Source organism: Strongylocentrotus purpuratus, unplaced genomic scaffold, assembly GCF_000002235.5.
Source record: "Strongylocentrotus purpuratus isolate Spur 01 unplaced genomic scaffold, Spur_5.0 spur5_scaffold_14, whole genome shotgun sequence".
Lineage (NCBI taxonomy): Eukaryota > Metazoa > Echinodermata > Echinoidea > Camarodonta > Strongylocentrotidae > Strongylocentrotus > Strongylocentrotus purpuratus.
This window is the reverse complement of record NW_022145599.1, coordinates 30,712,125-30,817,936: the sequence shown is the minus strand read 5'-3', so window position 1 is coordinate 30,817,936 and position 105,812 is coordinate 30,712,125. Positions and strand designations below refer to the sequence as shown.

The 105,812-nt window shown below is 38.4% G+C and overlaps 5 protein-coding genes and 1 long non-coding RNA gene across 7 annotated transcripts; 5 read left to right on the top strand and 1 right to left on the bottom strand.

Annotated features, from left to right (window-relative positions):
* The first annotated feature begins 4,814 nt into the window (after positions 1–4,814).
* LOC574958 (F-box/LRR-repeat protein 16) lies at positions 4,815–42,472 on the top strand. The gene is made up of 3 exons (XM_775367.5): positions 4,815–6,942; positions 37,290–37,438; positions 37,950–42,472. The coding sequence occupies exons 1-3, from the start codon at positions 5,753–5,755 to the stop codon at positions 38,096–38,098; spliced, it is 1,488 nt and encodes a 495-aa protein (XP_780460.2). The 5' UTR covers positions 4,815–5,752; the 3' UTR covers positions 38,099–42,472.
* A 2,677-nt stretch (positions 42,473–45,149) lies between these two features.
* Positions 45,150–49,797, top strand: LOC591328 (ATP synthase subunit d, mitochondrial). Its single transcript, XM_790896.4, has 5 exons — positions 45,150–45,362; positions 46,589–46,685; positions 47,544–47,615; positions 48,226–48,288; positions 49,019–49,797. The coding sequence occupies exons 1-5, from the start codon at positions 45,241–45,243 to the stop codon at positions 49,148–49,150; spliced, it is 486 nt and encodes a 161-aa protein (XP_795989.4). The 5' UTR covers positions 45,150–45,240; the 3' UTR covers positions 49,151–49,797.
* Positions 49,798–50,841: 1,044 nt separating this feature from the next.
* Positions 50,842–68,864, bottom strand: LOC591349. 2 transcript variants are annotated; one of them, XM_030984712.1, is made up of 15 exons: positions 68,490–68,864; positions 65,223–65,366; positions 63,828–64,051; positions 62,864–63,068; positions 62,029–62,161; positions 61,216–61,434; positions 60,487–60,682; positions 59,466–59,625; positions 58,446–58,702; positions 57,105–57,241; positions 56,111–56,320; positions 55,157–55,588; positions 53,094–53,296; positions 52,320–52,431; positions 50,842–51,506 (listed from the first exon to the last, which is right to left on the bottom strand). In XM_030984712.1, exons 2-15 carry the CDS (start codon positions 65,228–65,230, stop codon positions 51,402–51,404), a joined length of 2,601 nt encoding a protein of 866 aa, XP_030840572.1. In that variant the 5' UTR covers positions 65,231–65,366; positions 68,490–68,864; the 3' UTR covers positions 50,842–51,401. The 2 variants fall into 2 exon arrangements, with proteins under 2 accessions (XP_030840572.1, XP_030840573.1); XM_030984713.1 differs by lacking the exon at positions 68,490–68,864 and adding an exon at positions 65,658–65,724.
* A 4,521-nt stretch (positions 68,865–73,385) lies between these two features.
* Positions 73,386–74,019, top strand: LOC100888372. Its single transcript, XM_003730751.1, has 2 exons — positions 73,386–73,614; positions 73,649–74,019. The coding sequence occupies exons 1-2, from the start codon at positions 73,386–73,388 to the stop codon at positions 74,017–74,019; spliced, it is 600 nt and encodes a 199-aa protein (XP_003730799.1).
* Positions 74,020–83,837: 9,818 nt separating this feature from the next.
* LOC105445991 lies at positions 83,838–86,139 on the top strand. Its single transcript, XM_030984711.1, has 3 exons — positions 83,838–83,947; positions 84,179–84,394; positions 84,868–86,139. Exons 1-3 carry the CDS (start codon positions 83,945–83,947, stop codon positions 85,078–85,080), a joined length of 432 nt encoding a protein of 143 aa, XP_030840571.1. The 5' UTR covers positions 83,838–83,944; the 3' UTR covers positions 85,081–86,139.
* Positions 86,140–90,300: 4,161 nt separating this feature from the next.
* LOC115923635 lies at positions 90,301–93,536 on the top strand. Its single transcript, XR_004064026.1, has 4 exons — positions 90,301–90,392; positions 90,645–90,781; positions 92,131–92,282; positions 93,426–93,536. It is a non-coding gene; the product is annotated as an uncharacterized LOC115923635 (long non-coding RNA).
* The last annotated feature ends 12,276 nt before the right edge of the window (positions 93,537–105,812 follow it).

Here is a 105,812-nt window from a genome sequence, read left to right as displayed (position 1 = left end):
ACCTTGTCATTATTGATCAATGTACATGTATATCCAAACCTTGTTACACGTTTGCTGGAAGTAGAATAAATTGAACGAAATATAGTCTTGTCAACGTTGAGAAGAGAATTATTCAAACAGCGCCATCATTTGTTTGGTCAAAAAGCACTCACTTACTTACTTCGATACTTGGTTGATTAACCCCCTTGTCCTATGGGAAGGGCTCTCGGTTTTCTCATAAAAGTAGTCACAGTGGGTGCAGACACTATGTTATGTGGTAAGCTGTTCCAGGGGTGGACCACTCGGTTGGACCACTTCGACACCTTCTTTGTATTTTGTATGTGTCTTTTAGTTTCCAAAATCACGAAATAAATGCACGTCCCGATTTAAAAAAAATTCTCGGTGACTAACAAATAAAATGTTTTAAACATAATTATGCACATGAATACAAAATGAAACACTTTGATTTGTTTAGAAATCTGATGAAGGAAAACGTGGTAACGTAAAATAGGTTAAAACTGAATTTGTTGTGTCCAGATTAATTTTGAATATGAAGAACAGGATCATCATTATAATCACTTTAATAAATTTCAAGAAAGTCATTTGAAACCACATTACCTGCTCACCCCCACCACCCAGCTACTAAATTGATGATATGAATTATGACAATTTTAATACGCTCTAGAGTTAGGAAGGAGTTTTTCGTCTATAAATCATCATTATGCTGTGACTACACACATTTTATTTGTTATATTTTTTTGCAATCAAGAAATAAGGAATGACATTGGCGAAAACACTCGTTATTATACAAAGGATTCATTACCCCCTCCACCTTCCCCTTGATATCAGAAGATAGCGTAAGCATGCTTTATATTAAACAATTTTTTTTTTAAGAGGCACACTTTCACTTTGAAATTACAAACATGCCCTTCACAGGCATTGTCGAGAATGTCGAGAAACTCATTACGTTTCATTTCTAACAAAAATGCTTTTCATCATTCTCTGTCCTTTTGATGAAAATTAGTCAAATTGACGTTACCTTCAGTGGAAGATCCAGGATTGGGGGGGGGGGGGGGTTCAGAGAGACACATTTCTTTACCCGGTAAAAATTGCTACTTTTTTCTCTCACCCTCCAGTAAGACCTCACTCTCTCTCTCTCTCTCTCTCTCTCTCTCTCTCTCTTTCCTCCCTGTTTATGTGTGTGTGTGTGGGGGGGGGGGGGGGGGGGTTGCTTGCCAAGTATTTTGTACAACAAAAGTCCGAAGTCCTAAATCCAGGAAAATCATCCAGGATACGTCACAGTTTCTAGATAGGTAGAGAGGAAGTGAGGGGTATTATCACAGTGAGAGACAGTTATCTAGGCGAGGTCACAATTGTTTGTTCCTGCCATTTCTTTAAAGTCATTTTAGATGAAGATCTTCATGGAGACCAAAATCTTTAGTTTAGGGGTATAATATCGTCTGCGTGGTTCCGAAAATTTATTTTGAGGTAATCATGATGACATTTCGATAAAAAAACCATTCACTTCTTGAAATAAATTCCCGAAATTGAGAAGTCGTATTTGTTTCCCTTCTCTCTACCCACCCCCCTCTCTCTCTCTATCTCCTCTCTCTCTCTCTCTCTCTCTCTCTCTCTCCCTCCTCTCTCTCTCTCTCTCTCTCCCTCTCTCTCTCTCTCTCTCTCTCTCTCTCTCTCTGTCGTCGTCCACAAAATCTCATTGAAGAAGACTTTCTCAATGGCAAACAATCTTGTTTCTTTTTACCGTAGTAGAACCTAAATAGATCGTTTCCCTGCGCCGGAAGTTTGAAGGGATATCATCAGAAGGAAACAATTTCCGCTAGAATCATTATTCATAGACGTTGCCAAACTAGTCGATATAATTTATGTGTAAAGGGCATAGCCAGGAAAATTAAATGCCCTTTACAAGCAGGTGATAGAAAGGGACATTATAAAGTGTAAATGCAATTTCGGCAAAGTTTGGAGAATAGGGCATGAGAGGGCAGAGGCATGGAAGAGTATGAGTATATTGTGTCGTCGAATGCATACAGGGAATCGAAGAGAACGGGAGAGAGAAATGGGGGAGAGGGGGATGGGGTTGATGATGAGGAAGAGAAAGAGAGGAGAAGGAAAGAGAGAGAGGGTGTGTGTTTGTGCGTGTGTGTGTTCAGGGAGAATTAGAGAGAGAGAGAGAGGAGAGAGAGAGAGAGAGAGAGAGAGAGAGACTATAGAGAAGAGAGAGAGAGAAAGTTTACTATTTAAGTGATGATTTTGTTTTAAATATACCACCGAGTGTACAAGGTTGGGTATACCCATAATGATCATTATGAGATTTCTGTCCTCTCTTTCATTCCTCCCTCTGTCTCACCATTTCTCTCTCTCTCTCTCTCTCTCTCTCTCTCTCTCTCTCTCTCTTCCTTTGTCTACCGCAGTCTAATATTTATTCTTTTGAACATGACAATGGCGATAACCCAATTTTGGCACTAGCAAGTTTTTGGGGGAAATGAAAGGAGGTCGAGCCCCCTACCCCTTCCCCCCGCCCATCCACCCCTTCTCCTTCGCCATTCACGTCACTCGTTCCGTATACTCCTTGCTCTGAACGGAAGCCTACATGGCAACTAGAAAATACTCTGACAAATTAGTGTGCTTCAGATGAGTCACAGCTCGGCGTTATTTTTGGCATGCGAGGATAGAGCAATATGGGACATGTATTACATGGATCCATCTCTTCAGCTTCATAATGTGTTCTAGCAACAGGTGCATGGATTTGTGCATTTATTTTTGTCTTTTTGAACATGTTATCTTCATTCACTGCCTTTCCATGCTGTGTCTTCTACATTTACTCTTTACCACTTTCAATTATAGAATTATTATTATTATTATTATTATCATTATCATTATTATTATCGTTATTATTATCATTATTATAAATATTATTATAATTATCATTATCATTATCGTAATAAAGTTTATAAAAACGATTTATCGAGTTTGTCTGTCACAAATAAAAAACGATAATAAAATAAATTTACAAAGTACCATTAATATATGTTTTATTGGAGATCGAAGGAATATTACCATTTACAACTTATTAATAATATTTTCGTCAAAACGCAGTTTCTTTTTTTCAGTGAATAGAGGCATAATAATATATTAGTTTTCGCTTAATCAACTATTCTTATATTTGACAAGTTTGTTATCTTATACTCGTTTGTGTATCAACAAACACAAACAATACCTGATCGATATGATCGAACCGGACAGATAATTCAATACGTATGTAAATAACACACACACAAACACTTTCACACACATCCACACACACACGCGCGCACACAAACATATTATTTAGCGAATCATACAGTTTTCTCTCTTTCTCTTATAATATGTGTGTGTGATGTGGGACATTTCATGAGTTTAAAACTTCATGAGAACAAATGAAGTCTTAACAGACCCCCCCCCCCCCAAAAAAAAAAAAAAAAAAAAAAAATCTTAAAAAGCTCCCCATATTCTAAATTTTCAGTTATAATTTCACTTATAACAAAATGGAAAGAGCTATAAAAAAAACAATGTAAAAGAGAAGTCATGGAAACGATTACAAAATAGTTTGAAATATATAAACTATCACGATGATCAACAATATGCTGATAGTCATCATATTAGGTTTCACTGTATAACGTTTTTTGCTATTAAACATAGAGGCAATGCTCGTACAAAGTATAACGGGAAAACCTACAAAAGCAACATTGCGTAGCTTTGTGATGACATTTTTTCTCACTTTAAAAGTGCAATTGTAATTCCCATTTCCTTCAACGGATGTATTTCCAAGAAATTGGGCAGTACATAACGTTGTTACCTTCACATCACTGGCTTGCGTTTCGAAACTAATACAGTGTATTATCTTTCAGGCCTGATTGGAAAAACCCAAGAATCGATTAATTTGTAAGTGATTGTCAAATGTACTCGAAGACAATGTCGATAGTCCTTCAAAGGAGACTTTCATAACTGTTAAGTTAACAGCGTAACTAAACATAGATGTTGAAACATATTAATGGGTGATGTATACTCTTAACTTATATATGTATATAAATACATACATAATTTATATATAGGCCTACGCTATATAATAGACATAATTATAATGATGTATAGTCGTCTAAACTATAAATGTGTATGTTTGGGTCTCTGTATCGGTGTGGAGTTTGAAAATAAAGACTAAAACATGGCTAAGAAAAAACTAAAGGGCAAAGTTCTTTGAAATGGATGTATATCTGTCAAGAATAAGAGGTGAAGTATTAAAAGAGAGATGAAAAGACAGCGAAAGAGAGGGAGAGAGAGAGAGAGAGAGAGAGAGAGAGAGAGAGAGAAGAGAGAGAGAGAGCGCGGGGACCTAAAGGACAAATGAATTATCATAATCGATGCTCCTATACATCCATCACGACTGAGTGTGGGCGATGTATTGTGTGTAATGTCGTTCTATGCACCACAGTCGAACTATAATTATGTGCATTTCATTTCAAATGCATCCTATATAGGACCGTTTAAAGCATCCACTGCAATCAAGGTTATTCTTTTAACATGATCTACTCTTACGAGCTTGTGAAAGCAATCACGGAATTATTATACGAGTGTTGACAGGGAAGGCATCTCCGTCATGCCATTGACTGACATGCTACCTATATCCGAGTTATTTATAGATTCAAGGAATATTTCCCTGCGAGAGAGAGTTGATGTTTGTTCAGTGGCATGATACGGGAAGCCACCAAAATGGTTCAAAACGTGACAAAGTAGCCCTGCACACTAAGTATAGAAGAAACACAGGGGAAGAGAGACGAGGGGAGCGAATGTAATAATCCTATTAACTGTATGTAGTTTACGAGACAGCGGATGTTTTCATTTTAGGGTTCAACCGTGTATGATGCACGTTCATTTTATGAGCGAAGTGGGCACACGACAGTTTCGCGCCTTGCAGTTACACACAGCTAGTGTGTTATTTGCGGAGCATCATAGTCGCACTGCTTATTCCACAGCTGCAGAAAGAGCGGGCTTTGCTATCTCCACACGACAAGTTGCATCGGAAGATCGGAATCTCCGCAACACACGCACTATGTACGTCGGTATATTTACGTGAGCATCTCGCTGTATCAGATCGAAAACCGACGCCGCGGCGTCTTGCAGAATCCAATCTACTTTATTATACCATCCTACGCACTAACAGGGAAGAAAACAGGAGCCATTTTGTTGAGCTGTACATCTCATTTTAAACTTCAGGAATATACGCAAAACTCCTCCCAAGCGGCCGTCATCTTACTGATGTGGTTAGATATGACTGTGTGTGTGTGATTGTGATCGCACCACCGCCTAGGTAAATACGCCGTTAACCGAATGCATTGTGGAGATACGGAGAAAGGTATTCATATCTGGTCCTGATATAGAAGCCTGTGGTTGATCTCATTTACCGTGTGTTTAAGTGCAAATGGGCACAGCGGGTTAGGGGATACACGCTCCCCATGTGAATATCACAATCTCGCTGTGACGACGTCATCCTGCGAGTGCTTTATGACACAAGCGGTGTCTGGAAACTCGGTTTCGATTTGATGTCGGCCAATTTCATTGTCATCAGCACACACGGTTTTTCCATCTGTTTCAGGATAGAGTGATCACACAGCACAACGACTACTACAATCAACATATAAGCCAACAGGTTTGTGCTATACGCTTGGGTTAATACACGCATGGCAAAAGGGAGAGGGTGAATCGATTTGATTGGAGATTAATGGCCAGTGTTCTTGTATCACGAACGAGTGCACCTACAAACATGAATGGAATACCGGACTCTGATGGGGATAGCCCCACACACATGCAGCAGGGAGGAGGTTCCCCTTGTAAGCCAGCCCGGCAACAGGATGCAAGTGGTGCCGAGACCTACGTGAAACTTAGTCCAAATGATCTTGGTGCTTCTTGCGAGGGACTCGCTATGATGACACACAATGGACAGTCGGCATCCAAGCAACAGATGGGTGGAGGAAGCGTCCAGAATGGATGTGAAGGGGCAGAGTCCTCACCAACAGGCCATGTCCTCTTTACAGCACAAAGCTTCGAGGAGCTCTTCCTAGACAAGATCTTCTTGCAAAGACTCTTCTTGTACCTCACGCCGGTAGAGCGTTGTGGACTCGCACACGTTTGTAAAAGTTGGAAGGAAGTGTTGTACCAACCAATGTTCTGGAAGACGGTCACACCAATCCTCCACCGCAGAGACTTGTACGAGGAACAGGATGATGGCAACAAGAACTTCACATCCTTATCTAGTTTCGAGCTGCGTGGTTTTGAGTCTGTTTGTTTGGTCAGCGTTTCAGACTTGGACATCTGTGAGTTTATTGACCATTGTCCACGAACAAAGAAGTTCCTACGCGCCATTTCCCTGAAACGCTCCACAGTGACAGATGCAGGATTGGAGGTCATGCTGGAGCAACTGGGAACCGTAACCTCACTGGAGCTAAGCGGGTGTAACGATTTCACGGAAGCGGGACTTTGGGCAAGTCTCCAGCCGAGGTTAACGGCTCTGAGCATTAGTGATTGCATCAATGTTGCAGATGAGAGCGTGGCGGCCATTGCGCAGAGGCTTCCTCACCTGCGTGAGCTCAACCTTCAGGCTTACCATGTGACCGATGCCGTCCTGGGCTGTCTGGTGGCCCAGAGATGTGGCACGCTGACCACTCTAAGGCTCAAGTCCTGCTGGGAACTGACCAACCAGGCAGTAGTGAACCTGATCCACTGCCTGCCACAGCTCACTACCCTCTCACTGTCTGGGTGCAGTAAGATCACGGATGAGGCTATTGAGCTTATAGCCGAGAACCTGGGGCAGCTCAGGTGCCTGGATCTATCATGGTGCCCTCGTATCACAGATGCTGCTTTGGAATACATCGCGTGTGATCTACCCAAACTAGAGGAACTAACATTAGACAGGTGAGATTCATTTCTTGACAGTGAACTATATATTGTTTCGTAATGTATTAGTGTCTTGTTGTAACAATGTTATGATTTTAATGACTTTGGACGAAATTTGCATTCTAACAAATGGTACAATATAACTGTATAACATATCAAGAATTTGAACTTTACAAAGGCAAGTTCCGCAAGTGAGTAGAGACCTTTTTTAACAGTTTGTTTGAAATTACAAATGCATGACCTATTATTCAAAACGGAGGATGCAGGGGCAATTAAGCGTTAATTTGATAGTCTGAATATGTTTTGCTTATAACAGAACAAATAGTGAAAATATATGTATCGAAAAGTATTTGATAACAAGCAGAAACCGACGTCTGATTTGTATATTTTTCTGGGTCAATTACTTTGAATAAAAAGCAAAATTCTCTTAAGTTCTATTATCACAGCTTTAATGATGACAGATCACTTCCCTACAGGATTTCCGATCGAATTCTTATTGCTTTCATTTTGTTCTATTGTATTCTTTCTATTGAAACTATTCATATCATTAAAATAAAAAACATTATTAAAGAACAGTATTATACATGTAGAGTATATGAAGGAGGAAGTGGAAATCAGGATCTTAACTCAATAAAATTTTTTTGCGCGAGTAAGCTAAGGATTAAGCTCGCAACTGCCCGGGCTCCGTCTTATATTCTCTCAATGATTATGCGGTTTTCTGATTTATCTTATTCCTCTCGCAAACTTGACACTGAAAACAAACAAACTTTAACAGAATAGAGGATGAACACATGAAATAATGTCCTTGGCCCTGAGAACCTAGTGCACGAACAAAACAACGAATCTTATAACGAGCCATTTGGGATGAATGTAGCCCTTGGATAGTGAGCTATAAATAGGAGTCATGAGTGTGTTGTTATTCGATCATTTGAGATCCATAGTAGACTTGCTAGACGCCAGATCATGTCGTCTGGGTTATATTATGTGTCATCTCTGCTGGATCTACATGACTAAGGGTTGAAATTTCATTCTAATCCATAAAAAGAAAGATCAACCGAAAGAAATGATCCGTTACTAGCTCCCTTGACCAAACTTCAACAACCAGTTGTAAATTCTGACTCCTTTCAGTATACAGGTATAACTTTGTCGAGGTGCCAAATTCAAACAACAAAAACAACATCAAGAAATACGGTCACAATTGACTATGAACAACTGCAAATCCATGATAATGAAATCATGTAATGACCAAATTTTGTTGCCAAGTGACACTTTCATTTTTTTTCTCCAGAAAGAAAATGGGTGATCTGTCCGGAAAAACAGCTATACACTACGTTATTTTCACTCTGATCATGTACATGCTATAAGCTTCATTATGTAGACTTCATACATTACATTAGATTTTTATTTGTGTTCAAGACATTTAAAAAAAAATCCAAACGGAAAAGTGTACATGGAGTTAGCGATAACTATTATTTACAGTCGGGATACAGTAATTATGATATGAACTACTAGAGCTATTAAAGAAGCCCGCAAAAATAGTCTTTTTAGTAAACGCCATCGCTACTACTTTCGAAATCCACCCAAGGCAAAATCAGTAATTGCCTTGTGCGTCACCTATTGAAATGTGCGAAGTTGACATGACGTAATCAGAACATAAATTGTATGGGACATACAATAGGGTATTGGAATTGCCCTTGAGTTGTTTTCTCAAGTATAGTTGCGACCGTGTGGTTTTATGTTTTTAGGGGCGATGAATAAAGTATGAAACTAAGAGGTGTAGTTAAAAAAGAAAATAACACATTTATCAATGCAATATAGTTTTTATACTACATAATATATAGTTGATTCATTTTCACATAATACTCCTGTGTACTTGACTTCTACCTTTAATTCAACATTTTAAAATCTGTTTAGGCAAATGCTTGTCTCCCTCGTACTATTTTCTGCCCCCCCTCTCTCTCTCACACACACACACACACACACATACACGCACACACTCTCTCTTTCCTTCTCTGTCATGTCCCACTCTATACCTCTCCATATCTATCTCTGTCTTTCAATTTGATTTTGACGAAGCCCTTTTTAACCGAGGGATTTCCATCGGCGTTCAAAATAGGAAATTATATTTCACCATGACTCACCCGACAATATACAGGCTCACTCACGGTATTTCATGGCCCCTTTCATTAGGAATTAAGCACGCCTTGGCAAATTCACCGACCGTGAATTACTTCTTCGAAACAAATGTCGATGACCGTGGGTTGTTTCGTCGAAATGGACGTCGATATTCTCAGTGTCCACTGTCCAGCACGTCAGAAAGTGTACAGGGGAAACTCGCCATCAGTGATAAATAATTAGAGACACGAGCAAAGATCTGTTGTCAGTTCTCAGACTTGGGAAATATTTAAAAGTTAATGACAGACCAGACATAATTATTGTATTCAAGTTTATATGCATAATTAGTAAACAAAAATTACTCTTTTACACCTAGTGAGCTTGCTCGAGGTTTTCCTGATATAGCGAACGAAATCATATCATTCATTTTTTTTCTTTTTTCATACCAATATTTCTTTACAGCGGGGTTCGGGGATATTACGCAAATAAAATGACAAATTTATCAGAGTTTGTGGGTAATCGTGAGCAATCAAATAATACAGCTGAAAATTTATGATAATAATAAAGATGACTTGATGTAACATCGTATGCAATTTGATTTGATGCAATCGTATGGGGAGTAGAAGATAATGCAAGATTTAATACACATATCGTCCATCCGTGGATGGCGATAACAGATAGTCTTGTTAAATCGTGTGTACCCACGCAAAATTACTCTAGGTAGTCGTTCAGTGTAAATTATGCAAGCATGATATGGTTGAGTATTTTAGCCTGATCGACTGACTGTCCTACGCTGTTCAAGATGAGCCACATTACGATAATAATCCACAGAACTCCCTAAGGGAATGCATCAGAAACCGTAGAAATTAGCCATCGAAAGCCATGGTTTCCTGTGTGGCAAAAGGTGACGTCACTGTTGATAATGTCACGATCTCTACTGACGAGCTTAAAGAGTTTCTTGTTAAAAAATATCCATATCAGTGATTTTCATTGATATCAAGGGATTTGTGAGCGTCGAAATTCAAAGAAAGGATGGATTAATGATAGCACTGAAACTGATATGCGATATTGTCGAACTGGTTGGTGACATTAATGATGATGTAAAGTGATAGCAGGGTTAGACTATTCAAAATAATGTAGATCTATTGTTCATGCTCTATGCTCTATGCTGTATAGTTTTTTTTTCTTCTCCATGTAATGTTTATTTTTTAAAGCACAGAATGACATTTATGGTACAAGAAAATAATAGGTGTATTGTATTGAATTATATTCAGTCACGTTAAAAACCTACAATTAAAACAGACTGTATTTTCAACGAGTCACATTGAAAAAAAAAGAACAAATGAAAGTAATTTAACACCACATTGACAAACAGATATAGAACTGATTGAAATATCTACTCACAAATTTGTAAAAATGAACGAAGCAAAAAAAAAAAAAAAAAAAAATCAAATTATACTCATCAAATTGTCGAGAAAATGATGACACTTAGTAAATGCATTATGTTTTAAAAGTAGAGAACAATTGTAACAAAGAATATAGATACATTCAAATAAAACGAGAATAATATGTTAATGAAATAGAGAAAATCACCGGATAAAATCTTTGAAGAGGGATTAAATCAGTCAGTAATTGCAACTGAAAAAGTAATATTGTTGTCAAAGATAGAAGTCCATTTATTTCTTTATTTCCTGCAACCTAAATATAGCTTATGAAAGTTCTTGTTTTAATTTTATATTATTAAGTAGATAGATATTAGGACACATTTATAGAGGTACTTTCTTTTAAAATTGTACAGCAACCAGAAAATGAAGAGAGCGAGATGAATTCTTTCCTAAAAATGGAATGAAATTGTTGCATTTCGCTATATGGCGATGTTATCAGATCGGGGGGGGGGGGGGGGGGGGGGGAGTCTTTGTGGGGACTCTAAATTTAGAAACCCCAGAAATAATGAAATTTGACCCGAAGCTACAATAGAGCATCTTTTCAATTTCCTTCCGCTCTTTCCATATATGTATAGGGGTATCACACACTCGTTTTTTGGCGCTTTTTTTGTCCGTGTAAATCATGACGTCACTGATCGCCTGCTAAAGCGCCTGTTCGTCAGAAGACGAACTATACACTGACGTCACTCAAAATAAAGATTTCTCTTCGAGTAAGATGCTGAAGGCATATAGAGATCCAATATTTTCTGCTACGTCTGTATCTTTGAAGAAAGGCAAACAACTTATTTTAAGATATTCCCTTTCATCATTCGCTTTTCGATTGAGCCTTTCATTCGATGATCCACGTATATTTTTAGAAGGGTGATGTTTTTTCGGAGTTTCCTATTTTGTTAAAGTATCGGATGTCTGAGCTGAAATGAGATTGAAATGTTTCAAACTATATTGAACCTCTTTATTCATAGCATATGCGATACCTACCCGTTTAATTTTTCAGTGATTCCCTTTAAAGGATATATATAATATGTCGAGTTAATTTCACTCATTTATTAGGAGGACGTGTCTCCTGTAGAGTGAAAATAAATCATGAAAACATTGATTTATTACTTCCTGTCTAAGATATCATTTCAAGTAGATTGTAACTGAATATTTCTAAAACTGTAGTAGACACCATTCATAATTCATTTTTAAATCAAGATGTCATAACGTTATTACAAGGTATTCTTATTCTTCCTGGGTTTGAATTTATTTTTTAAAGTATTATTATACATACCATATAAATGTTTGAGGTAATTATAAGATGTTCTTGTTTTCTTTTCCCCTTGATCCTGTCTTGGAATCAGACTCTCACTAGTAAGGCGACTTCCTGTAGTATAAATTTCATTTATTCAAACTGTTAAGCATTCTCGAAACGGGGGAACAATATTCCACTTTCCATCAGTGGATTAACCTGTCTTGCCTCTTTAAAACACCCCTTAGAACATACTTCCCCCCTCGGTAGCATGATATGATTGACCATTTAAGAGTATAGTTTATGTGTCTCTTTACATTCTGAAATTTGGTAAGCACTATGGTTTTGTTTGTTTTAACGCTCCCAAATACTCGATATTTTTATTATCATTAATTAATACGTAGCTGCATTCCTGAGAATAATTCCCATTTCTTCGAAATTAAAATTAAATTTAAACAAAAAAAGTTTAATTGGGCAGGTTTATCTTGGGAAGGGAGTCGAATCTAGATTTGAATAAGAATTCATGAAAATGTTTGACATCAAAGTAACGTGAGATAATAATGAAAATAATATTAATGATGATAAAAATAGTAAAAAAAGATGACAATTATAATTGTTTATCACACCTTTCATGTTTTCGAAAGTTTAGTATTGAAAGTAAATTCGTGAGGGGCTTTCATAATGTGTGAACTTTAGAATGACCTTTGGAATGACGATAATGCATTCGAATGGTTAGAGGAAAGAGTAATTGAGAAAACGAAAATTATAGTGAGGGAAAGAGGATGTGTATGACAAATTAGATTTATCACGAAATTGAACCCTTGAACCAAGAGTTTTCCATTTTTATCGATTTGATTTGCGTGTAACTGTTACATCAGATCTGTTCATAAGTGCTAGCTCTGGCCATGCATGCCTGAACATTTGGAATGGGTTATCGAACCAAATTTATGAAGTACTTTGCTTAAAGGAAATCAAAATTTCCAACAAGCAACATAAAAGATGTGGGTCCCCAGTTTTAAAATTTTGCTAGTATTGGTCATTAAGAAGTCAACAATCAACAGAAATGTTAAAAGTCCCTATATGTAAATTTAAATATTCTCTGATTACAGCAAACAAGCAAGTAGAGGGGTGTGGTCATCATAGTTTGTAGGTTGCTGACAGTGGTAATTTCAGGGAAAATGCAAAAAGGAACAGGAGTGGAATACGTTCTCTAAATTAATGTACAGACTTAAATATTATAGATTGACTGACAATGTATATATATATATATATATATGTGTATATATAATTATATCCTGAATAAAAAATGTATTGTTTTTTGATTGGTTGAGAGCTCTTTACGTGACCAAAAATATTTCAACCATTTAAGGTTGCTCTAAAAAAGTACTATTTAGGAGTAGAAGTGCTATTTGGGAGTACTATTTGGATGTTCAAAATTCTGCGAGCGTACGGGATTTCAAATGCCTCCAGAGGGTAACTCCCACGGTGTCACGGGGTTCACGTCGTGCAATCTACGCAGAGCCTAATATAAAGGGGAATAGTTCTGCCTGATTATAATTAGTTGATGTAGGATATAAAACAAGCATACCCTGCCTTCTTTTCGAAGTACTGGTTAATATTTCTATTGGAGTCACCTCTTGTCCATAGTTTTAACCAGAACCTCTCAATACAGTGTGATTTTGTATAATATATACATTGCGGGAGGGGGGCTGTGAGTTTCACTCACCCCCATTAATATTGCCCCTAGCTACGCCAGCACATAGCAGAATAACTACAGAATTGAATATCGTCATTAATCATCCCTTGGGTTCACAAGGAGCCAGTGTGATTGGATTTGTAATGAGGTTCGACTCAAAACAACGTGAATTTAATCAAAGATTCTCTATTCCCGACGCTTCGTATTGAATTTATCGATCTTCCTTCCCGTCTTCCCCCAAGGGAAACTAAATTTAAGTCGGAATCCTAAATCGCCTGCGTCCATTTAGTTGTAGACGCACCGTCCAATATTCCAGGGCAGTCATATTTAATACATTGCCAAGTCATCTCGGCATGTATTTGTGATGTGTTTATAGTATATGTTCAATCAACAGTCATGCCATTTCACCTCGAATCTATCCATTTCGCCGTTCCCGAAGCAGGTTCGATGATAGTTCATAATGTTTAATGGAATTGGGAATTGGTGTTTTTTATATTCTATATTTACATACAGAAACAAATTTATATTCAGACAAAAGAAAATTTTGCCCGGTTCGACAGTTTTTTTTCCATTTAGATAAACACCGATGGTAATTTGATGAATGTTTTTAATCTGGAGGGTTCTTATTGCTTCGTCAATTTTGATACTGTCCCAGTGTAAATATTTGATTCATATTCATTGAGACTGCAATAACATTTTTTTGCCACAGTATTGCAATACTCAAACAAAGGTTTTGTTATGTATCTTATTCCAACTGTTGTGTTAAATTTATGTTCACCTCTTACATTACCACACTGAGATTAATGAGATATTCATGACTTGCATTCCTCTCCAATATTTCCAATATTGGATTTCGCGGTCCCCTGTTATCATATGCTTCTTTACAACAATGCCAGAGCAGCCAAAGCCTGTCAGTTACTTTCAGATAATAGAATTTTGTTTTTAAATCGAACCGAAAACCAACCCTCAATACATTAATTTGTTCTTCATGTTCGTGACATAAAGATGGATTATGAATGATTATGTGATTAAAAGTACTAATTCGTATGGTTTGCTTACCTCTTTGAATGTTTTCCTCGCATCATAAAATACCACAGTCGTTTTTACGACGATACATGTATTTCCTTGCCAAGAGCAATCATCGGTATATAACGTATCATTATCCTATAAGGTTAAGGTTTATTTCGGGTAGTAGCATTGCTTTCTTTCTTATTAATTATCTAGAATACGTTCTGAAAGAGTGATTATGTATTACATTAATTACAAGGGATAGTGGGCACGTGCCTGTCTTGCCGTGCCTCTATCTCGTTCTCGATCAAGAGGGTTTTTTTCGAAATGTGTATCGACCGCAGATTGCTATGATACAGTTTCAGTATGATGGCATGAACAAGGGAGTGTTAATATTCGTCTCTTTCCCATCAATTATTCAATCACCAGTCGCTGCAGTACTGCACATGATGATAATGAGATTGGAGGGACCCACGTTCATATACACCTCTTGTTCCGTTTGTCAGTTATTGCCATGTTGAAACTTTAAAAGCAATTATAATTATGTAGTGTTCAATTTGTAAATAAAAGTGTTCTGATAATTTTAGCTTAGAAGGCGTCGCTTTCTAACTTCGTATGGTATGTCTGGCCAATTTCCTGAACATTCATACAATTTTGCCGACAGAATTTTGTGAAGCCCCCCCCCCCCCCCCCCCCCCCCCCCATCACCACCACTACTAACGCCCCTGTGAATAAAGTAGCTAAAGAGGCTATAGTTGTTCTCCAATACAGTTTCCAGGTAGAGACCTTTATATAGCCTTTTTTCTCGTCATGTTTATGGTGTGCATTTCTAATATTCATGATTAATTACCCTTTATATTAAGAAACCTATTAGTGTGTTGTTTAACCCGACCATAATGCTGCTCTAATGACAGCATACCTCCTATTATTTTTCCATTACATTAATTTCCTGGTAGTCATTGAGACATTATAGTGTCATTGCCTTGTACTTAAGTAGTAGCGTGCAAAGCCTCGTTCAGATATTACGCGGTTAACCACGACGTAAGTGTATTAAACTCTATATTTCTGTATCTTTTAACACATAGCTCAGTAAACACGCCTAGGATCTTTGTTGCACCATTCATTTAAACATTGTAAACAAATTAAATTACTTATCTGAATGAGCCTTTGTAGAGTTGGATGCGAAACCATGGTATCTAAAACTAAAGTAAGTAGTGTAGGAAAGCAAAATCCTAAATAAAACTTGAGAAAACGATTACAAAAGTGAGGATAGCCATTAGACGATTCAAGCTTCATAACTTTCTCTAAGTGTTATAATTATCTTGTTATTATATACCTAGATTCGATAAATCGCAAATTTTTGTTACAAGCATTATTTTATTTACTGTTTTAAATTGGTTTAAACCGAAAATGCAAGTATCCTCGGCATTAAAAATAAAAAGATGCCCATTAAATCAGAGAAGGTTTACAAGAAACCTTAATTGGGCTCTGGAAAACAGATGGGATCAATGATATTTGAATGTACATGACGTAAATACGGAAAACTTCGTAAACATGGGCGGAGATAAATGTAGTTCAGGGAAGCTTTAAAAGATCTCGAAACAAATAGAACCTTGATAAACAGATAAGATCAAAAGATACTTTGATAGATCACCGAGGACATGCCATCATATACTGCAGTAAAAGTAATACACGTATAGCGGATACATATGTAGCTCTGGGAATATGGAAAGGAGACTTCAGGTAATCATGGATAATATAAGATCAAAATATATCACGGTTACAACGAAAATTCCTGATTCTTCAACATTTAATATAATATCATAAATGCCAGCGAGGATATAAATTGGCATGAAAAGCTGTATACATAGAAAAAGCTCTTGAAAACATTGAGGAGTACCACTATTTTAGTGTGTGGTCACAGTTTTAGTTTAGGTTTCTTATTCGAAGGTGACAGCAGATAGAAATATCTCTAAGACATCCAATTTTGAAGACGAAATCTGTAAAATGAAATTGAAAATGAAACACACACACCTTGAAAATTGTGTAAACAAAAAGTTATTTCCACGTATATAAAAGGTGTTTTGATAAGAAAAGCAAAGAGTCTTCTTATTCATCATACAATTCTGTTTCAACAACACCTTTGAAGGTCATAGCACTGTATGTAGCCTTTTTTCAACCAACGACATGCTTTTCGTCTTGGGTCACTAGTTCACAATGCATTGTTTTGTTTAAGTGTCATGTATTGTGTTGCTGCATGTAAAGTTAGGTTACCAGTTTGAAGGTCGCAATTTGAATCACAACATAGAATTTGACCTCGGGCCTACATCATTACATATAATTACATTTGTCCTCTTAGGGCAGACAGGCATGATTTCTATCTATATTTGAATGAACAAGTGAATTATGGAAATAGGAGGCTTGGGGACAATGTTCATTCTGTTTATAGGAATTCTGAATTATTATTACGAACATACTGATTCTACGACTGACGAATAATGCCTTTGTAGACGTTTTCATTAGGGTCAATAATGTATGATATTGTGAATTCCTATATCGTCCCCGCGCCCCGGCCATACAGATCAAACATCAACGTAACGCATCATTGTGTGGGCGTCCATAAGTGTGTGTGCGCGTGTGCGTTTGTGATGTGTGCGAGACTGCATGAGATATACGACTGTCACATTTCAACTGTGTGTTTGATTCAAACGTCAACTATTGTCATCTCTAACTGTAGTGACGAATGATCGGTAGGTCTATTGAATACTGATTGTTCAACGGTCTCACCACAGAGAGAGAGAGAGGGGTGGAGAGGGTTGGTAGGGCAATGATTATACGGGGAAAGGAGAGGGTTTAAAAACTAAAGAAATACATTTCAATTTCAGTTGCTTCAATTCCAATAAAAGCATGTAATCATACAACTTATTTCTTTAAAATCTGATATACAGCAAAGCATGTACGGAGCAGAACAATAATAGTGTACCATAAGTAGATAGTCCCCTTATGATATTACATGTAGGTAGAAAGTGATCGAATGCAAGAGGATTTTAAACATTAGTTTTAGGAATATGCAAGACAAAAGCATTAAAAAGATGTAATTTTACATGAATTAAAAAAAGAAGACCAGACAACCCTAAAGAAAGTTTAGATACAAGCGTTATGAAATGTACAGTGACAGTTCAGAAAATAAGCAGAATCTATTAAATTTCCTCTTAAAACTATTATTTAAAAAAATACAAATTGATTCAACGATTCAATAATAATCATTAAAATTGTTATAGTCTCCATGGTTGTAAGCCTATAGTATAATACTATATTGATTATTGTTTTCACACTGTCTTGTAGTACCATAACGAAACAGAAAAAAAAAAAAAAAAAAAAAAAAAAATTCTTTTATCAAACCATTGTTTGCCTTGGGAAAAACGATGGCGAAATTATCCTCGCCGATTCCTAATCTTCTCCAGATATGAAACCCTCTTGAAATGGACAAGACGAATTCTAGGAATGTGATTTGGGAAAGCTTGAACGTTCGTTTATGCATAGGTCCATGGTTTATGCATGGAGATATAATATCTCCATGGTTTATGTCAGACTGTAAGTGTAATGGATGAATCGTCGAGGTCTCGAAGAATGTTGAAAATGTCAGGAATCTAGGTAACACGTAATCGGCTTGAGCAAATCATAGTATTGAGTGATCACGCTTTTGCGTCTCTGTGCAGCTCCTTCGCACCGTCCAGGGTCACTCCAGGAACTCACAAGCGGTTGCGTAAAATACATAACCCTATAGAGTGGTGACGTCATCAAAAAACAATTCATAGAATTTCTCAAATTTGTATTCATTTTCCGAAAGAGCATAAAAAATAATGTCCATACAAAACTGAGTTCCTATAGGAAATCTTTTTATTCAGATGGTCATATCTCAGCCAATACTTAACATATTCAATTGGTTTTCGACATTTGGACATTTTTTTTATGCTCTTTCGGAAAATAAATAAAAATTGCGAAATTCTTAAAAATAGATTTTTATGACGTCACAGCTTCGGTACTCTATGATGTACAGACATGATAATTTCCATTCATTTTAAAAACGGTGCGGTCAATTAAAAAAAAAGATGCGGTCAAACGTTCACAGTCACACATACATTAATCTTTGTATTTTTTTAATATCACTTTCACTAATTTCACAACTCACATGCAAATTTCACCAATGTCTTCGAATGCAGAACTGGTAAACTTGTTTGTACAAAGAGTTGGAATTTCTTCATATAATTATTATGTGTCAAACGCGACTGCTTGTGAGTGCGCGGAGTGACCTTGCCCTTGGAGGATGCGTAAGAGCCTTGCAGAGACGCAGGAGCGGGAAACTCGATACGACGCTTTCCTCTAGGTGTTAATCTTGACAACGCCTTCTAAAAAATTCAAAATGGCAGAATCTTGTAGTGTACGTAGCAGACGCTACAAAGAAGCAAAATAATATAATTGAATTCATTACGGGCTAGTGCAAACTCACTGTTTCAGGTATAGGTATTTCAAATGATTGTGTAAAAAAAAAGCTCACTGATGGCTTAAGAATGGTATATGTACTGTTTTTGTATATTAATAGATTTTTTCTCTTGTTTTTCCATGTTACATGCCTCGGAAATAAATATGCATGGCGAAAATTATTCATTAGGAATATTGTCATTTGTACAGTTATAGGCATATTCTTTAGATAAGATTTCAAAGCACCTTCATCATAATCAAGTTTTTAAAAAAAAAGCTTCCATATTTGCTATATATAAAAACAATTGAAGTACAAAATAACCCTTCCTTCTTTCGTTCTGCAGCACTATAATTATATTCGTTAAATAGGGTGTCACAATGAGGGTGTTGTTTCATGTGGACTACAAAATGCAGAGATTCATTACAATTGTAAATTCCTCTAACGATGTCCCAGATGGAAGATTATTCAAATAATAATCCCGTCATGAGGTGATTATCTTACAGTGGAGTAATGGAACGTGTGATTGAAATCGTCATTTCATCACGGCTAGGCGTTTACTTAGACTCGCGAACAAAGACGCAACGCCATTAAAGCCGATCGTTAGAAACAAGAAAAACGCCGCGGCTAATGTGTAATATACACGCCAGATCACATACCTTGATGCATGTTCTGTTTACATTTTCCCGCGTAATCTTTCCGGCAAAAACCGTGTGCTTATATTATTATGCATCGCCATCCTGTTAGCTTGTGTTGTTGTTTTTGTAGCACATTACCATCATGAATGTATTCTCGACAATACATGTACACAAGCACATGTACACACACACACATAGAGAGAGAACGTTGCTCCATGGAGCAAAAATGCAGAAGAGTGGGGTATAGTGCGAGAGAGGCTTAGAACATCCCATTATGTAGCGCCAAGTGTCTGGGGATGCGTTGCTATGACAACAGGCAGGTCCATTGACGTCATCGGTTGCTAAAAAGCGAGCTCCCGCAATATTGACATTTTGGGCGATGATGGTTGGGAAGATGGAGGCGAAAGCATGCCCATCGCTCATGTAAAAAGGTTCTATGTATTGCTTTGATTTAGAAAAAAAAATGCCTCGGCACACTCGCATCCATCACAACAGATTCTTTCTCTCTCCTGTTTTGGTTTTAACGCTTGTATTAGGTTTACTTACGTCTCAAAATCCTTCTATCATGGTTTTTATCAGGAAACGCTTGATCTGCTGTTTTAATTTCATACTAAATTTCAAGGCATTCAGAGCAAATGATAATGACAACAAGAACAAGAACATCAAAACATACATGGCTTGTGTATAGAGCATTCACTTTTTCTTTTATCAATATTAACATCCCTTTACTAGTTCCCTTACTTATTTGCATCAATGTCAATATCCATTTTCTCGTCCACTCACTCTCACCAGAGAGGTGAGACTATTTCTCTCACTTCCCTGCCCTCACTCACTCACTCACTCACTCAATCACAAACACACATACACACACGCACATACACACCACACACTGATCTAACTTGCTTACATAATATATACAAACAGTCCATCAACTCTTTCCCTTCTTCCCCCACGCACTGACACACACGCACACATTATACTCCACGCTTAAACGACGAAGCTTTTAGAGCAAACTGGCGACACTAATTCCATTTATAGGACACATGGTATGGCCGCTCGATATCTAAGCGAATTTGTGGGTGTAATAGATGCAGTTTGAAAGCACCATCAGGGGACCTATATAAACTGAGGGGAGAGTGCAAGTCCGTGTCATGCCAAATGTATGGAAATTGAATGGATAGGGAGATGAAAATTAAAACATACGCATGATTTATTCGGTAAATGTCAAAGGTTTTATGGGTCATGTTGAGTTATGGAAAGCAGTGGCGTACAGCCATGTTGAAATCAAGGTCTAGGTAGAGAAATGTGTGTTAGGGGAGCGGTTAGAGTGGTTACAGCAATGGGATAACTCCCATGGAAATGGAAGTGTGTGTGTGTGGGGGGGGGGGGAGTCCATGTACATGTGCCCCTGGCGCTACGCCTCTGGTTAGAGTCGCATTATAAAGAAATACAGTATTTCCTGCAACCTAAGATACATCAATATAAATAATAAATGATTTTTGTTAATAAATACACAAATATAATGTAATGTAGATATTGGGTATGCTCACATTTATCATGAAAAGTCAACTTAATGTGGACAAATGTTACTGGAGCTCACTTTGACTTATGCAATGATACTTTAGGATCGATCTGTACATAAATTGTTCTTCATAAAATGCCATGTAAATGGTATAGATCTATATTTAGAAAGACACGTGGACGACCTAAAAGCCTCGCAGTTGTCCGAATATATTCTGAATCGTGAGCTATATTGCATCCCGTAGGTGTTAAGGAACAACTATTACGTCATCATTTCGGGTTAGAGATTATAATCCTTGTGGTTAGCATGATGTACCTATGCTATTGACATACGAGACCTAATACGTCACGATAGTGTTTACTCGGCCACATGCTGGGTTACGTCTGTTCATTACCATGATTAGAAATATCTATCTTGTCTTTTAAAAAATGATTTTGAATAAAGAACATCTTGATATTTAATTAACTGTACCACGGGTAGTGAACCTGCAGAGCTTATATATTGGTTGGTTTGATTTATCTGACTCCTTAGAAAGCATGTGCTTGTAAATAAGCAGCCAGAGGACCGACGGCTTTAAGTCCTCTCAGATGGACTTGGTAATGAGGGTTAATGCCATACAGGGCACTAGCACATCGACTTGGTTTTGAACCCGGGGCCTCCCGGTTAAGAGACCACTGCCTCTACAACTGAGCCATCACTCCTCCAGGCAAACTGATTGTAGGCATGTAATATTTTAGAGCCAGCGCCTTGAGCGCATATCTGGTGGATACCGGCGCGATAGCAGGCATCGTTAATCATTATAATGTCACTCTTCCGTTAGTATCATGCCTTCTAATATTGCAAAAAATACTACAAATAATGTAATATGATCGTCGGTTCTCTTCAAAGGGATATAAAAAAAAAATTAGCAACGGAAATACAAAGTTTAAGAACCATTAAGAATCTTCAACCTTTTCAACATTTCTGTAGTCCATGAATACGTAAATAAAACAGAATATCCATCAATCTCGTCATACTTTAATTGTTAATTGATAAATATGATATGTTACATCGGGCCTCAGAAACATGAAAGTATAGTCGCTAGTTTAAAGGTACTATGTCCCATTTGCAGGCCAAAAAAATGAAAAAGTTAAATTCCAACTGCATTTGAAAGATAATACTAATTTAGAACTTCCCTAAAAAAGGTGGGGCTTGAAAATGTCTTCAAGTGGGAAAATAACGACTATTAGTTGTCAAATCGACGTTAGGGCTATAGAGCCCAAAAGTAATAGTCTTGATTTATGCTGCGCAAAGATTCAATCAGTTTAATCTTGGCCATCACAAGAAGTGGGTTATTGATGTAGACAAATGCTCATGTACCCTTTACAACTTTTTCATGTATGTTATTACCAAAGAAGAAAAAAAGCCAGTCAGTCACTCAATAGTGTCTGACAGTGAAGTCTAGCAAGTAAACAGGTTTCCTTGCATAATTTGAATATGAGAACACTGCTAACGTTTACATTTCACAGATAGGACATACATGACATATTCATAATTCCTGCAAAGTTCTACAGAATTTGAGGTTGGCTGCAAAAGGGACATAGTACCTTTAAAGAGCTTATTTTATGATGTGTTTTTATATATGTATAGCCTGCAAAATTGTACATATATATATATATATATATATATATAAGTTCAAAAAGGAATACATGGGAGTACAAAACTAAGTAGTCGTTGAGATAATGATAAACATGATAAGTGCAATATCACAAGAGCTGGAAACTCTTACAAAATATCAAGTATTATCGTATTACCTGAACTTATCACGAATACGAGAATACACTTTATTGAAAGATACTAAGTATGCGAAGATATTTGAGCTCTGAGCGTTCTTGAGAATATGATACCATTATAATCTTTTCGACATAGATATCTACAATTTATTACACAGCCCACCGATATCATGGATATCATATTTGGCGCTATTTGGAGCTTGTTTATTGCTATGGCTGTCTGAGATTTGGCGACTTGACACGCATCCAGTTATTTTTAGATTCCCAGGAGAAAAAACTAAAGCTGGAACTGAGGCAAATATTCGACGTCTCTGATTCGTCTTCATGTCTATCTCTCTCTTTATCGGGCTGATAAGTGGGTTGTCCATCCCTCCAATTCTTATTCCTCCCCTCTTTATCTCTCTTTCTCTCTCTCTCTCTCTCTCTCTCTATCCATCCCCCTCTCTTTCTCACTATTTCATCGGGTTCTCCATCCTTCCAGCACATGTAATTCTCTATCTCTTTCTCTCTTTTTTCCTCCTTGTTCTCAATGCTCATAAGCTTTCTCCCTCTTTCCCACCTTCTCTCTTTGAGTTCACCATCTTTGCAATAACATCGTGGTACAAAATTCAGCAACAATATTGTCATAAACATAATCAGTAAACATGCAAACACCATTCTGATAAATGGAAACCTTTTCTTACCGAGTCTTGGAACCATACAATACAAATTCCCTTTTTGTAAGAATTGATTTCGATGAATGTGAGTTTAACCAATTATTATGAACATCGTATTACGTAAAAAGAATCCAAAAACACGATATTTCCGTCGTATTGATCGTTCAAGTAGGAAAAGTGATAACTTTCCAAGAAGGTTCTTGTTTCTAGTTCGTCAACATAAAACAAGTACTGTATTTACCAAATCATCCCTCAGGAACCAATTATTACGTCATTAATTTGGGTTCACCCAAATGATACCATTCAGGTTGTTTCTATCCGTCGTAAATACATTTCCCTCAGGTAGGTTTGCACGTAACACCAAACCCAACAATCAAGAAGTAGAAGAAGGGGTGTGATGTATATTCAATTGTTATTGATTGGGTTGCGATGGTAATATCTATTGGTGAAAGTTGTTTTTGGAGTGGTTCCCATTATAATACTTGTTTACTGCGTATCTCCTCTCCATCGCCTGAATGCAAGACCGAGTAAAAATAAACCCTTTCCCCCGCTGGGAAGGCATCACATCAGGGATGATGGTTACCATGGCAGCGCAGATAAGGAGAAAGGTATTTCAAACGCATCCAATTCTACTGATTATTTTCGTTTCAAAAATAGAAGTTGGTATTTTTTTTAAAGACCAGGTGTGACGTTTTGTTGATAGCAATAATCGCTCTGGGTTGTTGTTCAGGGTTGCCTCAAACGCACGTATTTAACAATCTTGATTTAGATAAGATTGCTGAAAATAATCTTTTAAAGAACTGAATTTGCAATTTTACAGAACCGTCTGTAAAGAGATAGAAAGGTTCACTGCCCGACTATGCGAGTAAAATGCGTATAATATTGATCTTTGTCTGTTTGTGAAAAGATAATTATTAAAGTGATTTTGACGTCAGCTGAGACAAAAATAATCATGTATCCGTGTACAGATAAGTAAAATGTCAACTGACATAAGGGGAAAGTGACGTAGAATAATCATACTATAAGATTTAGATTTATTTATATATTCATTTACTTATTTATTTATGGATTCATTATTTATTCAGTTTTGTATTCATTTGTTTATTCATTTCATTTATCTTCAGGGATTTTACGAATTTCCTTTACAAAATTATTACAACATATTAAAATAAATGATAATGGTTGATACGTAACATTATCAAAGTATAATCATTACAATTTAGTGTAAAGCGTAAGGTAAACATGAAGAAGGTTTGTCACATGAGCGGAGACACTCATTTACCAAACATAATAATTGCTTTATACAAAAGAGCGATATTTGGAAGAATTTTTGTTGTTGTTGTATTCACGGTAACAGACATCATTAAAGGATGGGGGTGAATAACAGTTGGTTCTTGTATAACGCCCATGTCCATCGAACTGACACTCTTGGCGCTCCACAATTATTACCCCGGCTTAAGATGGCTGCCATTATGGCGCTCTCGCAAATAAAATGAAATTAGATATTTGAGAAGATTACAGGAAAATAACAAGACAGGAAAAAGGTTGATTGCAGTTCTTTGACGTGGTTGTATCGTATTTCTGTCTTGTAGCTAGTGCCCAACAAAAACATATTTGAATTGATATAAAATATTCTATTCTTCCGGACAAATTTGTCATAGTGTTAACTTTAAAAGATACTGGAAAGTGGTATATATTGGCATTATTGCAGCATTATTGCCACTGTCACAGCAATTGTAAACAAAACAAATAAAAACAAAAACATACGAACAAAACATACAATCAAAACATTGCAGAAAATGACGGTCAAGTTGCGACATATTATATGCTGTCCAATCAAGTATTAAAGGCATTATAAGTATAAGATAAAACGGTTCATCCCTGTCTGACCCTTTAACAGGACTTCGCAAAGACAGTAGGGGAAAACCCATGCACAGGGGACTAGAAAGAGCAGGTTAGAGAAGATGACGGTCAAGTCTGCTCTTTGCTGTCCACTTAAATTCAATCCCTCAAGGACATTATAGGATCCGATAAAACATCTCCATGATCTGACCCCGCTACACAGGACCACGCAATGACACCAATACAGGGAAAACCGCACAGTGTAGGGGGAAACAGTGCATATAGCGCATGCACTGTATGGCATAATAATGAGATCTACGGAAGATGTGGATTTAGCGGATTCCATTACTACCGGGCAGTGGGCGATGACGTTCGCGTGCATGCCCGTCGAGAGGAATGGCTTTTGACCTCTGTTGAATGGCCTTGCAGCACTTCAAGGTGCCTGTCACCGTTCGAACTACGTGTTGTGTGTGTGTGTGTGTTTTGAATGTATTACGCATTTTGCTTGTCCTTCAAGTATTTCAAAACAAGAGTGGGCTTTCGAATGATCAATATTGAAGGTTTTCTAATCTCTTGTATATTTCGCTGCTGATTTATATATACTTTCTCAACCCCGAGTCTTCGTTTATTAATATATGCCTAATTTCCCATTACTTTCACTTTCTACAAGCGATTAAGTTCTAATTAATCCACGATGCCGGTTTTAAAGGGTTGTCAGTTTCAAACATTTGTCATTTGGTATATTGTTATTTCCTTCTTTTTTTTTAAATTTTGTCGTCGTCGCATTTATTTTCTCGTCCGAGTTTTTAAACATCAACCCGATTCTTCACCACATCAACCATGCCAAATCCACTTATCATTATCCCCCCCCCCCCCTTCTCTCTCTCTCTCTCTCTTTCTCTTTCTTTCTTTCTCTCTCTAACTCTTTTTCCTTATCTATTACTCCCTCTTCCCTTCTCATCTCCTCTCTCTTCATTTTGTTCTTTTCTTACTCTGGTTCTTTGAATCGCTTTCTTTCATCTCTCTCTCTCTCTCTCTCTCCTATTTCTCTCTCTCTCTCTCTCTCTCTCTCTCTCCATCTCCATCATCCACTCTTTCTCTATCTCTCTTCATATGACGACATCGGATGATTCATCAGAGGCTAATTAATCTCGAGACAAAGCAAGGCATCCCTACAACTAGTTCCATGATCGATTGCAATCTATTTCTGTGTCCCACTTGTCTTTTAACACTTCCGGCGGCGTTCTCTGTATCGCTGTTTTACAGGAAGTCGTCTTTTCCCCCAAAGTCATATTCCTGCACCTCCATTATTTTAGAACATTTTTAGTCAGTAAAGTGTGTTTTTGTGGATTTTGTGACTTTCCACAGATTTATGATGGTCGCCTATCGTATAAATAAATAAGCGGTCTCTGGTGAACAGTAGTAATTAGTCTTTGTAAATCATTAACATTAAGACGAAACACTCATTACGCACCTGATAATTTGTGAAATTATGCTATATAGTTATTTATTTGAGACGAAGTGCTCTTCTCTTACGTAAGGTTTAACTGAAATCCCATTAAATTCTCGTAGGGAGGGGTGTTGAAGTCATTTTTGTAGGGTGAAAACTACTAGTTCTAGCTATTCAAGCAGTGTTTCTAAAAGAGTGGCGTCATTCCTGAAGTGCATTTTGGTAAATGTCCTCTCTCTTTCCTCCCACGTTTAAACACGAGAATAACTGTGTCTTCGTACGCACTATAATTATGGTTTCCACCCACATCCTTAAAAATGAATCAAAATAATCAACCTTCGTGTTAATGTATGTCCAGTAAGTATATTCGCCAAGGACGAGATGCTTTGTTAAATCGTATTTCATCTGCCGTCTTTTCTCGTCTTCTAAGGCTACCCTTGAATGCGGTGGCCTCATCCCCTCCTTACACAGCCACTGACCCGAGGCGATCAACCCGTGTATGCTGGAGCACGTTTTTCCTCGAAGCCAAGGCGGCGTAAACATTATAGCAAGATGGCGGACATTAAAGTCTAAATGATTAGATCCCCCTTACATCAATCCTAAATGATGTGTGGAAACCGGGGGTCAAGGATTGAATACGTACAAAGTGCACTTCGTCATAATAATTTATAAGCGTTGCAGGTGCAGCTGCATTCCTTTTCACAAATTTGTTTTGTTATTATGTCCTATTTTACAGATAGGGTTATAGGCTTCTATACTTTCATCATCTCCATTTGATATGATTGTTCTATTTTATTTTGAGTTGATTTAATTTGATTTAATTTGGTTCATTTCAGTTCTTCTGAAAATTTTATGATCTGTTAATGTATTTTTTCAAAATTTGATTTGTCAAGTAGGCTATAGGATACCTTTAAAGCACGAGAAATGTCTGACAGTGAAAGGAAGTATTATATTTCCTTTCAGTGTAATCTTGTAATCTTGACAGGATAAACCATTTCACGAAAGCTGACAATTTCCAACGGCGTCCTGACTAATCAAAGGACATATTTGTCCAAGATGCTAAGGCTTGTTCTCACGCCAAATGAAAGAAGATTTTCATGTTACATGAATGCGAGGTAAAGTGAAAATCTTTGATATAGTCTTTCCTTCATACTGATACTTGCTATAACGCTGATTAGAAATGAAGAGAAATTCAGAAACATGGAAAATGAAATCTAAATCTACACCCTCGAAAAGCGAAGGTTGGGTTGGGGCGGGGGGGGGGGGGGGGGGGTATAACAAAGAAAGATGAAAACCCCAGAAGTGATCCGACAGCTATACAGGCAAGACAACTACATGGAAGGTCTGATGTACGTCAGTGACGTCATCGATGGCTAGGGGATCAAGAGCGGTGCCCTAGGAATATGTGCACTCGCGAGTAAAGCAAACATGGATGGTGGAAAAGGTGAAGAGAGAGAAAGGGAGAGAGAGAGAGAGAGAGAGTTGGGGTGGGAATCAGAGACAGAGATATGGATGAAAGAAATGAAGAGAGTAAACGTGATAAAAGCATACATTTAGGGAGAGGGGCATAGAAGATAGCTAGAGAGAGAAAGAGAGATTATGACATTGTACACTAAAATAATATGGACAGAGAAGGGGGCGTAGGGTAGGAAGAAAAGAGAGAGGGGCAATGTGTTAATTTTTAAAGTTTTTTTTTACAACTAAAAAGTCAAGACGCAATATTGTGAATGGCATTGGTTCCGACAAAAATGTCAATGACGGCATGATGAATAAACCGTTGATAACATCAATGGCCTAAGAGAATAAAAGAAACACTGCATGCAATAATAATATTATGCATGAAAGTAATGCATTACAACTGAATTAAAAGCATCGCCGCCCGGTATCATGGGTATAGTATACAGCCTTGCATTCATTTCCCTATCTCCTGCCAAAATAGTACTGGATTTTATCGTCTGCTTTTTATCGTCTGCTGGGACATCCGCAGAAAGTGCATGACCCCAGCATATACAAACCAATCAATATCTCTTTCACATTAGGCTACCCAAAACATTTCCCCGTGCACTTTTCCTGACGAATGAGTTTTACTTTTCATTCACCAATAATTATGCAGGGTTCTGATCCCTCAATCAAGGTCCCATTCAGCGGCCTAACTTTGGGCAGAGATGTTGATAGGGCGCCAGCATCATTAGGGGGAAGGGGGGGGGGGGGAGAGAACATCGGTCTTGCTATAAGGCCACTCTTGAGAGGGTTTTCTTTTCACCTACCATTTCTTCTTCTCCAGGGGGGTATTTCACAAAGATCCTAAGTTGAACTTATCTCTAAGCTCGACTTAACAATTATTATGGAAAGCCGTTAGTATCTTTGAAAATAGTTTGTACAAGTTATTTTAAAAGGCATAAAATATTGATTCAAATCATTCATATTTTCTATTATTAAGGAGATTTCATGTTTTTGATGTGGACTTTATAAAAAAAGTCTAAAATACTTCATTTTTCGCTTTAGAATATATTTCATTTTAAGGCCACAAATGGCTCTCCATAATTTTTAAGTCCAACTTAGAGTTAAGTTCGACTTAGGATCTTTGTGAAACACCCCCCCCCTCCCCCCTCCCTCCAGGCCGTCTATATTTCTACTTGTGTGGGGTTCACGTCCCCCTTGCCCCTAGATCTACGCCACTGGTTCCATCCAATTTAAATTGTCAACATGCAAATTCGTTTGCGGTAATTACAATGGACGGAGAACGTGCACGAGAGGAAACTGTCAACTGTGACGAGATTAAACGATCAAGTGGTGTGCGTCATGTGAATAACAATTATTATTAAGTGTTCCAGTGTATAATTAACTTTTCATGAACGCTACGCTGAATATTTTCCCATTATTATTCATTTTTATTTGGTATGTGGTTCTGGTCTTAATTGGAAGGAATACGGTACCATTGATTGGCTTAGTTATGGCTTAGCTTAATCCATTCTGAAATAATAATACTAATGATTAAAATGTAATTCATGGTTCATTTATCTGTGTGCATAATCTGTTCACTCATTACGAGACCTCTATCTTCGTATTTACAAATTAAGGTTCGATATAGCTCACCCCACCCTCCCCCCCCCACACACACACAAACACACACGTCGTTCTTAGTACTACCCCCCTTTCCCCTCTCTCGATCACTCTAACCCGTACACACAAACTCTCTTTCTCGCTTCATCTCTTTCATCACTCTCTCCTGTGAAACATTCTCATCCTTTGTTTTCACGTTTGTATGTTTATCGGTGTCCGTCCGTCTGTCTTCCCGACATGTGCCATCTTCCCCCGGTTCCTCATTCTGCTCTGACTCATGAGCTCTCTCTTCGTTTCTCTGTCTCTCTGTCTGTCTGTCACTCTCTCTCTCTCTCTCTGTCTCTCTTACTCTCTTTTGTTTCTCCTTCTCCCCCTCTCTCTCCCACGCCCATTCCTTATTTTCTATCTGTCTGTCTGTCTGTGCCTCTCCTCTCTCTCTCTCTCTCTCTCTTTTTCTCTCTATCTCCCATTTTCTCTTTCTCTGACCCATACCTCATCCTCCGTCTGTCATCCCTTCCGTCATTCCCTCCATCCCTTCATCTCGATCCGCCATGCATCCATCCAATCGATGGTGTTAACCTACTTTTCCTCTTTCCGTCGGCCTATCTGCGTTCCTCTGACATTTTCATTTCAACCTGGGGGCAAGCCAGCGGCCTACCTCGTCACATTCTTCGCAGCATACCTCACACAGAGAAAGAAATGCCAGGCAGGTTGTGTTTACATGGGGTCCCGGCAACCAGATTCATATATTAGGCGTTAAAGCGAGAATGCACTACTTGTAGCTACTTGCGCCCTCTATACAGCCAACAATGCCTAAGCGGTACCCGTTGACCCCCATGGTCCCCTTTTATTATGTTAATTGGAGCTGATTTGATGAGATAACCCCAACTGCAAGTGACCACGCAGGGAGGTCTAATCCCTCCTGGCCAAACTAGTGCAGATAGACTTAATGGAACCTTTTTTTGCTGTCCATACGGTGGCGGATGTTACCAACTGCTGCTTCGCATTACACTGCGTCGGCCAAGGTATCTTGAATCAGTATGGACAGTGTTGAGTGGGCATTTTGCTGTACATAATAATATTACGATGTCAGATCTCGGCGCACGTAAAATTTCGGCCTCTATGGACAGCAACATTGTAATTTAAGAAATGCAATTTTAAAGGTCCGCCGTATGAACAAAACCACAAAAAACGGATGCCACGAACATGAGTCTGAGGAAACTGTAAATAGTAAACTCAAAGGCCCCTATATCATCGTCTTATGAATATAAATTTTAAAAGAATATTCGATGTTTACTGCCAGTGCCGATTTGTTTAGTTTTATCAGGGCATGTAAGAAGAGTGACATTAGAGCAAAAGACAAATAGGATTCGGAAAGACAAACCAAGCATAATCGACCATAAGAAGAATGACATGACTATTAAATGATAGAGGATAATGTCGGTGAAGCGAAATAAGCAATGATAGCTAGGTTGTATCAAGTAGAATAACAATGTAAGAAGGATAACAAGGAGAAGCCTAGCGAGAGAAGGGGGTCGGAGGGAGGGCTGTGGAATGACGAGAAGAGATTTTAAATACATGCACCTCTCTCGTCTACATAGTGTTGCCAGAAGCTCGCAAGCTATGCATTGTTTCTTCATTGTAGATCAATTACCCTCCCGTGGCGCCGCGCAGAATCCCCACCACGTCCCATCGAGCCACGAGGGTCTCATATCCAAGGCCAGTCCTAAGCAGAAGATAGAGGACCAAACACTTACTAGTATAACTAACAAACCTAAATCCGCCCACGATAGTAATACGCATGCATGATATTCAGATCAAGTAGTAACTTTTCAGTAGGAAGGGCATGAAACCTTTTCGACATGGAGGAGAAAAGTTGCGACTTGAAACGATTTAGGTCGTTTCTATAACGGGTAAAAGTATATACTTATTACTTTTTATTTAGATCATGTTCATAATTGAGCATTCGTACGTCCTTACATTTCAGAAATTTCAATTACTGTTGACCCACATTCATTAAAAAATCTATACACAAGTCATCGCCTCTTGAACGCATGAATTCGACTCCTATCCGCTGCGTTTGGAGAGTAGGTGGATTCAGATTATGGGGGGGGGGGGGGGGGTTGAGCCGCCTAACCTTTTGAAATAAATCATTTCGCCGTTCCCAAACACCCAGGCACGTAGCCAGAGTTTGATGTTTGGGGGGGGGGGGCACATACATGTAATCGATCGAAGTAAAAAAAAAAAAAAAGGGGGGTCTAAACAAATTCAATCGATCTTGGAAATTGGAAGGCTCGTTTGGGGGCCCGTGTCCCCCCCCCCCGTGGCTACGTGCCTGCAAACACCCCCTTTTATCTGACAAAACTGAATCTGCCTCTGATAGTACGTATGCGTGATAATTATTCAGATCAAGAAGCAACTGTCAGTAGGAAGGGCTTGCGACCTTTTCGACACGCAACTTTGAATTACTGTCTTCACGGAACAACGTATACTATTAAATTCCTTCCACGGCGTAAGGTGTACGATCTTTTCCGGTGTGACCTTTGTAAAAATTGACATCCTCACGAGCCTCTTTCTACATTATTTTGCTGTTCTCGCATTAATCATGATTTAGAAGGAGAGGCCCGGGGGACGGGGGGGGGGGGGGGAGAGAAGCACACTCTTTCTGGAGCCAGAAGGGCGTTAAATCTGTATGAAGTATATGAGTTAACGTCCTTCTTGCTTCAAACAAACGGCATCATGTTGATCTGTACAGACTGACTCGAACATGTCCCTTAATTAGGAGACAAATGACAGGTACATTGATAACACAGGGGCGGCTCCGGGATTTAAAAAAAAGGTGGGATGGTTCAATTATCCCCCTCCAAAAAAAGGGGGGGGGGGCTATCGTGGTTTAAAGATGATTTAATCCCTGCATACAATAATCTCGTGAGATGAGAAAGAAGAGGGAATTTCGATACAGAAGTCACTTTGAAATTTGAAATTTGTAATGAAAATGTAAGAAATATTCGTATCCACGTATCCATTAATTATTATCTATGCTATCAACTTGTCAAATTTATAGCTATATTGAATAGGCTAATTATTGGAGGTTCCAGATTATTGTGATGCATAGATCTACATTGATCTGTTTCTTGTAAGTGTTTTTATCTTTTTATATGTTTATATTTTATTTTTTCAACTTTATAGGTAACCCCAACTAGATTTAATAAGAAAGTCGTTCGATAACAATTTTGTCAAAACAGTCTGCAATTGAAATAACAACATGCATGGATTAGATGAAAAGATGTCCTGGAGGTGAAAAATTGCCACTTGAACGATTAAAATCGTTTCCGTGACGGTCATAATCATTACTCTTTACTTTTTATTTAGAACTTGTTCATAATTTGGCATTCGTACGTCCATACATTTCAGAAATTTCAATCGCTCTTCACGCGAATTCATTATAAAATTCTATACACACAAAAAGTCATTGAAAATTAATGGTAACACCCACGCAAAACTTCATCTTTCATCTTTGTTATCTCTCGAGGCGCTTCATGGCATTTAAGTGCTTGTCCTCTCCACTCTCTCTTCTCTTGTTTTCTTTCCTTCTTTGTCTATCTCTTTCTATATGTCTCTCCCTCTCTCCACCTCTCATCCTTTAGGAGCATTGAGGGGAGAGGGGGGCATTTCATTGCTTCATGTTTCCTGCTTCTCTCCCATCATAGCCATCATCATAATCATCATTGTTATCATCATAATCAATCATCACCATCACTATTATTCTCTTCCCTTTCCTCTCATCATCATCATCATAATACACCTATCTATCTTATACAATTATATCTATTTACATGATCTACATATACATGTATCTTTCTCCACCTTCACACTCTCCTCTTCCTTTCCACCAGCTAACGTTTTTTGTCTGAAATGAAATCGTTTCCCGCTTGACATGGCTCCAGGCCATAGGAGTAATCAAGCAACGCATATCGTGAGAGCTCCGTTGAACTTGCCCCTGCAACACTCGCTCGGCGTTCACGATCTAGAAAATATCGTGAACTCTTGACATTTCAGCTTCTTGTATTGGGTTCCGTGCTACCTGTTCAAAACAATGCACGTTTAACATAAACAGGCTTTGGGGGAACTTAATAATGACAATAGGGACTTTTAGATTTGCACGTCGACATAGTGGACTGCTACGTGTGACGTCTTTTTGAGGCACAGACAGGCACAGCCAGTGTTGAAGGAGTGTTGAAGGAGGCGCAATGGCTCCGGGGTAGAGCAGTGGTCTCGTAACCGGGAGGTCCCGAGTTCGAAACCAAGGCGATGCATGAGCTCGTACCCATTGGTAAGGAATTGATCATCATCACCGAGTCCCTCGGAGAGGACTTCAAGCTGTTGGTCCCCTGGTTGATTACCTACAAGCATGCATGTGCTTATTTACCAGTCAGATAAAAGAAACGAATTAAATGTTTCCTCTTTGCGATGGGATATACACGTGATGAATGTGCCTGGAAAATCAACGTTAATGCGACTATCAGATTACGAAAAGTTCGTGACTCAAACACGAACCTTCCCCCTTAATAAACAACTATCCTTCTGGTTGTTATTGCAATTGTCATAACGACGTCACGCAAAAACAGCAGCTAAAAGACTTGGTATAATATGATATAAGGATGGGATTTGTAACGAGGAACTATATTTGCTGCAGGCTTACTCATATTACTGCACGATTTTCATTCATTGTGCCCGTGCAGTCGATCTCACAAGACCGTTTCATACCATGCAGGCGTCATTTTCTTTAGTTACCTGTGCTTGCATGCAGCACTTATTCAGCAATCTGTCTCCACTGTTAAATTTGTAGTGATCCTCAGTTTCAGTTTCTTTTATTTCACATGAAAAACAATACATTAACAAAACATAGCATATTGACAAAATGTATACTCATGAACAATAAAGATCCGCTTTTATGTGTAAAATAAAGAGCAGCGGGCCGAGAAACGACCCTTGTGGTACACCACATGATTTGCCTTTCCGCTTTTATAGGCCACAAATACAGCAATGCTTTCTGAAATGTGGTCGTACAAACTACATGTACAGTCAGGGAGATAAAATCTGATTCTGTGTTCTAATTTTGATTGGATTTTGTCGTTTGAAGAGAGTTTGGAGGGGGAATAAGCAGCACGGATTTCTAGATTTGATGAGTCATTCAATATTGGAGCACAACACTCGAGACTAGCCGGAAATCGACCGAATTCGGCTCATTTGACTGGTTGCCATGGTGACTTACCGTTCCTCAAATCTCGAGCCTCACAACCGCAGATAATCTCAGAATCAAGAACTTAATTAAGCAAGGACCAGAGGTACTATTGATATATCATTTCCGCTGTGTGGGCGAGTTTGGATAAAAATATAATTACCATGAACGTGGTATAACACCAATCATTTGTTTCTGTTTAATGCGAGGTTGATATTTTTCAGTAGCTGTGGTAGAATATAAAGATTTTGATTATAACATTTGTGAACTTCTTGTATATGCAATAAACAAACAATTCCCAAATAAATAATCCTTGATGAACCGTTAAAATGAGATTATTTAAGCAAACATAAAAGCACATAATTGAACAAAGACAAAGATGTAAATAATGACGAATTGCAAGTTGACACACTTATATTGCTGAAGATAAAGTAATTAGCATCGATGTATGTATTCCCCCATGTAGTATTCCAAACCCCCCTTTTGAAACACGGTCGTGTTTACAAATCCATCCTTTCAGGGTTATAAAATTGTGTATTACAACACAGATTTTATTAATTTATTTATCTATGTAATGTATTTATTTATTGATTTATGTATTTATCCATTATATCTTGCTTTCTCCCAATCAAATCAAATCAAATAATGATGAAGTTTCAACTCTATATTAACATACATACACATGATAGTTTGAAGTTAGCTTTGGTACAATGACCACCAAAATATATCCACAGATCTTTTACACAATCATGGAGACGTCCCACTCTGTGCATTTTAGAACAACCACTGTCTAAGTGATGGAATTGCTTCATGAAAACCTTTTGTTTGCCCCCTTGAGAAGAATACCTTAATAGACATGCGTATCAGAGAATGTACCATCGGTGAATAACTGAATAAATGAATAATGATTACACAGCCTTCATGAGCACGAATCCAGTATTCGTCTCCGTGGGTTTTACAGTTTGGTGTAAATGACCTTTATCTGCCCATGCATGCATGCGCAGATTGTAAATCAGCACCCAACTCGTGTCTTTAGGTCTCGTGTTTGTCAGGCAGCCCAACATAAGATTTAATCATTTTCTCAGATTATTAATAACCATCTTCAGCACAAAGATTGCAATTACGCAATCTAAAGAATCGGAACAGCTGCACTGTCCTTTTTATACAGACAAAGGCAAAAAAAAAAAACCAACAACAAAAACGACTCAAGAGAAAATAAAATATAATCCGGTTTCCGAACCTCTCCCTGATATGCGTCTAAATCACATTATTTTCCGCGTTATGTTTCCATGGAAACATTTACCATGGTGATGAGGATAAGGCAAAAGTAAAGGGCATCTACGTAAGAACAGACCTCTTATTTATTATTGGACACTTATAACCATCATTGGCAACCCGAGTCTTCTTAGATTTTTTTATAAATTATCCTTCAGGGATATTATTATTTTTATTTTTTCGTAATTGAATTCAGGAAGAGGGAGGGAAAGGGTGAGAGGGAGAGAGAGAGGGAGAGAGAGGAGAGAGAAAGAGAGAGAGAGAGAGAGAGAGGGGGGGGGAGAGAAGAGACAGAGGAGGTGCGTGGAATCTTTGGACCACACGCCACAAGGACGTTCGCTCAAACCATTTAAACGTAGAATTAAAGTCTCTATAGCTCTCAACAGACCTATGCATCCCTGCAATAGATTGAGACGGGGTATATCATCGGGTAGGGAAGGGAATTTGATATCATTTAATGTTTGTAATATTTTGTGCATGTTTATTCATATTTCGTGTTTTATGTTTTTATCTTTCTTTTTCAACTCTAAGAAAACAGTACCTTTATAGTTATTAATGGCTCTATATAGACCAATCCAGATGTACCATTTCTGAAATACTAATTTGTTCATGTATATGGTAATGCCGGCGAGCACTATTGCAAATTCATTTCGCGCACTACTTCTACTATTTCTACCACTACTAGCTCTATTCCTTATGTTGTGAGTTGTTTTTAATCCAGTTCTTAAAGTCAATTTCAATATAAGTCGTCCTAACCCCAACAAATAAGACCTTATATTTTCTTTATAATTCCATTTGATCCCGCATTGCGCGTTTGAATGAAAGATGTTTCCCGTATTATGCTATATTACTAACGAGATAGTGATAGTATCGACAAAAGATAAGCACTAAACATATGATTTTTCATTTTCCCTTCTCTTTTTTGTCTTACAGATGTGTCAGAATCACAGATACAGGGGTTGGATTCCTCGCCACCATGGGATGTTTGAGGGCGCTATACCTCCGATGGTGCTGTCAGGTTCAGGATTTTGGACTTCAGCATCTGTACGGCATGAAGAGTCTTTTGGTGCTCTCCGTTGCAGGTAAGGTTATGACAAAAGGATACTCTATCGACGTAGGATGTGAAATCAGGTTATGATCCAGGAGAGGGGGGGGGGGGGGCAGATCCAGGAGAGGGGGCACGTTCATGTTATAACATACCATGAACACATAAAAGCTATAAATGCTCACAACATTGTATTTACCCCTCCCCCTTCCCCAACGGAAAAAGATTTTATACCTTTGGCATTTCTGAGATTTTCAGACCGTTGCCTATTGAGTTCCTGTACGTCGGTGAACAGTATTCAACAACATTGGGGCAAGGGTTAGCGTTGTGGTAATTTTTTTTGGAAACATTCCTCTACACCAGCCTTACTGATTAAATAATGCCACATACTAAGGAACACAACGTTATTATAGGCCTATCACTAATAGGGCTAAGAAAATGCATGCAGATCCTTGATGACAGACAGATAATTCAAAGGCTTTAAAACATTTTCCTGACCTATTTCTATTCAAGTTTTTATAATTCATTTTCCATTTTTTTCTTTCTAGGTTGCCCTCTTCTCACTGCGTCGGGTCTATCAGGTCTTGCCCAGCTGAAACAAATGGAGGAGTTAGAAGTCACCAACTGCCCCGGAGCATCCCCGAAGCTGCTCCAGTATTTCTCTGCTAATCTGTCTGCTTGCATCCTCATCCATTGAGCCACTTTGTGTACGTCCCCAAAATGAAAAGAAGAAAAGCCCCTCTCATAGTAATCGGTCGACTTACTTTTGCCGGCTTAAATGGCTCAAGTCGTAGAGAACTCGGGAACAACTCTGCATAGCTCGCCACAAGTCGTGCTGACTCATTACAAGCTTTTGAACTCATTTACTAGTGTGTATATCTCAAGGAGGAAAAGATGAATAGCTCCTTCCATACCTTGCCAGAGTTGGTGCAGAGTTTTAAACCCCGAGCTAGCTCGGCAAATCGCAGAAAAATGTGAAACTCCATGCAGGTAACGCCCTCGAGCTAACAACTCGGGGATAGATCGTCATGTCTCGTGGTTTTTTCAAACACGTTACAAATACACATTCACGAAGTGACGGTAGTGAAAAAAAATTGCATTCACTTTGCGTTACGATTTTCCTCACTACCGTCACTTCGTGAAAACAAGGACGTAGTGTCTATTTCCGAGCTCGGGGTCGTTAGAGCTCGGAGAAGTTGGTAAACCGATCGGGATAGCTCGGCATACTTCGTAGCAACTCGTACTTACTCGTACACTTTATGCACGCATTAAATCAGACTCGAACTACCTAATAAATAAGACGCACCCCGCGTGCAACAGAGCTCGGAAAAGAGCGCCAACTAAATCTAAAAGTTAAAGTCGAAGTAAAGGTTACCTTCACACCTTATTCAATGTAAAAATACAATTTTTATTTTATCAGTACATTCCCACCAATATTCTCTCTCATAACTTTTTGCACGATCTAAGAAGTTGCTCATTAATTGAGGAGTAAACCCCCTTTTATTCACCACAAATCCTAAAACAATTAACATGGCACCGATCGGGTTAATATAGTTTATTCGTTTTTGCAATGTTTGAAAGTTGAAAAAGTAAAATGTCGTCAAGCTGCAGCATTTGTGTTTCTGTTGAGGTATTCCTTTCCCCGATTCGTTTGATTCATAGTATAAATAGTTTCAGAGTCGGCAGCCATTTCAAATTGAGATGGCCATCGGTAGACTAATATTGCAATGTTGTTTCAAATGCTTTCCCGTTTAGAAGCCGTATGCTCTAACCCCATGTAACAAGGGGTTCTTCTTTATAATATGGATGGGTCATGAGGGGGTCATGATAGTTCCCCTGCACCCTTTTACTCCCTCCCCTTTGAGAAGAAAAACAACAGAACAGAAATTTTCTTTTAACCTCCGGACCTGCTTGTGCGAAAGAGAAAAAAAAACGAAGTTATGGAATTATGTGATAATGATACCAAACAGTGGTGACGATAAGAAGCAATATTAACATGATGAAGGAGCGAAGAAGAGAATTATTGAAATTGTAAAAGTAAATGTTAGACGGGGAAAAAGAAAACGGGGGAGAAGAAAAGATGGGGAAGCTAGAAAAGACAAGAAGATTAAGAAGTTTCTGATGGTGAGGAGAAGAAGAAAGCATGATGAAAAAAAGGGGGAGAGGATGATGGAGGAAGCAAGGGAGGAAAGTGAATGGGAAGAGAAAGAAGAGGTAAAGATGAAAAATTGAGAAGAGATGATGAAGGTAATTACGAAACTCTGGAAAAATGGAAGAAAGAAGCACAATTGAAACCCGTTAAACGGTTTGGTTTAAATCTCGAGGGAAAAATTAGTCTTACATGAATAAAACATCTCTCGTAACCAGGCAACATAAGTGGCGAAAGAGCAAACGCAATATTGCATTTGATTTGTATGCTTTTCCTGTCAGTCAATATCAACCATGCATTGACGTTTCTGTCAAAGAATCAGACACATTTTATATTCATATAGTTATGAAGATTATCTCGTTTTTATTTTGTGAATAATATATAATGCTATTAAATTTTATTGAGAGAATTTCTTTTTCCATCAGATGTATATAATCATTATCATTGTCATTATGATTCTATGTTGCTTTATTTTCTGCTTTGTGTTTTCGTTATTATGCAAATCATTGATGTAGGTTGTTTCTTTGTTTGTCATTATTATATTCATCCAGTCGAGGAAGTGCTTAATGTTGTATGCGGAATTCAATTCACGGGAACGGGTGAACATGGTTAAAAAGAAGAAAAAAAAAAATCTTCCATTTGACATCGAGCTTTGTCTTCTCTGACTTCATGGCGTAATCGCCACTCTCATAGCTATATCAAAATCACTGACTGTATATTTATCAATTTTTTGTGCAATATAGATTTCTTGTTTTCTTGCTGGACAAGACTGTGTCTCCGTGGCTCTATTTTGTTTTCAAACTACTTAACGATATAATAAGACTTATTGATTCACGATACGTAGCAACAAATTGAGATTCATAAATTGGGTTATTACTTAGCGTGAATGCATACTCAACATTCTTCCTAATATGATAACTTGTATCGCGGTCGCGAAGACTTTCGGGAAATCAACCTTGAGCAATTTCAGTAGCCTTGCCCATCACCTATATTGGAATGTGCCAACATTACAATGAAGTATTACGTAATCCGAAATTGATTTCTTAGGGACATTAAAGTTGCCATTGAGTTGATTTTTCGAGAGTCTTTGCGATCGCATTGTGTGCAAATTTTAACTTCATGTGGGTGAGAGTGCAAGTTTCAACTTGGCATTTCTGCCTGCAAAGAAGGGAGAAATATAGTCGTATCGATTTATACAGGTAAAATGTGCAGATCTATTGAAAGAGGAAGAAGTATGTTGATGTCACAATTCGTTAACGCACATCTATGTTTAAATACTCGTATATCAATAAGTGAAACATCTTGCCGAGACTGCAATGATTAAGGCAAAAATTGTGTGCTACGTATTGATTAAAATAGATATTGCGTTGATTGAATCATGCCATTGACTCTGCTGCCGTTCAGTGGCAATCTGTATAAAACTGTAAACGATGTAGAGTACATTTTATATTTTATTAAGTAAATTCAAAGACAGTGCAATTGTAATGACACTTATCTCGCATTGCTCGAATTTATGTTTTTCGAGATGCATTTGTGATGACTTTAATGTGAACCGATATAGCCTAGATTTTGTACAAAACTACGATGTTAAATTCAGCCGTGGTAGGCCTATAGCCTTGCAAGTTGTGGGCATACATTATCATTCATCGTGTATTTCCAGCATTTTCCGCATTTCCCGGTAATTTTCAATATCATTCAAAACCACCGTCCCAACTTGTCTTTTAAGCACTGTAAAAATCAACACATTTGTCTCGTTATAGACGCATGGTGTAAATAAATAATCGTTAATTTGGTTACCTCACCAACACCACAATTGAATTCATATGATGTCATATATACATACATAGGAGGTGCTATATTTGACTCGAAATGTATTGATTGTGCCCTAAATCATTTGTGTTCACCAATTCGTGTATAAAAAAAACTATAAACGAAAAGATTGTCGGCAAAAAAAAATAGAACATGCATATTGTTGTCTTACTTGTATTTACACCAAAGTAGCGCGCTCACAAATACAGAGACATATTTTAAAATGTCTAATTGTAGCTCAACATTTCTTAATATCTTTGTGCAATCGTTAAGTAGAGCATCCTTGAGAGTATTTTAAAATCACGTGTAAACTCGTATGAATTCGGCTGTGAGGCTGTACATAATTAGTATTCACGTATTAAAAAAAAAAGGCTTTTAAAATATGAATCATCTCTGTGCTCGATGGATGATAAACCTAGAAACTATTTTAAATTTAATTCAGGACAAAAAAGGTGCGAAAGGTCATACGAAGATGTAAAATTCATTGTATAATATTTAGCTTTAGTCAGGTCCCGCAAAAGGTCATGACCCTTGCACACGAGGCGTCAGTTGGATTGCGTCATGAATGCGCTAATAAAATCAATCGCGCTAATGAATCATGGGAAGAAACTGAGCGCATCGACGCGGGGAATGCCTAAATCGATGCCTCTATTTTGTGCAACGGGCATTTACGACTTAGAGTAACTTTAAAAATTATATAAGTAAGTTAATCTTTGATGGTGCAATGAGATAACTAAGCTTTACGAAGAGGCTAAATTTATTTATTGGACATATTGCAATCGTGTTGAATTACTTGAATGACCCTGCTTAGTTTGGGGGTCATGTATAAAAAGAAAGAATTATTGACCACCGTGGACATGAGATGACAATTCACTTATACTTTGATTTTTATATGACTGGTTATTTTCCGTTGAAGTGTAATTTATTCAGAAATGTGTTATCTTTATTGTAATGCCTACAAAAAAAAACTTACAAAGCTTTAGACGATTGGTAGATGTCTTGTGTTTTATTTGTAAAATTGTGAAAGTATTCTTGAATTCTATATATTATGAAGATATCATGTCTACAGAAGTTATCCATTAAATTATGAGTATAATGTGACCAAAAGAAGAAGGAAATTAGTAGCTCGACTTTTATTTACTTTTTGTAGTGTATTTCAGTGGTATTTGGTGAATACTAAGATCGGACCTATAATTACGGCCGGAAAGAGGGAGAGACTGAGGGAGGCTGAGAGAGAGAGGGAGAGAGGGAGAGAGAGAGAGAGAGAGAGAGAGATGGTAACAGTGTTTGTGAGATGGGCGGGGACAGAGAGAAGGGGGAGAGAGAGAGAGAGAGAGAGAGAGATAATGCATGTGTGAGAGGGGTGACACGACATTTGCTCCTGCGACAATTGCTCCGGGCTTTATTTCGTCTAAGATGTAGGGTTAGGGTTAGGGTTTCAATAGGGTTTTATGTTAGGTTTAGGGTTAGGTTTAGGGTAGGGTATAGTGTTGAATCCAGGGTTGAAGTTAGCCATTCGATTAGTGTATGAAATTTACAGCGGAGCAATTGTCGCCGGAGCAAATGTCATGGAATCCCGAGAGGAAGATGAGGAGGGAGGGAGAGATGCTGGAGGAGAGAAGCCCACAGAAAGACATGGGGATGTGCAAAGAGAAAGAGGGATACAAAGTCAATGAAGTGGGAGAAAGGAAGGAGGGAGAAAGAGCATATGGAAACGTTTGCTTGTATTTGTCTCATAAAAGAATTTGAGCACGAACTGACTCCATCACGGTGTTGAGTGCTCAGGGGTCACAGGCCACTGGCTTCATTGGGCAGGTAGTTCCATTATGTGAATGGGTAAATTAACTATTACAAAATGAGGGGACACATTACATTGTACAATGGGGACACACATTGTTTTTATTGTGCAGAACATACTCTTTTATTAACTTACTTATTGCATAAAACTATAAAACCAAAATGCATTTTGTATTCTAACAATTGGAGTACAAAGAATAATAACAGGTGAATGAAATGCATAAACACCACAAACACCTGGGGAGGAAGCATTCATAAATTTGAATACATTATAGTTGATAAACGACTCCGATGAAACTATAAAACCAAAATGAAATTTGCGTTCTGGCAATTGGAGTACAAAGAATGATAGCAGGTGAATGAAATGCTTCAACAGCAACACAAACACCTGGGAAGCTAGGAAGCATCCATAAATTTGAATAATTTAGTTGATAAACGACTCCGCATGTGGACGTTTGTTGGAGCAGAAAGCAGTGGATTCTTAACAACCCGAACCCATTTAACAGAATGTCGGAACGTAAATTAAATTTGACGAGGTTGGAAAATGCATCTTTCTACCCTGCGACTTTAATGGTACGATCCAGTAAATCAAAACAGTAAAATGGCTTTTATTTAAAAATTACTCATTAAATAAAACCCAAAACTTCAGTGATGTCAGAAAAAATATGTTATATCTTACTAAAAATTAAAAAAAGATGTATAAACATTGTGAAAGTGTCGCATTTTACGATAAAAGACACCGATTAAGCAAAGACCACGTCATTAGTGCGCTTGCATCAGGGAATTTAAGGTCAAAAGGTCAATTTAGACGCTGATAAGTTGTTGGTCGAGCATTTTTGTTTCCTTTATTCCGACAAAATTATACAATCAATCAAAATAAGTTTGATACCAGAAGTAAGCTAACGATTAGTATTTTCATTAACCGCTTGCCCCAAAGTCTCTTGACCACAGTGAAACGAGTGAGAGCTTGCGAGAGCGGCCAAAGTGTGATTGAAACTCGCTATTTGCTCTTCTCCAACGCAAAAAGAGACGACATTGTGCTGGATAAATGTATTTTTTCCGACAAAAGTACAGAAAATTCGCATATGGTCTTTTTATATTATACTTTATGAAATGTTACCCGAGTGACTTCCGGGCGCCCCAATGCTGGAAAGAAACGCACATTTTAGAAAACTTCACTTTTTCATGGAAAATGCTTATTTGTTCTATGCACGCAAGTCAGATTGAGCGTATGATACAAAGTGTGACGATTGGAGAGAGACAGTGAAAGAGAGAGAAAGAAAGAAAGAGAGAAAGAATGTGAGATAAAGAGAGAGAGAGAGAGAGGGAGATAAAGGGAGAGAGAAAAAGGAGAATGCCCTTTTCCTTGATCTGATTCAGTTAGTCCCACTGCAGGACCTAGTTAGACCAGCACCCCCCCCCCCCCCCCCCCCCCCCCCCCCCCCCCCCCCCCCCCACTCAGTGTTATTTAGGGTACGCATATCTGTTCCCTCATTAAATGAAAACACCTTAAGTCCGGTGTGTATAAAAGTCAATACGTATACGGGCCGGATTTTTTGTGTACTACGAGCCGGACTTTGGTGCGTGAAAAGTACCCCTTTACCGGACATGTTGGGAACACGCATGATATCCCTCCGTTCACGGAGTGGGGGGGGGGGGGGGGGGGGGACCAGCCCAGGGACCAGCCCGGGGACCAGCACGTAGCCTACCGATCGAATTCAAAAGACTTTTTGAAGGGGCGCCTATTAAAGACAAATTTCCCGATAAGTCAGCCACACTGGACAGTTTAACCATTTTCAGCCTCTCCATGGTCACCAATGTAAATTAAAAGATTTTTTTTAGATTTGCTAAGAACCCTTTGAATGAGGATATGCCATTGAGACGCGTGTATTGAATATATAACAAGTGTTTCAAATAGTCGGTCTCATTGCTCTCTCTGAACTCTGCACTCCTCATGCTCATAATAATTTGCCAATTTAGGTTTGTCGCCCTCTGTCGATTTTAAGAGAGCATTCTTCGCCTGTCGCCATTTTATTCACCTTCCAGAAATTTTTACGCTGAACAAAGTCACAAAATTCAGCAAAATGGCAGGTAGAAGGGTCGGAAAGTCTGTTGTAGACTGGGCAGCATTCGTAGAAAGAGTTCCACCAAATCAGAAGAGTCAATTCAATAGCTTGAAGGGTAAATTCGACGCCTTGAATGTCAGGTAAATCTCTCTTATGAAACCTCGACCCAGTTAATTTTTCCTGTCCCACTAACTGGCTTTGGTGTTGGATCCTAGGAAGGTTTTTTTTTTCTTTCTTGCGCACATGATAGGGGCATCATTTATGGCCGGTATAGCCATGATTGTCTTCACATTTTATTACCTCATTTATATGATATTATAATGATATTTTTCAATTAATCATTGGTGTGTGTGTTCAGTGTTTATTAGAATAAATGTGATCAACATTTTAACAAACGCAAAAGCCAAAACTAAGACAAGAATGAAAAAAAAATTAAGTTGACTGTTTTCTTTTATGATTTATCTGTGATTTCTAATTCTTGAATGTCTTGTCTGAACAGTCTAACACTTATGTATGTATGCTTGCACTTGTGTGTATGGGTTTTTATGTTTGCACGGCATGGATCAAGGTTTTTTACTAACAAATTATAGCTGGGTAGCACACAAAAAGTGACAGATTCCATACTCGCGAGTCACAGCGACCACGTAATGCACATAATGAATACGTTTTAATTTAAAATGTAAATACCAGTGGCATTAGTTGTTATTAGGGCTGCAACATGTAGTTGAATGCTCGAGTACCCGCACTGTTGACAACTACTAGAGTACGATTTCTCGTACTCTATTATTTGGCCACAAAAAAAAAAAAAAAAAAAAATCCCGGTCACCTGGCACTGTCCAGGCCGACGCTTAACCGTGCCAGGGAGAGCGCCAGCCGCCAGCATGGTATCGTGGGTAAAAATGTTTCCAGCTCAATCACTCTCAACTCACCACTCAGAAACTGGGACCAAATGTCCGGATTTCTGTTTGGACTTGGAGGTAAAGTCATCTTTGGTTTTTAAAACACCGTTGTTTACTATTATTATTATTAAGTCGGCGCCTTCAACTGCAACTCGAAGTAAAATAGCGTGGGTTTTCGGAGACGGACCTGGGATATTTCTACCGTAGTATGTATGGTGGTGGCAAAAAACAAATTATAAAAAGAATTGCCACCACCACACTACTACGGTATAAATATCCCAGGTCCGTCTCCGAAAACTCACGCTATTTTACTTCGAGTTGCAGTTGAAGGCCCCAATTTTTGTACATGTATGTAAATTCCTACCTCAAATCCTCAGATACATGTAGTTTCAACATATTTCATATTGTTTCACCATGTAGATGTAGTATCTATACGTAGGAATTATTATCATTATTATTTTCTCCAGAATGAGTCAAATGCCAGAGCAAGCCGCCACCCCCAACTGGGCTGCTTACAAAAAGACAGTACCTGTTGCTGGACTGGTCGACAAATTTGAGAAAGAGGTAAACATTTTTCATTTTCTACCTTTTCACATGATATATTGTATTGTATTATTGTATGTTAGTATTTAGTTAAAATAAATTTGAAAGACAAAATAATATAAACAATGATAATAGTAATAATAATAATGACAATTTAAAATTTTAATTTGAGCAAACAAATACACTCAACTACCTATAAGAATGAAACATGAACAAAAGCAGAAACAAAAGCCAAAATAACATTAGTTTACATAAAAAACACAATATGTCAATGTATGATATTTGAAATGCCAGACAGACAGACATGTAAAGTGCCAATGCTGCTTGTCACACATGGACTTATCAATAATAATAATAGGTCCATTTATATAGCGCGGTCAGTATATGAATATACTCTACTGCGCTTAATACAAAGTATCATATTATTACCCTGGCTGTAGCTGAGCTGCCATAATAAGGCGCTAAAACATTCAAGGAATTTCTTCCTACCGGGTACTCATTTACATCACCTATATGATATGGCTGCAATGATAAAATGGTTGTCATCTAAGGATGAGGGTTGAACTCAAGTGCTTCAGGCCTCTAGAACTGTGTGATAATTTTCCTGTACATACTGTTGCCTTGATATTTAAAAAAATATGATAATTATTGCGTGAGTGCTTGCTAACACAAATGTAACATATCCTCTATCAGCCATTGACATGTTTGGAAATATCGCGTGTTTACATTTTCTGGAAAACTGATGTGATGTTATGATTGTTAAACAATTGCATGATATTTATATTTATCAGAATATCTTGTTTTTTTTCATAACTTGTACGCAGTAATGAGATGAATTCATTTACCAAACCTCATGTTGGTATATCTTTTTCCTTCTAGTTCAGTGCACTGAAGGTTCCATACCCAGCTGATACACAGTCTGATCACATCAACAAGCAGGAGAAAGAAATGGTAAGCCTACAGAAGAATATCAATAAAATCAAGTTTGTTTCATCTGTTTGCAGTCAAAAGGGAATAAACTTGTGTGCTCGAAGAGATAACACCCTCTGGGCTCTGAACAGAGGATTTGTGAGTTATGCTATGTGCAAATGCTAAGACATATAAGAAAGAAATTAGTGAAAAGACAATGCAGAATGTTGTAGATTTAATTACTTTCAATTGTGCTAGAAACATGTAGTTGCTTGACCTTGAATTTGCCATTTGACCTTCAGAAATGTTGTCCCTACAGAAATTTTAATGTAGCAGATATTTCGAAGTATAATCTTCTCATACTGTGAATGAAAGTGTGATTTTTAGGATTTATTTGACATATACAGCCCTTCCCTTCACCATCACCATCAAAATTAGAAGGTATATTCAGAAGATTATGCAGACATCACACACAATTTTAAAACTTGATCTGTTTCACGACATTAATGTAAATTTTCAATGACATTTATGATCTGTCATGTGCTGTTAATCTCTCTCTCTCTCTTTTCTCTCATTTTCGATGAGGACTTTGAAAATGTTGCTGCAGTTTAGGATTGAGCATTAAATGTTTTTGCTCGTTTTTATTTTCCAGGATGTGATGGCAGCAGACTTTGTCAAGGCTTCAAATGAGCGCATTGCAAAATACACACAAGAGGTAAGATTTAAACTGCATACCGCTCTTAACCCTCTCAAAATAGATTACAAAAACATTTCACATTTAATTTATCTCATCAAATTAGCTCTCAACTAACATTAAAAAAAGGGGACCAAGGGGGATCAACGGGTACCACTTAGGTAGTGTTGGCTATATATAGAGGCTTACAAGTAGTGCAGTCACTCTTTAAACTGTTAAAAATATGTAAGATAAGAATTAATGCCTTATGAAAATATTGTTCTTGCATAGCACTTTAGTCTTTTACATTTGTGTGGATTAGATTGTGTGGATTACAACCATGTAACATGTTATAGTTGCAACACACAATCTAATAAAACTTCATATCATTTATATTAAACTGCCTCATAATTCACGAATCATCTCCTTCATGAGAAGCTGATAGAAGTGTAGTTGAAATCAAGTTTCTGAAATCACCAATCTCTAATTTAGAAGTTGTTTGTTTGACGATGATTCTTAAATGACTTCATTATTTCACTGAAATTAAAATTAGAAAGATGCTTGTTACCAGGTCATGTTTTCATGTAGCCATCGCAAGTACAAGTTTGCTGACCTTCCATTGAAACACACATTAAAAATAGCAAAAAGGGCATTGCAGGGGATTGTTGACAAAGTTGTGTTTGTGTCGGTTTCATGGATGCGGTTCTTTGTCTGCAACTTGCTCATCGACAATTCTTTTCTGTTTGCCGTCTCCCCCCCCCCCCCCTCACAGTTCAACAAGCTTGAGAGCATGATACCCTTCGAGGAGCTGACGATCGAGGAGTTTGATGAGATGTTCACCGAGGGCAAGAAGATGAAGGAGAAGTACCCATGGTGGCCACACATCAACCTTGCAGAGTTATAACCTCAACATACCCTCAACCTAGACCAATGATATCTTAAAATGCTAAAGAGATTTATTCAAGCATGTATGCTTTGCCATTTCCTGAAAAAGCCCTCATTTATTTGTCAGAGAGGTCCAATAATTTTCGGAGTGAGCTCTTTGTGTCCCAAAGAAATGTCCAAACAAATTATTTTGGGATTTACATGTACATAACAAAGTGCTGTGGACGTGTACTTTAGTTCATACTACACTTTGTATTGCACATTTTAAAGAGCTTTCTAAAGGATGGTCTACTTTTGATAAATATGTATAATATATCATTTCGTCGATCTTTTACAATCTCACCCGCTTTGAAAAAGATCAGAGAGTAATATGATCAAGCTCTTTGTGCATATACCATGAGTGAATGACTGTATTCCTTTAACAATTTCTCATGCTTTAAACTCCATGGCCTCCTTTATTTTGGTCCAAAATGATTGAGAATATGATTCAAATTAAATCTCATTCTGTGTAATTTACTGTGGCTATCCCCAATATTTGTAGATGGTTACAGATGATGGTTTGCAGATTTGGAATGATAACATGGGGACAGAGTGAATGCTTGTTACATTGAGAATGTGTCTACATATTTTATTCAATATTGGAATAAAGCTGATATAACTTGAAAACGATATTGACCTGATTCATGCATTCATTTTTAATGTGTAGTGAAAGACAAATAAGATATGTATTTAGTCCTTCATCTTCTGTTTTCTCCTTTTTGTTTTCATTTTGATAGTGTCAGGGCACCATCCCGAAATAGTAAGAACGCGATAAAACACACTTCTGAAACTCTGGCCTGCTTATGCCTAGGTCATGCCGTGGATTTTAAAGACCGTACTGGACCCTTCTGATTTTTCATTTCTACGGCATGTGTGGTCACATATTCTGCGCCTTCATTCTCTATACATTTCCAGATGATGTTTAAAGACAAAATATCCAATGCAATCTACCAACATCATGCACTTTCAACAATTCTCACACTTTCATAAATTCTCACAAACATAAATCAACCAATTTTTTCCATTTCTGTAAAAGTGCTTTCAAAGGTTTCAATCAGGCAAAGGTGAATAATACCTATTCTTCAGTCACACCGGCCACCAAACTTCCATGCTGCTTCCAAACCAACTGATTCTTGGCCATTGCTGGGGAGTGTTTCACAAAGACTAAGATTGACTTTAAGTTGGACTTGACTATGGCAGGCCGTTCATGCCACTGTTTTCTCTCGCCATTTCCTGGCATTGGTTTCTCAAGGGACTTACAAATTGTGGGCACAAATCTTCAGAATATACCTTTTTTGATAGTTCATTATTGAAGAAGAAAAAAATTTATCTAAAGATCATAATTGAGAGCAACCAGTGGCAGAAATGACCTGCCATAGTTAAGCCCAACTTAAAGTTGATCTTAGTCTTTTTGAAACAGCCCCCAGGTCAAGTATGTCTGGTGTTGGTGTAACTGCCAAATAATGCTTGCTGATCAAATTTTGTGATGCGATTACCCCACCGACTCCCAGCTCAAGGTACAACTCTAGAATGACACATTCATTCATGATCATGCCATCTGTTGAGAATTTGAATTTATGAAATGTATAAGAGCATTAAAAACAAACAAAAACAAACAGACAGACTAAACAATTTTACTAACAAGGAAGCAAAACACAATTGCAATAAAGATTATTTGTAAATCAAATATCATTTATTGACACATTTTAATTTTTAAAAATTGCATACATATTTTCGGTTCATGAGGTATTACGAATATACATTTAACGATTGCTATATTTCCTTTCCATAATTGCAGGAATGCATTCCTGTACTATTCAATCCCATGATATAAACAATAATTAACATTTTTTTCTTCAATTATAACTTCTCTTATTGCATGATGTAAAAGACTATTTAGTGTACTTTACAGGATACTGACACTAACTGTTCGCCCTTGATGAAGGCCTACAAAGGGGAACAAACCTCACACTTAAAATTACAAATGTGGCAAGTCAGTCAGCTGGGATCAGGTTCTTTTTTTAAGATGAAAGACAACATGATACATAAAAAACTTTGGTTATGAAACTATATCTACAAATATGAAGATATCTACAATTAGGGCTTATTGCTGTGAACTATTTCAAGTTTTGAAAGAAGACACTCCTACAAATCTATGTCTAATGTAGAGAGATACATTGCTTCAAATAAAATAAATCTGCTCCTTAGAATCGCTATCATTTTCACACTGCTCATCCGGTCAGGTTGACATCTGAGTGTTTTCTGAGGAGTTTCTGCGTCCGCCGACACACTATACAAGAACAGTCCATGAGGGCGCTATCACCTGACCTGTGACCCTGGATGAATGCAAAGGTCAGAGTTGGAAGGTCAAAGGTTATACATGTAGGTTGCTGTCAGAGCCTTAAATGACATGACGTCTTAGGGAGAAATCAGTTGTTAGTACGTGTATTTATACTTTCTTATAGCATTGGGGTGGTAATGGTCGGGCAGGCTGTTAACAAAGCTTCATGAATCTGTTTTAACGTATACCTGTAAAGAAAGGCACTACAAGTACAAATAAAATAACCGCGATGAAAAGGGTCTCATGTCTAATAATGTTGATCAAGAAGCTTTTTATCCTATTTGATTGGCTATGAGTAAAATTGTCAGGTTTTTATGAAGCCTTTCAACAAAATATATTTATGTATAAAGACCATTTTTACAGCAAGAAAACTTTCATGAATTGCAAAAATTCAATCCTATGTTGGTTGTGAATCTATTATTTTGCACATGAAGCTTTCATTAACCTACATCTCTCTTGAGATTCGTGAACATTTCATGCATGTGAACCTATCTGGTTGTACACTGTTGTTTTTTACATGAAACTCGGCGCAATGGTCTAGTTTCCATTATACCTCTGCATTAAAGAAAGGCATTATATCAATTTGGACCTCTTAAAGCCCCACTGCACTACTTATAGCTACTTGCGCCCTCTATATAGCAAACAATGCCTAATCAGTGACCATTGGTCCCCCATGATCCCCTTTTCTTATGTTAATTGAGAGCTGCTTTGACGAGATAACTACCTGTCAGTGACCATGACCAGGGAGGTCTAATCCCTCCTGGCCAAACTAGGCTGCTTATATCAATTTGGACCTCTTAATACTCACCCTAGTCCTATGATTCTTGGTAGCTTGGACCAGGGCCAGAATCTCTGCCTTGACTTGGACTGGGTTGAGAAGCGCCGGTCTAACTTTGAGCTCTTTCTCCTCAGGTAAATTCCTGTCAATATGGGGAGGGTGAGAAATCAAAACAGGTTACTCACTCATATCAGATAAACAGACAGGTAGAGAGAGAGAGAGAAAGAGAGAGAGAGGGGGAGAGAAGAGTAAGATGGATAGAGAGAGAGAAAGAGAAAGAGAGAGAGGGAGAGAGAGAGAGCAAGATGGATAGAGAGAGTGAGAGAAAGAGAGAGAAAAGTAAGAGAGAGGGAGAGAGAAAAGGTAAGGGAGATGGTGAGAGATATCATACATTCAACACAGTCTTCAATATTTCAAGTATATCCTCCCAAAAGCTACACGTTTCTTTTATACAAGAAGTTATTATTAAATGTACACCTGAGCAACCCATCAACAACCTATCCAGGGGGGTGTTTCACAAAGACTAAGATCAACTTTAAGTTGGACTGAACTATGGTAGGCCGTTCATGCCACCAGCTCCTTTAACCATTCCTGGCATGGTTTCTCAAGGGACTTGTAAATCGTAGTCACAAATCTACAGAATTTACATCTTTTTATAGGTCATTATTAAAGAAAAAATATTATCTAAAGATCACAATTGAGAGACCAATAGTGAGAGCAACCAGTGGCATGAACGGCCAATGGTCAAGTCCAACTTAAAGTCGATCTTAGTCTTTGTGAAACACCCTCCGGTCTCCAGCTTACTTTGCAGTCTGTATGAGCTCCAGGGTGATCCTAGCCAGCTCCATCAGAGCAAGGGAGGTACTGTTGGAGACCATGAGCTCCTCGTGTCGCAGCCATCCGGTCCGGGGTATGTTGAGAGCCAGGGAGGGCCACATGGCATCCCACAGGTCGATAACGCTACCCACCAGCTGGAAGTAGGTGGGTTTCCAGGCTAACTTCAGAACCTAGGAAAGGAACAAGGAACGGTTGAGAAATGGAGTCGATAACTTCGTCCATCTACAAATCTTCAGTTAAAGGTAGAGTCTAATCAGGATGGCATTCAGACAGAGGATACTTTTGAAATGTAGAACAAAAATTGTGGTAAAATACCTTTAACCCTTACTGTACTGGGGGGGGGGGGGGGGCTCCCAGGCCCCCCCCCCCCTCGACATTTTCAGAGATTGCGCCCAACCGCTTGGAATTTTGAATTGTCATTTCATGACTTTTTTCCGTCAAGTCTTACGCACGTTTTGATACTATTTTTATCGAAATCGATTATACCTGTTAGATGTTACATAACAATTAGTATGCGCATGTCATCAAAAAAGTGTTATAATTGCATATATTCATGTAGAAGCAGAAATGTGAATATATGAATCGATATCAAATTGCTTTTATATGTTTCTCAAAGTAACTTGATGTATTCCAGAACAAAAGAATACATTAGAAATAAAACAATAGATATAATCAGAAATAAAACAATAGATATAATCAGAAATAAAAAAAACAATAAAATACACAAGAAAATAAATAGTTGAAAACCGCATCAAATTTGCATCAAATTTGCATAAATTATCATTATTAACTACATCAAATACTGGTAACTATTTTGTATTGGAAAAAAAGTTTCATATGAATAATGAGTTACAACATTCAAAAAGTGGAGTCTGACAATTTGATATTCATGAATTTATGCAAATTAACCTATGCATTTTCAAATATCATAAAAATAATGAAACCTCATGAATTTGAGATGAAGGAAACATTTATTCAATACATTTTCAATATTCTTCACAAGTCTACGGACAAATATGTAGAGTTTTCTTTAAAATGCATAAAATTAGCATTTTGCACAATTAATTAGGCTATAACGACAAATTTTCGCGTTCATCTGATATTTGACGGCCGAGATCATGGGGGGGGGGGGCCTCCCAGGCTCCCCCCCCCCCCCAAGTCAGAGAGTGCTCAAAATAGCCCAGTACAGAAAGGGTTAAAGGTCTATATCACCACCAACCAGCTGAAAGTACATGTACATGTAGGAGGGGCTTTCAGGCTAACTACAGATCCTATCAAGGCATTAAGGAAACATTGTTAAATGTAAGGCAATGCTGTTTCTTGATCATTGCACTGATATGGACATTACCAACAATAATATGCAAACTATTCCTTTTAGATATCATACAACTCATTGTATACATGTAAATCGGAATGCTGAGGTGAAATAGCATTGTTGTATACTTCTCCAACAAAATTTGGTCTGGAGGAAGAACACAAGGCAAAAAACAAAGAGAGAGTAAAGTGAAAGAGTTAGAGAGAGGGGGGGGGGGGGGGGGGGAGAAAGAAACAAGAAGATAAGACGATTCTACCCCATCCCAACCCCATTCAACCAAATTCCTTTCCAGCATTTAATCTACATAATACCCCTTCCCTCTCTACACCAGAATCTCCTCAGTCGGGTGCACACTGCACCACAGAACAAATACTGTCCAATTGAAACCTGGGGGGTGTTTCACAAAGATCTTAAGTTGAACGTATCTCTAAGTTGGACTTAACAATTATTGAAAGCCATTAGTATCTTTGAAAATATTTTGTAAAAGTTATTTTAAAAGGCATAACATGTTGATTCAAATCATTTATATTTTCTATTATCAAGGAGATTTTATGTGCTTGATGTGGAATTTATGAAAAGTCTAAAATATACTTGAATTTTTGCTTTTGATTATATTTAATTTTAGGGCTACAAATGGCTCTCCATAATGTTTAAGTCCAACTTAAGTTCGATTTAGGATCTTTGTGAAACATCCCCCAGGAATGAGCTTAGATACCTTGACTGGGAGTAGCAGAGGTGCCTGGATAGGACTGACCCTCTGTCTCCACAGAGCCACGTGGAACTCCTCCACATGCTTGGGCGACTCCACGTAGTGAGGCGACAGGAACGCCACGATGTGCCTTGCATTATCCAGCTGACGAAGACGCTCTTGGTCGCTGGACGCATCGACTAGGACAACCACCTTGGGCGCCGTCCATTCCAAGAGGCTCTTGAAGGAGAGCGCAAACTTCTCGTCGTGCGGGTGGAAGCTGAGGAGTACCTCCCCCGTCACCTCCCGGTATTTGACCTTGTCTTGGTCGTGCTCGGAGATGAAGCACTTAGGAGGGAACACATCCTTGAGAGGCAGTGAGATCGTGTTGTATTCGTTCTTGAGGATCTTCTTCCGGTGATCTTCCATCAGGTTTTCTATGTTCAGTCGATCTGAGACCTGCAATGATGATAACAATAAGCATTTGTACCGCTACTTCTATATTTAAAATCTGTTTCTAAGGGATATGATGAGTTCTACATACATTTACATGAACATCTATAGCAAGAGCCATATATCTATAAAATGATCATAAAAACAATCAGGAATTGAACCAGCATATTTATTTATTTAATATAATCATGTTTACTGATATATTTATGTACCTATACATTTATTTATTTATTTAAAATTATTAATATTTTTGTTTTTGTTTTTGTAAATATGTAAATGAATGGCAAGTGGAGATGATAGAAATTTGCTGTGTGGAACAAAGGTCCTACACAAGCTCTATATTTGTGTGTTATAAGAAACATAATATACAGAAATATAAAGCATTGTTATGAACACAAAATAAAATGTTGCAGTTTACCACATCATTTGCAAATGAGCCTTATGAAAAGTTTATTGTCACAGAAGTGAGGAGTATATTGGCATTAAGGCATTACAAAATTGATAGCATGAAATTGATGACAAACTTACTGCAGCTCCTGCAAGGAGATGAGAGAGTCCTTCCACAGAATCTGCCTTGGTATCAGCCTTCCCATGCAGCCATGACACAAGACTGCTGCAGGCTGTAGCAACAGCATCTTGGAAGACATCGGGTGTGGCTGTTACCATGGTAACTTCTGAGAATGAGCATTCTTCTTTCTCTAGGTTTTCTATACACAGTGGTATGAGCTTCAGCTTGTCCTGTTAACAAAGGAGAAAATGATAAAATGGAATTTGATCTCATGATCTACTGACAGTTTACCTTTCAAATTTTACAACTGCTAGAATCAATCACAATTAAGCTAGACATCGATATCAATTGCATCTACACTGTATGTGCATAAGAGATGGGAGATTAGCTCGCAATGGATTGGGAGACTTGTGATCAATTTGGATCAAGTACAAATTTTTACGAGATGGGGCTTAGATCTAACGTAATACAAATCTTTACAAAAATAAGTCTAGTATGCCCATCGATAGTGAGGACATAATTATTTCTTTCTAAATGTTTCAACTCTAGCACAAATTAATGTTCAGTTTACTAAAGGTGTGTGAGAAAGAATCCTTAAATAGCCATACTACTTTGAAAGAAACTGTGTATTAAACGATTGGAAGAAGATGGCAGCAATAATTCCCTGATTTCATGATAACCTGCATTCAATTTTATTATTTGGGGATAAAGCATTTGTGTAACGGAAATGGCACAATGTACCATATCATCACTTGAAATAACTAATTATAAATACAGTCAAACCTGTCTAAAGTGACCGCCCAAGGGAAACACAAAAAGTGGTCTTTGTAGACAGGTTCCTTTAGTATGTTTCAATGAGAAACCATTTTCAAGGGAAACAAAACATGTGGTCTTTGTAGACAGGTGGTCACTAAAACAGGTTTGACTGTATGATAATCATTGCTGATACAAAAAAACATATAGGTTATAGCAAATTCATCAACATTATCGTATTATCAATGTAACCATCTTTACCTGAGCCAAGTGTTTCATCTGAGCAAGGCTATATTCCTCCTGGCACACAGCTGATCTGAGGTAGTTATTAGAGAGTATGGCAAGCATAGATCTGGAACCATCTATGGAGTGGTATAGGGTCTGCTGCCATGCATGACCTGAGAGGTCAAATCATCAAAAATAGGAAATATTAAAGTTAGAACTAATACTTTTAAATCTTGTCTTAAAGCACCACTTCACTACTTCTAGTTACCGGTACTTGCGCCCTGTATATAGCAAACAATGCCTAATCGATGACAATTGGTCCCCAATGGTCTGTTAATCGAGAGCTGATTTGATGAGATAACCACCAGAAGAGTGTTATAAATGTATAATATAATCTTGGACAACTATTTTGGACAACAATCCTCTCAGCAACTACATTCACTGGAACAATAACGCCCTTCCCCCCCCCCCCCCCCCTACCTCAAGACAAATACCCCTCGAGGAACTGTAAACTCAACAATCAATGTCAAATTCCTGCCTCCCCATCCAGGCAACTAACTTCTAATTCTTCTTCTTCTTCCTTCTTCTTTAAGATAATCTGCCTCCTTCAATACTGAAGATTCCTGCAGATGCCGTATACTCAATTCAATCAATTCAATCATCTTCTACATGTAATCCATAACAAATTAAACATAAGGCATGGACTGCTACTGACAATGTGCATTAGTTGCATAGTTGTGGAAGGGGCACTGTACACCTGGGGGAGTTTCACAAAATTTGTCATCAGTGACAAATGACAGTTGTTGTTATAAGCTACTGAAATCCTTGCTTCTGATTGGTTATCGGCAGATTTGTCACTAATTTTTGTCATTTGTCATTGAAAAAAGGCTTTGTGAAACGGGCTCCTGTTTTTCTCGATATGACAATGGTATCATTCATCTCATGACAAATATTTCATGTTACAGAATATCAACAAACATACCACAGCAAGTCTATTCTAGAAGTATTGCAAAATGTTGTATGGATATAAGACACCCCCTGCATCTAAAATACATTCTGGGGAGTGTTTCACAAAGACTAAGATTAATTTTAAGTTGGACGTAACTATGGCAGGCTGTTCATGCCACTTTTTGCTCTCACTATGATGATTTTTAGATAACATTCATTTGTTTCCTTCAATAATGAATTATCAGAAAATTTATATTCTGTAGATTCGTGACCACGATTTGTACGTCCCTTGAGAGAACGATGCCAGTAAATAGTGATAGCAAACAGTGGCATGATTGGCCTGCCATAGTTAAGTCCAACTTAAAGTCGATCTTAGTCTTTGTGAAACACCCCCATGATCTATGCTTATTCTATAAGTGGGATTCTTACCTGTCTTGAGCTCCTGGATATCGTAGAAGATCCTCAAGCTCGGGTCCAGCTCCTTGAGCACACCCACAATGTGGGTAGCAGCCTCTGAGTCACAGTGGGAGTAGGAGACAAAGACATCATAGCAGAAGGGATCCTCCTCCTCTTCCACCGGTGTGCTGGTGGTCGTACCATTACCTGAGCTATCGTCCTGGGTAGAGAGTGGCAGAGCTTTTATGAGCTGCTTACAGGTGTTGGAGATTTGTACTTCAGGATCAGATCTATAGGAAAAGGAAGACGTCGTAATTGATTGGTTATCTTGCGATTCCATTTATTGCTCAAGGGTTAAACCGTCTTATTTATGAGAAGCTTATACATGTAAAGGCTAAGGCGGGGGGGGGGGGGGGGGGGGGGGGTAGAGCATTTGCATCAGCAGCTCTTTCTCTGTAGAATAAGATACCCTTTTCTCTTCCAATAGCCAATATGTTTCAAGCCATACTTAAGACCCACATGCTTGCTGGTTACAATTAAATTACATTATTAGAGTTCAACTTTTAGTTCATTGACTTTTTTACATTTTTATTGATTTACTTTGGAGTTTTTTCATTGAAAATGAAATGGCGATATCAACATTTTTTCGATGCAAATTTTTCAATGAAATTCAGAAATAAGAGATACTAGTACAATGCAGTAAAATAAATTTCAAAACGGGGGATTGAGAATTTGCATCAGCATCTCTGTGGCACAAGTTACCCTTTCTCTTCAAACTTGCAAAGACCCATCTTATGTTTGCTGGTTACAATTAAATTTACATTATTAGAGTTCAAATTTTAGTTCATTGATCTCCATATATTTTTATTGAATTACTTTGGAGTTTTTTAATTGAAATATCAACAGTTTTTTGTATGCAGTCGCTAACTTTGTGTTTCCAACATGACAGAAATTCAGAAATAAGAGATACTAGTACAATGCAGTAAAATAAATTGAAATGGGCAATCCAATTACAACAAAGTTCATGATTAACATATTTTTGCTATTGCTCACCTACAGTCAGAGTACTGGACTAAGCCCATGTATGTTGGCAAGGTAACGGTTGCTATGTAGAGTGGAGCTAAGATATCTCTGTAGGATTGTCTGTTGCAGCAGAGGGCAATATTGTACTGCTCCAGGCAGTCTGGTGAGCTGAGGTAGTTTGGACTTAAAACTGGAAAAGAAAGTAAAATCAATTTTCAATAAGTTCATTAGACTTAATATTAAATGCAATATCACTTTGCATTTCTAAATGTCTTCCATGCTCTAAGAAAGTCATACATAAAATAAAACCAGCTTTTATTTGCCAAGTAGAAAGTTATAACCTTCAAAATATTTTGTTTGTACAGTTGGAAAGCAATCTACATATTCCAATAAACAGAACAAAGAATAATTGGAGAATGACGTTCAATTGTAACATCTTTATAAATGTCAATAAAAGACTTCAGTTAGTCATGATCTATGTCCTTTGGTCAGGTAGTATACATGTAGGACTATTGTACAGATGCACGAAAATGAAAGACAATATATGACCAACAACTACCATTTACAAAAAAACATGCAGTAAAAAGGGAGTAGTTTACAAGACCACAAGAGTGAACATGGATGAAAACTTGGAAAAGTGCTTCAAGGTGATTTTTCATCACAAGGAACGATGCAGACCCAATCCAGTGTTTTAGTTATCATGGATAACTGTAATGAAATGGATCTGGAAATCAAAAAGTAATGTCAAAACACTTTTCAAATTTTGTTGTCCCTATTCATTCTGGTGATCCCACTCTGATTGATTGAGCGAGCATATAGCTCTCATTTATTTCTTCCAATATGTACAATTAAAAAACAAACAAGTTAACATGCATAATTTCATGTTTACATCAATATATTTGATAACAGAGTAATACATACATATGAGCTAGTACTACATATAAATACAAAGATATGAAAGAAAAAGGTGTCTTGAAAAAAGCCTCAAGGGCTTGTTAGGAGGGGATCACCAGAGCAAAAAAAGAAAGAAAAAAAAAGAAGATATATATACCTGTGATGACCCTGGCACTTTTGGTCATGACTGCGTAGATGTCGTTCTGCCATATGGCGTCCTCGTCAAGCTTCTGGTTTGATAGGTAGATGCGGATGTCTGGTTTGATGGTCCGTAGAGCGGTCTGGATGTGGTCTACGGAGGACTGGTCCTTGGGACTGAAGGACATGTAGATATCATAGTCTAGCTTCACTTCCTGGGATGAGAGGTGCATGGTAGAGAATATGGAGAAATAAGATGGGAATAGAGAGAGAGAAAGAGAGAGAGAGAGAAAGGGGGCGAGGGGGTGGGGGAGAAGAGAGAGAGGAGAGTAGAAAGAGAGCGCCAAGAAGGAGGCGAGTTGGCTCAGTCGATAAAGCGTCTGTCTGTCGAACCAAAGATCTCAGGTTCGAATCCCACCCAGGTGGATGACTGAAGTCTGCGTTGTGTGTTAATGTGCCCCTCCCCTTGTTTCATAGACGCAGGCTATGTTTAATAGAAAATACTCTGTCCCTCGGATAGGAGGTTAAACGGAGGCCCCATGTAGAGGAGAGTCACTACCTTTGAACCCACTGCACTATTAGTATAAGAGTAGGGGAAAACCCTGGTGTAGTGGGTCACCTGCACACCCCAGTACAGTACAACAATACTCTGTAAAGAGGTATGTACTCAAATGGAAGCTATATAAAAGCTATATAAATTGTACACCCTCCCCCCCCCCCCCCCCCTCAATAAATCCTGATTTTGTACCTTTGGAATGGGGCTCTTTGTTTCCAGTCTCTCTTTGAGTTGAGAGAAGAGCGTGAGGATCTGAGAACCATCTCCCCTCTGGAGGATCATAGATGCAGTGGTTCTACTCAGCACCGTCGAGTAGATCACAATCTTTAGGAGACGGAGAGGAAGGCCAGCTTTCATCCAGTTGACAGCGTTTTCCACCATCCCTTGCAGCATCTCGCACTCGTCACAACCCTATGTGGTAATTGTTTTTACAAAAGATGATATCATTAATATTCCAATTGATGGGTGATGTGTTCTGAGGGGTGTTTCACAAAACTTGTCATCAGTGACAAATGACAGTTTTTGTTATAAGCTACTGAAATCCTTGCTTCTGATTGGTTATCAGCAGACTTGTCACTGATTTTTGTCACTTGTCATTGAAAAAAAGCTTTGTAAAATGGGTCCCAGGTCAATACCCTTCCTTTCTACTTTTGATAGAGGAAACTGTGAGCATTAGCCATACTGTCAACAGAAAAGCACTGTTATGATGTCAATGGCTTCCTTTTCAATATTCAAATATATTAAAATCTACAACATGACAGGAGACAAAATCAAATATAATCTGTAGAGACACGAAATGGTTAACAATAGCTTGGCTTTACTATTAACGACTGTTATTATTAGTTTGAAATGTGCATTGCTAAATGCACGAAAGAAACATGTAGGGTTATCTGTAGTATTTGGCCCTATAAATTAAATTGTCCCATAAATTCTACAATAACGATGAGAGATATTCAGTTCTTCAGATCGTTGCAGGTTGTATGTTGACAACATCTTTAGACATACCTGACTCCCGGAATTGAGTAGGGGTGTGATGACAGTCCCGTCTTGATTGTTGAGTATAGGAACCAGACACCGAAATGCATGGGATACCAACTCAGAGGGGCGTCCTTTTGCCCCCCTGTTCGGATCATAGCTCCTAAATTTCAAACAGCACAGAGTTGTTAAATGTATGGAAATAAAGACATGTACCGGTATACCATATCAATGATTAATTGCTCTTCATGTTTCTAACTAAGAGGGGTGTCCATTTGACCCCTCCCCCCCCCCACTTCGTATCATATCTAATGAAATTCAAACAAAAAACAGAATAGCTTATAATTTGAAGGAACACAAGACATGAGATTAATTACTTCATGTTGATGTACATCACTTTCAAATGATTATGAAAGCAGCAGAAAACTAGTAAGGTTGACAAATCTAAGTTGACAAGCAAAACAGATTTTCGTATGTTCTTGAGATCGAGCGTTACATGTACATGTATATACAGTGTGAGTCAAAAAAAATTTACACCTAGGAAATTGCTAATTATTTCAAAAATCATCTATGAACAGTAAATTTCTTATGAAAGAGTGTTTTATCCCAAATCATTTGGCATCATTTTTGTGTGGTATGTGTTCACGCTTGGATGAACAAGAGGCATTGGTTGCGAGAATGCAAAAATTGACTTGCGCCAAAGTGATGCCCACACTCACTTGAGTTTTTTTGTTGTTGTAAGGATTCAGGAAAAAATCAGGAAAATCAGGAAAATCAGGGAAAAATCTGGAAAATCGGGGTAAAATCAGGGGGGGGGGGGGGGAAGAAAAGAAAAAAAATCAGGTAATTATCAGGCCTGACTTACGATGCTCCAGAGAATACTGTACTGCCCCTGGTCTCAAAGCAGAGCAGTCTCTTGTAAGGTAGGTGGTTTGGGAGAGGTTTGGTCCACCAGCAGGAGTAGAGATCTTGAAGGTCCTCTTCCTTGTGAGTCCTGGCCAGCTGATACACATCGATGTCCCTTTGCCTGTAGAGGGCGCCTATCACCCCAACGCCTTTACTATAGCAACCTGTACATGATCAATACAGCACTAAACTGCCTCAACTGTTACATTACAAAAATCCTCTTTAGGATTGTCAATACCCATTCTGGCTCTGGCTCTGGAATTTATACTACCTGTAGAAGGATGAAGTTACAATTGGAGGCTTTTCGTAATAGATGATTGAAATGCAGGAGGCAAAGGCCATGGCAATGGGAGGCAGGTTGTAGTGTTATTCTCTTTACTTTGCCTCCTCTCTCTCTTCCTCTATTTCTCTCTCGGTCCGTTATACTTCTCTTTTTTCGTCACCATTTGATTGGCAGGGCATGTGTCCAAATCAGCTACATGTATGCCACGTATGACATTAGCCCTATTAAAGGGATTGGGTATCTTTGTCTAAGATTCTGAAATAAAATCCTGGATTTAGCTCAGGCTGCAATGATAGTTATAAACCTTTAGGTCAGTCAGGAACCCCATGGCTTTTACAAGCCAATCGCCTGTCTGATTATCAAGATATTTATGATTGGAAATTGACATTTCAAAAACCGTTTTCCTAACTGTTTTATAAGACTACAGTCTATTGGGGAAAATGTGTATGGTAAAACCGATCATTCAAAGTTTTTTAGTTTTTTGAGGCACTTCATGATCATTTTGAAGCAAATTTTTTTTTTTTAGGGCTTCAATATAACACCATATCACAAACTGATAACACGTAGGGCCATGCATATCAGATTTAACATTGTTAAACGATGCCTTTAATATTTAATGTGATAAATGGTTGAACTATACCTCCATACGCTGAGATGAGTAGGACGTCCACCTTGTCCTTTTGAGGAAGCTTGGTGATGTCTCCGAGGCACAGTTCAATCTTACACTCTCCACTTGGTGTCACAACGGTCAGTGTATCCTTGACCAGTAGCCCCGGGATGGGCCCATCATCATCCCTGGATGCTTGACCATCCTCACAGGTGACCAGTGGTGTAGGGTTCTTTCTCCTGCCTCGTAATATACTCCTGCAATAAAAAGTCAAGTGAAACCGTCTACCCAGACCTGTGGTCAAGATCACCAACCCATCGGCATTCATAGAGGCAGCACTGGCAGTCGTTTTACCTTAATTTTTTTTTTTTGAGGCTGCCATTCTGGTCAAGCATTGCTTATGATTGCGGTCTCCTGCACTTTTTTCAACAGATAGTTCGGATAATACTTTGAATTTATGATAATATGTTATAAAAATATTAAGTTTCGTTATTATATGTACATGTAAAAGAAACATTTTGATATGAACATGAAGATATTATTGTTTGTATTTAGCAATTACCTTACGTTTATATGTTCTTTGTTATTCAGTTATTATACTTGGAAAAATGCAGAAATAAAATCTAATACATGTGATGTATACCTAGCCTCCTATGTTTTCCCACATGTATAACACAGAAGCATGTTATATTTGAATGGTGCTGTCTCACATTTTATTGTACATATGCAAAAATATAAGTATTTTCTTTATCATGGCTCCTCACATTTATGCATGTAGCAGGTTATTTTTCTGGGATTGAATCTAGGGGGTGCTGAAACGGATTATCGCCTAAAGGTTCAAGGTTCAAGGGTCAAGATAAGTTCATTTTGGGGTAAGTCCAAGGTGTTCTGTTCCACACATTGCCAGTATCATCCAAAGTATGCCTGACATTTCTTTCAAAGTCATACTAGTAGATAAGGATTAATTAGATCACATAAATCCTAATAACAAGGAAAATGAAACTTGCCATGTTAATCATTGCTTATTGCCCCCTATTCTTGATAACGTAATTGACAGCAAACAATCAAAGACATGCATACATGTACCTTGGACTTCCCGTCATTTGATGAATATTAATTACTGTTGAACATATTTTTAAAGGTCTCAGTCCATCTTGCTTTTCACATTAAAAAAAAGATTCTCCATATAATAAAGAAACAAAAGAAAGCAACACAATTACTTTTTACTGATTCTAGTAACCAGAATCAAAGAAAACAAGATTAATTATAGTGGAAAACTTATCTGACTGTTTCAAATAATTGCATTGACTAAGCTCTGGTTGAAAATCCCATAAAAATAATTAGAGACCCCTAGAGACAAATTGAAAAAGTATATTATTAATATGTTTTCTTTGATTCTGGTTACGAGATTCAGTGAAAACTACTCACTGATCCATGATACTCTGGAGCACCAACCGCTGTTTTCAAGATGGGGTACGTAGTAGATTTATGAGGTTTTCATAAGAGTAAAGGTGTCATATATATTGCGATTCCACAAGATCAGTATTCGGCAACCACATATGATAGTTAGATCTGGAAAGAGAAGTTCAAATACCGGTATGAATTTAGAAGACATATGTAATACAATCTGAGATTAACAATTCATATTAATTAAGACAATGAAATAAATACAATGAACATGTGTTGTAGCAAGATGTTCCAACTTTAGGGGAAGAATACATGAATAACACAAAAGCAAAACAGTTATTTATACGACTGTACATGACGTTACCATATGATTTTTTGTACCTCGAATACATGCTTCTTTTTAATTAAAAAAAGCTTTATAAGCTTTGAAAACAACACACCCATGCAACTCCATACCAATTCTGCTGATAGATATGTCATGAATATAGTTCCTCCAATAATGAGTTTCCAAGCTTCTACATGCAATATTGCAATTCCTCTAATTTTGAGTTTCCAGCCCTCAGTCATGCCACAGCACTTTAATTCAAATTATGATCTTGGAGCCAGTCATATAGCTATAAAGTAGATTTGGGCATCTACTTGGATACCGCAGACTATAGTGTAGCAGACTACAATAGCCGAGTTAGCAGACTATATACAGCTACATGTACATGTAAATCACACATGACAAGGCATGTTGTGCAGCTAGCTGTGTAGTGCTACTAAATATTGTGCAATAATCACAAACACATACATGTACATATAGTCATATCCTTGTCATCACATCCCCAAACATGGTGACTCAATCATGGCACCATGGCAGACATAATGCCTGATTATTATAATTCATGCACTGCACACAATGTCTATATATAGTTTTGTCTACCTGTAAATGTAGAGTGCAGAAGTTCATGAATATTCATGTTTATTGTATGAATTATCACAAATGCAACACACTTTGATCTATCACCAACTTCTGAAGTCTCGTATCTCATAACAAGTATGTGCATATGTATACTAGCTGCTACACATAACTGACATCTCCCTGTTTAAACTCATAAATCATTGAATCTAATTGTGCACTCAGCATGGCCAGGTTAGTTTACTCAGACCGAGAACTTCTACATTCACACCAAGTCCTAGTTTATGGTGGCCCTGAAGGGACATCGCGAATAGACTAAATCGTGAAAAAATATGCGATAAAATTCACGATATCGTCAATTTTATCGCATATTTTTCACGAAGAAATTCACGAAATTGACGATATCGTGAACTTTATCGTGAACTTTTCACGATGAAATTGACGATATCGTGAATTTTATCGTGAAAAGTTCACGATATAAAGTTCACGATATCGTCAATTTTATCGTGTACTCTATCGTGTACTCTATCGTGTACTCTCCTGACGGGCGCTTCGTAAACAAAACCAGCCCTAGCTGGGGGAGACAGAGAGAAGGAAAAAAGGGAAAGGGAAAGAGAAGATAAAAGGAAAGAAAGAATAATAAGAAGAAAAGAGGGAAACGGGGGGGGGGGGGGGGGGGCGAAGGGCTCTTGCCTCCTCCTCACTCCCCCCCCCCTCCCCGCCAAAAAATAAATCAGAGAGAGAGAGAGAAGGGAAAGGGAAAGGGAAAGAGAAGATAAAAGGAAAGAAAGAAGAGGAAGAAAAAGAAAAGAGGGAAACGGGGGAAGGGCGAAGGACTCTTGCCCCCCCTCCCCCCCCCCCCCCCGCCAAAAAATAAATCAGGGAGAGAGAGAGAAGGGAAAGGGAAAGGGAAAGAGAAGATAAAAGGAAAGAAAGAAGAGGAAGAAGAAGAAAAGAGGGAAACGGGGGCAAAGGGCTTTTGCCTCGTCCCCCCGCCCCCGCCAAAAAATAAATAAGAGAGAGAGAGAGAGAGAGAAGGAAAGGGAAAGAGAAGAAAGAAAGAGAAAAACGAAAAAGAGGGAGAATAGGAAAGAAAGGAAAAGAAAGAAAAGAAAGGAGGCAAGAGCCCTTCGCCCTGTTTCCCTCTTTTCTTATTCTTTTTCCTCTTCTTTCTTTCCTTTTATATTTTCTTTCCCTCTCCCTTCTCTTTCCCTTTATGGCGGGAGGGGGGAGGGGGAGGTAAGAGCCTTTCGCCCTTCCCCCGTTTCCCTCTTTCCGTCTTCTTCTTCTTTCTTTCCTTTTATATTTTCTTTCCCTTTCCCTTTCCCTTCTCTCTATCTCTCTCTCTCTCCTATTTATTTTGTTGGCGCGGGAGGGGGGAGGAGGCAAGAGCCCCTCTTTTCTTCTTATTCTTCTTCCTTTCCTTTTTTATTCTCTTTCCCTTTCCCTTCTCTCTCTCTTTCTCTTATTTTTTTTTGGGCGGGGGGATGCAAGAGCCCTTCGCCCCCGTTTCCCTCTTTTCTTCTTCTTCTTCCTCTTCTTTCTTTCCTTTTATCTTCTCTTTCCCTTTCCCTTTCCCTTCTCTCTCTATCTCTTATTTATTTTTTTGGCGGGGGTGGGGAGGGAGGAGGCAAGAGCCCTTCGCCCTTCCCCCGTTTCCCTCTTTCCTTCTTCCTCTTCTTTCTTTCCTTTTATATTTTCTTTCCCTTTCCCTTTCCCTTCTCTCTCTCCTTATTTATTTTTTGGCGGGGGGGGGGGGGGAGTGAGGAGGAGGCAAGAGCCCTTCGCCCCCCTCCCCCCGTTTCCTTCTTTTCTTCTTATTATTCTTTCTTTCCTTTATCTTCTCTTTCCCTTTCCCTTTTTTCCTTCTCTCTGTCTCCCCCAGCTAGGGCTGGTTTTGTTTACGAAGCGCCCGTCAGGAGAGTACACGATAGAGTACACGATAGAGTACACGATAAAATTGACGATATCGTGAACTTTATATCGTGAACTTTTCACGATAAAATTCACGATATCGTCAATTTCATCGTGAAAAGTTCACGATAAAGTTCACGATATCGTCAATTTCGTGAATTTCTTCGTGAAAAATATGTGATAAAATTGACGATATCGTGAATTTTATCGCATATTTTTCACGATTTAGTCTATTCGCGATGTCCCTTCAGGGCCACCATACTAGTTGCATGCAGGGTCTTTCATTTTGAGGACTCCATTTGCAGACAATTAATTTCAACCTTTTCAAAATTAAAGCTTATGATAATTAAGAGTTTTGGATGTATTCATTAGAACCTAATGCCACAACAATTACATAATATAAATACTTTCATTCAATTCAATCAAATAAGATTTGTTCACATTTCACATATAAATATATCATATCAGCTTACCTGTAGAGTGTAGAATCAAAACCATATCTCCAAAATACTTGCAGCTTTTGCCTCAGGTCAGGCTTGGCATTAATTTCCACACTGAAACTGCTATTACCAGTACCTGGGCTGTAGTTACATGTCATTATGCAGTTTGTCCAGGTCAAACGCAGGGTTTCCTTCTTCCTTTTTTTAGAATGCACTCATCCATATGCCATGTTGACTCATCCATGATTGTACACATCCAGCGAGCTGTATTTAGATGAAATACCTTTCCTTTCATAGTCTGGCTTCCAAGCTGATCATAATCATTTTCTTTCTCTCTGATTTTTTCCTCCTCCTCTATCTCTCTCTCAATCGATCAAATAAATTACTAGTAAGCTTTTCTTCTTCCCTCCCTTTCTCTTCTTCATTATCCCGCTCTTTCTCTTTACTCCTCATCACTTCCTCTTTCTCCAATCTCTTTCTCTTCTTCGAACTCTTACTCCTCTTCCTAATCCCACCCTTTCTCTTTTTTCCTCCCTTCATCTTCTCCAATCTCTTTCTCTCCTACCCTCCCTTTCTCTTCTCCAAACTCTCGCTCTTCCTCTATTTTCCTTCCTTCCTTCCTTCCTTCCTCTTCCTCCCCTCCTCTTCTTCCAACTCTTGATTTTCTACCTACTCCCGCTCTTTCTGTTTTCCTCCCTTTCTCTTCTTCAAACTCTTACTCTTCTTCCTAATGTCCCTCTCTTTCTCTATTTTCCTCCCTTCCTTTCTCTTCTTCCAAGTCTTACTCTTTTTCTATTTTTTCCTCCCTTTCCGTTCTTCCCTCCCTTTTCCTTCTTCCAACTCTTACTCTTCTTCTTAATACCACTCTTTCTCTTTTTTCCTCCATTCCTCTTTTCCCACTTTACAATTTCTCTGAAAACCCCACACTTCCAACACCGTACTGATATTCTTTTTAAAATTCTTCTAAAAATCCTGTTCCTCTGAAAACATCTTATTAGTGAAAATGTCTGATTTGGGAATATGAACAAGCCTTTTTGAAATTATGTTGCCATTTAATTTAAAAATACTATTCAAGCTTTAACCCTCCCCCCCCCCCCCCAAAAAAAAAAATAAATAAATAAATAAAAAAAATTGGAAGTTAAAACTTGTGGTCATGTTTACCTATCATGTACCCCACCCAATAATATAAACAAACCACACACAATATACATACAGCAAATCCTGTAATTTATAAAAAATATAATTTATTATAATTGCCAACCTACAACTCGGGAGGCCTGGAAAACAATCATCTTTTAGTTCCACTATTACCAATAATTTCTTTAGAATACATCAATGTTTAAATATTCAAAACATTACATGATTGCACAGACTTTCGAAAAATGTCTTAAAACATGAGACCATTGTCTATTACAATGAAATATCATGTAATCTGAACATGATTTCTTTGGAACATACAGTAGTGTTACAATCTATATATTCATTGTTTGATCATAACTACCAGTACCAAATTACTAATTGTACATGTAATGAAAGGCAATTTTACACACACATAAATAAAGCCACATAGCACCTATCAAATTGCATCATTTAAGAAAGGGAAGGAGAAATAAAAAATTGTGATTTTTCTGCGCATGTTTGCCAAATAAACATTGAAAAAAAGGTACACATGTATACACATTACAAATTCAGGAAGAAAAAAAACAACAACAAACAAACCACTCCCCGAAAATAAAACTTACTAGGAATAAAAAGGATCTTATATCTAAAATGGTTGTCAACTTGACATTCATACCGGTATTCATGACACTATATCTCCTTTTAAAGGATAAATACACAGGCACAGATTTAAAAAAATTATTTACCGTATGCAATTCACTTTGTAGTCCATGGTGACTTTAATAATTCCATACTCAATGATTTAAAAAAAAAATTAGTTCATAAAAAAAGCAAAACCACTGAGTACGTCGTTCAAGTCAAAACAGGTACAGTATACATTAGAAAAGAAGAAAAAAAGTTAAGCATAATTAGTAAGATAAAAAAACATGTAATATCATTGTTGACAGTAAGAAGGATTTTAAATATCAGGAAAAATGATCAAACTACAAACAAAATGCAGGCTTCTGATAAAAATTGATTACAGTCATTTCATAATATTTTGTGCACTTCAAAAACTACTGCATATGTTTTTTAAGTGGAGACAATTCAGACAAATAAAATATTCAAGTGTTATTGATTTTGTATGAATCACATAATTCTTTAGTGTATAATTACAAACAGAAGGGAAAAAATTTGGAAAGATCTTTCTTATTTTCTCATTAAGAAAGGAGGCAACATATTTTCTCATATATTTATAGTAGATATATATATGATTTAAAATTCAAAGCAATATGTCTTAATAATAGAACCACAACTTTAACAAAATGTGACACCGCAAACAAAAATGTAACACTTTTGCCACTATAAGAATTACAGACAATACATATTATTAGACATTATTGACTTGAGGAATCAAATTCCAATACACAAACATACTGGTCAAAAATTACAACAACAAAAACACACGAAACATACCCTAAGTGATTACCAAACTATTAGGTATTCAAAAAGACAACTGTGAAACCAGAAACTTAAATGAGCTCATTGAATCTTTTCAAATTTCACAAGTAGCTCTGATTTGCAAACATTTCATGTCACAAAATTATAGAATGAAAACTGACACAACACTGAGTATTTTGCAATGAAAATGTCAGACGCTTAGCTTTTGCAATAGTTTCACGGCTCTAAGTTTCTGGTTTTACGGTACAGAAATTTATATTAATAGCAAAACAAAGATATCTCACATCCTTTCTATACAGTGTACATACCACACCAGTGCACATATTTACACACGAGCACACAAGCAACACACACAAAACAGACATCCTGTTCACACCCTCCAGAAACATCCTACCCCAAAAATGTGATACTTTCCCCCATAGGCAATTATCACATATTTCTTATGGGTTCATCAAAATAGGTCTAATATGGACAAGCAAATTATATTTATAAAAAAAAGAAGACATATATGAAGTATCCAAAAGCACTAAATTCAAAATATTTCATTCTTTCTATCTAATAAAATTAGGCGCATCTTCCCTGATAAAACAGAATTCTGTTTCTCTTTTACCAGTCGATAATTCAGAGTACTATTTACATTTGATTCCATTATCTGGTTTAACAATGCAAGGCAAAGTGACAAACAAAAGTTGAGAAGGGTTGTAAAACAAGCCAGCAAAATAATGAACCATACTGTTGACCTAGATGAAGTCTGTAAGGAAAGAATAGTATCTAAGGCCCTATCCATTATGTCTGATCTTACCCACCCCCTTAATGACCAGTACATACACCTGAGAAGCGGACGAAGATTGAGATCTGTTAAAGCAAGAACTAGTCGCCGCATTAATTCATTCATTCCACTTTCCATAAGAGTAGTTAATAAAACCCAGTAAAGAATAGAGAATGTGAAAACCATGCAAAATACCCTCATTGACATGTTACACGAATATATATATTGTTTTAGTATACTTACTTTACTGTTGTACCCCTACCGTTATACCATATCAAGAAATAATTTTTAACACAAAATACCTACTTCATATTAGAGCATATAAGAATTTTAAAAAATGGAGGGTATGTAAGAAGAAAGAGAGAAGAAGAAGAAGAAGAAGAAGAAGAAGAAGAAGAAGAAAGAGTATTTAAATGTATATTCATCATGACCATGTATATTATATCAAATGTATACTAAAACAGGGCCCTATAAATGTCAATTATATGTTGTTCCTATGTTCTTATGTTGAAGCAAGATTGTTCATGTGCATAATAAACAATTATCCTTTATGGACACAATAAAGAAATGAAATGAAATGAAATGAAAGATAGTTGACTATATGGTAAAGACATGATTTTTAATGTCTTATGTAAATTTATGGCATATGATTTACATACGTAATCACCTATTTTTAAAACTAATAAATTGTACGTACCTACGTACGCACATGTCCAGTCAGTAAATTAGGCTTGAGTCGGTACGGTCCATCACAACGAATCCCGACCGTTGCCATTGGGTCCCAGTTTCGGTTTTTGGAAACCTGACGATCCAGAAAAAAATAAAAATAATGAAATACATATTCATTCACTTTAAAACTATTTAGTATTGGATTTTTACCGACTTGTATTTTATATTCAAGCTCATCCTGAATAGATCCGAACTGCCGTTATAAATATGGGTTGAACTGAAGTTTGCTGTTTTTGGCATGGGGGTGTTTGTCGTTGCCAGCGCAGCTAGCAAGCAAGCTATTGTTATCGGTGCGTGTCAGCTGCCACGTGCACGCAGCTCTGCCAATCTGAGCTAGCTATATCGGGCAGCGAACAAGGGCAAGATAAAGTTTGTAAATATATTGTGTGTGATAGAGAGAGAGAAAGAAAGGGTCTGAAAAGAAAAATGAATATAGAGGGACAGGAGAGGGAATAAGAGGGCGGAAAAAAAATGAAACCAGAGCATGCAGACGGGGAAAAGATAATCCCTCAACAAAGCCTTTACAAAAGATTCAAGAAGCTGTTCCACGAAACAATGAGAATTTGGGCTCTACTTAAACAACTTCCTCAGCTTTGGAACATTTATATTGTTCGTCTTTGTTTATCTAACACACTTTCTCAGTTGTCTTTATCGTTATCACACGTTTATTCTCTCGCTCTCGCATACGCCATCTATTTGATATTCCACATCATGGGCAAGACAAGTAAAGTTTGGAAAGTTTTTAACAAAACTGTCGATGATCGTGTACAATGTAAACTCTGTGATAAGAAGTATGCGTACAGCGGCTCGTCCATGGGAGTGATGCTCACTCATATACAGCTCTTGAAAAGGACAAAGCACAGCCGACACCTATGAGGAGGGAAATAATCAAGGATAAGATTGTCGAACTGATCGCTCTGGTGGAGGCGGGTGCCTTCAAGGCATTGCTGAAATGTCTTGTGCCAGGCTATGTGACTCTGACGAGGAAGACCATTTCCAATAGGATAAAATTATTGTACGAGAACAAGAAGGAGGAGATACGGGAGTCCCTCGTCAGCGTCCAGCACGCATCATACACTACAGACTGTAGGACGAGGATTGGTGAGGGCCAACTTCGTCCTCGAAACCAAACCAGTGTTGGGAGTTGGAGAGGAGGCAGACCAACCGCAGCGCCACACCACCGAAGCGCTCCAAAACCAGTTAGAGAGAGTCGTCGAAAACTGGGGCCTTCGAAGGAAGAGCGTGGCAATGGTGCACGACAATGTCGCCAACATCTGTTGGATCGGAGAGGGCATTGACGCGGCTAATGTTGGATGCGCTGCACACACCTTGCAGCTGGGTGTGAACACTGCCCTTGACAGCGCACCACTAATTCAAACCCTTTCGGCAGCGGCATCACGGCTTGTAGGACATTTCAAGCACTCGGCCGTTGCTACAAAGGCAGATGGGTATCGCGGAACACAAGCTTGTACAGTTGATGAAGGTACGATGGAACTCAACCTTTGATATGTTTCAGCGACTTAAGGAACAAAGATGGGCCATCTGCCGGGTACTGAGCGACAGGAGACACACGAACCTGGGGGATGCCCGCACCCTCGAGCTGAAAGACGAGCAGTACGTGGGGTCTCAACATTGCCCTTGAGCCCTTTTAAGGTAAACAAATTAATCCTGCACCTACATGAAAATAGATAACTAGATATATTCAATGTAAAATTTAGAGGACAAGTTAATTACGATTTAACTATAATACTGGTAACTATCATTTTTTTTATTATAGCATAGTTTAGGGAAGATAATTGATTAATTTCTATCATTTTGATGCTGATTGCACTGGGGAATATGTCAGAAAATTACTCTAAAACGTATGCGTATACGGATGCTGGTGACTTATGCGCTTCGTTTCTATAGTAATGTGGTATAGTGAGTAAACTTGATATTATCTTTACGGTCACCCTAGACTGGACAGAGAGGAGGCAACATTGGTTGAAAATGGTAAACATATTGTTTCCGATCAGGAGAAAGCAAATGCCTTTGGAAATTACCTTAAAAAAATAGGAATAAAAGACAGAGATACAAATAAGAAATTACTGAAGGCACCAAACATTGACATTCATAATTTGAATGTTGAACATGTTATAAATGAACCTTTTATTATAACAGAATTGGAAAAGGCAGTACAATCGCGGAAAAGGACTGCCCTAGGTAAAGATAATATACCATACGTTGTGTATGAAAATCTGCCAAAAGCAATCAAGGAAATCATGCTGAATATCATTAACTTAATATGGAAAACCTGAAAATTCCAATTCAACTAAAGTATTCTGTAATAATCCCTATTCTCAAACATGGAAAAGATCCTAGAAATACATTGTCTTATAGACCAATTGCTTTCACATCATGTTTTGCCAAGATTATCGAACTAATTATAAAAGAAAGACTGCAATGGTATGTGGAAAAGCATGAATGTGATACCCAATTTTCCAAGTGGATTTAGGAAAGGTCGATATTGTTCAATTAGAAAACGACATCCAAAAGAGCATAAACTGTAACAAACACGCAGTAGCAGTTTTCTTGGATGTCGAGAAAGCGTTCGATACTGTTTGGATAAAGGGACTAGTTCCGATCGATTCGGGGGAGTTGAGGATTGAGTGTTTACATTCGGTCCTCATGTCCAGATGTACTTATCTTGGACATAGGGACCAATGATCTGTGTAGACATACTCCTCATGAGGTATGTTTTGCTCTGTGGAAGTTCTTGGAGGAGTTGGGTCGCCGGGGGGGGGGGGGGGGGGGGGGGGGGTAAAGCCCTTGGCCACACCGTCATTCTCCCGGTGCTCCAACGGACAAGTGTATTCCGGGGTAGCGGTGTGTCCCTGGAGGGGTATAATCAACGAGTTCGTTTGTTCAACAAGTTGGTGGAGAATGAGGTGTTCCGTCGGGAAGCAAAGCGAATCCGAGTGGCCCTTTTTACAGGGATGTTTTACTTTTACCAGGCCCCACCATCAGCAAAGTGCCAAGGCAAGCTGCTAAAATCTAGTTAGCAAGCAAAAGACATCTCAAAAATGCAGCAGAACTTCACAAAGAACAGGCAGCCACAGAAGTAATGCAAGCATTACCTGGTTTCTTTGCTGACAAGTTGCCATGCAATGTATTAGCAACACAAGAAGAGGCTTATGTTGTGTTATATCTTGAGCAGAAAAAAAAAACCTTGAGTTTTGGGGGCGAAGGCGGGGTCGGGGACGAGTTCTGAAGAAAAGAGCATGGTCGACAACAAGGGGAAATGTACTTGATATTGTACAAGATACAATCACTTGAAGGTTAGCTGCAGCTACCCAAAACCCAGGTTTGACTACAGTTTACACAAATTGATAGTCACTGTATCCGCCACCATGACAGATCAGGGAGCCATGATGCCACAATTCCGTGACAAACTAAAAGTGATGAGAGAAGAAAATTAGGAAGACCTTCCACAAGATGCCAATTGCTTTAACATCCTTTTTTGCCAAGATTATCGAACGAATGATAAAAGAAAGACTGCAATGGTATGTTGAAAAGCATGAATTGTCACCCAATTTTCTAAGTGGATTTAGGAAAGGTCGTAGTGTTACGGACAATAAACTGTAACAAACTCGCAATAGCAGTTTTCTTGGATGTCAAGAAAGCGTTCGATACTATTTGAATAAAGGGAGGGGACTGGTTTTTTAAATTAGCAAAAAATGGAATAGAAGGGAACATGCTAATGTACATGTATATAGAAAATTATCTAACAGCACAAACTTTTCAAGTACAAATTGGCAATACAGTATCTTAAACTTATAATATGCATAACTGGTTACTACAAAGGAGTGTTTTAAGTCCTCCTTTATCTAACAGATGACTGCGCGATATGGATATCAGGCGGGAACATTGTACAGATTACTGAAAAAATACAGAAATATTTGAATCTTTTAATTTGTTGGTTTGAAGAGTGGGGGTTTCGCTTTTAGGGGTTATATTTGATAAAAGGTTAACTTGGCAACCACATATCGAAAATGTAATCACAAGAAGTAAAAGAAAATTAAATATCTTAAGATGTCTAACTAGAACAAAGGTCACTGGCAGTGACAAGGTTATCCAGCTGCTCGAATGCTGTGACGAACCCTAGTACGTCAGCAAAGTGCCAAGGCAAGCAGGTAAAATCTGGTTAGCAAGCAAAGTACATCTGAAAAATGCAGTAGAACTCCACAAAGAACAGGCAGCCACAAAAGTAATGCAAGCATTACATGGTCAGGGAGCCACGATGCCACAATTCCATGACAAACTTAAAGTGATGAGAGAAGAAAATTCGGAAGACCTTCCACAAGATGCCAAATAGATCATGCTTGAATTTAGACGATTCTTTTGTAAGATGCATCTAAACATAAATTTTGCGGATGGGGTAAATACGACATTGAAAACATATGAAGACTTGGCAACTTTTCAAAAGAACAAGCACACAATCATTTCTAGTGAAGCAGGTAGGTGTAACAAAGACTGGTACATTTTATTTCATTTGCATTTACAGGCTCACTCCATCGAAACTACGATGTCTTCAGAAGACTCTTGTGTGAGAATGCATTGCTCCTGAAGACAGATAAGGACCCACTTCCATCCTCTTTCGTATATGTATGCTCGGACCATATTCACTTCCAAGAGGACATGATCAAATGTCATAGAGAGATCTGTCCTTTAAAAACAGTAAGTTTATGAAATAGACATCGCAAACTCTTGGCTTTCATTCATCATTCATTTTTTAACTGTACTACGATCACTGATGATATCTATGATCTACCAAGTAGGCCTAACCATTAATATCCGCTCGGACTTCTAGTAATGGTAAGCATATTCATTTTATTTTAGCAGAAACGATTGTTCCTACATTGGTGACCCCGACGTGATTGTTTTGGAATTGTTATTTTTACATATCTTGACTTTGATTTACCGGTATTCAATATGGATAACCCCTCTGGCCCTGAGCCAGCTGAACCACAAACTTGAGCTATGACCGCCACCATTAGCATCAAGCTATCCACGTACTGGCCCGATGTCCCGCTTATATGATTCGCTCAGGTTGAGGCACAATTTTCAACGAGAAACATCACCAGTGAGCAAGATAACTCGATACGATTATGTGGTGTTATCTCTTCATCCGGAGTATGCCGCGGTAGTGAGTGATCTTCTTGTGAATACTCCCTCGTCCAACCCATTCCAAGTGCTTAGTTCTTAACTTGTGAAGCGTACTTCAGCTTCAGAACAGAAAAGACTTCACCAACTTTTGACAGCCGAAGAGCTCGGCGACCAAACTCCTTCTCAGCTTTTGCGTCGCATGGAGCAATTACTTGGAGGAAAACAGTTAGGAGGATAGTATTTTAGACAGCTTTCTCTATAGCGTCTTGCTCATCCAGTTCAGACTGTCCTCGCTTCAAGCAGAGACCGGGTACAGCATGTTCGGTTGCGAGCTCCTAGCTGCCTACCTTAGTGTGAAGCATTCCCGTCATCTTTATGAAGATAAACAATGGCTTCATCAGAATATGATTCCTCGGATTCAGAATCTGACAATATTCCTCTAAAAGATTGCAGAAAAACTGAATGCTGGAGGGTTCTTTGGCATATTTAAAAACTTGGATGAAATTGATGATGAAGAGGATAGTGATCATGGTGATGAGAGTGAAAGCTCAGATACATGTAGTGAATTTGCTACGCAGATTGATGGTGATGATTCGGAGCAAGTATCAAAGGCAGTGCCAGGAAATGTAGATCTACTGCCGGAATTTGTACACCAATTCCAGACCCTGTGCCAATTCAAATTCCACCTCCACAAAGTCCAGCACAATCTGATCAAGAAGGTAGTCATGCTATCAAGCTTTGCTTACTTTGTCAACCCTCCTGTTTGATGTTTTCGATTAGTTACAGCCAGCCTTACTTTACTCTACATTATATTATTTTGAAATGTGTAAAATTTGCAATGTTTTGTTTGTTATATATCTGTGAAACTGCAAAAGAATAAGAAAATCTCGTAGAATTAAATAAATCAAATCAAGATTCAGATGAAGCATCTGCACCTGAGGCACCTGATGAGGAAGCAAAAGAACAACTCATTGCTGATCGTGGACCCCTCGTCGGCCCCTTGATCGTAGACGTGAACGAAATTGATCAAGAACACCGCCCCAAGTGGACTGAAAATGTGACAGACTTGGCAGGGAAACGATTTACCAGACCCCAACCAGGACCTACAAGAAATTTGGGACATTGTCAGAGGCAGAAACATTTCAACTCTTATTCACTGATGAGATTTTGGATGAAAATGTACTGCTAATTAACCCACAGGAACTTTGAGCGAAAAAAACGTACAAAAATCTCCAGCAAAACACAAATTGAAGTGGTATCCCCTTACCCATGCTGAACTCAAGACTCAATATATCCAAACTCTAGTCCATGACATAGCTTATGAGCTGAAAATTGATACCTTCATCAATGACATCTTTGCTACTGTGACTGCTGAACTCAAGACTCAGTATATCCAGACTCTAGTCCATGACGTAGCTTATGAGCTGAAAATTGATACCTTTATCAATGACATTTTTCGCTACTGTGACTGCTGAACTCAAGACTCAATATATCCAGACTCTAGTCCATGACGTAGCTTATGAGCTGAAAATTGATACCTTCATCAATGACATCTTTGCTACTGTGATGGAAGATTTGCTCCAAAAAGAACATCAGATCAACCCTTACATTCAGACTTTCGTCCTTTTGTCTTAAAATAAGGGTAATGAAATGACCTTTCAAATAATAATAATAATAGCTAGTTCTTTTATAGCGCTTTTCAGGACCGGAGGCCCTCTCAAAGCGCTTTACAGATGTATATATTATTACCCCGGTCATAGGATTCAGGCTTACTCGCACACAATGTATGCACATTCTCCACTCCCTGGGGAGCATTCCAGCCAGGCGTCTTTTTTTTTTTTACAAGCGCACACTTGCTAATCTAACCACATTAGCTTTCGCATCCTACCGGGTACCCATTTAACACCTGGGTGGAGAGTGGCAAATGTAGATCAATGTCTTGCCAAAGGACATTAGTGCCCCGGTGGGACTTGAACCGCGAACCTTGTGATCCACAGTCCGGTGACATATCCACTCGTCCACGACACCTCTACCAAATGATACCATACACAGCATATGTTCACACCCAAAAATCTGAAGTAGCTTTTAACCCATAGCATTACAGAGTTTTCAGCTTTTCCTCCTCAAATAGGCGCCAATTAATTTTAATTTCCACTCCAACAGTTTGAAGAAAATAAAAATTGTAACATGAACCAAAGTGAATGAAAATTAAAAAGTTTTTATAGAATAAATACCAATTTGTACAGGGAAATAGTTATTTTATAATTTTCACTGCATTGCCAATTTGAAGAGTTTAATGGTTAGCCACAAAAGTGCTCTTATTTGATAATGCCACAACATACTGCATTGAGAATGGACTCAAATGTTTCTGGGATTTTTTCTCTTTTTGCTCATTTCCTAGCATTTTTTATCAAAAGACGCAAGTGCTGACTACAGGGTTATTAAAAGAGCTCGCCACCCCGTACTAGCTCAACTCCCGATGACGCTAATACAGCTGAATACCGTCGTAGGTTTGGGCGCTACACAGAAATTTTTGCCCTAAGTGCGACCCCCCGCTATTAGATTAGTGTTGTAGAAGGCCTTGTCTTTCCTTAATTATAACAAAATTATATCGCTAATTCTAATAGGATCGATGCAAGTGATAAAATAACAAGCGGAATACTGCCATATGGAAATGACGAATGGAAAAATCTGAATACAACAGAAAAAATTGAGGGAAAATCTCACCTGTTCTTGAAGACTTTTTGCTCTGTTCAAGCCATCTCTGAGCTTAGATACAATTACAATTTCCAAGATGCACCATAGAGAAAGGTACGTGAAGGCTGCTATAATTATGAGTTTGTATGGCAGTATGGTACAGTATACTGGTACTCCTATTTGAATTTGTGTTATGCAATGATGTATATCTATCTACAGTATAATTTACTACCCCTTACCAACCATCCGCTAATGGCCAAGTTGAACGTTTCAATCAGACATTAATGGATTAATTCCAACTGGAGAAAAGAAAAATATTGCTACTGCAGGACACCTGACGATGGTTCCCTTATGATTCAGTGTGATGGGTGTGATGAATGGTTCCATGGTGAGTGTGTTGGTGTTACCCTGGCAGAGGGAATGAGCATTGATAAGTATTTATGTCCTTTCTGCAAGTGTAGGTAACCCATTTCCTTTCTTCTTTGCAGTCATGGAGACGTTGGAGATACATGCAGAAGGATTTGAAGGCAAAGGAGTAGGATCCCAGATCCCTTAAGTGTGAGTATGGGGCTACCCTGCACTGAACTTTTCAGAGGGGCAACCATAGTTTTTTCTTTAATTTTAGCCAGGTGGGATAACAAACTTTTGTATATTCAGTCTCTTTACTAATGAACAATTGACAGAACTTAGCAGAAGATTTAATAATATTGCTGTATTTGACTGTACCTCTGATTTTAATTCATCAGATGACCTTTTCAAAGTCCGGATAGATGTGGATGGTTTGAGGGCAAGTCTAAACACGCCAAAACACTGCCGGAGTACCTGAATGAGTCGGTTGGGATTGATGAATCTGGAAAATCATGCTCATTGCAATAATCTGGTGTTCTATGGAGAACCTGAGAAAGGTGATGTTTCTACACTCTCAGTCATGAAAGATGTGCTTAAAGATTTTTTTGGATTACCTTCAAAAGATCTCTGCAGTGAACGGTGCCATCGCACTCCTACAAATACTGCAGCTTGCCGTGAAGATCTTGACGCCAAGCCACAAATGATTCACATCTATTTAAATTCTTTCCAAGCCAAGGGAAAGATGAGACAAAGCTGTGTTAATAACTCCAAAGCTTCAAAATACAAGGAAAGGAAGATGTTTGTGTCTGATGACTATTCCTGAGCGAAAAATCGCTAATATCTTGCCAGCAGACGCGGTGGCTGTAGTGACATGTGTTTGCCCTGTGTGCAGAGCGTCAAGGAGAAGGTAGAAATTATTTTGGTTAATTATTTTATGTTTATGGTGATTTATTTTTCTCATTCTAATACATTTTGGCATTTACTTTTACCATGATTCATTTGGACTTCATTTGGACTTTATTACAAATCATGAAGTTCTGAATAAGTTTTGTTTGATAGTGCAGTAAAGCACTTCTTGAATACTGGACTTGTTCATGTCAGCTGGCCAAATTAGTGTTTAGTGTCAGAAATCAGTCTGTATTGTACGGAAGCGTTAAAGTGCCATTCTACTTGACGACATGACGAGATATTTTATCTTGTCAAGTCGACTTAATATCCATATCAAGTCGACATGTAAAGATATTTAACCTACCATGTCGACTTATCAACTTTTATTAGTCGACATGGCGAAATAAATTATCTTGCCAAGTCGACTTCACAAAAAGTTCATGTCGTCATGGCGACATAAGTTATCTTACCAAGTCGACTTCTAAAAAAATACATGTCGCCATGGCGACAAATATTATCTTACCAAGTCGACTACACAAAAAGTAATGTCGACATGGCGAAATAAATTATCTTGCCAAGTCGACTTCACAAAAAGTTCATGTCGTCATGGCGACATGTATTATCTTGCCAAGTCGACTTCACAAAAAAAGTTCATCTCGTAATAGCGACATAAATTATCTCACCAAGTCGACTTCCCAAAAAGTATATGTCGTCATGGCGAGATATGCAGCGCGCGTACGTGCAGTTCATTCACAGTCGACTAGTCTAGGTCTAGTGACTTTAGTCCTGATCCCGGTCCCTCGATCGCCTCACGATCACCATTGATTGTGCACCATACCCGTGCACAATATGGCTTCCGACAGCTGTAGCAGCCTGGATGAGGATTTTGTTCAGATTCTCGTCAGATCTCGCCATGACAACATGTACTTCTTACGAAGTCGACTTGGCAAGATATTTTTATTTCGCCATGACGACATATACTTTTTGGGAAGTCGACTTGGTAAGATAATTCATGTCATCATGACGACATACTTTCTGAGAAGTCGACTTGGCAAGATAATTTATTTCGCCATGACGACAGATACTTTTTGGGAAGTCGACTGGATAAGATAATTTATGTCGCCATGACGACATGAAATTTATGCGAAGTCAACTTGGCAAGATAACTTATTTCGCCATGACGACATGAACTTTTTGTGAAGTCGACTTGGCAAGATAATTTATTTCGCCATGTCGACTAAAAAAAGTTGATAAGTCGACATGGTAAGTTAAATATTTTTACATGTCGACATGATATGAATACTAAGTCAACTTGACAAGATGGAATATCTCGTCATTTTGTCAAGTAGAATGGCACTTTAACCCTTCCGTAGTATTGTTAATTTGTGTAATATGTATTTGGGCATTTCCACGGTAATAGGGTACTTCTGTGTGTGAAAGAATAAAGCGCTTACAGAAAAATTAAATAAATATCCTGTGGCTTTCTGTGTTTTTATTTTCATTGTTGATGGTATAAAGAAATAAAAAAGACAATTCCATGCACTAATAATGTCATTTGGTTGTGTTGTCCTCTTTTCTTTAATGATTATTATTAAAAATTCCAAAGTACAATCAGTAATTGTTGAGTGGTGTGATTTTGAGGGTGATGCAAATAAAAATTCTAAAAAGAAATTGATGTTTCATGTTTTGAAAAGAGATTTTGATGCGGGTGGATTACGGCATTGATCATAGTTACGGCGATTGAGCTTTAAAGAGAGAGAGTGAGAGAGTTGAAAATTACATTGGCTGAATGAGAGATTCTGTCCACCTGTGTTACGTACGTTCAGAGTGAATTTTCCCACAATTATTAGTTGTGTCACCCAACAGTTTTATGTGCTTTGCAACTCTTTTGATGAAGGTTGAAATGTAGACCAAGAAAAAAATCGTCAAAATAAACGCAAATAGAGATAAAATCTATTCAAAATTTGGAGTGCAATATTCGGTCCAACTCACGAACGTACGTAACAACTAAAAAAACGGACCGTGGCGTCCGCGAATATGACGCATGGATAATCCACGTATCAGTCAAGTGAACCAAGGCACTGCATGCAACGTTTGATTGTACTTGCAATCCATGCGCTGACTTCTACAATCGCGGGGCCGTGTAGCTCTATATAACTTCTGTCCAGTTTGTGCGTACGTTCACGGTTGCTGGTAGTTAGAACGACACGTACGCACGATGGACAGAAATGCTATTCGGTCTTATTTACGTACGTTTTTTCGCGGGGTTTCGTGAGCAGCAGACGACATCCGATCGTAATCATTGGAGTATCAACTCAACATTAGATTAGATCTAGGCTTTGAAAATCGTGGAATGGTACGTATTTGTTATTCAAAATCTTTTTGAAATACAGTAAAAGATCATGTTTCCGAAAATGAGTCATGTGTAACTTTAGTGGTGTACGATTATATTTTCCTCTTCTTGTCTAGCTAGTGGTCTGCTAGTGCTAAATTTTAACGTGTAGTGATATTATTACATTACAGTCCCATATGTAGCTTTTCATGTATGCAACACTGGTAACTCTCGCCGATCTCGCATTTTCAATAGGTGCAACCGCAACCCAATTTAGCTGCAGATGATACCCAGAATGATGTGATGACCACCAGACCAACTGGAGATGATACCCAGAATGATGTGGAGATCACCGCCGACAGACCAGTGGCAGATGTTCACCAAGCAGCCGATGAGTACCAATGTGGAGACTTTGTATTGATCAATATATCAGTCGGCAAACGTGGAAAAATTCTGGAATACGTTGGAGAAGTAAGTTTGTATGGTTTCATTTACTTGCAAATTATTTTTATGCTTAGCTGTGAAATAAATGTAATACGAAAATCATTACAAATTTCTTGTTAAGAGGATTGTTGAGGAATTTATTTAACATTGGAATAACCTGCACAATAAATTATTTTACTTTTCAATGGATGACATTTTATACACAAGAATTATTTCATTATTGAGCCTACACTAAATTATACAAAATATTGCATCTACATTACCTGAGTCATATCATTGCATTGATACTTTACAATCCTTCTGTTAATCATTTAATGCCTTCATGTTTCAAAACCAGGAAATATCTATCTGTTTGGAGTGAAAATGTGCATGATTACTATTAACGTGAGAAAATCTGAACAAGTCAAAAAAGAAAAAAAATACAAATACATTTAAATTTGAATTAGCACAATGGATTTTAAACTCACGATTTTTTTCATCTTTAATTCTTTTGATTTCAGGTGAAAGATGTTGTGGGAGAAGATCTTGTCATCAAGTACATGGCCAAGTCGGAGTCTCATCCGGGGCTATTTATATGGCCAGCACGTGAGGATGTGTCTCGGGAATGTAGAAAACAGATAGTGAAGAAAATGCCTAACCCTGTCCTTCGGGAAGACATCAGCAGCACTAGATTACAATTTTTCACCTTTGCAGAACTCTCCCCAGAATCATGACTTGCTCCATACAATTTATGAATGTCTTATTACTCATAGATTGGTTAATAATGAATCGAGTCATTCCAACTTCTTCAGAGAACTTGTGTAAAGTCCAGCACACCCGATATCGTCCCAAACCATCGGTTTTAAAATCCTTACAATATTCTCTGACTCTCGTGTAAGAGGAAAACCTAGAACTGCGTGTATTGATGTTAAAAAGGAGACATGATTAAATGGCTGGATCGTGCTAATTTATTGTTCTCACGTTGTACTTCAGTAAGGTTTTAATCACCTCAATAGACTTGTGTGTTATGAAAACAAATAAAATTCATGGAAAATTGGCACAAAGACACAATTATTTACTGAAAATATTTAATGAATGCTCAATTGAATTGATGCATTATAATATGCAAAATAACCCATTGAGTATGCAGTGTCAAATCTTTTTTGAATTTCAGATCTGAATTACATCAAAATGATTGTTATAAATACATGTATTTGATTTGAACTTACTTGAAATGAATGATCATAATTTTGAGCAAAAATAGAATTAAATAGAGCATTTATGAAAAATGAAGAAATATAAAAGGTAAATATCATACACATTGTAGTTAGCAGATAAAAGAACTCTAGAATAAAAGCATACAAATCCTGTATAGACAATTTGTAATTAACGACATGATGTTTGTGAAATATCAATGAATAGTGTTTGCCTTTTATTCTATATTGTGTCAACTACTTTCCCAGTCTTGATGGGAATTGATTACAAGCTAATGCTTACATGTAGTGAAATGCATGCTCAATTGTTTAACAGTCTGTTATTATTGGGCTCTGTGTCCGAGACACATTTTGGCTACTGACTATTAAAGACCTAGACTACTTTTAAATTTGTATATAAGGTTTTGTGAAATTTCAATTTCAATGAAATGATTAGTGTTTGCCTTTTATTCTATATTGTGCCAACTTCTTTCCATGTGACTATAGTTACTATCTTATCATTTTTTAAATTTGAATTTGCAATTCAGGTGTTCATAATTGTATAAATTTATATAAATGGTTCATCCATGGACAATTTAAGTTGTACACTGAAGTTTGTTGCTTGCTTTTGCAGTTGGTCAAAAGATTAATGAGAGGTGAGATAAGATTTCAAAACTATCAATTAATCTATTTTACAGATTTACAAACCGTATATCAGTTGGCAAATTCATTGATTTCATTATACTTAATAATTAAAGACCATTCACATTTCACTTATTCTCCACAATTTAAAATGATCAATACAATGAAACATTTTAACCTATGCAACGCTTATGAATATATTGATTATGAAATATGTGTCCCAAAACAGAATTCAAACAAACGTTTAGATGCCTGTTCTGTCCAACCGTTACATACGTTCCCTATTCTTATTAATTGGTTCCAACATGCATCAACAATTATAACTTCTAGATTTTATTTTATCCTGGAATATATGAACATAGCATCAACATCCAGTACACAGTGACACCAAATTAATAGAGTACGCACCATTAAAACATGTGTGAAAGATTTATTCATTCAATAATACATGATACATTGCAAACATTCCTTAAATATTTGTTTTTCTGATTCACAAAAAAAGCTATAAAATTTTTTTAAAAAAGAAGCAAATTCTGAGATGATTGTTAAATTGATGTTTTATTGATACTTAACTCACATGAATGAACATTGCATTTATATATTGAGCAAATAATAAATCAGAGGTAATTTAAGTTACAAATTTCTGTCCAATGTTACATACGTTCCCCCCAATACATGTCCTACTTTACGACCTCTGCAAAGTTAACATGAAATCACACTTATCTTTTCCCTCATAAATATATAGAATATAGATATTGGACAAGCAAAGGGAGAAATTTGATTGCTCTAGGGGTGAAAACAATTTTGACCATATTTACATCACAGAAGTACCCACTTAACATGGAAATGCCCATTTATATGGGACAGCCAGTGTATGTGCCTCTTTACATTAGATAGACTGATAAGTGTTTCTCTCTCTTTTCTCACCAATGGCTTTGTGGGATAGAGACATGGTTCCTCCCAAGAGACCTTTATACCCTTTTCACATCTATTTTTCTTAACCCCGGACTATCCTTAACCCCATACTATCCTTAACCCCATACTATTTTTTTTGCTGTTCACATCTATTTTCTTAACCCCGGACTATGTGCTTAGCCGGGGTTAAGAAATTTCACGCGATTCACACTACGTTCGCCTTAGCCCCGGACTATTCGATAGCTCATGAATATTAATGCTTTTGCTACCGCGCATGCGCCTTTCGACTAAATGAAGGGGAAAAACCCGCGCGCTAAATATATGAACTGCATGCATAGCGCGCGATAAATGCAAATTCACGACCACACGACCACGCTGTCTGTGATTGGCTGTTGCTTAGCCCCGCTTCTCCTTAGCCCGGTTCGGATTCACACTACGCAGCTTAGCACCACAATTGCCCGGCTAACCCCGCAATTGCCCGGCTAACCCTGCTATTTTGCAGGGCCAGATAGTCCCGTACTATTTGTGGGGTTAGCCCACTTTGGCAAAACGTAATGTGAACAGAAAGCCGGCTAAAATTACCCCGGGTAATTGGTGGGGCTAAGGAAGGAATTGGTGGGGCTAAGAGCCCCCTTAGCCCCACCTATTTCCCGGGGTTAAGCAATATTTGGTAGATGTGAAAAGGGTATTAGAGGCTCCCAAGGGTGCTGATGTAGCCAGACCAGACGGCGGCTCCAGTTCAGGCAACCTCCCCCCACGGAAGCGACGTGCGGGGAGATATGCTGGCAAGCCTAGGACGCACCACATGCAGCAATGTCCTTACCCCCTCTTGCTCAGTACAGACAGTGCGTATATCCATCAAGAAAATGGGAAGAATCAACAGAAACAATTAAATAACATCATTTACACATGATTCTAAATTCTATCTCAATTTCCTCAGATTTCAAGGCAGCAGAGTACGATGTGATCTTCATTTCTCTAGAGGCTATTGAGGTATGGAGGGAAACATGGCGGTCCAGGATATACAAAGACGCCAAGTGCCTCCTGGCCATTAATGAAGCACATTGTCTGACAACTTGGTAAAACAACAAGGCAGCAGAATATGATGTGATCTTCATTTCTCCGGAGGCCATTGAGGTATGGAGGGACACATGGCAATCCAGGATACACAAAGAAGCCAAGTGCCTCCTGGCTATTGATGAAGCACATTGCCTGACAACTTGGTAAAAAAACAAGGCAGCAAAATATGTGATCTTCATTTCTCCAGAGGCCATTGAGGTATGGAGGGACACATGGCGGTCCAGGATATAGAAAGAAGCCAAGTGCCTCATGGCCATTGATGAAGCACATTGTCTAACCATCTTGGTAAAAAAACAAGGCAGCAGAATATGATGTGATCTTCATTTCTCCAGAGGCCATTGAGGTATGGAGGGACACATGGTGGTCTAGGATATACAAAGAAGCTAAGTGCCTCCTGGCCATTGATAAAGCACATTTTCTGACAACTTGGTAAAAAAACAAGGCAGCAAAATATGTAGTGATCTTCATTTCTCCAGAGGCCATTGAGGTATGGAGGGACACGTGGCGGTCCAGGATATACAAAGACGCCAAGTGCCTCCTGGCCATTGATGAAGCACATTGTCGGACAACTTGGTAAAAAAACAAGGCAGCAGAATACGATGTGATCTTCATTTCTCCGGAGGCCATTGAGGTATGGAGGGACACATGGCGGTCCAAGATATACAAAGAAGCCAAGTGCCTCCTGGCCATTGATGAAGCACATTATCTGACAACTTGGTAAAAAAACAAGGCAGCAGAATACGATGTGATCTTCATTTCTCCAGAGGCCATTAAAGTATGGAGAGACACATGGCGGTCCAGGATATACAAAGACGCCAAGTGCCTCCTGGCCATTGGTGAAGCACATTATCTGACAACTTGGTAAAAAAACAAGGCAGCAGAATACGATGTGATCTTCATTTCTCCAGAGGCCATTGAGGTATGGAGGGACACATGGCGGTCTAGGATATACAAGAAGCCAAGTGCCTCCTGGCCATTGATGAAGCACATTGTCTAACCATCTTGGTAAAAAAACAAGGCAGCAAAATACGTAGTGATCTTCATTTCTCCAGAGGCCATTGAGGTATGGAGGACACATGGTGGTCCACGATATACAAAGAAGCCAAGTGCCTCCTGGCCATTGATTAAGCACATTGTCTAACCATCTTGGTAAAAAAACAAGGCAGCAGAATACGATGTGATCTTCATTTCTGCAGAGGCCATTGAGGTATGGAGGACACATGGTGGTCCAGGATATACAAAGAAGCCAAGTGCCTCCTGGCCATTGATTAAGCACATTGTCTAACATCTTGGTAAAAAAAAAAAAAAAGTGTATTTCATATCATTAGCTGCTATGTGATTTGGGTTATGTGGATACAATTAAAGATTTGCCAACATCGAAGAATGAAAAAGTATTTATGGAGCTCTCACACTCTGCCGTGTAGGCCTACCGTCCACCTGCCGGGCTATTAAAAAACAACAGAGTCCAGAACGTTGGGTTTTGAGCAAACTTGTCCCCGGCCGCAAAAAAAAATTCATAAAATTAATCTTTTCACCGTTTCGTTGCCATCTTCTGACCGTTCTCACCAGGCGCATACCGGGTGTTGAACGTGCTTCTACCGTCTTCACCGCCCAGATTGAATTTTGTTGAAAATTTTGGCCGTTTCCATACCGGGCCCATACCGGGTCTCGAACGTGTGCACCGGGTTTGTAGCAGCCACCTACCAGTCACTTTAATAGCGTCCCCTCACCGCTCGGAGCGTCCTGTGAGCGAGTCCCCGGACTGCTGACGTCATGACACGACTGCCATAAATACCCCGATTTGAACGGCAACGGTCAGTCCGCTCTCCATTTTTCTTCAAGGAAACTCCACGACACTTCTCCTCATCTTTTGATCACGTATTTACTGCATTATACACCGATTCGGGCGACTTCTGGTGGAAGTGCGCCCTCATAAGGTGACGCCATAACTGGGGGGCGTCTGACTGCAGCTAGCTAGCTTACATTGCATTGCAGCGCATGCAAAAGTGCAGCGCGCAAAAATATATGCAAGAAAATTAAGCACTGACGTAGTGCAGTTTGATACCGTATGTTGCATTGACCTCGTCAGCTCAATTAGATCTTCTTCTTCTTCTTCACTTGGTTGTCTCCAGTTTGGAGAACTGCAGGTGGTGCAGGATGACATATATATCATGCAGGACTACGTTGACATGGTGACATAATACTACGTTTAACATGTAAGTCAAGTACAAAACTGAGAGAAGAGTTGTAACTGTTAGTGTTAGAGTTCTAATAATATTTGCCGGGACACACAGAGCGTGTGTACGGTGTACCGTTGTAACGTTACGTTAGACCTATGTTGAACAGACATAGATCTAGATTCTAACTGGTCTAACGTTAACAGTTAGGGATCTAACAGTTAAATCTAATAATTTCATAATGGATATTATACTAGAGGTTATAAGGAAATGGTGTGTTCATTTATTTAGGAGTTCTTTCGTGGATGGAACTTGTAGTTGGGTGGTACGGTCGTGAAGGTGGTCAGCTGCAGTGGTCTGAGTGATCAGGACAGGGACCGTGTGGGCCTGCCTTGATAGACAGTTCTTCTGGTACTCTATTTCAGGAGGTACGATTACACAATGTTTAATGTTTAAATGTTTTCATGATCATTGTTGTATGAAGACTTGCATGAAAATAACTGAATATTCTATTGGTTAATAATTGGTGATCTATACAGTAAATTCAAGTATAATGTTATCCATGAATTTTATGTTTAATTCATTTATGATATCTATACATATGACACAGAGAGTGATGTTATATATTGTAAAGCAAACTGGTTAATAATGGATTGGGTCGTGTGTTATAAGGTCGCCGCCTTTTGCGTTACATGCCAAGTTTACTACGCACAGCGCCTTCTTCACTTCAAAAACCTGTATCTCCTAAAGTATACACCCTACCCTACAAAAGTATACATTTTCTGAAAGGAAATTCCACAAGGAATCTAAATCTGCATTAAAAAAGTATACCATGTGCAAGATAAAAAAGTTACGAGGACTAGACATCTAGTCTGAAGAAATTTACATTTTTTTTTAAATCTCATTGTTTTTATCATAACAATATCTACATCACCTAAATGGCAAAAATATTGTTATATTCTGGTAGAAGACATTAAAACCTTTCAAACAATGTATAATTCCCTATGGTTTACAGTTTTAGAATTAAAAATACTATGACCTGAACTTTAGCATTAAACAAATAGCGATTTTCAAAGTTGTTAGGTGGTTGGATCTTGCCAAGTACTATTGCAACATTAAACCCATTTTTTAGTGATATGATGGTATAAAGCAGCTCATAAGCTTCAATTTGGTACCAAATTTATAGTCATATTCCAAAAATTGGCAGAGAAATTTAAGTTTTCCCAAAATCAACCACAAAATCTCAAATTTCCCATTGACTTTGTACAGGCTGCGCCGCTTCCGGCACCACCCCTACTGTCCCCTACTTAAAACGTCGTAACTCCGCCAGAGTCTAGAACAATGATATTTCACAGGGAGCTAGCACACTAATTGAGCTTCAAAATGATACCAAACTTGTTAAATAAACTTTATTACTTTTGGAAAAATTTACAAATTAATGCTGAAAAATAGCAAAGAGCGTAACAGCACCACCCTATTTGGGTGGCGAGCTCATAACACACGACCGTTGTTTCTTGAAAGCCTTATTGTTGGGATGATTTAAATTAATCAAGCTAATAGTGTCATTTTCTTCTGTTAGGACAAAGAAAGAATGATGTATTGAGTATTTGAATTATCAGATGCTAAGTTAGATATAATATTAATAAGGTGAAGACTAATGTGACAAGACAAAGCTTTGTTGTTGGTCTTTAAAAGTGACCTCTTTATTGGTAAAAGGAATAAGTGAGAAAAACTTGATTGCACTTGGTTGATTTAGGGTTCATTCTTTTTATTATAGGTGTTCAGCTTAATACGAGATGATGAGCTGTATAGCTATTGATTTGAAGACATCGTAGCTACAACTCCCCTCCCCCTCCCCCTACAATTTCCAGACCAAGATGGATAATTGGGTCGACGACATTCGCCAGTGGCCTTTTTTAACAGATCAAGGTAGGCCTGTGATTTGTACCACAAACAATCACGAAGACGAAGTAAAAAACAATTCTTTTTATACTAGTCTAAGTTAAGTCTAACAAGTCACAATCGAGATCGGCAGCCTTGCATACCTTCAGTGACTCGATCAAACAATCTAAAGTTATGGGGCACTTGACGGCGAGGCTACTCGTCAGCTGCTGCTTCGCGACCGGCGGAGAGCCGCTGATTGTAAATTGTCCGTCGCTCCAGTGGAGTTTCGGAGTAAAATATTTGTGTTAATTCACCTTTTTCTCGTCAGTTTTTTTAGATGATAAATGATATGGATACCGTCTTCCCTTTTCAATTCTATAGACTAAAGTAAAGTGAATTGTTTATTGTTATTGTCTTCACTTCGTGAATTTTTACAAATAATGGTTCACATTTGTACAGTCAACAAAAAAAGAAATTGACCAGTAATGTATTTAAAAACTGAAAATGAAGATGAATACATCATTAAATCCTGATCATCCATGCACACTGATGCATGACATTGATAAATTGCGTTCACATGCAATTTACTTACTTATAATAGATCTAGATCTAGACCTTCTAGACTCTAGATCTAGATCTATATGAATTATAATTTTTTATTTGTTTTAATTCTTTTTAAATAAATTAAATATGGATTCATGGGGGGATTACAGCAATGGCCATATCTAACAGAAGAAGGTATGATGCAATATGTAGTTCAATTACTTTTTACTTAATTTTCTTCATAAAAAAGTGTTAATCTGATAGAGTATTGCCAATGGGGTTTCAACAGGGAAGATCCGCTTCATGTTGCTGCATTGCGGTATGTGTGTGTGTGCAATTGTGCATGGAGCACCCGGGAGAGCGAGATAAAGAGTGACTGCAATCATGTTCAAGCATGATAAAAAGATGATAGGTCTACCATTAAAAAAAAAAAAAATGTTTTGTTAAGTTTCTTTTCAAAGATCTATGTGCTTACAATGCGAATGTTGAAATTAATAAAATAAAATGAAATGCAGGAACAAGCAAAATACGTCTCAAAATGAAATTAAATTTAAAAAAAACAACTTTAAACTGTAAAATCATTAGGCATATGTACTACATAAGAGGAATTAAATAGTATTTACTTTTTCACCCTTTTTTCGGTAGGTATCCAGGATTACTTCTTAAAGCGTTTGGCCTGTGATGAGCAACCTAATGCTAATTACCGATCTCTGATTGAGGGACAAAACTATCTAAGATCTGGATGGGTTGGTCAAATAACACACGGTTTGCGAAGTACAGAGGTCATCGTGCTGAAGGGAAAAGTGCGATACTCCCAATCCATTAACAAGTACCATGAAGTAGAAGTGACAATACAAAGAGTTGTTGCTACCTTGTTTGGCGTTTAACAATAAGGGATAGAGCAACGTCGATCTGGCGCTGCTCAGTGGCTGCCGGGCTCACGATCAATTGGGCAAAAAGAATTTCCGTTTCGGTTTAATAAAATTTGGAGTGGACTATTAGGCTATTATTATTATTATTAAATACTTGAAGTTAAATGTGACTGTATGGCTAACCAAGGCAGATGCTGCAGCCACACAGCAGGTCTTGCTTACAAGATTAACCAAGCCGCTCTCAAAGGCTACATTGGTGTAGCATGTACAGATGTGGAATGCTTGTGGAATAAGTCAACATCAACAAATGTTCTCCCAGACTCTGTTGAAAACATCCGTGCTGGAGACAACACTGTTGCCAAATCAACATTTGCAATAACCACGGCATTCGAAACAGATGAAGATGTCATCAGACATTTAACAACTGATCCAGTGGCTGGCCTGGCTGCCATCCCTGGGACAATCTTAAATCATGTTCTCAAGGCTACGGCAGTGAACTTTTCATCAGATAAGGCCCATTTAGGCCTACCGAAGAACCATGGCAATTGTGAGGCCCGAGATTGTGATTTTTGTAACAAGGTGTATGAGAAGTACATTACCTGTGATGAGCAGCAGCGTGAACACCTTGCAACAGCTACCACATCTCAAGATTCAGCACTATGGCAAGATCAACGCAAGATCCAAATTACAAGTAGTGGGGCTTTTGAAGTGCCGAAGAAGGCCGACCCAAAGAATTGGTTGGACAGAAAACTCAATAACAGATTCATGGGAAACTCCTCTACTCGCTATGGCCAAGAATGTGAACCGATAGCTCGGAGCTACTATGAGCACACCTTCCGCAAGAAAATTACATCTACTGGACTGGTTGTCCATCCAACTGACAACTGGCTGGGTGCTAGCCTTGATGGGATTGTGGACAGAGACACAATTTTAGAGATAAAATGCCCAACTGAAAAGAAACTTGAACGGTACAATGGCAGTTTAACCAACATGCTTCAGGCCAACAAATATGATGTACGTGTTGTGAATGGAAACTACGTTCTACGCCAAACTACAGCTGGTTCTGGCTATTATTACCAGGTGCAAATAGCAATGCATTGTTCTGGTAAAAGTAAGTGTAATTTTCTTGAAACATCAAACATTTTCAAGAAATTAAAGTCTTAAAAATTCACTTTATAGTAGTTATGTTAACAGATAGACCAACACATTCTGCCCTGTAAATTGTGGTCAGGAGCATATAAAGTTTACCCGAAGATAACATTAAATTACCGGTATTTGCACTATTTTGAGCCCTTATCTCATTCAGTAAAACGAATTTCAGTAAATAGATTTGTGTTTATTTAAGCATCTTATTTTTGTCAATTTTTGTTTTCAAAACAGAATCACTGTGGCTGTGCCATGTAAGTGCAAGCTGATTCCAGTTGGTTTGAAGTCCTGAACATATAACTTATGATATTTAAACTGCTGAATGTGTTTGATAAAAATATGTTTTGAAACATATATATTTTTTTGCAAACTTGCTATGCTCCACCCTAAGGAAACAACATACACCTGTCCAGATTGACTTTTGTTGAAAATTTTGGCCGTTTCCATACCGGGCCCATACCGGGTCTCGAACGTGTGCACCGGGTTTGTAGCAGCCACCTACCAGTCACTTAGCGTCCCCTCACCGCTCGGAGCGTCCTGTGAGCGAGTCCCCGGACTGCTGACGTCATGACACGACTGCCATAAATACCCCGATTTGAACGGCAACGGTCAGTCCGCTCTCCATTTTTCATCACCGTTCTGTAGCGGGTTATGAGCGTGTTGTGAACGTGTTCATACAGTGTGACCGTTTTCATAACGTATTCATACCGTCCTCATACCGTTCAACACCGTCCTCTTGCCGCTTACTTGCGGCCGGTGCCAGCCGGCCAAAGTTTTGAACATGCCCAAAACTTTCGCCGGGTCCCACCGGGTGTAAATAAGCGCCACCGCCCTATTAACGTGTTGCCCGCTTTGATAACGAACCACCGTGTGCCCTCGCCGTTCTCCACCGTCCGCAGACATTTTCGCGCACGGTGGCACACGGTAGGCCTACACGGCAGAGTGTGAGAGTCACTTTAGATTTTGTATGTGAGTGAGGGGAAGGGGGAGGGGGGGGGGGGGGGGGGAGGGGGAGGGGGAGGTGTGGGGCAGGGCTGAAGATGGGGAATGTGATATGATGTCTCTGTTGTATTAGCCTTATAAACCATATCAAATTTATTTTCTAATGCAGATATGCTGAACAATAATAACTGAAAGAAAAGCATGCAGCAATTCAGCTTTGATCCTAAAGTTAATTTTTTCTTTCTCAACTTCTTGTCCATATTTAGGAGCTCTGAAGATTTCAGGCCCGCCTTCAAGAAAGTCAAAGACCTTGCAGCTCTGCTGCAGGGTGTTACATTCGTCTGCACTGCTACATGTATCAACCAAATGCAAAGAGAGATCATTGAGATCACAGGACTAAATGAAGATTTCAGGCCCGCCTTCAAGAAAGTCAAAGACCTTGCAGCTCTGCTGCAGGGTGTTACATTCGTCTGCACTGCTACATGTATCAACCAAATGCAAAGAGAGATCATTGAGATCACAGGACTAAATGAAGATTTCAGGCCCGCCTTCAAGAAAGTCAAAGACCTTGCAGCTCTGCTGCAGGGTGTTACATTCGTCTGCACTGCTACATGTATCAACCAAATGCAAAGAGAGATCATTGAGATCACAGGACTAAATGAAGATTTCAGGCCCGCCTTCAAGAAAGTCAAAGACCTTGCAGCTCTGCTGCAGGGTGTTACATTCGTCTGCACTGCTACATGTATCAACCAAATGCAAAGAGAGATCATTGAGATCACAGGACTAAATGAAGATTTCAGGCCCGCCTTCAAGAAAGTCAAAGACCTTGCAGCTCTGCTGCAGGGTGTTACATTCGTCTGCACTTCTACATGTATCAACCAAATGCAGAGGGAGATCATTGAGATCACAGGAATAAATGAAGATTTTTATCTCTATGATGTTTGTAGATTCATGTGGCTATATTTTTGGTATGTTAGGCTCTTATACTAATTAAGCTACAAAATGAGGCTAAATAGGTGTGCAGTTGTATGCCATGTTTTGCACAATAAGCTTAAACATCTGCCATGTGCTCTCGGGGTTAGTTGAAACATTGGGCATGGGGTTTATTGGAACATGTTCCAACCAACCCCATCATATTAATTAAATGTAAAGTGAATGCATATTACTGTATTTTTTAAAATTTAAACATAGTATTATTATATGGACAACCCAATTTTGTTTATTCACATGAAAGCATGCTGTAGTAGGCTTAGGCCTACCCACATAATGATAATTGTGTTAAATGTAGGCCTACGCTAGTAAATAGGCCCTATTTACAAATTCGGATCATGTTGAAATCAAATGTAGTTTTTTATGCACAAATTTCCAATTCCCACTTTTAGGGCATCTCCTGAACTTTTTTAAAGATCACAAAAATCATCTCGAAGTTGCACTCGAATGAAGGTCAGTGATATGTGCATAGTTTAGGGTTGGGCCTATTTTTCTAGGAATGTTCTGGCCTATTTTTGGCAGGGAAACAAATGGTAATTGGCAATTGATATTTGGCCTATTTCTAGATTTTACATTGTGAATATCCACTTAGGATTTTTGTTGTCTCTTTTCAGCAATCCACGAAAGATGCCACGAACATACAAAAGGAAGACTACCCGTGGGCAGACCCCACCAGATGTGATACGAAGAGCTGTAATAGAAGTCCTAGTTAATCATAGGCCATGCCGCACCGTTGCAACCGAGTTCGAAATACCACATGTCAGCCTTCGAAGATACGTCTTCGAAGATACGTCTTCAAAGTACGAGACAGCCAGGACCGTTCCAGAGGCCTACCAAATGCCCCGGAGAATAACATTCCAGCTGACAACAATGCCAACAACATTCCTGCTGACAACGATGCCAACAACATTCCTGCTGACAACGATGCCAACAACAATCCTGCTGACAACGATGCCGACAACAATCCTGCTGACAACGACGATAACGACCCGGACCCTGTAGCGGAAGCAAATGCCTTAAAACAGAGGGGAAAAAAAGAAAAATATCTAAATCAAAAGCTATCAGAGCTCAAGTTGCAAGTTAAAAAGAGTTCAATAAAGAGGCCAACTCAATTACTGAGCTGGAAAGCAAATCATTTGGGAACTTCTTCAGTAGGAGTAGATAAGCATAACAAAAGAGTTCCCTGAAAAAAATCACTGCAGCAACTCTTGTGAGAAGAGCAGTTAAGAACAGAAAAGGAGGGGAAGAGATAGCATCCAGCAATTCTTTGGTTATGTATTGCCCTTCATGCAAAGTCATCAGCAGCATACAATATTTTGTGAGGCTCAGGATTTTTTACCTTGCCTCATCAGACAACGCTCTTCCAGTACACCCATTTTACAAACAACCCACCAGGACTGAATGCCAAGTTTTTTTTCAGCGCGTCTGCAGTGACATCAAGTTCAGCTCATTGCGCCAGCATGAACAAAAATATCATGTTATCAATAGATGAGATGAAGATCAGTGAAGGACTGGTGTTTTCTCAACCGACTGGAGGAATTGTGGGCTTTACAAGTCTTGAAACTCTAAATGATGAATTGCAGACGTATGCGAGGAATTGCGAAAGAACTCAAGAACCCAAGATGGCGAGCCACATTCTGTCATGATCCGTGCAATATGTGCCTCGTACCGAAGTCCTTTCGCATATTTTGCTACATTGGGAGCCACAAGTGACCAGTTATACTGGATTGTAATGGAACCCATCGAATATCTAACTCATAAAGGTTTTTGTGGGCGGGGCATTGGAAGCGATGGTGCTGCACCCAACCGTGGTCTGTACAAGATCTTAATAGAAGGAATTTCTGATATTTTTTTCATCAACTCCATTACAGACGACAGGATATACCTTTTTGGTGCGGTACCACACTTGATGAAAACCATTTGCAACAACTTTGAAAACTCTGGTTTCAACCACAAAACAAAGAATGTGAAGGTAACAAATTGAGAAATTTTGAGGGCCTAAAGAGTACAATGAGGGGTTTAACACAATACTCGTCTATGAGTAAAAAGGATTGGTGTTTTTCTTTTAAAAAAACCCTGATGACCTGGTCATAAGAGCCAGAACTTATGCTTTTGAGCGAAGTAGCGTCAATCAACCTATTTACTCGTAGATAGGGAACTTAGGAAAGGGGGGAAAGCGTGGATTGATGTAGCAGAGGGCCTCCAGAAACACTGCTTTAAAGTTGACCAGCGTGCCATTTGTGACCAGTATGTGCACCTTCAAACAAAAAATAAGCAAAAGAATGCAGTGGAGAAAAGGGCCTACGGAATAGCTCCTGAGGAAGGCAAACTCCAGACGGAGTCGATCTCCTTGCTAGAGGAACTTGTACTCTTGGAGGAAGAGGCAGAGATCGGCACTGCCAAGGCGGAGGATATGAAGAAGGAAGAGCAGAAGAAAGTGGATGGGGTGGAGATGAGAAAAAGACTAGTTGAGACATTTGCTGAATCCTCAAAAAGGTAATACATTTTAAGTCAAGAAAGTTGTGACAAATGACATTAAACTTGAAATTTGAAATATGTACCTGTGACAAGATAATTATTCAATCAGATTTTTAGGTAGGGTGTATAGGGCTTTACACTTGCATACGCACATCAGTCAAATTTCTTTACTTAGTTCAATTTTAATTTATATATTTTTATAATTCTAGAGATTGAAAGGAGACAATGTTGTGAAGCGAAGCCGGAATTCTGGAATGGAGAGAGAATTTAGGGCAGAGGAAATGAAGTTGAGAAGGAAAGCTGCAAAAAGCGAGGCACAGGTGGAGCAGGGAGGTGAAAGAAAAGGAGGCGAAACTCTTGTAATTTATTCAAACGCATTCTTGAGTTCTAAAGCGTAACAATGGGATGTGTAACATTCCACTTGGCTTTGAAGTTCCATGCTCCGAACCGCGCTTCCACTGCGGGGACTTTCGGAAGCCAGGCACCAGTTTTACATTTATTACAAAATATTAAATTACCGGCAAAATTTCAGTGTAAATAAAAAAATTTATATGGGGATTTTATTTGGAATAGTGCATCAACAAATTTTCAAATTTAGAACTCCGTCCTTCCTTTAATTTGTGTGCCAGAGTTGGTAAAAGAAAAATTACATCCTGTCAAAAACTCAATATTTTAGGATGATGCGCTAATTTGTGCATGCTTTAATGCCCCGTTATTTGATCCATGATTTACAATCTTCAATAACATTAAGTTTGCTAATGCGTGTTTTCGCGTGTTTTTTTGTATTTTTCAAGTTTAAAAAAGGATGAAAGTACACAAGTTTGTGTTCGCTTGTTCTACTCTTTACACATTCAACAATGGATGAGAAACCATTGGAAGGGACAGCGAACAATTGCAGTGATACTATTTTCTGATGTAGGAATTCTAAATCCTGAAATTTCATGCGCTCTTTTATCTCATCACCTGGTCAACAGTTGTAGATTAGCGCATAACTTTTCGGCGGCTTGGAGCATGGGGTCAAAGGAGAGCGGCTTGATTCCAGTCCTTCTCTATCACGTCCCTGGGTGGAGAGAGAACAATGAAAAGTAGCACTACCTACAATACAGAAAAGGGGCACTTCCATAAGAAGGGCCATTTTTGTGTAAAAAAGGGGGATATTTTCCAATGAATAGGGACACTTCACAGCACATTTCATATAAATGGGGGCAATTTCTAGCAATGGTGGAGGCATTAATTTGGACTAACCAAGCAGAACCCCAAAACTCACTCTATCAGATATTCACCAGCTCTTCAGCTATCCTAAATGCTATTGAGCTCGATTCACTTACGCAAGAGTTTGCAGTTATCGCAAACAAACTCACAGATTTAGAGAATTCTGTAACAATGAATTAGCAATGGTGCAGGCATTCATTTCAACTAAACGCAGTCGAGAATACATGTAGTTTATTCAATGAAAGAGGATGGATTTTTGTAAAGTAGGCTCACTGCTAGCCCCGGATTATAAGATAACAGATAAAACTATTTTCAGAATATGGCCCATGATCACTTTAACTTTAAACGTGCAAAGCTCCATTAATTTCATGTGTACTTCAAACTACAAAATTTTGTTTGCCCTTCTTCTTACATGAATTTCAAGATAATCCATGAAGTCATAGATTTTATTCATAGCATCTTTATATAGTCCATTAATTTCTTTGTCATTCGTGCAGACCGTGGAAAACATCCTTGATCCAATGGTCATTGGACTTCAACAGGCTCTCTGGAGGGACCTACTGAATGTGGAACCTCTGGCAAACGAACCTGGGGCAAACAATCGCTCACGCCATCACACTGCATATCGCTGCCTAGTGTTGTGGCAGCATGGTTGATCTGTTGGAAATGAGAGCCATGATTGATCAGCAAAACTGGTCGAGAGTGATTCCATCTCTACAACCAGTGAACACGCCAGTGGCGTTGGTTCACTTCGGACCCCTGGCGTTCCTGACGAACCAACTCTCTGATGATCAGAGAAGGCAACTTCTTGATTTAAGAGAGGTTCAGTCAGTAACGACTACTCCACAGGTGCCAGCATCTTCTACTAAATTTTATAAAGCAGTGCTGGTCTTGAAAATATTATTTCTTCACATTTTTATGGAAGTTAAAGAAAATACCTAACCAGCTATTCAATTATATTTGTCATTAATAGCATTGTGGAAAATGATTTGTGTATTGTGTTATGTGTCTGATGTATGATTCATGGCTATATTGAAGAGGAAGCGAAAGAAACACTGAAGAAAGAGGGTGGTGACCATCCAACTATCGATCTACATGTATACGAGGAGGAAACTGATTTTTCTGACTCTGACAGCAGTTCGTGCAGTGAAAGCTGCGAGTCATGCATACCAATTAGGAAGAGGCCTTACCTAGCTCTCACGACTCCTAGCACTGCGGAACAGGATAGCATCCTGCTCCAAGTTCCAGCGACACCTCCGAGTATCAAGAGGGTGATAACAAGGGTAACAGTTCATACCAGCTGGTATGAGCAGAGCACACCAGGACATCTTCGGCTGAAGAGGAGGATGATTGAGACTTCTTATCCGGAGAAACTGCCGGAGAATGTGGAGGAATAGATTGTTTTGGGGGTTTAAATATTCATGTAAACAAGTATTTTGACATGCTCATTAACTAAGATTGTAATATATATTGTAATGTCAGATTGTAATACACATTTTTATGGAAGTTAAAGAAATTCCCTAACCAGCTATACAATTTTATTTGTCATTAATAGCATTGTGGACATTGATTTGTGTATTGTTTTATGTGTCTGATGTATGATTCATGGCTATATTGTGTTTATTTAATCAAAGTCTCTAATGCCTTCAACAAAGCCAGGACCTTCTACATCAAGCACAACTATTCCAGAGCCACTAACAGAGGCAGAAACACCCAAGAAGACGTTTGAAGCGGTTGATGGACAGGCAAGTACTCTTTCTTTTTTTTATTGTCTACAGTTTGATAAAAACATATACCATACAGTAGTTGTTAATTTGTAACAAGTGGTAACATTAAATATACTGTGTCATTTTTTAAAGCATCAGGTGAAAACATTAAAAAAAATGGTTAAGTCGTTTTTGGCTTAAAGGTAATAATACAGTGTTCGTCAAGGTCATGTATTGAATGGAAATTAGTTTTCTCTACAAGACATTCAACAAGGCAACACAGATGAAACATATGAAGCATTTCCACCATAGACCGACCAAGGACCCACAATGCCTCAATTTAGCGAACGACTGACCAATCTTAGAAATACTCTCCTCCCCAAAGTCATGGGAAACTGGGATGTCCTTCCTCTCCCAGTTTAGCAATCAACAGCAGAATTTGTAATCAGACAACCCAAGGCAAGCCCGAGAGAGGCATACCATGGGGACCGGAGAATCTGGAGCAACATGACTTGTTAGTCATTTGAGGACATTTTAATGCAAGCCAGAGAGAGGCATACCATGGGGACCGGAGAATCTGGAGCAACATGACTTGTTAGGACAGCGAGCAAGGCCTTCCACCACAGAGGGTCAGACCAGAGTGGTATGAAAGACTCCTTCACTGCTTACCTCAGCCATGAGCATGGTATTAGGAATGACCTGGTGCACTATGTGGGAAATAGTCTTTGAGGTTGCAGCTGCACTGTACTTTCACCTGGACCACATCATCAATTTTGTTGGTATGTTGCCAGAAGCAGACCTCCTCCTTCAGGCAGTGAAGGCAGATTGAGCAGAGATATTATACAGAGCAGAAGTGAGAGCCCATGGTATTTTCTTCAAACTTGTGATGGAGCCTCTTTGGCATCTGATCAAAACTGCAGACAACGTCCTCTGTCTAAACCCCACACTCCACCACCTGCAAACCCAACTCCATGGTGATCTTGAAACGCCAGTGCAAGGACCAGCTGCCGGGTGGATAGTACTGGCAGCCTTCTTCCCAGACCAAGGACATGTTCAGCAATGTACCGGCAACAAACATGGTTGGGGAGCGTGATTTTGCTGAGCTGGATCTCCTTGTCTGGAAAATGCCCTCTGCTCGAACCACAACCATGGAAGCACTGGTGATGTGGACTAACAACAAGACAGCAGAGTGGCTAGATAGCCTGCCACCAGAAGAGAAAGAAAAGTATATGAGAAGTGCCCGAAGCCACTCAAGAAATCCTTCAGAAGTACAGGGAAAGAGCTAACATGATAAAGGTAGAGAAGTGGGCATCCTTGGAAGAGAAGCAAAAAAAGAGGAAAACAGAAAGAAGACAAGCAAAAATTGTCATTGGTTCTCCTGACAAATGAGATCTCTACTCTGGGGGGATTGTGGACTTCAAACGCTGTTGTAATGAGCACAATGTGAGAAATTGCTAGAAGAGTCTGATGCAGAAACTGCAAGATGAGCTATTCACTCCCAACTTCAATTTCTCCAAAAAGTGTCAGGGCTCATCAAGAGAACATTACCAACTAACCTCACAAAACAAGCCTTTCTCCGTAAGTGATATGAGGCGGCACTTGGAAGAAGTCATGGAAGCAAACAATGTTACTGAGAATGATGATACATGATGATACATCTAGTGATGAAAGTGAATTTGAAATTAATGACAGAGACATGAAGGTTGATGATGATGTACGTGTACCAAATACCGGCGATGATTTTTTGAATTGGTGTTTGGATCGGAAAAGAACCGTGGTGTTACCTTTATTGCACACAACTTCAAAAGTTACGACGGCATATTAATTCAAGATTACCTATATCGCAATTGCATCATCCCCAGGAATGATAGGTTTGAAGTGCGTACGGTACATAAGAAAATCAATGTTAGAGGAATACTGTTGTGTGGCACATGTGACATGCCTGCAAAATGCATGGTGTTAAACATGATGCAATTGAATGGTCTGCATGGTTGCCCAAAATGCATTCAGTCTGGGAAAGTGATAAGTGAAGGTAGAGGTCATGCCAGAATGCTCAGATCCATATCTAGAAAATGAAAAAATGAGATCCCAATCAATTCAAATTTCAAATGTAATGCAGAAGAAACATTTCACATAAAAGAAATCTTCATAGACCTTTAAATTTTCATAATTTTTTTTTTTTTTTTTTTTTTTGGGGGGGGGGGCCATTTTCTTCAATCTGGTGACTCAAATAATGACCAAGTATTACAAAAAAAATAATGCCCACAATCCTCCTACATTCCTTTAATGTTAGTTATGCTTTTTTTTTGGCAAAAGTCAAACTTTTGCCAAAGTCATAATTTTTCCCTGTGGTCCCAAACGATTCATCTTATGCAAAATAATGACTGTTCATAGATAACCTTGACATAAAGTTGTGACGCCACTACTCAGGAAGGTCTGCATGTTAACAAGACTGACTGCTATGTCCTGGCAATGGACCAGTTGCCAGGCGGCGCAGCTGAGGATTATGAGCTGCATATCAACAAAATCATTGACAACAAAACCAATGTACAGAGCAAATTCTCCGCAACAAATTTTGAAGACACAGGCCAAACAATTATCGATCAGACAGATCGAGCAGCAGTAAACCATGCAACAATCCAACACCTTGAATTGAACTGGAACAAAAAATTTAACAAACTTAACAGCCACCTCCATCCACTAGCGCAACCGCCAGTTCTGTCCGAACATCACAAAGAGCCAGTGAACCACCATATCTTGTTAAAAAGCTATGGCACAGATTGTGCTGCAAGCAATCTCATTCTAGCAATCAACAAGTTCAGATATAAAGATAGTAAAGGCGACGTAAAGGGCTTTGCGAGTGCATTGGACTTCCAAGGGTACTCTTGCCCCGTTACAGAGGAAACAATATTTGTAACGCCGGATGATCGATTCATTCAAATCACTTCTGAAGACATTTATGTTCATCCAATAGTCTGTAATTATATGCTAGTTTATGTTAAATAATGTTATTTCCTTACTACAATAAAATATCGTAATTATTTAACTATTATAATTGTGTTAATAAGTTTATATCATTTATATTATATCTGATTTTGTCATCATTGTATACGATATGTATTTCTGTTAATTCATGCATAATTAAATCTTAAGATTAATCATGTAATTTATTGTATAATTGATGGTTGTAAAGCGCATAGATAATTTATTATTATGCGCTATTTAAAATTGACTTTATTATTATTAAACAGACAACTGTATGTAATGTTCCAAATTGCCGGGAAATTACATGAACACGAGGATTTCTTCTGGAAACTGTTTGAAGAAGCAACTGTCACTTGTAGTGGGCTACAAGCATTAATACTGCACGACTTCAACTTGAAGTTAACTGTTGCCTAAAAGGAAGTACATGTAGTAGATAACATGATACCTGATGCTGTCACACTTGCCGTCAAGAATGACACAGCAATCTTTTCCATAGGTTACGGTGTCCTGATGAAGAGCAATTCTTACTGTTTTCAAATTCGATATGTTTTCTTGTCATTTCAGCCGTGTTGGAAGATCTCCTGCAGTGGCAGTGGAACCAGGTATGGCTGTTCCTCCTCATGAAGAAAAGAAGTACATCGTGTTCGAGGAAAAGCTAATGGAGCTCTTGAGGCTTTGCCGGGATTGCCGTTCAGGCAACG

Bases quoted from the DNA above. Each gene is read 5' to 3' on its own strand.
- LOC574958 (XM_775367.5), top strand. From the start codon at position 5,753: ATGGCCAGTGTTCTTGTATCACGAACGAGTGCACCTACAAACATGAAT. The intron at 6,943-37,289 runs GTGAGATTCATT...TTTGTCTTACAG, and splicing joins GAGGAACTAACATTAGACAG to ATGTGTCAGAATCACAGATA. The intron at 37,439-37,949 runs GTAAGGTTATGA...TTTTCTTTCTAG, and splicing joins TTTGGTGCTCTCCGTTGCAG to GTTGCCCTCTTCTCACTGCG.
- LOC591328 (XM_790896.4), top strand. From the start codon at position 45,241: ATGGCAGGTAGAAGGGTCGGAAAGTCTGTTGTAGACTGGGCAGCATTC. The intron at 45,363-46,588 runs GTAAATCTCTCT...TATTTTCTCCAG, and splicing joins TTCGACGCCTTGAATGTCAG to AATGAGTCAAATGCCAGAGC. The intron at 48,289-49,018 runs GTAAGATTTAAA...CCCCCCTCACAG, and splicing joins TTGCAAAATACACACAAGAG to TTCAACAAGCTTGAGAGCAT.
- LOC591349 (XM_030984712.1), bottom strand. The intron at 62,162-62,863 runs GTAAGTCAGGCC...TTTGAAATTTAG, and splicing joins ACAGTATTCTCTGGAGCATC to GAGCTATGATCCGAACAGGG. The intron at 55,589-56,110 runs GTAAGTTTGTCA...TCATCATTGCAG, and splicing joins ATCTCCTTGCAGGAGCTGCA to GTCTCAGATCGACTGAACAT.
- LOC100888372 (XM_003730751.1), top strand. From the start codon at position 73,386: ATGAGGAGGGAAATAATCAAGGATAAGATTGTCGAACTGATCGCTCTG. The intron at 73,615-73,648 runs GTGAGGGCCAAC...AAACCAAACCAG, and splicing joins AGACTGTAGGACGAGGATTG to TGTTGGGAGTTGGAGAGGAG.
- LOC105445991 (XM_030984711.1), top strand. The intron at 84,395-84,867 runs GTAAGTTTGTAT...TTTTGATTTCAG, and splicing joins TTCTGGAATACGTTGGAGAA to GTGAAAGATGTTGTGGGAGA.